Source organism: Clarias gariepinus, chromosome 14, assembly GCF_024256425.1.
Source record: "Clarias gariepinus isolate MV-2021 ecotype Netherlands chromosome 14, CGAR_prim_01v2, whole genome shotgun sequence".
Taxonomy (NCBI): Eukaryota; Metazoa; Chordata; class Actinopteri; order Siluriformes; family Clariidae; genus Clarias; species Clarias gariepinus.
In genome coordinates this window covers 5,953,882-6,098,060 of record NC_071113.1, presented here as the reverse complement: position 1 = coordinate 6,098,060, position 144,179 = coordinate 5,953,882, and the positions used below count along the sequence as shown (strand labels likewise).

The 144,179-nt window shown below is 38.9% G+C and overlaps 6 protein-coding genes and 1 non-coding gene across 11 annotated transcripts in view; 4 read left to right on the top strand and 3 right to left on the bottom strand.

The window, feature by feature from the left end:
• Nucleotides 1-24,887, bottom strand: part of taok2b (TAO kinase 2b) — a 40,756-nt gene extending 15,869 nt beyond the window's left edge. For both annotated transcript variants that reach the window (XM_053511409.1, XM_053511408.1), the window contains exons 1-12: nucleotides 24,421-24,887; nucleotides 16,387-16,527; nucleotides 16,222-16,293; nucleotides 14,802-14,903; nucleotides 13,475-13,520; nucleotides 9,886-9,982; nucleotides 7,944-8,057; nucleotides 7,443-7,534; nucleotides 6,099-6,192; nucleotides 5,872-5,953; nucleotides 2,553-2,720; nucleotides 565-771 (exon numbers count right to left, since the gene is read on the bottom strand). In XM_053511409.1, coding sequence (XP_053367384.1) covers nucleotides 565-771; nucleotides 2,553-2,720; nucleotides 5,872-5,953; nucleotides 6,099-6,192; nucleotides 7,443-7,534; nucleotides 7,944-8,057; nucleotides 9,886-9,982; nucleotides 13,475-13,520; nucleotides 14,802-14,903; nucleotides 16,222-16,293; nucleotides 16,387-16,518 — 1,206 coding nt within the window. In that variant the 5' untranslated portion in view covers nucleotides 16,519-16,527; nucleotides 24,421-24,887. The remainder of the gene's footprint in view (nucleotides 1-564; nucleotides 772-2,552; nucleotides 2,721-5,871; nucleotides 5,954-6,098; nucleotides 6,193-7,442; nucleotides 7,535-7,943; nucleotides 8,058-9,885; nucleotides 9,983-13,474; nucleotides 13,521-14,801; nucleotides 14,904-16,221; nucleotides 16,294-16,386; nucleotides 16,528-24,420) is intronic.
• A 1,897-nt stretch (nucleotides 24,888-26,784) lies between these two features.
• trnap-cgg (transfer RNA proline (anticodon CGG)) lies at nucleotides 26,785-26,856 on the top strand. Its single transcript has one exon. It is a non-coding gene; the product is annotated as a tRNA-Pro (tRNA).
• A 14,877-nt stretch (nucleotides 26,857-41,733) lies between these two features.
• fam20a (FAM20A golgi associated secretory pathway pseudokinase) lies at nucleotides 41,734-57,269 on the top strand. The gene is made up of 11 exons (XM_053511128.1): nucleotides 41,734-43,275; nucleotides 44,831-45,024; nucleotides 46,882-46,932; nucleotides 48,737-48,815; nucleotides 48,904-48,996; nucleotides 49,824-49,939; nucleotides 51,709-51,889; nucleotides 53,309-53,418; nucleotides 53,548-53,629; nucleotides 53,719-53,778; nucleotides 55,986-57,269. The coding sequence occupies exons 1-11, from the start codon at nucleotides 42,938-42,940 to the stop codon at nucleotides 56,251-56,253; spliced, it is 1,572 nt and encodes a 523-aa protein (XP_053367103.1). The 5' UTR covers nucleotides 41,734-42,937; the 3' UTR covers nucleotides 56,254-57,269.
• Nucleotides 57,270-57,865: 596 nt separating this feature from the next.
• prkar1ab (protein kinase, cAMP-dependent, regulatory, type I, alpha (tissue specific extinguisher 1) b) lies at nucleotides 57,866-67,591 on the bottom strand. Its single transcript, XM_053511129.1, has 11 exons — nucleotides 67,484-67,591; nucleotides 63,136-63,331; nucleotides 62,590-62,757; nucleotides 62,417-62,508; nucleotides 62,267-62,328; nucleotides 62,129-62,175; nucleotides 61,752-61,910; nucleotides 61,589-61,649; nucleotides 60,108-60,229; nucleotides 59,935-60,016; nucleotides 57,866-59,529 (listed from the first exon to the last, which is right to left on the bottom strand). Exons 2-11 carry the CDS (start codon nucleotides 63,298-63,300, stop codon nucleotides 59,357-59,359), a joined length of 1,131 nt encoding a protein of 376 aa, XP_053367104.1. The 5' UTR covers nucleotides 63,301-63,331; nucleotides 67,484-67,591; the 3' UTR covers nucleotides 57,866-59,356.
• Nucleotides 67,592-72,568: 4,977 nt separating this feature from the next.
• On the top strand, nucleotides 72,569-86,281 carry zdhhc16b (zinc finger DHHC-type palmitoyltransferase 16b). 2 transcript variants are annotated; one of them, XM_053512261.1, is made up of 12 exons: nucleotides 72,569-72,728; nucleotides 74,239-74,367; nucleotides 76,364-76,520; nucleotides 76,702-76,949; nucleotides 78,740-78,934; nucleotides 79,090-79,178; nucleotides 79,360-79,388; nucleotides 79,479-79,612; nucleotides 81,879-81,964; nucleotides 82,055-82,178; nucleotides 83,479-83,549; nucleotides 85,531-86,281. In XM_053512261.1, exons 4-12 carry the CDS (start codon nucleotides 76,710-76,712, stop codon nucleotides 85,634-85,636), a joined length of 1,074 nt encoding a protein of 357 aa, XP_053368236.1. In that variant the 5' UTR covers nucleotides 72,569-72,728; nucleotides 74,239-74,367; nucleotides 76,364-76,520; nucleotides 76,702-76,709; the 3' UTR covers nucleotides 85,637-86,281. The 2 variants fall into 2 exon arrangements, with proteins under 2 accessions (XP_053368236.1, XP_053368237.1); XM_053512262.1 differs by lacking the exon at nucleotides 76,364-76,520.
• A 1,491-nt stretch (nucleotides 86,282-87,772) lies between these two features.
• On the bottom strand, nucleotides 87,773-114,345 carry mms19 (MMS19 homolog, cytosolic iron-sulfur assembly component). Its single transcript, XM_053510772.1, has 31 exons — nucleotides 114,237-114,345; nucleotides 113,624-113,672; nucleotides 109,445-109,545; nucleotides 108,521-108,606; nucleotides 108,173-108,247; nucleotides 108,012-108,081; nucleotides 106,637-106,765; nucleotides 106,353-106,414; nucleotides 106,079-106,165; nucleotides 104,160-104,234; nucleotides 103,966-104,043; nucleotides 102,272-102,410; nucleotides 100,523-100,677; nucleotides 100,192-100,270; nucleotides 99,274-99,399; nucleotides 98,792-98,873; nucleotides 98,617-98,714; nucleotides 98,397-98,546; nucleotides 97,606-97,761; nucleotides 96,566-96,668; nucleotides 94,412-94,514; nucleotides 93,527-93,601; nucleotides 93,287-93,413; nucleotides 93,030-93,136; nucleotides 91,759-91,815; nucleotides 90,501-90,687; nucleotides 90,317-90,399; nucleotides 89,265-89,429; nucleotides 89,064-89,123; nucleotides 88,824-88,924; nucleotides 87,773-88,731 (listed from the first exon to the last, which is right to left on the bottom strand). The coding sequence occupies exons 1-31, from the start codon at nucleotides 114,313-114,315 to the stop codon at nucleotides 88,701-88,703; spliced, it is 3,075 nt and encodes a 1,024-aa protein (XP_053366747.1). The 5' UTR covers nucleotides 114,316-114,345; the 3' UTR covers nucleotides 87,773-88,700.
• Nucleotides 114,346-114,592: 247 nt separating this feature from the next.
• Nucleotides 114,593-143,794, top strand: ubtd1b (ubiquitin domain containing 1b). Of its 3 annotated transcripts, none has more exons than XM_053512298.1 (4): nucleotides 114,593-115,094; nucleotides 115,199-115,771; nucleotides 142,631-142,858; nucleotides 142,949-143,794. In XM_053512298.1, exons 2-4 carry the CDS (start codon nucleotides 115,696-115,698, stop codon nucleotides 143,323-143,325), a joined length of 681 nt encoding a protein of 226 aa, XP_053368273.1. In that variant the 5' UTR covers nucleotides 114,593-115,094; nucleotides 115,199-115,695; the 3' UTR covers nucleotides 143,326-143,794. The 3 variants fall into 3 exon arrangements, with proteins under 3 accessions (XP_053368273.1, XP_053368275.1, XP_053368274.1); XM_053512300.1 differs by having other exon boundaries at nucleotides 114,593-115,276; nucleotides 115,470-115,771; XM_053512299.1 differs by having other exon boundaries at nucleotides 114,593-115,276; nucleotides 115,368-115,771.
• The last annotated feature ends 385 nt before the right edge of the window (nucleotides 143,795-144,179 follow it).

Here is a 144,179-nt window from a genome sequence, read left to right as displayed (position 1 = left end):
TAATAACAATAATAATAGTAAATCTGAGCATTTTAAAATCATGATTAATCTCCGTCTATAGCTGTGATAAACAGGATGAAACTTTTTAATAGATTGACATCACTGCTAAATATTAAAGTTTTAGACTTTTTTTTTGGTGAGGCAGTGTAAATCCGTGGTTTAGAAAATGTAAATCTGAACGATGGCGCTGTACAGAAGAATGTAACGGGCTTTTCAGGAGAACCTGGAACACATGCACTGAATAAAATCCCTACCAGCTGCGATATTAAAGCCAATGACAGGTACTGGTAAATACCTGGCAACTCAGAATACTGGAAACACCACATGAGACCTGCGCCCTTTTGAAGATGCTCTGACCCAAGTGACAGTCATCCCAATGTGGCTCTTGTCAAAGAAGTTCAAATCTTCACATGCTCCCAGATATATATCCCACCCACTGACAGGTGCCATTTATTATATATTACGACAAAATAAATTTTATTCGCTTCACCCATCAGTGGTTTTAATATTACGGCTGATCGGAAAGCATACATGTTTGTAAAAACACACTTGAGAGATACAGACCAGTGGTTTGTGCAATACGGAGCTGTTGGAGGTGACCGTGTGCTCTCCCTCCTGCATCATGGCCATCTCGCCGCTGTCGTCGGAGCCATCAGCAAGGCTGTTCACTGAAGAGCTCTGTGAGCTGGCGCTGATCGACATGGAGGGCAGTGAGTGCGAGCTCTCCATGCTGTTCACCGTGCCTGTGCGCAGCATGTACTGCTCCACATCCTGAACAAATATAGAAACGGAAAAATCAACCACTAAGACCTAGAACGCTTGGTTAAGAGAATACGCCGTCATGCAGCCAGAACCTAACTCAGACAATGCAGTAAATAAAGTATAATCTGCTTACAGCGGGTTTGTACAGAATTCCTAAAAACCACATGGTGTCACAGACTACGTTTACAAATCTATTATATTTGCTTTTTTCCTTTTTTCATTTACCTACTAGAGATTAGGGATACCTTGGTGTTGATTCGATTAAAATTGCAATCACGATATTTAAAAATATCCAAATTTAATATTACATTTTTCCCAGATTTTGTCACAGTTTTAAAACTTTTAAAGAGTAATGTTGCCGGTTCCTTATAACATTAGTTTTCTCACTTAAAAAACAAGCGGAGCATTTAAAAAATACAAACTAACTTTAAATACAAGAGTTTAACATTTCACTGAGCAGCATGTATCTCTGTCCTCTGACATAATTATTATTTCTAAACAAACTTAGCAAATGATTTACGATGAAAAAAGTGTACCACCTGTAGGATTATAATTAAAACAGTGACATTTTACCTCCTAAAACGCCTTCAAAAAGTCAAAACCCAACTTAACTATGAGCGAACGAGCTGCGAGCATGCAGGTGTGTATGTCTTTTAACGCATAAAATTTGCTTTAAAAGAAAAAGGCAGATCTGCAGCTCTCAACACCCATGATTTCTGATAATGTAACGCCGTAAAAATCGCTTGCTACAAAACTGTTTATATCTGAGGCTGATCGACTGATCATCGGTCATGGCCAATCAAATTTGCGAGTTCGATTTCCGGGTGATGGTGTAACATCTCGCAGCCCGAGGTCTAGAGCTGATTGGCTGAGCTTTCTCAGAGGGGAGGAATAAGAGGTACTTAGTGCTTTCGCATTAATCACGGCTCTACAGCCAATCAGGGGCATCTGTGAGCTCACGCAAGCAGAAAGAGCGGATAGCGCTGTCCTCCGAGTGTGTTACTCGAAAAGATGCCACGTGGAAAAGATTCACAAAGCAGTTCGAAAAGATGCGACGTCAAAAGAGGCTGGCGTCACATAGTTCGGAGGAAACACATGATAGTCTTCGGCCCTCCTGACTGGTCACTGCTCTGTCGTGATCCTTTTCAAAGGTAAAGTGCAGGTTAATTTGTTTTATTTTTACTTTACAGCAGTGATTCCGTTAGTGTGTTCTAAAATTAAATTTGGTTTACGAGTGTTTTTGAATACCAGCCGCTTCCGGAACGAATTATGCTTGTAATCCAAGGTTCCACTGTATATATTTGGCAGATGTAAAGAATACATGTCCATGTTTTTTGTGTTAGTCCATTTTTATAATCGACAGATTAATCGATTATTATAAAATAATCGTTAGTTGCAGCCCTGATCACCACACTGACCTCAGAACAGAATTTTTAAAAACAATTAAATTTTGCATTAGAGGTGGGAAAATTATGCTATTGCCCATGCAGGTGCCACACTCAACTACTCACATGTTGGCAAATTTCAAATCGTGACATTTATAAAACTATGATCCTATACTATAAACAGAAACGCAATACAAGTCAGCAAATTGGTATCATAATAATATTGCATAATGGGCTGGTCCCATGTCTTATACCTACCACAATGATATCACAATTTATGTGTTTAAGCCGCAATGAACACCGTAAAGTGACACTGATAAACTCCAAATGCTCATTCTAGTGAAATCATACATGTCTGTCAAACATCGTTTAATATGAATAAATAGCTTAAGTGGCTTCCCCCACCTCCTCCTCCTCCGTGCCCTCTGCGGCCGGACCGTTGTGCGTTTCCTGGAAGAGTATCTTCTTCATTTTGCGATACTGTAGGTTGTCCAGCTCTCGCACGGCATCTTTAGTGCGCGCGATCAAATCCATCACCACGGTCAGAGGACGCTCACGACACAGGAAATGATGCTGAGAGGGAACAAAAAAAACAGACACAGCAAGCATTTAGTAATGCTTCAGTAAGAAGCTAGGGTCATAAAGGATCTTTTTAACAGAAATACTGGGCATGAAGCAGGAATACAACCTCAAACACCATGCACGCACATTCACACATTGTTCAATCCGGCATGTAAAGACGGGGAATAACTTTATTGTAAGCTGTGCTGAGGATCAAACTAAAGCTGTGAAGCATTAAGACTGTGTGGAAGGTGGCACTACCCACTGCCACCATGCCACCCATCCAGCAAACATGCTGCCCACCTTTAAATGTGGATTACACACACACACAACAGCAGGAACCGCAAACATGGACAACACTTGAGTATTTTGCAGCACTTGTTTGATCCTCTAAGCCTTCCTTGACTTAATGTTTTGTGACAAATTTCTGCTCGGTGGAAGCTTTTATAAAATAAAACAAAAGGGATTAGTTAGAATAATACATGCTGGTGACTCTGAGAAATTGCCAGTAGCCTCATTTGCATTCCTGTTGCATCCGCTGTGCCTTTACACGTTCTCCACTGGTATATTTTCAGCACCCAGACATGCCACTTCTGAATGAAGTGCTGATGATGATTATGCAACATCTAACAGAGAAACGGTGGAACAGGCTCGCTTCAGTGAGATGGAAAATAATGCGGTGGTTACGAAGAAAGAAAAGGCATTTTAAAACAGCGACAGTGATAGTGTTACTAATATTGCTGTAATAAGAACAATAATGTCAATAATAATATCAATAACAACAATAATAACATCCCTGTTAAAAGTAGTTGCTAGTGACTTATTATATACGAGTCTAAAGATGAATACAAGATAATAAAATTTTCCAGCTTGTCATCTTATTGCACATTTTGCGAGTGATCAAAAATATTGGAACATGCGTCCGACAGGTGTTTCTTGTTGCTCAGGTTTTTACTGTTGGAGAAATTATTCGGAAACCGAACATCTCTGAACGTCCATACTTGATTTAAGCCCGGAGCTTTGCCTGTGAAACGTTGTTTGCTGTTAAAATGGAAATGGAAAGGAAGCCGTCTAAGCGGGGAACAAAGCAAACCGGAGGAAAAGAAAGGAAATTCATCAAATCCCTGTAGAACCAGGACGACAAATTTGTAATGTCCTAAAAAAAGAAAACCCACTGGTGTACAAATAACCAGACATCAGACAGGTCAACCAACAGCAGTCGCTCCTCCACCGTCAGAGCTGTAACGAAAAATACATTCACTGACATCAGCAGCAACAGCCACCAGGCATTGGTGAAGAAAATAGAAAAACAATGCCGACCATTCATCAGGAAAAAGCATAAAGACAAGTGAGAATTTATAACGAGATTCACAGACAGATACAAAGGTTAGTTGGAAACCAAGATGAACCTCTAATTGGATTTGTGTGTGTGTGTGTGTGTGTGTGTGTGTGTGTGAGATCCAAAACATCCGACCTCAAGGGCTCCTATCTTAGCCTAAAAAGTCCTTAGAGCAACTCTGCGTAAGGAAAGTTCAAAAACCTTTATCTTAGTGAGAAGGCCTGGTTGACCCCATTGCTAGGGATGACTCAGCAATTCAACGACAGTGATCGGGTGATAAAAAATAACCTCTGACCTCTGTAAAGGTCAAAATGTGAAGTGATAATAGAATAGACAGTGAAATTATACCGTTTGTATAATCATGACCATAGGCTACTTTATGCAAAGTTTCTGTTATAGGCTAAATATAATTTAAAGATACTTAAAACAGCCAAATGTTGAAAATGTGTCTACTTTTGAAGCAAACGATTTGCACACAGCAGTTTCTATATTCAAGTTCTTACATTTATTTACCAAACTGATTTTATTACTTGTAAAAATCTTGTATGGCAACTACACCAATTCTTTCCAGCTGTTCTTTATTTTTCTAACCATCCCGAGGCATCTGGAGATTGTGCCAGCTTCAGTGGACAAAGGCCAACCCTGCGAGGATCCTGAGGCATCCAGAGAAGGACCAGCTCCAGCTGAATTCTTCTTCATGATGGTTGGAGCCACACATGCTTCTCCTGAGCTCCCAGTGATCCAGACCACATCTGCCCTATGCATCTGCTGACTTGTCTGTCTGGACTTTATGTTAATTTAAATAACTACTGTTATACTAAAATTTCAGCTGCATAACACACGTCATATAATTTCTATCACCCAAATGAGGACGGGTTCCCTGTTGAGTCTGGTCCTCTCAAGGTTTCTCCCTATTGCCATCTCAGGGAGTTTTTCTTTGCCACAGTCGCCTTGGCTTGCTCATCAGAGATGTTTCATTCATCATCCATTCATTCATCTCATTATTATCTAGACATTTTTCTCACACATACACACTTCCATAAATTTTCTTTTTTAAATTTTCTTTTCATTTTTGTGAAGCTGCTTTGAGACAATGGCCATTGTTAAAAGCGCTATATAAATAAAATTGAATTGAATAATCCATTTCAGATTGATGGGAGCAAAATGGCAGATTGACAGTCGATTTCAGTTGCACTTTTGCATGGTATGTAGCCAACAATCTTCTGGAAGGAAGTAAAACTACAAGAAAACCCAAACATTCAGTGTTTGGAGAATATTTCTTCTTTCCGCCATTTTGTCCTCTGTTATAGAAACTCTTAAGCCTCTTAAAAGTCCTCCTTTCTACTCTTAACAATTTTTACCTTAGGAGCTGTTTTTAGGGCCAAGATGTTTTGTGAATAATTTTTGTCTTTACTAGGATTTAGTCCTAAATTTAAGGGTAAATTCTAGGAAAATGTCATAATTCTAGGAATTTTCTTAGAATTTCATTACTAAGAAGCTTTATGAATACAGGCCCTGGTCTCTTCAGTGCATCTGATCTCCATAATGCTGCCAGACAAAACCCAACACACACTGCCAACACCGCGAAAGACATCATCAGGGAAAGCAAGTAGGAAGCTTTCAACTAATCGAGTCAATCAACAGACGTGAACTCAAATAAGTCAATTGAAGAAGCAGTTAGAACAACAACTGGTAGAAGGTGAGGTCTTCATAAGAGATTGGGGGGGGGGATTTGACTGTTTATGTGGGTTATATATATATTATTTCTAACCAGAAAGTCCAGAGCAAAGAGAGCAGACATTCTGATTGAATAATTAAGCTCACCTTGAGCAGCACGTCAGAGGTAGGTCTGTCCTGGGCAATCTTCTGTAGACACGAGTCCACAAAATTTCGGAAGTAATCCGACCTTAAAAGAAAACAGTCAAGTGTTAGAAGAGGAGGAAGGCGTGGAAATGATATTGCATAAAAAATAAAATCATCAGAAACTCGGGTGTGAAGGGAGACTCCTGAGAGCGGCAACTGTGTAGTGTTTATAGGAAATGATTTCTCACCAGTGATTAGACTGCAGGACTGGGCTCTCATTCTGAGCGATGTGGTATAAGGCACTCATAGCATTCATGTTAAATAAGGGAGGTTTTCTCTCCGCTGCAACACAGAGACAGAACGAGCAGATTTGTTTCAGCAGCACAACTCTTTCCGTTTTTATTGTATTAAAAACAGTTTTTCCTTTTTTTTCTTTTTTCATGTTATTGCATAAGGTTCGAACAGTCATTTGTCAGCGTGATATTTTCACATTCAGGCCAATTTGGCTCTTTTGAGATGGAATCCTAGTCCAATTTTCTTTTCAACACCTCCGTGTAACGTGTGCCTAATGCATGCAGTATACCTACAGAAATTCCTATTCCTAAAGCAAGACACTTTCTTCTGCATTTTTTAATGTCAGTACTAGTATTTCTAAAATTAAATATCATAATATTAATAAATATGCACAAATATGTATTGTTGCAACAGATAGTGCAGGTGTTATTGGCTTGGCTACTATAGAAACTATACTATCTATGCAACATCAAGTGAGATTATTGCTGATGGCTCTCCTTAAGTAGAGATGCCACACGTGCCCACTTGCATGGCTTCATAGGAGACCCAGGATTTAAAACTGTTTCACCCCAAAACATGTGCTTAAACTATTTCTTACTGTTAACACTTCACCATGTACTCAAGTACTGAAAGGTCATTAGATTACCCCGACATCGATACGCAACAACGAACTAATCCACCAAAAATTTAACCATACTGAAAAGTAAATACTAATACTACTATTGAATACTACTACTAATACTACTACGAATAATAATCTAATCCTAATCTATTTTGCTTCCCTTTACATTTAGACAGCTCTACAAGTCAAATCAGTTATAAAAAAAAAACTCATATCCCAGTGTTTCACTAATGTTTGTATACCATCAGGGTGGAAAGTTTTCTTAGTACCGGTATCTCAGTTTCTTATGATCGGACTTCTTGTCTGATTCGTGTTTGAGACGCTAGCCTCTCAGGAACTCCCTTAATGGTCCAAACATGTGGAATTGGCTGTGGAGCGAAGTCAGGACTGTACGTCATTGTACAACCCCACAGACAACTGTGTCTCTTCCACAAGTTGGCAACAAGTTTGCTGTTTTTTTTGTTTGTTTGTTTTTTTACGTCTTAATTTGTGAGAGATATCATCACAAGTTCCGATTTGACTTGAACGCCCAACTAGCTTATTAAACAGACTGCTTATAACCTACGATAACAGTGACCAATAAACAATACTTTGCTCTTCTTTCAACTTAACCATTTCAAATATCCTCCACAAGTAACACTCTGTCGTGATTCTTTGCAAAAGCTCCGGTACCCACCCAGCTCTATGGATGTGATGCCGAGTGACCACACATCCACTTTCCCGTCATACTGGCCCTCGTCCATGGCCAGGATCACCTCAGGGGCCATCCTACATTAAACATAATAATACTAAAATTAATAAAAAAGATATCTAATATAAACAGAAATGCAGTGTTTAAATCTCATGTCTCATCCAAAGCAAAAAACTCTTTTTGTTTGTTTTTGTTTCTGACAATCTTCTGCGCCAAGCCAGCAGGAGGCACTATTTTACAAACCGCACATAAACTCTAGAGGAAGTCTTTAGTTTTTAAGCATTTAGCATTTAAATGTTTGTTTACATAATTTACAGTCAGTTGAATTAAATCTCCCAAGAAAATAATTAATAAACTAATCAATCGATCGCTCGATCAATCGATCGCACAGCTCTAATCAGCTCTTTTTAAAATGACAAGAATTTTTCCTAACCGCTTCATTATAAAACATGTTTTAAATTAAATGTAAAAATGATCACGTCTCACCAGTAGGGTGTCCCTACAAAGGAATTGGCAGGCGCCACAATGGAAGCAGAGCCAAAATCCCCCAGTTTCACCTGCCCTGGCTCTGTCAGCAAGATATTTCCAGCCTTCACATCTCTGTGAGAGAACACATGCAAAGATTTTGCTAGTAAAAAGACATGAAATTAAGACATCACATGCACAGTGAATATCCAATAACGGCACAGGAATGGAGCGACACCTACTATGAAGGGGTTTGACCTACTATCAGGTTTTACCTGGGGTCTGATCTAAATAAGATTTTAATCTTAAATCTAAAAACAATTACGTTTCTTTAGCAAGAAATCATGTTGACGTTTTACAGAAAAAAAAATATAAACAAATCTGTCTTTTACTTTATTAGACTGACATCAAAGCACCCCAAAGCAATTTGTTTCCAATTTATTTATTAAACGCAAAGGAGGTTCAAAGGGTAACTACTACTTGAATTGTCTGATATAAATACGATCTTAAACTATATTATCTTCGTAATTTTCATTTACAAGCACACTTAACAGAAAAAGCTGGGGTCTTAGCCCATTTTACACACTAGAAACACAATAATAAGACCCCACATACTGTAATATCCCCCAACTCCTGTAATTCACACACAAACCATGAAGAATTCAACATTAAGCCGCCTCAGTGGTTGCTTTCAAGTGTGCTGCTTTCAGCAGCGTCAGCGTCTATAGCATGATTTTTACCACATGCGACAAAAAAAGACATTGTGCATTCTATCAGCTGCTCTGTGAAACACTTTATATTTTTAATGCGATCCAAAACAGAAAAGCCTGGAAGTAGTACCCTTTAGTCTTAATCTCAGCTGGGCTTTGTGTTAATTGTTCTTGATGCACACCAGCTTTAGCACTAATTAGGTGCAGTGGGTACCTCTGATCTACGCTATACGAGATTTCAGCGTGTTAGCTGATAACTGCTGCTGCTGTTGTTGTTTAAAACTCGCACTCGTCACACACCTCAAAACCTCCCTGCTCTGTTCTCCCATTCCACACAGATCTCATCTCGGCGCGGTCACTACATCTGACGAACAAGAAGCTGAACAAGACAGCAAGGATGCTACGAAGGTGACGGGTGTAGCTTTCCTATCTGGTAAAAATATCGGAAAGGGCTAGTTTAAGTTACTTAATTCAGTGGGTCAAAACTTTTTGACCCAATGTAGAACAGTTGGAATAAATAAATAAATAAATAAATAAATGCATGGCACACAGTGTTGCATGCCTATGTTAATTAGGTTTATTAATGTGTTTATTGGGTATACTAGCTAAAGTACCGATTGTTGACGGGAAGAAAAATTGGTAGAAATAATTAAAAACTTAAAGCAAAAAAATAAGCTGATCAACTTTAATGTAATTAGTGACAAAGGTGAACCTCTTATTTATTTATTTTTTACAACAAAATGTTGTTCGGTGTGACATTATATGGTTTTGGTCTCCACTGGACTGGTGGCTAAATATTAGGAAATTGTACAAAATGTACCTACTGTAGTTCACAGCAAGATTTTAAACCTACTGTCATTTCATCTTATTACGATCAATGGGGAAAAAAGAGGATATAAAAAAAATGTGTGTTTACGCCTTGTTTACACTAATTTGTACTTCTCTCGTCGTCAGCCGATTACACTCCCTGTTTGATAATCGGAGAGTGAATCACAGATGAGAAATGGAAAAAGTAGATCGGATAAAGATGGTTTGTCTTTTTCTTCTCCACATTGAGACAAAGAGTTCTGACCAATGTACAGACAAAACATTCCTTCCATATATACAGCTTAGATTAAGTTTTTATTTTTTTTTTTACATGCTTTTGTACTTATCGTGAGCAGGGTACACACAATGGTACATAAAAAGAGAACCAATCAATATTAAAGCTAGGAAGGAAAAAAAAAAGCAAGCTGGAGGAGCTGGCACTCTACCTGTGAATCATGTTGTGGGAGTGGAGGTACACCAGGCCCTGCAGTGCACCATGAATGATCGCCGCAATCTCGACTTCCTGCAACGGCTTCTTGTGCACTGAGAGAAGACAGAAAGAAATACACATCAGCAGTTTCCAGTTTTAACAGTGTACCACCATCGGGCGCTTACCGTCCTTACTTGTAATTAAACCTGTAAGGTATGGTGTAACGCTGACATTAAAAAAGAAACAATAAAATAATTTCATAGAAATGATTAAGCTATTTAGTAATCGTGAATAGTGATAACCAGTAGGTTCCTAAAATCTGAATAGTTCAGCTCTGTTCTGTTAGATTCGGTCCATTCTGACTTGGTGAGCACTCCTAGGGCACTGTACCCATTAATCTTGTGGTCAGGATGCTTTATGGTCCTTGGATAAAAGATGGTAATGATGATAGGAGACAGTTCAAGCTTCCACAACCTTAAAACTAAAGTTTATAATCAGCAAGGACCAGGTGATATCCCTTGTGTTAATTATATTAAGAAACTTGGAGCTGCTTTATAGTACGAGTTTTGGTGATACACTATACTTCCAAACGTGTTCGCTCGCCTTGCTCTTACATGCACATGAACTTGAGTAACATCTAATTCTTAATCCATGGGGTTTAATATGATGTTGGTCCACACATTGCTATAACTGCTATAACAGTTTCAACTCTTCTATAGAGGCTTTCCATAAGGTTTAGGGGTGTGTTTATGGACATTATTGACCATTCTTCCAGAAGCGCATTTGTGTGGTCAGATACTGGTGTTGGACGAGATGGTGAGACTCATATTTTCCGCTTTAATTCATCCTAAAGGTTAAACTAGGACTCAACAGGCCAATCAAGTTCTTCCACACCAAACTTGTTCATTTATGTCTTTTATGGATCTTGCTTTGTGCACTTTTGCGCAGTCATGTTGGTCATTGGGCTTGGCCCAAGAAACTCTTATTGCTTCAGCATACATTTGGGACAATCCCATTCTCAAAACTTTATGGGAACAGTCTGGGGACGGGCCCCTTCCTGTTCCAACATGGCTGCGCAACAGGGCACAAAGCAAGGTCGCAAGGTGAGTAAATACTTTTTGGCAATATAGTGCATGTTGTATAATTGTATGTTCTCTATCCTGCAACCTTGCTGATGCTCAGAGAGCACTCGTACCGACAAGGATCAGCTCTCTCTTTGTCTCTTTTGGGACGAGATCCAGGATAGTTGTAAACTAAAATATGATGCAAGTGCTATATTTAGCAAAGTGGATTTCCATTAAAAGGGAGTACAACAGTGGGTTAAGTTCACATTCCATGCAAGTCCTCTGTGGTCAGAGCGAGGCTGAAGGAGGTGTACAACCATTTCATATCGTTTAGTGTCTCCATCAGGAAGTTTAGTCACACATATTAAAGCTTTGCGGTGAGTTCAGCAGCCATGCCGGATTTGCTGAGCAGTGATTAATACAAAGCGTTCTCACTCTCATGGTATTCTTGTAAAGTAGTCTGGGGGTTTAGAAAAAGCCGGTCTCTGAATCTGGCGTGTCTTAACTGTCCACCCACGTTCTCCGTGATTGGCCAGCAGCGACGTGTGAATGAATGGGAGGTGGAAACTCCGACACCTTCCTCGAGCTCGTTTGTCACACACAGTGTCGGGTCATAATAAATGGATCGTCTGAACTGATGAAATCGGTGGATCTTGTTCACTGTAATATTGTCTTGATGTATTCTACATGCTTTTGGGACTGTAGTTTTGGATGAGATGGTTTCCCTATTGCTGCACAATGCAGCTGTCTCATATTATACTAATAATGATAGTAAACTATTTTTTAAAAGGTTGTGACCTGCTCATTTAAAGCTGGAGATGAGAAGAATGTACAGATTAATTAAATTTAAAGCTAATTATTGCAATTGTGATTTGATTAGATTCTGTAGCAATAATATTGTTTACTGTCTGATTTGTCTCAAGCTGCTAGATTTCTTACCGGTTTTGAAATATTAAAAACTACCAAAAGGTCTCAAGTGCGTTGGTGTTGATTATTTAAATGTCATGTCTCTTATGAAGATCCGATGAATCCAATGAAGACAGAATAAATTGGTGACTGCATAGCTCTGCAAGCTACAGTACACACAGTGTGTATTTCCCATTGTTCACCGTGTTACATCACACTCCGCTACGGGCCTTACCGCAAATAATACGCATTCACAACAGGGATTTAGGGCTGTGTTCCAAACTGCATTTTATGCACTAAAAAAGGATGCACAAAAAACTGATACCTTGTGTGCCCCAACATAAACTACGATTTACTGTAGTTGTGTAAACACAGTTTGTACTTATTTTATCAATACTTATCTTATTACAGTAATACTTTTTTTATCAGTAAGAAAACATTACTTGAGTTTAAAAAGTTTAAAAGGCATAAAATACAACCTACACCAAATGTACAATGTTATCAGACATCTTTATATTTAAACACAGACACTAAAAGCTACATGTTTCCAAAGAGCCAGACTTTCTTGTACTTTTAATGTGGTCTTTAGGCGATACTTGTCCAGGCTTCCTGAAGGACGTTTTGTCTCACATTTTCAGTCTAGTCTCTGTACCAGTCTCTGAGCATTTTCAGACAAATGGTTTGTGTTTGTTACACCACACAGTGACCTATGAATCATTCAAGCATATAAAAAAAGCATCTAACTTAAGGCATGAACCAGTGAGAAACAGATGATGACAGACGATCAGGCCGGTGATTAGTATACTGGTGAGGCTGAATGCTGTGTGGTTGGAACAGGCGAGAGGGGAAACGAGGCTGCTGCTGAGGTTGGTACATAAACAACCAATTTTTAAGCTGTATCTTTAGGGACTGTGCAGCCTGTCGCAGTAAAACATTTGTTCACATTTCTTTAATTTAGTCTACATTATTTACCTTAATATGAAGTAATGACGAGACTTTTACACAGTACTGTATGTGCTAAAAGCACAGAACACTAGAATAAGAACAGGAATAATTAAAAGAGATCAGATAATAAACAGACAGTGTCAACCTCCAAAAGTCAAAACTATAACTGATCAGCTTTCTCCTGAGTCATTTAACCGAGTTTGAGACACAACCACATCCTGTTACTTGGCTATAATGAGCTCTCTAGTTAAAGCAGCTTAACGTCCGAGTCATAGGCCCTGCAGTGAGGAAAATTCCGAACAAATTAAGGTTCTTAATTGAACAGGTAAGTGTATTACACCGTAGTTACTTTACTTTTATCTATATAAGAACGGACTCTTTTATGCTTTTAGTCTCTCACTGGGTTTATTTACTCGCTCAGCCTTCCTGTCCTGTCTGAATGCCGACTCATGCGTCTGTCATCGTCCCTGTGTCCGTGTCCGACCAGGTGTACACAGTGTTTTCATGCCTAAAGTTGACACATGATACAGTTTGTCTAATCTCACCTGCTGTACACTGTACGTGTACCATTTTTTCCTCCTGATCTCAATTAAAGTACAGCTGTTTCATGTTTATCCAAAAAAAAAAAAACATACAGCAACATACTGGTATAGTAGTAAATATGTTATGATAACCGGGGGGGGCGCTTACCTTCTATTAGATCGGAGGCTGAACCCAAACAATACTCCATCACCAGCTAAAGAAAAGAAAGAGAAAGAGAGAGAGAGAAGATGATTAAGATAAATGGCACTGACTGATCAACATTTAGTAATACCGTCTATCTCTTATTCCTACAAATAAGGGGCATTTACATTAGACACGAGTGATTTGTTCTATGCCCAGGAACACCTGCATACACTATTACTAGGGCCCAAGCACTATGACGCCATAGTGTGTTATTAGGGCCCAAGCATTATGAGTCACACTGTGTTATAAGGGCCCAAGCACTATGACGTCATAGTGTGTTATTAGAACTCAAGCACCATGATATCATAGTGTGTTATTAGGGCCCAAGCACTATGAGTCACAGTGTATTATAAGGGCCCAAGCACCATGATATCATAGTGTGTTATTAGGGCCCAAGCACTATGACGTCATAGTGTGTTATTAGGGTCCAAGCACTATGAGTCACAGTGTATTATAAGGGCCCAAGCACTATAACGTCATAGTGTGTTTTTAGGGCTCAAGCACTATAACGTCATAGTGTTTTATTAGGGCCCAGGCACTATGACATCAGCCCTGTGTCATCATGGTGTGTGAAGGGCCCTCTTGTTCTTTTAAGGATTTGTTTTTTCACTTTCGGGGCTTTTTAGGAAGTCTTAACTGAAATGCTGAAAAATTCATGGAAATTGGCAGACAAGTTGGAACCTGCCAAATTTGGTGCATAGGCTCATACACAAGCATATTGTGTACTTGCATGAAACCCAGTACACGTTTAGAGCCGGGTACGGTCCCCGAACCTGGAACGCTTGTGTTCACACTTTGGGGTCAACTGTACTCTGAAACAGGCCAGGGGCCCTAATGAGAAAACAACTTTAGAAGGTTCCTAAATGACACAACGCATTGTAGATGCTGGTATCAGTATTTTAAGCACAGTTACATGTTTTCTATTTAAAGCTTCAGCTGGTGGTGTCTCGTTGTGACTTCACTTTGGTACTTTCGCAGGCATTATACAACAACTGATTGGCAACAGTTATTTAGTTCCTGTTTTGGTGTAAACACTTTTCTTTTCCCTTCGACATGCTGAAACGAGAACTAAAATGCCATTTTGTGTGTGTATGTGTGTAAGAGAGATTTAGCAGTGCCCTTTTCGGTAAATCAGCACAACTTTAAGAACAATGGTGGGAAATACTTTGTCAGTCAGAGCACAAAGCAGAAAAGCTTCAGCAGTCAAAAGGAAATGGCGTTACTGCGCCAGTGTACACTTTACTCAGGAAAGCGCAATCTCCCTCTACCTCCCTCCCTCCCACACACTCACCCATGCTGTGTGCTCTCGCAAGTAGCAGCCTTTGTACTCCACGGTGTTGGGGTGCCGCAGCTTCTGGAGGAACTTCACTTCTTTGATGATGTCCTGCCACTTCTGCAGCAGGAACGAGAGAACAAAGAAATCTGGTCACGTATCTATTTGTAGGCCTGGGACGATATGTTTCTTCCTGATACACAACGATACAATCTCGACACGATGCAATTAAAAGTTGCTCATGCTAGCAGTTAATGCTTCCAGAACCACTCTTTCACAATTTGAGTCCTGAAATATGTCTGTCCCACCAGGTGAAGAAAAGATATATAGATGTGATAATCTGGTCATTCAGTACATTCAGGTGGTCAGCTGACTTCATTTTACTGCCAAATAACGTTGCGTTGAGTCTAGACCTGAGAACTGAACCACCCCCAGAACATAACACTGTCTCCAGAGGCCTGTACAGTAGACACTATGCATGATGGGTGCATCACTTCATGAGCTTCCCTTCTTACCCTAACACGCCCATCGCTCTGCAACAGACACAATCTGGACAAACTGGACAGACCACATGAACTTTTTCCATCATTCCAGAGTCTAATCGTTATACTCCCTAGCAAACTGAAACCATTTTCTAATGAATCTCACTAAGAAGTGGTTTCCTTGTGGACAGACGGCTGTTTATTCACAATCCTGTCAACTTTTCTTTTTTGGAAGGCATGTGTGGAAATGCTAAAATAATAAAAATAATGACAGACATTGCTCGATCTTTTAACATGAATTAATGGCACGATTCTAACGAATAAGGACAAGATCACAGAACATGTTAGTTTTACATTGCGTATAGCCAACTGTGTTAGTATCCTGGTACCTAGACAATGACTTACAAACAAATTGGACTTACGAACGGGATCTCCGTTCATATGTAGGGGACTTCATCTCATAAGTTGCTCAATGCAGGTTTTTAGCAGAGCAGTGTATAAATGTAAAATAGAGTATTTTTCCTCTTTTCCTGTTCATCACTCCTTTAAATAGACATAGTTATAATTTCCTTATATAATTATAATATTATATTATAATTACAATATACAGAGATGGAAGGTAATTAAGTGCATTTACTTTATTACTAATCTTTCATGTATCTGTAGTTCACTTGAGTAGATTTATTAGAGGATACTTTTTACTTTTACTCTTCTACATCCTCCAAGGAATACCTGTACCTCTACCTAACTACATTTCCGCATGGCGACAAGGTGTTTGAAATGAGATGCGGAGTCGTATCAGACTCCAGTTACGTCAAACAGATACAATAAATGTTGTGGGACCAAGTGACATAAAAACGTCACGATGTGTATCGCGATGTAATGAAGTACTGTGATACTGATCCGTTCCATGTTCCTATGCTACTACATTTATAAAAATAAATAAATAAATTCACCTCGTTCGATTGCTTGCCGCTGTACGACATCTTCTTAATGGCCACCACCTCATTGGTGCGGATGTCATGGGCCTGTGAACGAACAAGGGAAATGATTTATCACTTTTCACTAGTGATGAATACTCGCGCTCCTAAACAGAACATCTTAATCGACCACACACTTACAAAGTAGACGGCCCCGAAGCTGCCATGGCCGATCTCGCGAAGGTCTGTGAAGAGCTTCTCTGGATCCTCCCTGAAGAAGAGCTCGGCCACCTCCGGGTCCTTCAGACTCCCGGCCCGCACACTCGATGGCATGGCCAGCGCCTTCACACAGACATCAGATAAAGAGTAACTGTGAAATGACTATTCTTACTATTCACTCAACTGTGTGAGTAAAAATTTTTTTTAAATATGATGTGTGATCTTTTGTATCACAGGGCAATGTCTTTAAAAATCTTCGATACACGAAAAAAAAAAAAACATCACAGTTTTGCAGTGTCATCAGGTTCTTCAATTTTTTGAACAACTCAGGTCTAATATGGCATTTACAATCATCATGAAAATAAAATTACTATTTAAAAAAAAAAATTACATTTCAAGAATTATTCACGTTCTGCATTAGCCGAAAATTGGACAGAACCAACAAAATGCAGGTCTGTCCTCTTTCCTTCTAAAACCTTTTGATAGAAGCAGGTTTTTACACAAATTTAAATTACACAGGCTTCGATACACCTGCCAAATTCAATGACCAAAAGAAGGTTACAGGACTCAAAAATAAAAATCCTGTATCCACAAAATCAGCTACGTGTGAGGCCTTTCACCGGCCAATCGAATGGTGCAGCTTTACTCGATATGTATATTCTCTTTTTAGACCTCTCTTGGATTACTTAATCTCTCAGGGCAGAAGTCTTTAATGATAAGTCAGTCAACTCGGCTCCACTGGACAATTCGAGACGTCTCCATTGTCATCTATATTACAGTTATGATCATTATATTTAGAGATGCACCGAAATTTCGGCCGCCGAAACGTAAGAAAGCGCCGAAAATAAAAGCCGAAATTGTCGCCACGCCTCTCCCATCCTCCCGTCTCGTTCGCGCTGTCATTACGCATCAAACACGGAGTATGTCGACGGTTTGGAAGCACTTAAAAGTTTCAGATGAGGACAGCAAAGTTGCAATATGCAACATTTTTTTTATACAAACAAAAAGAAAATATTTTAAACACGTTTTTTAATGAAGCCATTTTCGGTTTCGGTATCGGTTTTCGGCCAAGCGCATCCAAAAATTTCGGTTTCGTTTTCGGCCCAGAATTTTCATTTCGGTGCATCCCTAATTATATTAGTTAGCATGAACTCGATACTACCGTAACACTTATTACAAACTGTTTGCAGTGTTGTTAACTGCCTTTTATTAATGTAATATAATATTACATACTTATTTTTTTTATTTTGATGCTAGTGTTGAACGACCAACATTTTATGATTAAAATATATCCTTTATTTTTTTTTTTTAACTATTAAACACTATTGTAACTGCAGGAGCTGCAATGGCACAGGCCCTGGATAGATGGATGGATCAGGGCTTGCAATTGCGACTATTTTGGTCGCATATGCTCCCGAAATTTCATCGGGACCTCAAAATATATTTGGGAGCATTGGTGCGAGTGCATGTAATTGTTGCCGTGCGACCTGTTTTAATTTCTCTACAAATTAAACAGATTAATACGTTAACAGTATGTATGTGTTCTGTGCGCTGAATGCTGATACGATGACGTTCTGCTGTCAAGATTTTAGATTGGTTAATAATAGCTGTCAATCACTCAGTCAGGTGACGGCGCTAACTACAGCGGGGAAATTTTAATTTAAAGAGGTGAAGAAGAGGGAAAATAAAAAGAACACTGATTTCTTTTGCAAACCATATAACGTTACAAATAATGGTGCTACAAAAGAAGGCGTACAGTTTTCGGAGGGAATGGCTGAAGACTTCGAGTGGCTCCGCTATGAAAATGGCTCTATGCACTAAATTCACTGTAAAACCTGTGGGACGGAGTTTGCAGGTAACAGCGTTCGCCACTGAATCGACGCACTTTAAGCACGCGGGCTTGGTCAAACACGGTGAGAGTGCCAAACACAAGAAATGTAGGGACAAGTGTGTAGCAAAATGTTCAGTTTCAACAGGTTCGATCGTTGAGGCTTTTAATCGTCAGGATACTGCCAGCCGTTCCGCGCAGTTGGCAGAACTGAACGTAAAATTTAACACGGCATACACTATCGCCAAAGAAGAGCTAGCCTTTACTAAATTCAAACCCATGTTGCAGCTAATGAAAAAGAACGGTATTGCAATTAACATAACATATGCTAATGACAAGTCAAGTGCCAATATCATCGGCATAATAGCAGATACCCTCCTTGAGAACACTGCAGTTAAAGTATCAGCCCAGTACATCTCATTCATGATCGATGGAGACACTGACCTGTCTGTCAAGGAGTGCGGTCGTTTAATAGTCTACTATATTAATTTAACTTTTAAAAATTGTATTGAGTGTCTAACTGAATGTGTTTGTTGGTTTTTATATTATAAATGGATTTGTTAAAGTGTTAATGATGTTAGACCCATTTAAACATGTATTAAACTAGTGGGAAATATTTTAGGAATCTATGCAGCCACTAAGTCAGCATTTGCTGGTCTTGGGGAGTCATGCCACAACTGGATGCAGAAGACAGTGGCTATGGGAGCTGATGTTCTCTATCCAAAAGCGCATAAAGTCAGACATTAGATCTTCATTACACCCCAACACGGTAGAAGATCTAATTCGAATCAGCGTTGAGGGACCTCCTTTGGAAGCCTTTGATGCCTCAGCCTCAGTCAAAAGATGAGGGATGTCAGAGGGACAGCGAGCCAGAAGACTGAATTTCAAATCCTGGCCACAGAATATGTAAAGCTTTAGGGATTTGTTGTAGCTGTTTGTTGTTAGTGTTGATTGGTGTTTTCAAATTAACGAAATCTGTTAATATACAATTTGTAGTTGTGGTGCTCATTAATTTTTGCTGGTGCTCCTAACTTTTTGAAGTTGGGAGCACCAGTGCTACCAAATAAAAAAGTTAATTTCGAGCCCTGTGGATGGATGGATGGATGGATGGATGTACTTTATTAATCCACAAGGAAAATTGTAAACGAAGAGTGAGAAAGATAAAAAGATAAATAAATACTTAATATTATAGAAAACACGCCATGAAAAACTTCAACAGACTGCCAAATGTTAGTGCGGCGCCAAATGAGAAAGAACTTTTCAACTTCAAAATAATATGAATGTTGAGTTTTTTTCCTTGACTTGTTAATATGCACCCACACTATAGCACTTTGTATACTGATATACTGTTGTGACTTGGATTTCAATGGACTCATGGTCACTGCCCCCATTCCACATTGAGCTTTGTTTAAAACCGTCTTAATTTACTTTTACACTCAATAACTTCTTGGAGTTTGAACTGATCGCCCTGTCTGAACTCCTCATGGGGCGCTGCTATAATTGCCTTGAATGTCCTACAAATAGCAGGGGCACTAAGGCATTTCTGAAGGTCTACAAGAGGCACCGAGGTAATCACGCCCAAGAGCAGAACTGTCTTTTCATTTCAGAGAGGGCTTTATTGTCATCACATGACAACTTAAAGTCAAAGTAAAAAAAAAAAATGAAGGTTTCCTCTGACCTTGCAACCTTGCTTGTGATCATCCACATCATGTAAAATAACTCTGCAATTCATCGGAAAGACACCGTGATTGTAAATGAGCAAGCAACATAATATCTCATTAAGAACCAAATTGTATTGCACAGCAGAGCGCAAATCAGCCTTTCCCTGGATCCTGTGCAACAAGACGTTTTGTTTTGGCACAAGTCAATTCTCATTAGCATTACATTTTTAAGCCTACCGGTTTATATAACTGAACAAGTCTTATCTTTTTCGCGCAGTGGGACGAGCTGCAACTTGCAGCTGTTGTGCAAATATTTTAAAAAATAAATCGTATATCTGGTTGTTTCTGTATTTCTCACCTGAAAATGCTAGACCACTTAGGTGCAGAATTTAATCAGCTGTTCTGGAACAGTTCTTGCAAGAACAGTATCGCATCAAGTGCATTTGCAAAACCCCATCAAGCTTCATGATGAAACTGTCTCTCATGAAGACCTTCCCAGGACAGCGAGACTAAAAGTTACCTCTGCAGTAGAGGAGAAGTCCATTTAGAGTTACCAGCCGCAGAAATCACCAATTAACATCAAACAGCACCTCAGATTAGAGCCGTTATGAAAAATTTACAGACAATAAGTAGCAGATACATCTTAATATCAACTGTTCAGATACAGATACAGTAGCAGATACAGATCTCAATATCCACTGTTCCAAAAAGATTATTGCATATTTTGGACGCATTGTTTTACAAAGTGGGAAGAAATAAAAATCGGAAAAAACCCTCATGACGGTATTGTCCAAACTTTTGACTGCTATTGTATATTACTGTACATACACTAGCAAAGTCTTGCCACATGCAAATATAGTACTAGCAGCACATTGTGACAGACTGAGGGCGCGCCACCCAGGATGTGGGAAGTAGTAGTTGCTGATTTTACTCACTGATAACCAAATATATTTTGATAATTTTAATTACTTTTTCTTTTTTTTAGGACACCTTCACCCATGCTTAAAAGTTTTGTAAATCATCTGATCATAGCGGGTCTCAGTTTTAGGCAAATACAACCTCAGACAAACAATGCTGTACCATACTGATTTTTTTTCCCACCACGGTGTTATTAATTTGACAAAAATTAAGCCAAAAAGAAAAAAAACAAAAACATGTGGGCAATAATAAATATTCCCCTACTGCATCCACAGGATTTCAGATGGCAAGTGTTGTTAATCCTCAGCCTTTGACTAACTTATCATCAGCAGGTGTGCAGGCCACTATAAAAGCAGAAGTTTTGGCAGTTTGCTTGGCTGGTGCATTCCGGTGTGTGTTAACACACAATACCAAGTGGCAAAGATATCCTTCCTGCTATCCGTTATCATCCAAATGGGGATTGGTTCCCTGTTCAGTCTGGTTCCTCTCAAGGTTTCTTCCTATTGCAATCTCTTGGAGTTTATTTGAATCTAATTAAAAGACATAGGCAATGGTCTTAGAGAAGCAATTATTGCTGCACGTCAATCTGGAAAGAGTTTTAAAACATTTGGAGTTTAAGCTTCTACAGAAGTGAAAATTATTCTAGAGGTTGCCAATCTTTCCAGAAGTGGCCATCCCAGCACATTTACACCAAGGTCTGTCTGTGCAATAGTGAGAGAAATACAAAAAACACAAGAGCTACTGTCAGACTCTACACAGCTTACTGACCATGTTAAAAGTCCATGACAGCACAATTAGAAGAAGACTGAACAAGTACAGTTTGTTTAGAAGCATTGCCAGAAGAAACTTCTTCTATCTAAAAAAAAGAACATGGAAGCACGAATGAGGTTTGAAAACTGTACAAACCACAAGGCTTCTGGAACAATGTCCTATACACAGATAAGACCAAAGTGGAGATGTCTGGCTTTACTGCCAATGCCATGTTTGGCGGAAAAACAAACAGCATTTCAACAGAAACACCTTACACACCGTCAAGCACAGTGGTGAAAGCGTAATTATTTGGGCTTGTTTTTGCAGCCACATGACCTGGAATAAAAGTTTTGGGAAAAAAAATAATAAATCAAGGTTTTGGAATGGTCTAGTCAAAGTCCAGACCTCAACCCAGTTGAAATGCTGTGGCAGGACCCTAAGAGCGCTGTGCATAAGTGAATGTCTAAAAACTTCAATGAACTGGAACAATGTTGTAAAGAAGAATGGACCAAAACGATGTAAAGTTATTGATGCTTAAGGTGGATCTACAGGGTACTAAATCATGGAGGTACTTAGTACTGCCTACATGATCTTTTTACCTTCATTTTGTTAAATAAATAATGGCACAGTGAAAAAAAAATCGTTCTTTGTCTGAAGTTGTATATGCCTAATACTACGATCAGATGACTTATGTTTCTACACAAAGAAATTGGGAACTAACTTTTGCACATAGGCACCATAAGAAAATAAAATGCCACAGCAACTAAGTGCCTTCGTGGTTTCTGAAATTAATAGGGCATCGCAGCAACTGGTCAAGACATGATGGCAAAATGCCGTCACTACTGCTGCCATGAAGCTTGCACCCGGTCTCGCTCTCTCTCGCACTCATTCTTGTCCAATTTGTCTCAAACGGCTATATCTCTTACGAGTTATTAATTATTTCAAATGACTAAAAGTATTTATTAAGCTTCGAAATGTTGTGTAACAATGTGTCGTAAACGTCATATCTTCTACAAAGCAATTATCTTTTCTTCTTTCTTAATCGTTTTTTTCTTAACTTTAGGGTCACACAGGTTCAATTAATTGAATCGTTTAACACAACCTTGGTTAAATCGCACAGTCCTAATTTTTAAAGCAGGGTTAATGAATCAAAAGTTAAGAATGTCCGGTCAATAAAATTTTCTTTGACCCAAAGTTCAAATTTCATGTTTGTGTAAGGATGCATATCCCTATATACTGTATGTGCAGCCACTGTAAGTCTATAAAAATGAGCAGTTTATACTTTCCATTGCATTCTTATAAAATTTATTGATAATTTTGTGGATAATTTAATCTTAGAATATTTACTTGTATTTGTATAAAATACAAACAATCTTTAGTGAATCTTCATTTGCACGCAGCTGGGCTGTAAATGAATGTGAAAAGACTTTGGTTGCTCCGTCATACCGGGCTCTCAGTTCAGGTGTTTTACACGCCCTCACCTCGGACCACTGCAGATATATTTGCTCAAATGATCTGTGTTTTGTCTCATAGTGGTGCTGCTTTTTATTATCGCCACCATTTCACAATATATGAGATAGACTGGTTTTAAACTTCCTGCTGGTAGAATAAACATACATTGATCTGTCCATTCATCTTTGAAGGTTCAGTTTTCATAGTCTACTTTCCTTTTCTTGGATTAAGCTATGCTGTGCTTTCGTTTCTGCTTCTTCCGCACACTCCGCACGCTAGATTTCTAGTATTCTTATTTACCAGAAAAGCTTCAGGGTCTGGATTGAACTGTCACTCAATCCGGATCCTGACTGCAGTCTGCGTGATATATTTTTTACTACAGCATTTTTTGTTGTCATTTCTGGTCTTGTACATCAGTATGCTCGTTAAGAAGTTGAATCAAATAGGACTGTTAATCAAATGTACTGTATCCTTGCATCTATAGGGTTTGGGGTTCGATTCCCACCTCGGAATGAGTGCATGGAGTTTGCATGCTTGCATTCTCCCTATGATTTGGAGGTTTCCTCTGGGTACTCCGTTTTCCTTTGACAATTAGGTTGATTGGCATTTGCAAATTGGTGTGTGTAAGAATCGGGGTGTGCGTGTGTGGATCGGGTTCAATTCCTGTCTCGTATCTGTGTGCGTTTGTATGGAATTTGCATGCTTGCATTCCACCCTATCCTTATTGGGTTTCCTCTGGGACTGTGTGATGAATGGAGGCGACCCCGTACACAGGATAAAGCTGTATAGAAGATGAATGAATCGCCCAGGACTGACCTATGGAACATGTGAACATGTCTGTCGTGGTGTAAGGAGAATAAAACACAGTACTCTTACTCCTCTTCACACCTTCTTTTCCATGTCGTGGATTATCATCGTTACTACAACAGCACTGATCTTAACTAGTTTATTGCTTATTTATCAAATAAAGCTCTGCATGCATTTTACCATTTATTATCATTTTTCTTCTCTTTGCCCTCCCCTACTCCTCCTGTTCTCTCTCTTACACACAGACACACACTCAGGCACACACCGACACACACATGTCCCGCCTCCTGCACTGCTGTTTCCTTGGTTCTGGTTCACATCCACACCCATCCCTAATCTGCAGGAACGACTTGTCAATCTAAAACAACAACAATCTGCATCAATCAATCATATCATCAATCAATCAATCAATCAGGCCTGTAAATAACCTGGGAATGAACATTGAAATGTCAGGGTGAAAAAGAAAAAAAAAAAAAACAAGACTGAGTAGAAAGAATATGTGCAGAGAAGAAACACAGATATGATGATGCAGTTGAGAAGCAGATGATGATGATGATGATAAAGCAGTGATGAGAGGGTTTTTAAGGAGAAGCCCCTTACCGTGGTGTCTCCGCTGTAGCTAGCTAAAGCTAAAGCTAGCTCAGTGTCCGGCCTGACTTGGAATAAAAAATAAATAAATAAAAACCTTCGCTCCCGTCTTTAAAACCAGGCAATCTTCATCTGAACATCAGGCCACAGTGTTATTATCGCTCAATGCGCGGGTAAAAAACAACTGGCGCGTTGGACCGTTAAAACCGTTAAAGACACGCGAGTCAGGCTGCATCAGCTGATTGTCAGAGTAAAAACGCCTGATCCGCGGATCGCTACAGCCCGGCTCTCCGCCGCTCTCACCGCCTCCATCCTAATTCATCACTCCCCCCGGGGTCACTGGTTCACTCCGAGCGAGCTGTCACACAGCGCCGCTCCCATAACTCTTTATTTCTTTATCCTCGGTATTGTTCAGGACGGGATGATGGCGGAGCGGGGCGGGAGCCGAGCGGAAGCTCATACACACACGCGCGCGCGCGCATACACTAACACACGCTCACATTCACAGTGCCACCGTTTCCTCTACGGCTCTGTTGGATAAAACTCGTTCGCGTCACAGCTGTCGCCCTCTACAGGCCAAACACGATTAAAGCAAAAGCAAAAAAAAAAAAAACCCAATATTTAGCATCTTTAGCAAACTGCAATGTTCTTCAACCTAGCCAAACATACAGTAGTTATCTTGGCCTCATTTTTACCTCACAAAAAGCTGGCATTTAAACAGGGGTGTGTAGACTATTTGGTAGATATCATTTCAATCACCTGTGCCACCGCCACTTTGGAACACTAAAAAGAAAGACTGTGGGCTCAGACATTTTTAAAGGTGGACATACCGAAACCATTATGAGACCATTTTTAATAGAATAGGGGGAATTTTATGTTAGGACCTCCAAAATGATCCTAAATGCTGAAAAAACACTTTTAAGCATAAGTTTAATGCGTCATCATAGCTGAACCATTTGAGAAATCGAAAATCCCTTCACAGTTTTGCATCGTTAATGTCTTGGGATTATAATAATGTCTGGCCCGGTTTGATGGTAATTGCATAAACAGCCTACGAGAAGTATATCAAAATTACATTGTGTTGTTTTGCAAACAAACCAAAATAACTGACTTCCTGTTGAAGACATGATGTGCAGAGCGAAACCTGTTCAGCTCAATGAGATTTAAATGTGTACCAGGTTTCACATGCATACGTGCAAGTGTGTGTGAGCTAAGCAGGAAAATCTCGTGATGACCCCGTGCCTCGCCCAGGGCCCAGCCGCTCAGGCATCCTAATGGCAGAAGATTCCTTACAAGAACAAGAGGGCCCTTCATGCATCATGACATCTTCACACACTTTGATGTAATAGGGCTGATGTCATGGTGCCTGGACCTGGAATGTATTAAGCCTAAATGTATTAAGCTTATTTCTAGTCAAATGTTATGCTAAAATTGCAATCAAAAATGTAATGAATTTTCTTGCAATAGATTTATGTGGATAATTTTTTTTTACACTATGTTTCAAGTAAACTTGTCATATGCACAACATATCAGTGATAATTGAACCCTGGAATGATTGTTGTGAGGCTCAGGTACTCTAAAGCTGTGCTAAAATAAATAAATAAATGAAAACAAAGTTGGGAGAGGAGAGGCGAGTTCAAGTCAAACAAGGACTTGTGATGAAATTTCGTGTAAATGAGGACAACCCAAGGACTTCAAGCAAAGTATGATGATGAGACTCTCATCCAGTTTTTTTTTTTTTAACTGTGTTTAAAAACATAAATATAAAGTACATTAAGGGAAAAATTGAGGATGTTGGAGACTCTTCTAAACAGCTCGGTTTTAAAAGAGTAAAACAGTAAAGGCATGCAAAGTTATTGATGAAGACATGGGTGATTTCAGTGATTTTCATTTTCCAGGAATATCCTTTTCAGGTTTAATCTACCTGTTGATTAGCACCTAGACGTATTAACTTCTGTGATGCTGTGAAATTAAACCAGTGCTCATCAATGTCAAGAGAAAAGCAAAAATAATTATAGCAAGTAGCTATCGCTATGTTTAAAAATCTAGTGTGACACACTCTGAATAACGAGCACATTGATACTACTGTACACTGCTTATCACAAAGACCCCTAGTATCAGGGTATCACAAAGTTTTCAGAGATGAATCATTCCAAGAAGAATCACTTCAACTCTGCACAAATAAAGGAATAAAACTGAAATTTTTGGAAAAACAGTAAAGCCTTACAGTTTTTAAATTGAAAGCACAAATAAAAAAATGAGTGTGCTTGCTATATTTTGTCCAAAATTTTAAAAGGTTTAGCATGATGACCCTGCAGAACTGTGCTACTGTAGGTTAAGACACTTGTTTGCAAGCATTATAAACATGTGCAATCTGGCTCGTTGGTCTAGGGGTATGATTCTCGCTTCGGGTGCGAGAGGTCCCGGGTTCAAATCCCGGATGAGCCCGGATTTTAATGTCAATTCACCTTGTTTGGTATCTGGTTCAAAACCTAATGAAACTTTGGACTGATGATTTCATGGTTGCTGCTTGGTTCTTTAGCAGTCTGAAATGATTTATCCCTTCATTCCAGATGAGTGAAAACAGTAAAGTCAATCAGATTTACTGCAAAAGGCATAAGTCACTTGAATACTTGCAATTATTTGTCTATAGAAAGTTTTAAATCACAGTCCTGTTTTAATGTTAAATAGTCTCCCTCTTGAACAAATGGTTAAATTTTATGGTTCTCACTTGGCTGCTTGGTTCATCAAAATCGTTCTTTTATTATATGTTAAGACACACATTTACAACAATCATATATACAGTAGGCTATATATATATCTATTATATGTAAACTGGCTTGTTGGTCTAGGGGTATGATTCTTGCTTCGGGTGCGCGAGGTCCTGGATTCAAATCCCGTAAGAGCCCAGGTTTTAATGTCAAATTGCCTATCTTAGGTCTGTAACTTTCTGGCCAAAAAATGCAATGAAACTTAAATTTCAATTGAAATTTAATCTTTTGCCCCCCTTAAGAAACCTCCATGCTTGTTGTTATTCTTCAATTGTTGCTGCATGTTGTATTGTTGTGGAAATCTTGAGAAAAGAGATGACATGGATAGAGAAAGACAAAGTTTACTTAAATCTTTAAGTTTTATAAAGTTTTGTCTCTTTTTATGTAGTTACTTTGCTCGAGTTTGCTACCACATTAGTATACAGCTTGCCTGCCACACAGCACAGTGCACCTAAAAAAGACTATCATGGAAAAGTTATTATTATTATTATTATTATTATTATTATTATTATTATTTCATTTAAAAGTGAAACCCAAGGATTTCACTTTGCTGTGCATGAAGATTAAAAAAATCCAGTGTCTCGAAATATCAAAAAAGATTTACAATACAGAAATGTTCAACTTCTGAAAAGGTATGTTTATCTATGCACTCAATACTTGGTCAGGGCTCCTTTAGCATGATTACTGCATCAATGCAGCCTGGCACGGAGGTGATAAGCCTGGTGATCTTGTATGGCATTCACATCAGGAGAGCTGGTTGGCCAATTAAGCACAGTAATATCACGATCAGCAAACCACTTATTGGTACTGTGGGAAGGTGCTAAGTTCTTCTGGAATAGAAAATCAGCATCTCCATAAAGTTTTATCAGCAGGCAGAACCATGAAATAGTTTGCATTGACAAGTAACTTAATAAAACACAGTGGGCCAACACCAGCACATGACATGGCATCCCAAATTATCACAGACTGAAAATTTTTAACTGAAATGAAGATTTTAACAGCTGAGCAACAGTCCAGTTCTTTTTCTTCTTAGTCCAGGCAAGATGCTTCTGACATTGTCTCAGATTCAGGAGTGGCTTTATACTAGGAATGTAAGAGTTGTAGTCCATTTGCTAAAGATGTCTATGTGTGGTGGCTATTGATTCACTGACTCCAGCCTCATTCCATCCCTTTTCAGTGATGACCATAAGGTTCAATAAAGGAATTAATTGAGAACTGTCAAAGCACATCAAAACAGTTCTCTTTGAAGAGAGTAAAGCAGTTAGGGCCCAAAAATGTAATGATAAAGGCATAGGCTTTCTGTTTGTGATTAAATGAAGTTAAAGCAATTATTGCCATATAAATAAACTCATTGGTCTAGGGGGATATTTCTTGCTTTGGGTGTGAGTGGTCCTGGGTTCCAATCTCGGATGAGTCCAGATTTTTAATATCAAACAGCCTATCCCTGGTTGGTGACTTTCTGGGTGGAAAAACATAATGGAACTCTAGCTAGCCTGCTAATTTCATGGTTATTGTTTGCAGCTTGGTTCTTCATCAGTCTGAAAAGATTCAGAATCCAAAACAGTCAGGCTATTCAGATTAACTGCAGAAAACATAAGTGACTTGAAAATTTGCAATGGTTTATCTAAAAAAAAGATTCAAATCACACAAAAGTCTTGTCTTAATGTCACATAGACTTCCTCTTGGGGGAAAAACCTGATGAAACCCTGGACCACTGGAATCTTTTTCAAAGTTTGAAAAAGATTCAAATCACACATAAGCCGCTGTGTGGCCATCTGCTTGTTATTTTGTAACCTCGACTCATTTTCTTTAGACCTCTTTCAGGGGATGCCCTATCCATTTTCTGATGTAGCCTACCTGGTGGCTAGCACCTAGGTGTACCAACTTCAGCGACAACAACCAGCAACACTTTGTCACCACTGCTTTGTAATTAAAGAACTATTCATCAACTCCACCTTGCTTTCTAAAGATAAAAGCAAAAATAATTGGAGCAGCTCTCATGTTGTTGATGTAGGCACCCAACTTACACATTCTTTGTGCCTCTTTTATCATTACATCCAAAAGCAGGTTAAACTGGTCCAGTGAAAGATTGTATCAGTGTCTAACTCCAGATATGACCCCAAACCTCTCAGTCAGTTCTTTGTCTATTTAAATTGTGCTTACATGAATCATGCCATATTCTGCCCAAATCCTGCCCTGTGGAATGCGGTGCTTCCATGCCCTCGAATCACATCCTGTTTTCCCCAAGCTACAGTCAGGTCCTGACCTTCCAAATTTTGGAACAAAGATTAGCTTTTTGGCATTTGACCTCTGTAGACCACCACATTGAATTTAAAATGAAACACTCAAAACTTTCAGCTTTAATTCAAGATGTTTGACAAAAGTGTGGCACTGACTATTCAGAAATTCTAGCCATTTGCATACAAGCAGACAAGTAGTTGCATCACAGGTGTGGCCTACTCCCTCAATACTTTACGACTAGTCAATCAGATAAAAAGGCCTGGAGGCGGTTCTGATTGTTACGTTTGCATTTGGTAGATGTTCACTTGAATTCTCAACATGAGGTCCAAAGAAGAGTCTATGCAAGTGAAGGAGTCAATCAGCGGAGACAGCAAAGAACATTGGCCAATACAACAGTTTGGAACATTCTTAAAAAGAAGGAATTACCTGGCAAGCTAGTAAACAGCAAAGACCTGGAAGACCATGAAAGACAACTAAGCTGGATAGGCTATAGATTAGTGTTTGGGACTCTCGCTAAAGTTGCTGGTTCAAGTCTTGGTTGAAATCCTATTTGTTTAGTCAAACCTTTTGTTCATAGCTTTTGTATGCTTTTATTCTTAGTTTTCAAATGTTCAGTGAGCTTTGGAGACAGTGCCAAGATTCTGTCTTGCCTGTTTTACCTTCTGACTCTTTCCTTTAGTAACACTGTGATAGTGTTACTACACTCTGTGCTTGCAGTTTGCACACAATGTACATCTTTTTAAAGCATGTCAGGGCGAAAGCATACCCATTTCTGCTGAGCAATTTGTTATTCGAGATGCCTAAAAATATGTCTGCCCTCTGGTCCTGCCTGATCCACACTGATGCCCCACTTCTTCTAGGATTCTCAATCAAAAAATAGTCAACCATTGTTGCTGATGGTCCCGCATGGCTGGCCCAATGTTTGCTGTGGGTTTGCTTGCAGATGGTTTCACACTATTCACTAAGGATGTCAAAACATTAAACATGTTTAAGGCATTAAACAGTATGGCAAAACATGGCTAAATACAATATCCCTGTGTGACTCTATGCTGGGGAATGAGTAATAACTCATAAACCGCAATATCTGGTGTCCTTTTGAGTCTGGTTTCTCTTAAAGTTTCTTCCTCATGCCATCTCAAGACAATTTTCCACTATTGTCTCTGGTTCGCTCATAAGGGACAAATTTAATGGTGAGTAAAAAAAGTTTATCGCTCTGGCTCTAGAATTTATTTGAATAAGACAAATACATCATTTTTATACATATCTCCTTGCTTTTCAACACACTTCTGTCCTTCTGTTAACAAGCTTTCATATTCCCTCCCAATGGTTCAGACTGAGGTGCGGGTCATGAATGCATCACTGTCTTCACTTCTTCATCAGAAGTGAATCTTTGTTCTCGTAAGGCTGCTTTCAGGGGACCAAACAGTTAAATGTCTGATGGATCAAGATCAGAACGCTTTAACACATCAAAATAAAGTTTTTGCAGAGTCTCGACAGTGTGGGAGGACATGTGCAGACATGCAAGATCATGACGCCCTTGATTGGTCCTGATAATGCTCCAATACTGGCCCCTGAGAATCTCAAAAATTTTAAACTCTAAGCATTGATGAATTTTCCAGCTGATGGTTTACTTTTGAACTTTTTCTCGGTCGGCGAGTGAGGATGTTTCCGTTCCGTACTCTGCCGTTTACTCTCAGGCCTGTAGTGATGAATCAATGTCTCGTCACCAGTAATGATTCTCTTTAAGGAACTTTCACCTTCCTTACAGTATCGGTCCAAACTTTGTCTGCAGATATCCAAACGCTTTTGTTTATGCTCTTTCGTGAGTTGTTTCCACACCAGGTAAACCCATAAAAAAATTAATCACTGCTCGCTACTCGCCCTCCGGGCAAATCATAAATCATCATAAGTGGGGACATCCATTTTTGTTCGCAATACAGTTAGAAATTAACTAACTGACACCTGCACTGCTGTACAGCAGAGGTTTTAATATAACAGGAATGCAGATAATTTTTGACTGACCCTGATATAAATCTATTTCCAGATTTCTGTAAAGCTGCTTTACAAAACAAGCGTACACTGTAGTATCTCGTGAAATTAAGACTTGCGTTTTGTAGCATTTAGCCACGCCCAATGTTAACATTTATGAGATTAGGTATAATATTCAAAACAATTTTTTTATTTGATAATTTTCAAGAGGATTATTGCCAGTTCAATGAACGTGAGGAATGATGAGTGGTGTCTCAGGTTCTGCTAGCTCTAGGTTGTTGGTTTTGAGTATCTGAGGCTCTGGGTTCAAGCCCTGACATTGGTAGATGCCAAACCCCATACAACCCAGCTACTTCATGCAGTGCCAGTCCTAAACCTGGTTAGTAAAATGGAAGGGTTGTCTCAGGACGGGCATCCAATCCGAAACCTGTGCCAAGTTGTGTCCAGATCCGATGGAGACCCTTAACATGGGACTGATTGCATGGATTTGCACACGTTTCTGCAATGTTTGTGGTGAAGTCATCAATAAGAGGTCAAATATCTGTTCTTGATACAGAAACATATTTTCGGCTGTATTGTTCTGTAAATCTTCATGCAGGTCCAGATGTACGCATGGCCTCCCCACAGGCAATAAGCTCTTAGCAGAATTTCCATAATATCAACAATGAGCTATTAATAAATAAATAGTTTGACAAGTATTTTTGCTCTTCGGTTTGTTCTATACTGTATACAGTAACTTGAAATGTCTGGCTTCTGTTGTTGTTGTTGTTTCCTGGACTTCTTTGCTATTTTTTAAGCTAACCTGTTTGTTATGAGCACATCATCAAGGGGAGCAAGCAAGAAAATTAAAGAAAGAAGTGTTTTGTAATGCTTACAAAATCCCTTAAACAGGCAGCCCTCGTACTGTCTGAGTCAGCACAAATAAATAATTTTTCTGGGCACTTAAACATTATTGCTGCCCAGCCTTTGTCTGAATTTAAAGGGTGTTTGTGTGTGTGTTTGCGCTGATGTTGTAGTAATAAAATAGTTATTTGCAACTTTTATGTGTTACACAGTCATGAGTGGTGATTCAGGCGGCTAAGGCTCTAGGTTGTTGATTTAGGGATTTGAGGACTCGGGGTTGAGCCCCTCTGTCGGCGGTTGCCACAACCCATAATGCCCAGCCACTGGGTGTAGTGCCGGTCCCAAGCCTGGGTGGAAAAATGGAAGTGTGTTGTGTCATGTGTTATGCAATCCTCTTGTTTGAGGCACTTATATAAAAAAAAAAAATAAAAAAAGTGGACTTCAGCATGACTTATTGCAGGCCTGCATGTCAGTCACTCATGATACAAACAACAATACCATGTTGTTGGTCTTTCGGCTGCTCCCGGCAAGGGGTCGCCACAGCGGAATACCCAGTCCGCACTACAACTTGGCACAGGTTTTTTTTTACGCCGGATGCCCTTCCTGAAGCAACCTTCCCATTTTATCTGGGCTTGGGACCGGCACTGCATCCAGTGGCTGGGGTTTCGGGTACTGGCTGGGAATCGAACCCGGGCCTTCCGCATGGCAGGCGAAACACCTACCACAGATGACAGATGATCAGGCCGGTAATTACTGGTGATGCTGAATGCTGAGTGGTTGGAACAGACGAGAGGGGAAATGAGGCTGCTGCTAGACTGTTACACAAACAATACATTTTAAAATTGTGTCTTTAGTCACAATAAAAGTGTTTCTTTTTCTTTACTTTAATTTTACATAGTTTAATTAAATTATATATGAAGAAATGTTTTATCCCGTGTATCCAGTGTGGGAGGAAACCGGAGTACATGGAGGAAAGCCACCAATCTGGGTGAAGAATTGAACTCCATTCACACAGACTCGAGGTGGGAATCGAACTCGCAACCTTGGTTGTACAGTACAATAAATGCTAAATATAATAAAATAAACTTTACATTTTTTCTGCCTTATTAGTTGTATACTCCACAAATCAACGATGAACTAATAAGTATATGATGTATGAGCTCCGTACTGTACATGTGACCCAGAGGAAGACTATATTGAAATATTGACAATTTATATTGTTTGTGCATAGTTTATCTGCGTTTTATAGTTTAGTTCTCATGCAACAAACAAAATAATCACGAGCTGATTAAAAAAAGGATGTCAGGACAATGTTCGCTGCTTTTTTTTTTTTTTTTATCTTGGCATACAGTATATTACTTAGAATTTTCCACTGTTGAATTAATTTTGATCATGTCATGACATTTTGTTGCTGTTTTTTATGACAAACACTCTCACACATACGTGATTCAGCTGGGTGGGGATGTTTTCACTTTGTTACTGTGGTTTCCCAAAGGGTGTGTTTGCTTTCTAATAAAATTCATCAGATAGGTTTTAATTGGAAACACTTTAAAATAAAGGATTTTAAAAAAAAATCCCTCATTTTGTAATAAAATAACAAAAATAAGTTGTTTCCATGGTAGGTGTATTTAAATGTGGAGGCTAGACAGCCTAATTGCATTATTAAATTGAAACTGGATGCAATTACCCTTGTATTGCATAAACACTGACAACTGTGGCCTTATCCATTATGCAATTATGTCTAATGAACCACAGCACTGCATTTAAAGGGTTTTCTTTATTTTCTTACAATACAGTTCATATGCTTGTGTTCCTATTCTTTTTAAGGTCCCAGCTTTTCTCCGGATATGTGCTGACTATGTTAAGGCTGTGTTAGCCCTTGGTCAGCTGCTGTGCTACTGGAACACAATGATGGACTTTATGCTTTGCTACTAAAAAGTCTTAATTTCAGGGTGAAAAAAAGTACACCACATGGCCAAAAGTACTATATTTGGAGTCATAACAGCTCACTCACTGTGTGTAGTCTTATCCTGCAAAGGGTCATGTCATTCTGGAGCCTCACCCATTCCTGTGCACTCGTGGCACCAAGACAGGACGCCAATCCATTACAGGAGACTTTGTTGCTAATACTTGGAAGGTGTTCAGGTCAAGGCTTAGTGCAGATCACTGGAGATAAACCATAACAAACGATGTGTTTATTGACCGCACTGTACATACTGTAGGGCACTGTTATACTGAAGCAGGTTTGCACTCCCTAGCCCCAGTGAAGGAAAATCTTAATGTTGGAGTAGTGGATAATACTGTTGCCTTGTACCTCCAGGGTCCAGGTTTGATTCCCACCTGTATGCATGGATTTTGCATGTTTTCCCCGTGCTTGGTGGGTTTCCTCCTATAGTCCAAAGACATACAGGTTAGGTTTATTAAGGCAGCCAAACCCTGGTGGGGAGTTTTGGTTGCAGGATGGCACATGGATACCCCAAAATACCATACTTTTGGACACATAATGGATTTCACTTCTGATAATAAATCAAGCAAATTAGTAACCTCAGTTCAAAAACTTGTGAGCCCTTGCACCTGTCTGAACTGTGCACATGGCTCATTCAATTTTCTCATTTAACACATTGAACATTGATCATTGTAGCAAAGCATCTTTACAGAATTTAAAGAAATTAAATAGAAAATGAACAGCAAAAAAGTATATACTAGTTTTCCGTTTGTCCCTGAAGAGCAAGCCAAGGGCGACCGTGACGATAAAAAACCTCCCTGAGATGATAACAGGGAGAAACCTTGAGAGGAACCAGACTCAACAGGGAACCAATCCTCATTTGTGTGAGTACGACCAGAAATCCGTCCCTGAAATATCTGCGTTCTATGTGGTTGAAAGTTCAATGTAACAGCAATACAATAACAGAAGTAAGCCCTTTTTCTGGGTTTCAAGTTTACTTTGTGACATTTAATGTTTTGGCCTCCTCCTGCTAGTGTTGAAAACATGAGACATTGGATGAAGAACCCTGCTGCGGCCACAGCAAACAATCTTGAAGAATGAGAGACTCATGCTGTTATCCTGTAGAGTGCAAATCCTTTAACTTAAACACCTTTCAGTTTTGTTTCTATCTTACACTTTCTCATTCGATAAAATGTCCTACAAGATTGGAGTCAGGTGTGTTCGGGAGTACAAGCCTCCATACTGTTTATTTAATACAGACTCTTAATGATTTAGCATTTGTACATTTTCATGCATCTGTACGTTAATAAGGTATATATATTGGTTTGGAACAACATGAAGGTGATTCTTTGCATAAATCTGTATCATAATCAGGTTCTGTTCATGATGATGTAATCGCCCCTTATAATACTGCTGATTCAAACCTACAGGAAGTGCTTTCTCATGTGTGGGTGTTGGTGAACTATATATTCTCTGTACGGCGCTACATTAGGAAAGAAATTGTTTTTAGCCCAAATGGATAACAATTGGCTCCATGTTTTAGCTGAGACTTTTCACAGCTTTTCATATTTGTTTTGCTTGTGTTTGTGCAATGTGTTACTGCTGCACATGTCTCATGTCCTAACTGTAGACCACTGTCCTCAACACCGAGTTGGTTTTCTATAGGTCTAGATGTGTGTTGTGTGTGTTTGTTCTTCAGTTCTGAGCTGAGAATAGACACTATACAGACTGCTGCTCAGCTCTCAGGTCACAACCAAATTAAACACAAGCATACAAATCCTAGACAGTGTAATGAGTGAGAGACAGAGGCATTACATTCTAAACCATAATAACAATGTGGACCAACACAAAAATGAAAAAAAAAATTTTTTATACATCATACTTTTTGTTCTTTTTGGTCAGCAGTGGTTTTCACCTGTGAACTCTCCCATGGGTGCCATTTATGTCCTGTCTTTTTCTTATTGTTAAACCCATGAACACTGATCTTAACTGATGCAGGTGAGGCCTGAAGTTTTTTAGATGTTGTTCTGGGTTCTTTTATGAGCTTCTTGTCGAGTCATTTTGGTAGACAGACAAAACGTCTCAGCACACACAGTGTTATTTTAGGGAAAGTAGGGGGCCTGGAGCCTATGCCAGGAGACATAGAGCATGAGGCACGATTTACCCTGGGCAGGGTGCAAAACCATCACAGGGTATGTTAGCACATCACCATGTCTTTGGGACGAAACCAGAGGAAACCTACCAAGCACAGGGAGAACATGCAAACACCATGCACACAGAGGCTGGAATCCAACCTGGCCAAGAATCGAACCCGGACCATGGAGGTACAAGGCTACAGTGCTAACCACTAATGGCTCCACCAATTAAGGCAAAATTATACTATTCTTCCAGATTTACCATAACCCTCAATATTCACCTGGATACCTTCTTGCATTGCAAGACCTTTAAACAAAATCACATCTTAACATACAATATGATGCATTATTTGCTGCAATCATCTTTCTCTTTTTTTATTCCTGGATCTTACATGTCAGACCATATGTATGCTATATGAAGCTTGCTGCTTAGTGCAGTCCGAACACGACAGTTGTGCTTCAGCGTCCGCTAGACAGCAGCATGCTCCCACTTAGACTAAAGGTGATGGACACTTCAATTTATGGCAGCACCATGATTGACATATCCCCAATATATATATACTATGAAAGATGAAGATACTTATCAAGAGGGTTAGGGGTACTCTGTTTAAATGTGAATGATCTCCTTGGGTCATAGATTCATTCCTTGATGGATCATAAAATGAATTGCTCCAGAGTCATGTGTTTTATCACTCATTCAAGGTATTTTGGATCCGGCTGCAGCCACCTTTTGTGTGCGTCCAGCATCCAGCCATCTCTTCATGAATGAAAACAGCTTGTCTCAGTTCTCCAGGAATAAGACATTTCTCAGAAATGCAATGCTATTTAGGTGTTAAACCCACCTGTTTCAGGCCAGGCTTCTTCACCATGCCATATCTTAGCTTGGAAGCGGGTGCCAGGTTGTGGGCAGCAAACTGCACTTTGTCTATTGGTAACACTTTTCTTCTGAGATATCACTTCCTCTTTGGTCTCTTGGGAGGATGAAGACCACCAGACCACCCAGATATTAGGTGGATTATGCACTCTTGGACTTATGATCCATAAGATCCTGATGATTGTGCAACTTTTGTTCACAATTCTAACAGCCTGTCCTGATGATTGACTATCCAGCATGTGCAGACGCAAGTTCCTCAAATGGTTAAAGCTTGTGTGTAATCTGGTCTTTCCAGAGATCAATGATGATCCTCAGCTTTGCATCCTGTTGGAGATTCTCAGAAACCCCTACTTCTTGCATGTGGATAAGCTGATAGGTTACTACTGCAAATTAGGGCTTCCATGAGACTCCTATATACTGTATCTATGTAGAGAGACCGTTTTTTATTATAGCCGTCAAATATTTCAGCGCTAAACTGCCCTGTCTACGCCTTGTGCTTTGGCAGACACGATTTCAGACATTCCAGTACATTTAATCTGAACGTGAGAAATTTGATTTATCAGTTGTTCCACCTGTCCAAGTTATGTAAAGCTGGAAGGTCACAAGAGGAATATGTCCAGGAATGTGAAAAACCTCATGGAACAGATTTTTTTTTTCATGCAGATGTTTACAAAACCACACAGCAATTTTTTATCTGATTTGTATTTTCCGTACAGGCAGCGAACAGCTGAACCAGCTTCTTTTAAATGTCCTCCAAAAAAAAAACTACATGCTGATGGCACATGGTCTTTGATTCTTATGTAAATATTTAACATTTGTGCCTTTTACTGGACTGCTTTCAAAGTAAATGACATGAGATCTAAAAGATCCTTATCTCATAAATAATGTTTTTTTTTAATGACATGCTGTAATCAAAAAGTTTATTTATTCATCCTTATTTTTTAATCATGGATTAAAATGAAGGCTGGTCAGTACAGGTGTATGGTGTTAGTTGGTAATGGACAATTCTATGAGGGTGAGTCAAAAATTATACTCACACTCAGTGTAGAATATATATTTAATGATCCGACAAAAGACGAATACATTTTTTTTTTTTAACATAATCTCTTTGCTTTTTAATACACTTTGTCAATTCGTCAAAAAACAGTTTTATGTTTTAGGCTGAGCTGCGAGTCACGGATGCACCGCTATCTTCACTTCTTCATCAGAAGGGAATCTTTGTCCTGCTTTCTGGATCTAAACAGATGAAACGCTTTAACACCTCAAGATGAAGTTTTTGCAGAGCCTCGAAGGTGTGGGCAGAAGCGTGTAGATGACATTCAATGTCATGCAAGATCACAACGCACTTGCATATCAGTCCTCTGCTTTTAATCTTTATTGCTTTTAGGCAGCAGCTCCTTAATAAGCGTCTCACTGTGACGTGCACTGTTGATTCTTAAACCTTTTTTTTGATAATGTTCCAGTACTGACTCTTGAGAATCCCAGAAAACTGTAAGCATTGTGGAACTTTTCAGCTGATGGTTGACTTTGGACCTTTTTCTCGTTCAGCGATTGAGGATGTTTATGTTCCATATTGTGTTGTTGTTTACCCTCATGCTTGTAGTGATGAATCCGTGTCTCGTCACCAGTAATGATTCACCTTCCTTACCCAAACAGATATTCGTCTTTCCCAGGGCCAGGCCCTGATGCAGCAAAGCAGGACCAAATCATAATGTTTCCTCCACCATACTTTATGGTTGGGTTGATGTTTTCATGATGATATGCAGTGCTCTTTTTACGCCACACTGTGTGCTCTTTCCAAATAATTCAATCTTCGTTTCATCAGTGCACAAAACATTTTGCCAATACTGCTGTGGAGTGTCAGTGTGCTCTTTCGCAAACTCCAGGCGTGCAGTTGTTCTTCTTAGTAAGCAGCCGCTTCCTTTGTGGTGTCCTACTTGTTTAATGTTGTATGTACTGTAGACTCAAGAAAACAGATGTTAGCCAGTTTGAATCATGCCTTGCTTACCTCATCTCATTGATGAGTCTTTGTTGTGCTTTTAGGGTCATTTTGACTAGGAGTCCACCTTTTGGTAGAGTAGCCACAATCCCAAAGTGTCTCACCTAACTGTAGACTGGTGAATTTCTGAAGTCTTTGAAATCACATTGTAACTATTTCCAGCTTGTATGTAAATCAACATTTCTTGATTATGGATCCTTTGAAAATCGCTTTAAAGTAAAGTAAAGTAAAGTAAAGTAGCTACTGTACTACATGGGCCTTCCTCAAACCATTGCTACAAAAGAAGGGACGTACACAATTGTAGCATTTAAATTTTTTTTACTGGAACCAAAAAGCACAAACATTTTCGAGCTTAAAAATGCCTCTTTGTACAAAATGTGGTCCATGATGACATGGTTTAAGAAGGATGAAGTGGAAGATATCAAGAGGCCTCCACAGAGCCCTAACCTTAACCCCACTGAACACATTCGGGATGAACCCAGTGTTCCGAACTCTAGTGAAATCCTTCCCAGTTGAGTGGAGGGTATTATTGTTATCCAAAGAAAAAGCACAATTGGGTACTTGGTACCTGTTCAGCCTTATAGCACACATGATCAGACTGTCTGTATCACTGAAATGAGAATCTTAAGGTTTCTTCCTCATGTCATCTCAGGGAGTTTTTGTGGCGTAGCACTACCATGGTGACCTCACACCTTCAAGGTCGACGGTTCGACGGTTCCCTTCTCAGAGTTTGCATGTTCTTCCCATGCTTGGTGGTTTTCCTCCAGGTACTCCAGTTTCCTCCCACTGTAGGAAAGATACACAGAAGGCTAATATGTATTCCCCTAATTGCCAGGATGAGCAGTACTGAGTTCAATAACTGGATTGGATTAACATGCCTTTTGATACATAAAGCTAAGTAATGTAAATAGTTTATAATAATTATTATAATAATAAATATGTTCTGCCATTCACAAATCTGTTAGAACAACACCTCATTTTGTGACTTATTTATGGATGTGTTCCATTTTAAGTTTGTTTTTTTAATATTATCCCATGCTACTATTGACTACTGCTTGCTTATAAGAATTCTTCAGATATACATAAGATAAATTTAAGAGAGAAAACATGAAGTGTCTTACAGTATTAAGGACTCGTGCTAGTATCTGCTGATAGAAAAAGAGTTTGTAGAAATAGTTAAAAAGGTTAAAGCTAAAAATAATTTGATTAGCTTTAATGTAATCAGTGATATTATTATTATTATTATTATTATTATTATTATTATTTCAGGTTGATGCCCACGTACACGTCTGTTTACAACATGAATGAAAAACTAAATTTTTTAAAACTATAATTTTACAAAAATGTTGTTTGGTGTGACATCATATGGTTTTGGTTTCCACTGGACTGGTGGCAAAATATTAGGAAATTGTACAAAATGTACAAGATTTTGAAACTACTTTCATTTCATCTTATTACAGTCAATAGGAAAGAGAGGATACGGCTTGTTTACACTAAGTTGTACTTCTTTCGTCATCAGCCAAATCCACTTCCTGTTCGGTAATCTGAGAGTGAATCACAAATAAGAAATTAAAAAACAGTAAATCAGATAAGAATAAAGTTTTGTCTTAAAACGACTCCAGCGTGTTTAAATTCACTTATACAAATCAGCGCTTTTGAAAATTTGAACAAAAAATATTCAGTTTAGTTTTTCTAATTAATATCTATTGGTGCAGGTGTTTGTTTACATTGAACAAGTAGCTTATTGGTAGCTTATTTTAAAGTAGATTATTAAATCCGTAGTTAAATAACTGTTCATGACATCGTTTTTTACTTAACATTTTTGATTTTAGGTTAAACTTCAGGCCGATATCTAAGTACCTCGAAAGTTTCATTAAATTCTGCCCAGCGGTTGATTTAAAACACGACCACAGTTTGTCGCATGCGCAGTGCGCTGTAAAAGCTTGTGCTTTATTATCTGGTACAAAACTGCTCATAACTTTACTTTTACTTAACATGTTGATTTAATTTATGGCTCAGGATTAACTTAAACCAAAGACTGAAGGACTGGCAAAGTTGCATTAAATTCCATCCAGCCGGTTTTGCGTGATGCTGTGACAAAATCTGGCTGGACAGACATACAGACATACAGACAGAATTTGTTCTCTGAGAGCGGACAAACACAAACGTAAAGATATCACTGGAAGAGCGAGTTCTGACCGATGTACAGACAAAAACCTCACTGTTATTTATTCACGTAGATTCGGACCACTGCTGAAACAGCTTAATTTTTTTGCATTATTTTTATTCTCATCAAACGATTCAGCGAGCCCTTGCACCCAGTGAACGGGGATACTGTGGTGCTGGTAAGGACCACTCACATCAGGATAGAAAGATTTCATAAGACAAAGGTTATCAGTCTTTGTTTTCGTTTGTAGTGATTTTACAAACCAGACAGTTGAATCTGACGTTTCCTCCTGGAAACATACAGTAGCAGTCGGTACAGCTCTTACAAAATGCTTTCTTAAAACAAGAAGTGTGCTGCGTGAATCTGTGAGTGTGCTTTAAAACTGTAAAACATATTTCTCAGCAATTGTACATTCGAAACCAACATCATAAACACATCAAGCGGTGAGTAGAAGCCATCTCTCAGACATGTCGTGGGCCACCCCACCCACGGAAAGCTCTCTCCGACTCGTTTTTAAATCCTTGGCAATCTGTCAGGAATGAGTTCACACCATAGTAGTAACGTAGGGTGTTACCCAAACACACCATTCTCCACATCTGGAAACATCAACAACATAAACAGCTACACTGGCCATGATGCATTTTTTTCTTAAAAAACCAAAAAAAAAAAAAAAAAACTTTTTTTTTTTTTTTTCATTTTTTAAACCTACAGTTAAAGCTGAGACGAAGTAAGACACGCTGTATTTTTAGTGGTTAAATAAATAGTACTTGAGTTAGTCTCTCCTGTCTTTATCCCTATGTGCCAGTCAGGAACATAAGAACTTTAAAAAGGCAGAGAGAAGTAAATGAATTTCAGCACACTTCTCTCTTACACTCTCACACACAAACACACAATTTGTTTAGAAATATCATGGAAAGAGCAGGACAGATGCAGCCCGGGGAAATGCCTTCAGTACTTCCCACCCAGTTCTCCGGAATTCTGTTAAAATGCCACATTAAGCGCTTCCTCTCCAGCCAGGGCGTAAATCAGAGTGAAAACAGAACACTATCCTCGTCATTTCACACGCAAAAACATGCGGAACAAACACATCTGCTTTCTTTTTTTTCCTGCAGCATGTTTGGATCCTTCCTCATTCTCCGTGTCTGTCCATGACTGCGTGTCTGCGTGTCTGTGTGTGTGTGTGTGTCTTTGACCAGAGACTCCGTCTACATGGGAAATGTGAAGGTGCAGCTGGAGCTTTGCCAAGGAGAAAGAGTAGCATGCTGCTTCCGTGCTCCAGTCAGAAGAGAGCAGAAGGGCATGGTCTCAGTCAGCCACTAAACAGAGGGACACACACACATATACACACTCACACACAGAGACACACATGACTCTATCTCTGTTGACTTGAGCCCAAAACCACAGGGGAACAATTCCGTACGCCGACAGAGGCAGCATTGAAGGACGAAGCAACAGATGTATCTGAAAGACTGGAGGAATTAACCAGCATGCTGGAGAACCGCAAGAACAAAAACTGTGACCGGTTCAATCAAGTGATCCTCTTCTGACCTGATCTTACCCCACTCATGGCGAGGATGAAGAGGGATCGCTTCCTGCTGGCTGCCACCTTCATCATCATCCTGACAGTTGATGTCTACTTTGTTCTTCTTCCCAGACTGAGAGCCTGGCATGACTTGTCCAGGGGTGGCTGCAGCTGCAATGGGGTTAACGGCAGCGCCGGCTTTACCGAGCAGGTTCCTCACAAAAGGACCAGGTTCGTATCTCAGAAAGGATCCAAGCTGAAGAGACTTTTTGCCCATCCGCTGTACAATATTCATCTGCCGGAGCTCACGCAGGATGAGAGATTGCTGGAAGAAGAAGATCTCATGGAATATTACAGGAGGAAAGTGACCCGCTGGGAGAGGTGAGTGCAAAGTTTCAGAGATTTCATCCAGTGTTTACAAAGCGAGATAAGGATTTTGTTTTGCCGCTGTATACTGTATGCTGCATGTTTTTTTCCGCCATACGATATTATAACAATCCATTAGAGACATAATGCAAAATTTATGCAAAGAATATGCATATGTTACTTGGATTCCTGCCACTGTGGTGTTACACGTTATATGTTATAATAGACAATACATCATTCAGTTATGCCTCATTTGACTCCCAAAGCCATAGAATAAAGAGCACAGAGGAATGAAAATGACATGTTACAGTAAAGGTGAGTGCTAATCTAAATAAACACCACGTACGGCCTGGAACCCGATCCCCTAAATCTCTAAATAGTAACTCTCAAGGCAAAGTGCTGTTGAGAAAAAACGTGTGTATTATTAAAGTGTGTATGACAGCTATTTACGTCTTAGCATAAAGGAATCTCCAGGATTAGAAAACGTATGTGGAATCAGTTACAATATCTGATTAATCACAAAAATATTGACAGTATGCACTCAGCACGTTGACTTTTACACAGTGATTGTGGTAGAAATAGGACAAATAAGCCCACAGGAAAGTGTAAATGCTAGAAAGTGTTACGTTAAATTCTATTTAAATGCAGCTAATTTTTTCAACGTTTTAGCGGTTCGGCTCTGACAACCAGCTGAAACCTAATTTAGATTGTTTCGTGTAAACTACAGCCTGTGATTTGTGGATTGAGGTCAGCCTTACTGATTGCAAAAATGCAATCCCTGAAGCACCCTGTTGGGAACTCATGTCCAATCAGAGTATAATTAGCAAATTAGGTCTATTGTGCGGTGAGGAACATCAATAAATCCAATAATCATCGCATAGCCAGGTCTCATGTGGAGTAAGAGCAGGGTTTTAGCTCATTGTGGATGCACACGTGGATCATGAAGGTGTTAAAGAAATCCTGAGGATTTGAACCTGAACATCACGTCCGTGTCACTTACGTCCCTGATGACATGACAAAATGTCACAACGACAAATTTGTAGGTCGGATAACAAATATTTGTGGACTGATGAATCAATACTTTGAGGCAATGGTACAAGATGTACAAGAAAACAGCTCGTTTATTATTATATATGCTTCATGTCAATTAATATCCAAATTTGTGTGAAATAAAAAGTAAACTGTAGTATAGCATCTAGAATGTCCATTTAATATCTGATTCATTAAAATCTTTAATAAAATTCTTCTTGGAAAAAAATTATTTTCATCAGGTAATTATAATAAATACTATCAAGATTCAAGATTTTAAGAGTTTTATTGGTGTAAAGGGGAAACATGCATTTACAATTTACAATACAAAATATAATAAAAATTATCATGTACTGTATGTAAAGTATAATAAAAATATGAGCAATAGAAAAAAAATAGGGGATCTGTATTCTAATTGGAAAAAGCAACCAACAATAAGATTTTTTTTTAATTTGCCTTGGTAAATTGTAAGATAAAATCAGTTCCGGCAGCAATAATAAACTTTTTTTTTTGTTGTGGAATTTTGAAAACTTTTCCACAGACAGCAGAAGTTCTACATCGAGGCCGCAGCAGCGTCGAACGTCTCACTGCCTGAGCAACCTGTAAACTTCGATCCTGATGCTAGCTGGCTGAAATTCCATTTGGGGATTAATAGGTACGCACTGTACTCCAGAGACGACCAAAACATCGATAAGCTACTGCAAGACATGCGGAGAGCCACGATCATCGGAGCAGGTGGGTGTTTGTCCTTTCTTAGAATGTTGATGATTAATAGCCTGTAATAACATGTCTGGAAAATGCTTGGAAATAATGGAAAGTCATTATTCTATTCACTAATCTTATGCAATCTGGTAGAATGTACTGTATATATATATATATAAATATACAGATATAACACAATACAGAAAAAGATACTTATTGATTTTGTTTAGCATTATCTTTTTTTCTATTTGTTTTGGTTTATGCTCATTTTTGTAAACACTTTTTAACATTCCATATTGCTCTCCACCAAAATAATTTTGGAACATTTATTTTCATATTTACTGTATATAAGCAGTTTTTTTTTAGCTTAAGGTGGCATGGTGGCACATGGTTAGCACTGTCGCCAAGCACCTCCATAGTCCAGGTTCGATTCCTGCCTCTGTATACATGGAGTTCATTGTGGGTTTCCTCAAGGTACTCTGGTTTCCTCCCACAGTCCAAAGACATGCAGATTAGGCTAATTTGCGTTCCCAAATTGCCTGTAGTTTGAGTGTGTGTATGTTTGGCCTGCATGATGAATTGGCACCTCGTCCAGGGTGATCCTGACCTCATTTCCCAAATCTCCTGAGATCGGCTCCAGGCATTGTACACAGGATAAAGCCGTATAGACGATGAGTAAGTGAGTGAATGTTTTTAGCTTTCCTGGACTATGGAGGTGCAAACCCAAGCACTGTACCAAAGTACTGAACTCATATTACAATCATTTTTATATGGAACATATTATTTATGTATTAAGATAAAAGGGTAAAAACTTTTGATTCTAAACTTTAGTTTGTTCATGACCAAATACAAAGCCTGGCCAAAAGAAAAGTTTAGTTTGGCATTTGGATTGAAATAAACGAACGATTAAGAGCTTTTGATTGTTTAACTACTGCAGTGATGAAAACGTTCCAGCTGTCAGCAGTTATTTTAACCATAACTGATGCCGTGAGTAGATTCTCATTCCTTAATCAGCCATAACAGGAGGCATATCCAGTGTCTGTGGAAAAGATTAATAAGGTTTCTCAAGAGTCATTATTGACCTGCATCAAGCAAAGAAAACAACTAAGGAGATCAGATTAAAGTTGCTGAAATCAGGCGAAAGAAGTGTACAATGAAGCGATGCACCCATCATGTATAGTGCTCGCTGTACAAGCCTTTGGAGACAGTGTTCTGATCTTGGGTTACTTCAGTTACTCAGGTCTAGACTCATGTATGTGGCAATTAAATGAAGTCAGCTAATAACCTGAATGACCAGGTATCACATAAATGAGTTTTTTCTTCCCTGATGGCTCGACTGACAATGCCATGATTCACTGGGCTCATATTGTGAAAGAATGATTCTGGGACAAAGATGAATCATTTTCACACATGACCTGGCCCCCACAGAGCCCTTAATCCCAATAAAATGTCTTCGGGATGTACTGTAGAAGAGAGGTTCGATTCTCCCATTATCAACAAGTCACATGCACATACATACAGTAAATGTTCTGATGTTGAAGGTTATTAAAACAATGCCACACTGAATACACACTGTAATCAAAGCTAAACGCGATCCAACTAATATTACAGTGTTGTTTGTTTTTTGTCCAGGCACAAATAACACAATACTGTAGATTTCTGTAAGTTTATTTTAAACAAGCCTCCTGGTCTCCTGGGCTCCAGTGCAGCTAATCTCTGTGTATTTGAAAAATTTGTAGGGCTTAAAATGAAAAAGAAAACTGTTTTTGTTCAGGACGATCTGGAGCTTAAACAAACAATGACTCAAAAAAAAAAAAAAACGAGAATGATGAGATTTATGCATTGGCTGCATGAAACCTAACAGTCTGATTGATGTCTCAAAAATCTTAGATTACACTCAAGATGAAAAAGCTTTAAAGGGAACCTGTGATTGCTCACAAGGTAAGTTTTTAAATCTCATTTTTATTTGATGTGAGTCCATTATTAGCTAACCTAAACTTACTGTTTTCCCTAAGAAACTCACATACTTACAACCCACAAACAGTTCATCTCTCAACTAGAAATTACTTTTTTTTAATTTAGTCTAAAAATAAAAAGATATAACCCAGAGCCAAAAAAAAAAAAAGAAGAAATAGCGTAGAGCAAATAGCCGCTGGGTTTCGAAAGAATGAGACTATGGCACTGTGCCCTTTTATAGCAGCTAGTGGCTGGGGTGCAGTAACCTAAAAACTACAAACAATTGCCATCTGTTAAAACCAATTGCTCTAGAGAAAGTATTTATTCACCCCTGGAATCGTAAAGAGTGTAGCGTCAGAAACAAATTAAAATACAGCAGGATAAAATTGAATTATTTTTTTTTTTTATCCCTCCATGGGGTATCCCCCCAAACGTGAAAGAATCCTTGCCCCAAAAACTGTAACATGATTAGCATGAGGAAAAAGTTTTACACATTGCTATTTTTGCCTGGGGCATTCTTTTGGCTTTTTGGGATTTTACATGTTGTCATTGCATTCACATTTGAACTCCTGATTTGCGTCCGTTCCTCCGGTTCTTGGTTTGAAACATGGCTGTGATTGCAACCTGTTGATATATCATGTGATATGATATAATATGACATGATATGGTGTGAAATGTTAAAAATAGTTCGAAAACACAGTACAGTTTCATCTGGAGCCTAGGAATGCAACAACCTCAGACAAAAGCAAAAGAACAGGGCATACCAACCACCAGTTTAAATAAAACCCAGTCCTATGTAATTAAGCTATCACTCCCAGGCCATAAAGAGAATTTTTTTCCCTTGAAAAAATTGTTCTGTTATGCATTATGCCAATGCAGACAGCTACATGCTGAAAAGAAAAATAAGATCTATGTGACGATGACGGGTTCTTTGCAGAGAAAACAAAAACTTTTACTGGATAACATGCTGTAATATACTGTACACTGATCAGCCATAACATTATGACTACCTGGTTCATATTGAGTAGGTCCCCCATTTTGCCACTAAAATATTAATGAAACATGTGCTCTAACACCTTCCTCTGGAAACCTGCTTTAACCTTTTCAGTAATTAGAGCTACAGTAGCTCTTATATTGGATCACCTTGGCCTTGGCCGGCCGTGACCCTGTCGCTGGTTCACCAGGTTTTCCTTCCTTGGATCACTTTTGGTATGTCCTGAGCACTGCAGCCTGGGAACATCCCATAGGAGCTGCAGTTTTGGTGTAGCCATCCCAATTTGGACTGTCTCACAGTACAGCTACAGATACAATATCTCGTGCCAATGGCTCCTGGAAGTGGGTGGGATATACAGTATTAGGAAGCAAGTACATGTTTTGACCATGAAGTTGATGTGTTGGAAGCAAAAAGAATGAGCAAGTGAAAGGATTTGAGTGACTTTGACGAGCGCCAAATTGTGATGGCTAGACGACTTTATCAGAGCAACTCCAAAACTGGTTCAAGGAAGTCAAATCAGTGAACTGGTGACTGGGTTGTGATTACTCCATGAGTGAGAGTGGAGGCTGGTCCATGTACCGCCATTTCAATATAAGAGCTACTGTAACTGTAATTACTGAAAAGGTTAAAGCTGGTCTACATAAAAAGGTGTCACACAGGTCATTACTGTTTTGGTGGTAAAAGTGGGGACGTGCACAATATTAAGTGGGTGGTCATAATGTTATCCCTGATTGATGATTGTTGGATATAATAAAGGTGTGAACGCCTATATAAAACTATACGTCCTTTTAACAGTGGTTAAGCCGAGCGGCCATCATCTGAAACTTGCACTGAAGTTGCAAGACTTTGGGAAAGCTATGTTCAAGCCTATGAGGTGAGCCCAAAAGTATAGAGTATGTATGTGCAAACTGTTATAATGTGTGATTTTGTAAAAAAAGAAAATAAAAATTTTTGGTTTTCAGACAGGAACGCCATGAAGAGACACCCGAGGACTTCTTTTATTTTGTTGACTTCCAGAGACACAATGCGGAAATCGCTTCCTTCCATCTGGACAGGTTCGGCTTCTTTTCTATGGTTGCTTAAAAAAAAAAAAAAATCTTTTAAATAAATTATCAGTTGGAATGAGATGGACTCGATGCATAAATGCAGCAGTATTTATTCATCCTATTTATGTATTTTATCCCATTATATTTATTTAGTTATTTATTTGTTTGTTAAAAAAAGAGACATACAGTAGTGTCATTACAGCTTTGCACCCACTGGCCTTAAGACTCTAAAATAAGTGTTTATTCAACGTCTGAACTATAATGAACGCTTATCTGTCTCGCCGTGTAATCTATACCTCAGATCCTCCTGAAGGTGTGTCGGTCTTAAATACTAAAGCTACATAACTGCTGTGTCACCCACACACACTTAAAATTACCACAGGCGTAGGAACTGCTCCTTAAAGCTGCAAGGAAATGAATGCATCTTCTCACGTGCCCTAGATTCGTAAAAACACAGAAACTATTAACTCAATACCGTAAGCATGTCAAGACAAAGAATTTACAGATCAAAAAAACAAAAGTGATGTAACAAAGTTGCAAAGTGAAGGGAAAATTTACATAAAAAGAAAGTATACATGTTATACATTAATGTGCTTTTAGTATAAAATCTTGGTATAAATATGCCTGTAATGTGTTAATATGCTGTAATATAGTATATATTAATATGAATTAGATTATTTATATGAATATATATATATATATATATAATTATATTCAGATTAATTTTGCTCTATAACACCTTATAATTCCATTTTTTTAATGCAGGAATAAAAAAAATATATCTTGCCTGTTTTATTCCTCTATTTAAATTGTCTTGTATAATCTGTCTGGCTCAGGGTCCTTGATTTCCGGAGAGTTCCACCTGTGGTTGGGAGGCTCATTAATGTCACAGGCGAGGTGTTGTACACAACATACAACGAGGAGCTGCGGAGTGTTTTCTTCACCTCGCCAGGCAAGCTCTTGCATTCACAGCGTAATGATCAATATGCATTTGCTACACAGTTAAAATGATGACATAGGGCTATAACACTTTATCTTTTCGTGGCCAAAGATACCTAATTTGTGACACAAACCTGAGTGACCTATTATGAAGATATTACAATAGTAAGATATTACAGCCGTGTTGATATTCAGTACAACAGCACTCCTTCTCATGTGATATTACCTTTATACAACAACTCTACAAACACCATTTATTATCAGCAGATTTGTTTGTTTATATATATTTTGCTGACAACACATGTCTTTCCATTTAATTAACTGGGGAGAAAGTAGTTTTCGAATCTTTCCGGTACTATGCAGCCAAAAATCCGTGAACAAAACCACATGGACGTTTCAGAGGCAATTCGGAAAGACTTCAAACCAATTAATAAGGAGACAAAGTGTTGTTTAAGGTGATATAACGTAATCAGATGTGTTTTATTGCTAAAAGTGCTTTTAGATTTGAGTACAGTGGAAACTTGGATTACGAGCATAATTTGTTCCGAAAGCGGACTCGTATTCCGAAACACTCGTAAACCAAATCGAATTTTCCCATAAGAAATAATGGCAACTCAAATTATTCATTCTACAGCCCCCAAAAAAGTAAATACATAAAAATAATTTACACAAAATCTAAAGTAAAAAAACAAAACAAATTAACCTGAACTTTACCTTTTAAAAAAGTAAAAATAAATCACGACAGATAAGTGATTCCTTTTTGTATATGTGTGTGTGTGTGTGTGAAGCTTAAGTAAGAGGAGACTCTTACTTTTGGCCCTTCCTGTCTCCCCTTTCTCACCTTACACAGTAAACCTTTCTCCTTTCCTATTTAAATTTCACACAAACACACACACACACACACACACATACGCACGCATTAACGGAAAGCCTGTTTTGTTGGAAAAATTAGCAAGTAACATCGCTAATGACACTCGTGTGAGCGCAAACTAACGGAATCACTACTGTGAAGTAAAACAAACAAATGAACCTGCACTTCACCCTCGAAAAGAATCACGACAGAGCAGTGTTTCTGTGTAGAGCAGAGTGTGTGTGTGTGTGTGTGTTGTGTGTGTGAAGCAGAGAGGGGGTGTGAGTGGGGTATAAAGGCAAGCTTTTACTTTTGCTTTACACGCGCACACACACGTGCTTACAAACGCAAAATAATTGTGTTCTACACACACACACGTAGTAAACAGTACATGTGTGCACGGATGTTGATTATACCAGTAAGAGACGAGCACCAAGACCCAGCAGGAGAGACAATTACCCACAATTCCGCAGCGCAAGAGAGAGAAAAACCGTTGGCTCAGTTGTGATCACGTGACATTCGGCGTCAAAACAAAAAGGGCATGCGTGATACATGATACTATGGTACTCGTAAACCAAGACTTGTCTGTTTTCCAAGTCCAAATTTATTAGAAATCTTTGCTTGTCTTGCGGAACCTTCGCAAACCACGTTACTCGCAATCCAAGGTTTCACTGTATAGGTTTTCTTGGCAGTCGTTCTCTTTTCCAGTACTTTCATCCCTGCTGCCGACCAACAGTTAATAACTGTTTATTAGAACACCCATGATACATATAGTTAACCTCCCAGTGCTGGTATGCTCTATATCACCACTCGAGAAATGCCTTTCATCCAATCAGATTACTCGTTTTGAACTGTTGTATAATAAAGACTTAAAAACTATATGTTCTATTTGAGCTTAATTTAATATTTTCCTCTTTCTTTTTCCATGTCAGCCAACAATACATGCTTCTTTGCCAAGTGTCTGTACGTGTGTAAGACTGAATATGCGGTGTGTGGAAATCCAGATCTTCTGGAAGGATCCATGTCAGCCTATCTGCCCGGATTGAGTGTAGCGCCTCGCATTTCCATCCCCAGCCCCTGGATCCGCTCTTATACCTTCACTGGAAAAGAGGAGTATGCTCAATCCTGACAAATCAGAAATAAATAATTGAGGGAGTGCTAAAATAAGAATCAGTGGACGTTAAATGTGTCGGTTTTATTGGGTTGAGCCCTAAGTAATTAAGCTTAAGTTTTCCTGTGTTAATATCTATTGGAAAAATAAAAAATTATACGTAGAAATCACTCACTCATGCAGTCGTCTATATCGCTTTACCCCGTACGAGGTGGTATCAAAAAGTTTCCAGACTAGTTTTGTACTGTAACACGCCAACAGATGACAGCACAAGGCTGCACGCACAGTCCCAGGGAGCAACGACCTTCATAAGTCAGTGTGCCAAAAGACATTGACCTGTGTATATTAGGAGCTGTGCAACTGGTGAAAGTCTGACCATGTGTGCCACCATGTCATGCAATATAAGTTAAAACAAAAAGCGAACGTGAAATTCTGCGTCAAACTGGGCAAATCTGCCACAGAGATGTTTGACATGATTCTGCATGATACTGCAACGAGGTGTCCGAGATGTTTTAAGGTGAGTGGCACACTCACTTCAAGAGTGGAAGGACATCACTGGAAGACGACAAGAGATCCGAAAGACTTTCAACAAGCTCAAACGCTGAAAATGTCGAAACCATTTGGCAACCTGTGCCTGATGATCGTCTGAGAACAATCCACAACATTGCTGCTGTTGTGGGTGTGTCACATGGAACAGTCCAGGCGATCCTCACGTGTGATTTAAACATGCGGCGTATTGCCGCCAGGAGCAGAAAGAACATCACCCCGAAGACTGCCAAGAACTCCGTCAGCATGCCGTGGATGACCCGTCCTTCATGTCGAGGATCATTACCGGTGATGAAACTTGGGTGCATTGGGTACGACCGTGAGTTGTTCAAAGTCAGTCCCTAAGCCCATTAAAGTCAATCTTCACAGTGGAAGAGCCCATCATCTCCTCGACCGAAAAAGGTGAGACAGGTCCGAAGATCAAAGAACGTACAGCAAAAGCAGCCGGATCTGTGGCGCACAAACCTCAAAACTTTTTGATAGCCCCTCGTATACAGGGTTGTGGGGGCCCTTGAGCCTATCCCAGGAGCATTTGGGCATGGAGCGGTAAAGTAAACATGTATTAATTTGGCAGACTTACAAGGTACTTTAAAGGACTTTGGTCCGATCCTTACACTGTGCAAACACTCTTGGGAAGTTTTTTTTTTTTTTTAATGGGGATAAACCCAAATATTGAAGAAACAAATTAGAAACAGATTATCATTTAAAGATTGGCAGAACCACAGCTCTATGTACATCCATAGGAAGTTCCTTCCACCAGTTTGGTGCCAGAACAGAAAACAGTCCAGATGCATGTCTTCCTCGATCTTCAACTATTGTGTACAATCATACAGTATGTTGCCACAAACTTTAACAACTCTCTTTTATTGTTTTAGTTGGGAAGTAAATCCATCATACTGTGACAACATCAAAAGACTATATCCTTACAGCTCTGGAAACAGACTACTGAATATCATAGACATGGCCATATTTGATTTCCTGATAGGTACTGTACTGTATATGTGAACTTTTTCACTGCTAATCAATCTGGCTTGTCTGACATTTTAAATTCAATACAATAGAATCGAATGTCTAAATTACAAATAATAATTTTTTAAATTGCTTTTTATTTTAGGAAACATGGACCGGCACCACTATGAAATTTTTACCAGGTTTGGCGATGAAGGTTTTCTGCTTCACCTGGACAATGCGAGAGGGTCTGCTTTTAATCACAGCTACTTTAAGTAGTGTTTTTTTTTTTTTTTTAATCCGAATTCTGTCACTTATATTTGATCATGTGTCACAGGTTTGGCAGGCACTCCTATGATGAAATGTCCATTCTGGCACCTCTGACCCAGTGCTGCATGTATGTATTCACCATAAAATATATAATTCACTATAATAAATAAGTAAGTGAAAAAAAGGAGTGAAGAAAAACCTATTGGAAGAGGTATCTATGCTAAACTGTGTCAAAAAATATTTGTGCATGTTATCTTCAGAATACATTAATATGAGAGTGTTCGAGTCAAACTGGGACTTTTCATTACGCAGAATAACAGATCTCATAAAGTTTTCTCAATATGCTGGAGCCATGATCGGACTGCTCGATTTACATCTGACACGCTGGCCTCCCAGGAACTCCTTTAATGGCATAAACATACAGAAATCACTTGGAGTGAGGTCAGGACTGTACACTGGATGTGTCAGTCACTTGTAACATGCAAGTGGTGTTCATGAACGACTGTGTGTACAGTTCCCACAAGCCGGTGACAATTTATTCACCTATTATAAAGGATATATTCAGGCGCTGAATGTTCATCGGAACGACTGCGGTAAGCTCCAGGCCACCTCAGCCAGGATCGTCATTCACGGATGTACTGCATTTAAATTATTTTTTTTTTAAGCAATCAGTTTTATGAATTCATTTATGCAAAACTTCATCACAAGTCCTGGTTTGACTTGAACGTTCTTGTCTGTAGTGGAGACCACTAGTGAAATGTTTCCATTCTGCATTGATTTTTAATTAAATAATGGATTTTTCATTTGCAAATATATTAACAACATTTAGAGGAAATAATTAAGAAGAGCATTGTTTCATGGTCTATACCACAAATTTGCTTATGTTTACACGGAAACTCAGAAATAGAGTCTTAAATATTAAACATTCTTAAAACTTTCTTTGTTTTAAATAGTTATAAAAACTAGAAACCTTCTGTTTGTTTACAATTTTACATAAAAAAGAAAAAAAATCTCCCTGATAGCTCTCAGACTTCTCAAACTCAAACCTCATTGTATATATTCCGTCCCGTTATGTAAATATATTTAACGTATATTTGCATATTGTGCAGGTTAACAAGGACAGCATTGAAAAAAGGCTGCTTATACAGTAGATGTCTCTTTAGACATTTATTATTATAAAATAATAGATATACAATATATAGATTATACGAGCTGTGTAATATCTTTGATTATATCTGTGAAATTTAATAATAATCATCATGATCATCATGGGGCGGTGGTGTAGTGGTTAGCGCTGTCGCCTTGCACCTCCAGGGTCCGGGTTCGATTCCCGTCTCAGTGTGCATGGAGTTTGCATGTTCTCCCCGTGCTTAGTGGGTTTCCTCCGGGTACTCTGGTTTCCTCCCACAGTCCAAAGACATGTAGGTTAGGTTAATCGATGTTCTCAAATTGCCTCTAGTGTGTGAATGAGTCTGTATGCCCTGCGATGGATTGGTACCCTGTTAGGAGTGTATCCCGCCTCATGCCCTAAGTCTCCTGGGATAGGCTCCAGGCCCTCCACCCCCACCCTGAATAAAGGATTAAGCAGTAATGAAGATGAGTGAAAGTGAGTAATCATCATCATCATCATTGTTATTCTGGATCCTGCACAGTGAAGATGATGTCAATTCACTTATTTTCTTGGTGACTAGGAGCTCAGTTAAACATTATATTTATGTTATTTATGCCACAAAATGAACAGTAACTATAATCACCTTCTTGTTCATGTTTTAAACACTTTTAAGGTGTTTCCCCCCCCGATATCTTTCTTATCAAGGCTGCTTAGTGTTAGCACTGTCGCATTGTGCCTCCATGGTTAAGGTTCGATTCCCACCTCGGGGTCTGTGTGCATGTCCTCTCCCTGTGTATGGTGGGTTTCCTCCAGGTACTCAGGTTTCCTTCCACAATCCATAGAGTAATTGATATTTTTTCATGGTGTGTGTGTGTGTGTGTGTGTGCATTGCAATGCATTGGGACTCCAACCAGGGTGTGTACCCCACCTGGTATAGGCTCCAGACCCCCTGCGGTATAGACAATAAATTACTAAATCCTGCTTATCATATTATACCAACAATTATACCTTTAACTATATTTTTTCATGATTAGTAGACAAACCTCCACAATAAAACAGGATGTTTAGGTTTAATCCACTTGTTTTAAAAATATGTGTCCGTTTTCCATGTCTCATATTTTGACCTGACCAGACAAGTTATTCATCCAGAAATAATTAGTGCCAACTAAGCGAAAGCTTTAGCGTTTGGTCTGATTATTAAGGTTGTACTTCTTCTCCTGCAGGATCAAGCGCTCGACGTTGCTCAGGCTGCAGCTGTTGATGCAAACAGAATATCGTCTCAGTGACGTGATGAGAGAGTCTTTGGCTCGAGACCCACTGAGACCTATTTTGACTGAACCCCACCTGCAGGCTCTTGATCGGAGACTGGAGCGTGTGCTCAGATCTGTGAGTAGGTGTGTGAAGAAGCTTGGGGAAGCCAAGGTGGTGGTCACAGATTTCACGGATGCCGTGAGTGGAGCTACAGAAGGGAAACGCAAAACGAGCAGGTGATCGATGCTGATGAGAGAGAATGAATAAGTGGAAAACATAAAGAAAGTTGTCAAAGACTTTGTTTGGGCCTCTAGTAGGTGTACACAGAGAGGCCAGGATGTAGACATGTGTGATAAGGAACAAAGGGATGAAGCCAAGGAATAATAGAAAAACACTGGATCACCAACTCGTGGATGTACCTCATATGCTCTGGCCTGTCCGAGGAAGAACTTTTAATATTTAATTTCCTAACCGTCGATAACCAATAGGGAGAAATGTGCACGTGCACCAGAGCGATTTGTAGATCTGCACATTTCGTACCAAATTGTTGCACGCTGGATGCTTCACTGTCGGGGAAGTTGTTTTCAAAATCGTAAAACTGACAGATGACGCCATGTTCCTGAGAAACGGCTGTGGGATCTGTGGTGTACTCTTCAGGCAAACACATGTTTGTATGGAACGTTCGAACATTCCACTGATTATCTGCCTCCTCTTTTTTTTCTGCAACATTTTAAACAAACACTCATTAGGGACAAAGAAAAAGACAGGACAGAGAGCAAGGAAGAGGTCGATTTCTTCAGAGAAAAGTATATGCCATTAAAATGTTGGAAACAGAATGGATTTGTGGCTTTCGTTTCAGACGTCAAGCAAGCATATAATCCTTGGCTGTCTCTTTGGTTCACAGTTTGCAGGCTTTCAAGTGGAATCTCAAACCTGCCAGAAAAAAAAGAAAAGAAAAAAAAAATCATCCGAACTATTTACAGACAACCCTTCCTTTGCCAAAACTTTGTTCCAACTTGTGGTATGCAGTTTATTGCAACACAAATGTCAAAGGTAGAAGGCAGAAAGTAGTCTTTGGAACAGACTGCAGCATGTTCCCAGTGACAACTAAAGTGCCTTTAAAATATATACATATGTGAAACAGATTTTCTCAAAGAGCAAAAAAAAAAAAAAAAGTATCTGAGCTTGTTCATGAAGATTAAACAAAAAACTATTTGGACTAAAAAGTTAAATCAATTAAAATCTGTCGAAAAGTGTGTAATCTGGATTTTTTTTTTTTTTTTTTTTAAAGAAAAAGAATTTAAATAAAACACTACTTCTTCATTCATTGTAAGATACAGAAAATGCAGTTAGCTAAGATTGTCCAATTCTCATATCCTTTGAAAAGCTTGTATGGTAACTTTTTTTTTTATTTTTGTTTTTTTTACACATTATCAACGCTCTTCTTCATTCCACGCATTAATCAAAGCACTTCGTATAAAGCAGGTTTCTACACAGACCAGGTTTATCCACGTCTAGACAAACGTCAATGAGAGATCATGTTCCTGATTTAGATACATTCTTTATTGTCATTGCACAATGTACAACGCAACTGGTATCCTTCCTTATGGTGCATAAAAATAGAATAAAAGGATGAACATACAGTAAATAATAAAAGAGTATAAATTTATCCAATCTTTCTTAATCTACAGTACTGTAATTGACACCAAAACCAAAAGCTCGCCCCCTTGTGGTTGTCATACAATATGATTCAATTTTAACCATGCATCTGCAGGATTAACCGCTGGATGATTACGTATTCGATCATTCATAGATCTAATGTTAGAAGTGAATGAAAAGAAATGAATACAAACAAGTTTCAGCAACTTTTATTGCTTAAACTGCCAGTATGACAAGCTCTACCAAAAAAAAAAGAAAAAGAAAGGAAAGAACACATGTTGGTGACACACTGGAAATCAAAGCAAAAAAAAAAACCAAAAAACATCATTAACAAGAACAAAACCCCATATGGTCCACTGTTTATGGTACCTGCCGTTCTAATGACTGCAGGTGTCACAATACCAGCTCAAGGTCTGGGTCAGCACGAGTATAGTCTTCAGTAACAAAAAGCCAAGCAAAGCTAGATTAATATATGTTATCATACATAGAAAGATATCATCATATAGACGGTGAGTGAGAAATTCTGGGTACCTTCGGGCATAAAATACTATTTAATAAATATATAGAATGTGAAGGAATAAAAATGTGATTCTCTATGCCTGAAACATGTACGTGGAAAAACAGGTTTCCTGTAAATACCCCAAAAAGAAAAAGAAAAAAACCCACAGTGAATGAAATGAAAACCGTAGCGCATTATTTTCCTACAACTCAGTTTAGTTCCGTACAAACTGATCAAAAGTTCCTAAATAACTTTAGAAACCAAATTTGCTAAAGGTTTTCATTTGACTCCCCATTACATGTTTTATCCTTTCTGCATTGAAATTGTGCTATTTATCTCTACAATTACAAACACAAACCCATATTCTCCACACAACAATATTGTTGTTTCAAGAAGTTCAAGAAATAAGCAAGCGTACGTTAATTAATATGGCACGAAGCTCCTAGAGTAAACTTTAAACGAAAATGAGATGCGGTGAAATTCAAAATGACAGGATGGAAATGACTTACTGAAAATGGCATCGCTAATACTGGAGGTTTACAGTCTATTAATAATAATAATAATAATAATAATAATAATATCTCGCTGTTTTTGCCAATGTGATGACTGAAAATATTTTTGGTTGGTATAAAGACTGTAATGTATGTACAAAGGGCATCTTATTGATGCGTTTACCTTTAAAAAACTGTTACTTAGGTAGGGGGGGTGGGGGTGGGGGAAGACAATTATCCATTAAGCATGCTTACAGTTTCTGTGCGTGAATGTGAGTACTTTTATATATCTTTGATTAAGTAATATCTTACAAAACTATTCTTAGAAAACTACTTCGACGACGGCAAAGCAAGCTGAACAGAAAATGCGTCTTTCGGATAGACTTTGCTTTAAAAAATATAATCTCACCCCTTCATTTTTTTCGTCTTAAATAGTTACACGTACAAATGATGCCCGGTACAGTCTGTGGATTTATCTTCAGTAGGTTTTGATTGTCTGCTCAGGGCATGTCGATGCCGAGAAAGGACGGACGCAGTTTTGCTGCCGTTTTAGCAAACGTGATGTTCGAGTGCAGGTGAAAAAAGTATACGCTTATATTCGCGAGCAATGAAAGAAGAGTTTAAAAAGGAAATAAAAGCCGGCTGCATGAGAGAAGAAAAAATAAACCCTGCTGTTAAAGAGTTTGGTATGTGTTCAGACAGACAGTGACACAAAGCTGTTGTACTGCTGGATGTTGCGCTTGAGGATGTCCGAGCAGGGACCGAGCACTCGCTCGAAACGTGGTCGGTCCAGCTTCACGCACTTCAGAGGACCGCGGGCCACTACGGTGGCGGCACGGGGGCGATTCATTAACAGTGCAATCTCACCTAGAACACACACACACACACACACACACGGAGAGGTGAGTGAAATTGACTATAATCAATTATTCTATGTAGTGCACAATAAATTTGAATAAAACTAAAACGTGAAAAATGTGACCAACTCTACATAGTACATCCCTGCAGAAAAAAAAAAAAAAGTTTAAACTATTGTCATCATTAGGAGATAATTACAGCTGACAAATGTCTGACTCCATCTTTATAACCTTCATTACCAGTCTAGTCCTTTTACAAGACTGTAATTTAATAAATAATAACGAACGGTTGTTTCTGAGCAACAGTAACACCTTTAAACAGCTATCGAGAACCGAGCTACAATTACAGAAAAACACAATACCATTAAATGTCTGTTAGAGGATAAAAAAAAAGGGAAAAACAAAAAGTGCTTACCGAAGTAGTCTGAAGGTCCTAAGCGACCCACTTCTACAAACTCCTCGTTCTCGGATCGTCTCTGCAGGACAGCTGCACTTCCCTAATGAAACATGACGCAAAGCGTTACAGATGCGAACGGAGGCGGTGGGAATCACTGCAAACTTCTTATTAAAAAATGAACACCGGGGTACCTCCAGTATGATGAAGAATTCATCCCCTGGTTCTCCCTGCACTACGATCTTCTGGCTGTCCTCAAACTGCACCGGCTCCAACGCGTCAGCCACCGTCAGGCGCTCCCACTTATCCAGGGACTCTGGGAACCGACAGCCATCAAACACGTTACAGCTACAATGCATTGGTTTTCACATGACGACAATTATATAACCATATACGATTTAAACGTTCTGCCTTTGTTTCTGTTTTTTAAATAGTATACACTAGTACTGCACAATTAGTCACACAATATATAGTACTGATAGTCGGGAATTTATGTAGGGTTTGCCAATAATTTAAGCATTTGTTTATTTTTTATATATTTTTTATATTTTGAGGTGATAAATAAATATCGTCAAACATAATCTTAATGAGATCATATCCCAGGAGACTTAGGGCAACAAGGTGGGAGATACACCCTGGACAGGGTGCCAATCCATCACTGGGCACTAACACATGCACACACTCATTTGGGAAAATTTGGAAACGCCAATTAGCCTAATCTGGAGATCTTTGGACTGTGGGAGGAACATGCAACCGAACGAGGAAATCGAACGCGGAGGTGTAGTTCCCCTGGAAACTACACTTCCACCCTGGAAGTTTGATTCCCGGGTGATGCTGGGTGAGCTGATTGGGCCGAGCTCTCTCGGAGGGGAGGGATGGGAGGTACTTTGTGCTCCCACAGTAATCATGGCTGTACAGCCAATCAGGGGCGTCTATGAGCTCATGCGAGCGGAAGGAACGGATAGCACTGTCCTCCAAGTGTGTTACTCCGCTCACTTAAAAAAAATGTTTTGTAATCATGCAGATATCTAAAAAACAAACAAAGATGTTTCAATGATCTGAAATATTTATTTAAACAAATACTGGCAAATGCATAACATTTACACATGCAGCATGTGTGTTTGTTTTATTTACTTATTTAACTTTTTTTGATTTTTTTAATTATATTAATTTGATGGTTATTTCAATGTATTATTTAATTCATTAGATCTTATATTTTACTTTTAGTATTTAATCATTATTATTATTATGTTAAACTGCTCAAACCTCACGACTGCTCTTTATATTTTAAAACCTTGCATTGACTTACAGTAGAGTACTGTAAGCGAAATGCTAAAGTCAGTATGATAAACAGGATTATGCTTTTGCCATGAATACATATATATATATATATATATATAAACCTCAGTGTGTTGCTACCACAACCATGTTTTATTGAACAGGTAATATTTCTCCTTCAAAGTGAACAAGCCCTAATTAAGGATACAAGCTGGACATTCTGATCAGTAAACAGGAAGTACATTTACACTCACTGTAAAAGTTTTTATCAGAACTCTTAACCACTTCATCATGTGTAACTACTGCAGGAGCATGATTGTGATATTAAAGCAAACAACGCCCTTGGCTGTTAGTACTCGTAATGTCGGCTCTCTCTGAAAAGTTTAGCAACACTTACCGAGAATGGATACTTTACTAAGGAACTCTTCGTACATCTTCCTCTTTCTCAGAGTACTTCCCTAAAAACACACACGGGTTCATTGGCAGGTTACAAAGATTATTTGCATTCAATTGAAAAGCACTTGATAAAATCAATCCGATTAAAGTTCGTATTTCATTACCATCAGTATTCTCCTGTAGCTGTCTCTGTCGATGCCCCATAGTTTGACGTTGGTCTTAGCTCGGACCGTGGCCGCGCGGGGAGTACCGTAGATCAGTGCCAACTCCCCGAAGCTACCGCCTTCGCCGATGCTGGTGGCCCACTCGTTGTTCACATAAACCTAAATCACATCCACAAATAACTTTTACTACACACCAGGCCTCGGCCCAAACAAAATGCTCATAGCACATGTAAGATCCAACCGTACATCAAATGCACATACTGAATGTTATCATCAGCTGGCAAATTGCAGGCCTTTGTTTATGTATTTTTTTTTTTTTCTGTAACAGCATCTGCATTAAATACTAATAAGGTCACATGACCCGAAGAGATGCTTACGTCCATTTCGCCTTGGTCGATCACGTAGAAGTTGTCACCTTCATCACCTGTGGAAAGAAAAATTTTTTTTTTGACTTCACTTGTTTTTGTGTTTGATCCTAAATTTTTTAATTTGATTAAGTAATGTAAATGTCAAACCCTGCTGAATGACCGTCTCTCCTGCGATATATGTGACTGGGAACATGGCATCGAATATATCACTGTGTGAAGGGCAAAAGACAAACAGTTAATGGGTTACAACCTAAAATTCTATTCAACGTTTGTTTTGTGAAATAAATCCATTCCTACCTTCTTTCATTGTCATCCAAGTGTGAGAAGAGCACGTTCTTTTCGATGGCTTTGGCGAGAGCCGCCATGGTTTTGTAGTCTTTAGGAATAACCTTTAAAAATATCAGATACGTTCTCATTGCTTGTCTTTTAGAGATTATTAGTGTTCTGGTGCGAGCTATAGTGCTACTGACCTTTCTCACGTAAGAGGCGGCGTCCTCCTCGGTGTAGACCTCAGCGCTGATGGCTCCCCTTCTACAGCGGCCCTTCACCACCGGGTTCATGGGGGGAGAAACCTCATCCTCACGTGAGTCTGAGCGTGAGCTTGCCTTCTGCTGGTTGATCAGCTGCTTCGCCTCCTCCTGAGTGAGAACCGCCAAATGATCAGTGAGGACTAGACATCTGTGTAAAGGTGTGCTAATAGTTGAGATGTTTAACAGTGAAGATAGGAGTATTTTTTACATGAATGGTGTGAGCTCTCATGGTGCAGTGAAATCTTATCAGGTTATCTTAAAAAACTGACAGCCAGAATGTCTGCCAGACTAACTATTTTAGTATTTACTGCAACAAAATACTGGTCAGTTTACTTAGAAAACAATTACTTCACTCCATTTTAAGAATCTTTATTTTAGAGTATGGATGTCTTAACTTGTAAGAATATTTTGTCTGCATATATTTTTCTGTGCATCTGCTAAATGTTGTAAAATGTATAAGGGAAAGGGGCTGGGAAATAAAAAGACCTTTTCAAGTCTCTCGAAGTACTCTCTGAGGAAAGCCATGGGCCTCTCGGGCCGCGCCGTGCACAGCTGCACGATGCAGTCCTTCAGCAGCTGCTGGATGTTGTGCTTCTGCACATAAAGCTCGCACTCACGCAGACTCCTCTCCTCTTCACTGCTGGATGCCATGCTGCTGACCAGGCTCTTCAGACCTTCTGATCTGGGGAGAAAAATGACAACAAGAGTTAGTTTGGAAGAAAACACAGCAAGAAATGACTATTGTAACAATAACAAAAAAAAAAAAAAAGTAAAATCTTAATGCCATAAACATAAAGAATTACAAAATATCAGTTTACGTTAGGATGGAGCTGACATACGGTACGTAACAAAAAAAGGAAACTCGTTGATAATCACAGACATGCTGCACACGTATCCTTTTAAAAATAACCTATGTCAGAAGTGTTTACCGTTGCAATAAATATTTTATAGATAAGATTCTTTCACCACTTGATTGAAACATCTGTAACTTTTATGGATGTAATATGGGAACGCCTCGCTGCCAGACGCTGCTCTACTTTCTAACACAGTGTGCTGCCAGGGAAATATTTCCTTTATAAAATCAGGACGGTTGTATTTAACGATCAAACTGAGCTGGAACAAAATCAAGAGGGTTGACAAGGCTGTAGGAGAACACTGGAAGTTTTGGGATTTCTTTGAAAATGAAAACAAAAAATCATTATTTTTAAATAATATTACTCACTTTAGAGGTGTCATTACCGCCAATAATAAATGTCAATATCATGTGCAATCTAAAAAAAGGTCTACTCATGCTCCAGCTGCTTAAAACACAAGACTTAATGTGGCTTTTTGTTCATTTTAGGATTATTTGGCATAAGACAGCTTGAATTGATTATAATCTTTTTATAAAACATGTTTCTATAAACAATGCTACAATTCCAACTATTTCAAATTCTTCATTTGGATTGAAAGACATATGAAGCACCTGGTTTTTATTTATTTATTTATTTATTTTTATGAAATGTTTTTCACAAAATAAATTACAATACTTTTCATATTAGATATATTTACAACAGCTGGAGCCCTAGTGGTGTGTTTGCTGTTTTGAAACAGACATCTTTTTAAAGAACAATATCAAAGTCTATCTAAACAAGTACAGAGACTGTACTAACATTCACTAATTTATTTTTGGCCACAGAGCATATCAGTGCAAAGCTGAACATCCAATAGACAACATAAACTACTATGGAATTAAACTATAACAGAATTAGCATCAAAACTTATGTAATATGCTAAATATACTTTTTTTTTTTTTTAATGCACACAGCATTTTATTAAAAATAAAAGTAGATTTTTCTTAAAAGAAAACCAATTAATCTTTGTTTCTCTTATATATTTTACATTGCTGTTTAATTAATCAAAATTACATTTTATCCGATTACTCGATTAAATTTTTGTTAGAATACTCGATTATTAAAAATTCGATAGCTACAGCCCTAGACTGGAACACAGTCTATAAACACTGGACTGAGACAGTTTGAGATGGAGCTGTATAAACACTGGACTGAGACACAGCTATATAAATACTGAACAGAGACACAGCTTGATAAACACTGCATTGAGAAACAGCTTTATAAACAATGCACTAAAACGCAGCTTTATAAACAATGCATTGAGACGCAGCTTTATAAACACTGCACTGAGACAGCTTTATAAACACTGCACTAAAACACAGTTTGAGACATAGCTTTATAAACACTGCACTGAGACACAGTTTGAGACACAGCTTTATAAACACTGCACTAAGTCACAGATTTATACAGACTCCACTGAGACACAGCTTCATAAACACTGCACTGTGACACAGTTTAAGACACAGCTTTATAAACACTGCACTGAGACACAGTTTGAGACAAAGCCTTATAAACACTGCACTGAGACACAGCTTTGTAAACACTGCACTGAGACACAGTTTGAGACACAGCTTTATGAACACTGCACTGAGACAGCTTTATAAACACTGCACTGAGACACAGCTCTATAAACACTGCACTGAGACACAGCTTTATAAACACTGCACTGAGACACAGCTTTATAAACACGGCACTGAGACACAGCTTTATAAAGACTGCACTGAGACACAGCTTTATAAAGACTGCACTGAGACACAGCTTTACGAACACAGCACTGAGACACAGCTTTATAAACAATGCACTGAGACAGTTTAAGACACAGCTTTATAAACCCTGCACTAAGACACAGCTTTATAAACACTGCACTGAGACACAGCTTTATAAACACTGCACTGAGACACAGCTTTATGAACACTGCACTGAGACAGTTTGAGACACAGCTTTATGAACACTGCACTGAGACAGTTTGAGACACAGCTTTATGAACACTGCACTGAGACAGTTTGAGACACAGCTTTATGAACACTGCACTGAGACACAGCTTTATGAACACTGCACTGAGACACAGCTTTATGAACACTGCACTGAGACACAGCTTTATGAACACTGCACTGAGACACAGCTTTATAAACACTGCACTGAGACACAGCTTTATAAACACTGCACTAAGACAGTTTGAGACACAGCTTTATGAACACTGCACTGAGACACAGCTTTATGAACACTGCACTGAGACAGCTTTATGAACACTGCACTGAGACACAGCTTTATGAACACTGCACTGAGACAGGTTGAGACACAGCTTTATAAACACTGCACTGTGACACAGTTTAAGACACAGCTTTATAAACACTGCACTAAGACACAGTTTGAGACACAGCTTTATACAGACTCCACTGAGACACAGCTTTGTAAACACTGCACTGAGACACAGTTTGAGACACAGCTTTATGAACACTGCACTGAGACACCTTTATAAACACTGCACTGAGACACAGCTTTATAAACGCTGCACTGAGACAGTTTGAGACACAGCTTTATAAACGCTGCACTAAGACACAGCTTTATAAACCCTGCACTGAGACACAGCTTTATAAACACTGCACTGAGACAGTTTGAGACACAGCTTTATAAACACTGCACTGAGACACAGCTTTATAAACACTGCACTGAGACACAGCTTTATAAACACTGCACTGAGACACAGCTTTATAAACACTGCACTGAGACACAGCTTTATAAACACTGCACTGAGACACAGATTGAGACACAGCTTTATGAACACTGCACTGAGACACAGCTTTATACAGACTCCACTGAGACACAGCTTTGTAAACACTGCACTGAGACACAGCTTTATAAACAATGCACTGAGACAGTTTGAGACACAGCTTTATAAACACTGCACTGAGACACAGCTTTATAAACACTGCACTGAGACACAGCTTTATAAACACTGCACTGAGGCACAGCTTTATAAACAATGCACTGAGACAGTTTGAGACACAGCTTTATAAACCCTGCCCTGAGACACAGCTTTATAAACACTGCACTGAGACACAGCTTTATAAACACTGCACTGAGACAGTTTGAGACACAGCTTTATAAACCCTGCCCTGAGACACAGCTTTATAAACACTGCACTGAGACACAGCTTTATAAACACTGCACTGAGACAGTTTGAGACACAGCTTTATGAACACTGCACTGAGACACAGCTTTATAAACACTCCACGAGACACAGATTGAGACACAGCTTTATAAACACTGCACTGAGACACAGCTTTATAAACACTGCACTGAGACACAGCTTTATAAACACTGCACTGAGACACAGATTGAGACACAGCTTTATGAACACTGCACTGAGACACAGCTTTATAAACAATGCACTGAGACAGTTTGAGACACAGCTTTATAAACACTGCACTGAGACACAGCTTTATAAACACTGCACTGAGACACAGCTTTATAAACACTGCACTGAGACAGTTTGAGACACAGCTTTATGAACACTGCACTGAGACACAGCTTTATAAACACTCCACGAGACACAGATTGAGACACAGCTTTATGGACACTGCACTGAGACATAGCTTCAGGCCCTCAGAAGCGACGCCATCTTTTCATTTGACACATAAACACCTGGCTGAAACCCAAACGCCTCCGGATTGGACAGCAGTGCACTCAGCAGGTTGCACAAGGCGTTATTACTCCTTCACACCCCGCGTTAGTGCATTTCCATGCGAAGTGTGCAGCGGATTCGGGAATCACAGAGCACAGGCTAGCTGATTAGCGCTTAGCAATTCAGCTACATTAGCACAGCTTCGTTACAGCCCTGTTCACCGTCAAGTTCTGCTCTGACAAGAATTATAAAACAACGAAAAAAAAAATCATCCAACATCATCGATAGACTCGAATTAATCTAAACTTGTTTTTACCTAGGATTTTAGGCTGTTTAATATCTTCTCTTCAACTGCCGAACCGTTTCAATGCTCCACCGGAAACGGACGAAACCAATCCAAAACTGCCATTGACGTCAATTCGCCTCTTTGACACGGAAGCTGTAACCAATGGCAACCTTAAAGTGACAGGCGAGCATTATGCAAGGCAAAAAAAAAACCAAAGACCTCTTCCTGTTACAGGAGGAAATATCACCTTGAAGTAGCAAATACAAACTGTATTTGTAATCTTTCTTATCTGAATGTTTTTTTTAAGAAGTGCCTTAGTACAGTCACCTCAGTGCTTATTAAGATTTGGAAATATTTAGTACCCTGCAGAACATTAATGGCGGCACGTTGGCTTAGTCGTTAGCACTAGGGTCTGTGTTCGATTCCTGCCTCAGGTCTGTGTGCATGGAGTTTGCATGTTCTCCCCCTGCTTGGTGGGTTTCCCCCAGGTGCTCCGGTTTCCTCTTGCAGGTATAAGTGTCCATCCTGGCACATCGGCCATACTCCCCACCCTGGAGACACACTATATGGACAAAAGTTTTTATCCAAACCTGCATTGACATTGTATCCAAATACATATACTTCAATATGGAGTCGGTCCCCCTTTTGCAGATATAACAACTTCCACTCTTCTTGGAAGGCCGTCCACAAGTTTTGGAGTGTTTCTGTGGGAATTAGTGTCCATTCTTTCTGTAGAGCATTTATGAGATCAGGCACTGATGTTGAAGGCCTGGCTCCCAATCTCCATTCCAGTTCATCCTAAAGGTGCTTGATGGGGTTGAGTTTCAGGCTCTGTGTTTGGGCTAGTCAAGTTCTTCTACACAGAACTCATCAAACCATGTCCTTGCGCTTTGTCTGTGTTGCTTTGTTCACTGGAGCACAGTCATGTTGGAATAGAAAATGGCCTTCCCTTTGTTATCTGTTGCCACATAGTAGGAAGAATAACATTGTCCAAGATGTCTCGGTCTGCTGAAGCATTGAGGTTGCATCTCACTGGGGATAAGTACGTGGAGCCGTGGGTAACCTCTATTGAATATAATATAATAAAATCTCATTTAAATGACTTCTTCAGTAGAACCTTTTCTACATTTCGGGACCAAAAAGATTTCAAAAAGGCCAAGAAAAACAGAAACAGTCGATACACAGATGATATAAACCTGCAGGCAAATCCAAATGGTAATTTGAAAATGTATACACCAATCAGCCTTAACACTTATTCACCACTGGTGAATTGAATAACATTTATTATCAACTATCATGGGTGCTCAAGGTTTAATTATACATGTGGGGCCCAAAGGCTAGCCTGTCATGTCTGAAACCGCAGAAAAACCATTGAAAAATGGCAATGCCGACCATGACAGAAAGGCACCAGAACACTCAGTGCACCACAACTCATCATGCACAAGGCCCCCAACCCAGCCTCTAAACTCCCACTCTGATTGAGAACCCATAGAGGCCCCGCCCTATAACCCACAGCACACAATGGATTCATTGCCAATGTCCTGGTGACAGACACCAGTCCATAGATGTTGCTAGACGATGTAACATGTTAATTTGTATTCTGTTTGCGTCAAAGTATTTGCATAGCAAGTAGCAGTAGAATGAGAATGTGGTGTGTACGGAGGTATAATAGCAGAAACCAACACCAGATTTCTTTTTTCTTCTTTTCTTTCCCTTTCTCCATTCTTCCTTTCTTTTACATTTTGGAGAAGGTAATTAGCTTTAAGTGACTGAATTTACGACTTATTTTAGGAGAGGGTGATCCTTTTCCAAATCAGTGATTCTGTTTTTTTTTCTCTTTTTCTGACATGTTGATGTTATGTCTTACACTTTGATGTTAAAAAAGCAACAAAATGTGTTTATTTTAAAGTGGCGTGATGCTTTTCTATACCCACTGTGCATAGTGGCAAACCCCAAAATTTTTTCTTAAATGCTTTTGATTCCTTATTGTTTCTCTGCGCCACCTCACCTGTCTTTTCTCTTTAACATAAGTTTATTTATAGATTGTCTCTCACTGATGCTGACATTTATGATAAAATGCCAGCTTTGTGTGTAAAAAAAAACTTCCTGCATATTCAGTCAAGAATAAATGGAGCATGAAGAACATTCAAATCAGCCTACTTGACTGCAGTTGTTGAGAGCTCCTGTAACCTCCAGTAACTTACTCACCAGTTGAACGCCAGATCAGATTAGAGGACTAAGATGTCAAGATATTAGTTCAGCTTTCACCATATACAGTCTTCCTAAAACATTGGAGTCGATTTCCATTCTCATATTCTTGGCCGCACTAGTCACCACTCCCAGGCCCATGGAAGAAATTCTCCCCAGAACATGAGGTAGCGCGGCCAAGTGGCTGGAGTTAAGCACAGGTCTCTGTGGATGAATGATTTTAAATTTCACTCCTGCCAGTCAGGCTTTTGCTCGGAGTGTTCCTTGGTTATGGTTTGGCTTTGGTTGTTGGCTCTTTGCAAAGCGTTTAAATGGTAAGTTTCTCTGTTATTATGCACTTTGACAGGCTGTGGAAGCAGAGTTCATTTTTTACCCTTCCCATTTTTACTAACAGTCCAGTCCTGCCTGACTTTATTCAAAATAACAAGTATAAATGCACTGTTTCAATGGTTTTTATATCAGGGCTTTATGGACTTTACCTGGAATTATCATTACATAAAAAAACAACAACAACAACAATTTTATGACATATTATATAATTAACAACAACTTGAGTGAAATGTAAAATCTTTCACATTTTTAAATAGATGTCAGTGTTTGGTTTGATCTTTTCTTACGAGGGGTGTTCAAGTCAAACCAGGACTTGTGATGATAATTTCTGGCAAAGCAAAGTGTAAACCTGAGTGACATAAGACTTCACTCACGGTACGGCGATGATACTCTTAAAGATGATTCTACCCAAGGTGGCTTGGAGCCCACTGCAGTCGTTCTGATGACCATTTCACCAAAACCACTTTTACATTACAGGAACACGGCCGGGAGTTATTGCCACATCCCCTGTACAGTCCTGATCTTTCTCCAAAGCCTTTTCCACATGCAAAGGAGTTCCTGAGAGGCCAGCGTTTTAACCATGAAGCAGGCAGTCTAATCATGGCTTTGGCATACTAAAAAAACTTTCTACCTTGATGGTGCCCAAGTACTAGTGAGACACTGGGATGAGTGCATTAGTGCAGCAGGGGATTATATAGAGAAATAAAGGGAGTTTTTACTCTCATAACTGTGTTCTGTTATTCTGCACATTTAAAAGTCCTGGGTTGACTTGAACACGTTTTGTAATTTAGGGAAATTGCACACTTGAAAGTGCACCCTTTAATCTATGAGATTAGAGATGAGGACAATCTGATATTTTACATATTATAGATTTTGGTAAGGGTGGATCTCAATAATTTATCATAACGCTCTGCTCTGAAAATCTACATCTAAATCCATGAATTCTTTTGCTATTCTGTAGAATCATCAGTCAAACAATATATTATACTGTACATCTAAAAAGTGCATTTTAAGTAAAGAATAAACACTATTAAGAATCAATAAATCGGCTTTTTCATTTTTAATGTTTTAAGTTGATTATATATAGGATCTAATACCGCATGTATGCCATTAGTATCTTCTTTCTACAGAAGTTAAATCAGAAGTTAAAGGTACACTTCAGCTTTTTTCCCCTGAGAGTGTAAAGAGTAAAGTCAAGAGTAACTCTTGGCGGCCCCCTAGTGGCCATGAACCCTTATTGAATTTGTATTTAGTACCAAATTCTGTATTTTCATACAGCTGGATTTTAACTCTAATCACCATTTTTTATTTCTCTAACAAGCTTGCTTATTTAGAGCATTATTAGTAAGGTCAGACACTAAGGTCAGGTGAGGAGCCCTGGGGTGCTGCTGGCTTTCCAGTTCATCCCAAAGGTGTTTCATACTGTTACAGGTTTCATCTCTTTATACCAGTAATGGGAAAGTGTAATGTACTAATGCATTCTATACAATTTGTTGTTTCCAACTTTGTGGCAACAGCTTGTGGAAAATCGCATATGTTGTTGGTCTTTTGGTTGCTCCTGTCAAGGGGTCGCTTCAGCAGACCATCGGATCGGCACAACAACTTGTTTTGCATCCAGTTGCTGGGGTTGGGGGTTTAAGTAGAATATATGGGTGTGATTTCATTATTATTATTATTATTATTATTATTATTATTATTATTATAATACTACTCCTACTACTACATTTTTTTACCTTTTTATTTCTCAATGTACAATTACACTTTGTAAATTCTTATACATGTATATGCTTACATTATTTATTTTATTCCAAATTTTTACATTACATTTTTTTTATTTTATTTGAAACTTTTATTTTAAGTATAATTATATTCTCCTAGTGCAATTTTCCTTTTATTGTCATAAATTCTTTCTATTTTATTCTATCTTTCACTTTAAGTCACAAACAGTTGTATAAGCATTTTACTGCACCTCCAGGATCCGGGTTCGATTCCTGCTTTGTGCCTGAGTGCATGGAGTTTGCATGTTCTCCCTGTCCTTTTTGGGTTATCCTTCCACACATGTCTAGACCCTCAGATAAGGCTAACTGGTGTTCCCAAATTGCCTGTAGTGTGTACATGAGTGTGTATTGTGTGCATGTGTTGCCTTTGATGTATTGACACCCTGTCCAGGATGTACCCCACCACATGCTCTTAATCTCCTGGGATCTCCTGGGATCTCCAGGCCCCCCGCAGCCCTGTACACTTTCTCACAGAGAAAGATGGCCTGCTTAAGGGGAATTGAGTAATAAGTATTAAGTAATTCTTTTATACATTAAGCCTTTACTTTTCAGGCGGTACAGTGACTTATTAGTCAGCACTATCGCCTTGTACCTTCAGGGTCCGGGTTCGATTGCCACCCCGGGTATGTTTGCATGTTGAATTGAAAGCATTGGGAAAGGATAATGTATTAAGTAATGATTCTCTGAATTAAACTTTTGATTTTAATCTGTTTATCCTTCCCTGTCTGCTCAAACTAGCCCAAGAGGTGGCGATAATGAGTCCACATGCTGATTCACCAACCTCCGGGAAACACCAAGGAACAAGAACGAGATTTTTTTTTTTAAACATTTTTTTTTATTTTAGCTATCAGAATTCTTCAGTGTTAATTGATTTGATAGTTTAATTTTATTAACATGACATGTATATGAGCAGTGTGAAGCAGAATGCCTGTCCTGGAACTTCACGGTACCAGCAGTTGGTGAGTAATAAAGGGCTTTAACACAATAACCAGCTGTTCCTCAGTGTTTCTGCGGCAGTGTGTACATGTACAATACCATACAGACTGCTGAGGAACAGTTAGCGCTGACGTCACTGGCTCCAAAATATTTGAATGAAAAAAACGGTTAATGTCTGTTACAACCTTTGTAAACGTTTGTTGAATTTTTTAGAATCTTTTAAAACACCCACATAAAAGGAACTCGCAGTGTTTAAACACAAACCCTTTGATCATCAGTCAGTCCTGCTGAGTCTTTCCACAGGAAATAACTAATGTCTTGTTTTAAACAGCTCACCAAATGATGTCATATACTGATTTGTTTATTGGATTGCATATAATCTGCATGGAATTTGCACATTCAGCCTTTCTCCCCCGGCAATTTGCTTATCAAGAACAGGTTAGCACTGTAGCCCCATACCTCCAGGGTTCTGTTTCGATTCCCGCCTCTGGGTCTCGATGTTTCCTCAGGGTACTCCAGGTTAATCCCACAGTCCAAAGACATACAGATTGGCATTCTAATTGGCGTTCCCATGAGTACGTGAATGTGGCACCCTATCCAGGGTGTACCTGATAGGATCCAGGCCCCCTGCGATACTTTGGGTACAGGATAAAAGTGGGATAGATGATAATGAGTGAGTGAGTGAGAGCAGTCACATGAAAAAGGAGGATGGTAAGGGACAGAAAATAACAAACTAAAATTTTCTTTCTTGTAGAAATTAGAGATCATGTTTGGGTCAAAATGCCACAATCAAACTATTCCTGCAAAAACACAATGAACATGGTGATCAAACCAGGCCGTTTGAATGTTTACGGGATTGACTGCAGTGGGCAACGAACCACCTCGCCCGGACTCATTCACCCACATATGACAGCCTTCTCTAAAGTGTTTGCTTTTTTTTTTTTTTTTGTCATACTGTGCTTGAAGTCCCTGTTTGATTCGAACGCCCCATGTATTTTTCCTATGACTGTGATTTTTGGGGAGAAAAAACTAACCCTTACACATTACACATTAACGCACATACGCACATATGCACATTTTGCACACCACGGAACTTTGAAATTTGACTTTGCACATTATTCTGCACATTGTCTGGCTCATGACTGGACATGGTTTCTATATCCCAATTATATTTCAATTCTATTTTATTAGATTATTTGTACATAATGTAAATTTTTTTTACAGCTAAAAGTTTTTCTATATTTTTTTATATTTCTATATTTGTAAAAAATAAAATCTTATTTTATACTTTATATTCTTTTTTGAAACCTTTTATTTTTCCTTATTTTTTTTTTCATAAAATTTGAATTTAACCTTAACTTATGGAGTTATCTAATCAGCCAATCATGTGGCAGCAGCCCAACACAAATACAGGTCAAAAGCTTTGGTTAGTGTTCAGGGCAAACTTTAAAATATAGAAGGAAATCCTTGTGACTTAATGGCATGATGGATATGAGTGTTTAAAGAATTTCTGATCTGCTGGAATTTTCACAGACACCAGTTTGCATAAAAAGGTGCGAAAACGCCCTGTGGATCAGAGAGGTCTGAGGAAAAGGTCTAGACTGGGTCAAGCTGTGACGAAGGATCTGGAAACTCATAAGCACACTTTACAACAACGATGAGGTAAAAAGCATCTCAGATTACACATCACATCACATCACATCCTGGATGTTTTTTTTACATGATGATTTTGTACCACCTTTATTTCACAATAAAGCTAAAAAGTTTCTGATGTTTAACTTGCAATCAGACATCATGAACACCTGTTTTATTTAACAGGGATGTGTAGACTTTGTATATACAGAGCTGTGAAAAAGTATTTGTCTTTTTCCTGAATTGTTATGTTTTTGCATTAAATGATTGAGATCACCAAATTTTTTTTAAACAAAGATAGCCAAAAATGCAGTTTTTAAATAAGTATTTAATTTAATAAGGGAAAATAATCTGTCCAAATCAGCCTGGCCCTACGTGAAAAAAGTAAACACCTGAATTTAAGCCTTTGTGATAACTGGCGGTTAATCTTTCACATCGCTGTGGAGGAATTTTGGCCCGCTCTTCTTTGCAGAATTGTTTTAATTCAGCCACATTGGAGAGTTTAACCTGTGTGAGGTCATGCAAGGCCACAGCATCTCAATCAGATTTAAGTTCGAACTTTGAGTAGGCCACTCCAAAAGAAAAAAAAAAAAAAAAAAGTCTTCCTTGAACTTTATATGTAGTCTTGAGGGACAGTTCTCCAGGTTAAAAAAGTGTCTAACATAAGGCATGAACCAGTGAGAAAAGAGTGTAGACAATGACAGTCGATCAGAACGGTGGTTAGTATACTGGTGATGCTGAATTCTGAGTGGTTGGAACAGATGAGAGGAAAAATAAGGTCGCTGCTGAAGTTGGTACATAAACAACCAATATTTAGTTTTTTTCCATTTTTTTTTTCTTTTGTTAATTTTATATCATTAAATTAAATTTAATATTAAGAAAGAATGAGTGATTTGAGACTTTTGCACAGTCCTATATAAATAGAGCATCTTTTTAAAAGGTTTTTGTTGCTAAGAGAAACACGAGGCCATATTTAGTCATCACCTGGTGTTCCTGCGCTGTTTGTCAGGTTTAAAAAAAAAAAAAAAAAAAAATGTGTTAAGTGTAAGTAGGTAAAAGTTCCAGACATGTGATGGGAATTAATATCCTGTCAAAGAAATAATTCATTAAGTTCCATCTGCTCGTCTTTGTGTGACCTGTAACTAAACACAATGGAAAAAGAGTTTACTGTTTACATTAGATCTAGTGAAAGTGGAGAAAGAGGTCTTGGTGCTGCGTTTCAATCAGTCAATCATAATCGTGGCTCCCGAACCGAGGGCAGGTTTGGGTTTCAGTGCCCTTCAAGAGGAGACAGGTGGCATGTGAGGACCTGGAACTGTTCAGGAAATGTATTTTAATACAGTCTTGAACCTCTGCAAGGCTGCATTTAATACATTTGATCTTGTTTTCCTTCTTATTCTGGCCTTAAAATGACTGTCAAATATTTGTTATAATAAAAAGGATATTCCCAGGGAGTTTCAGATCTAACCAATAGTAAATTCTTACATGCTAAGTGAAGTGAAGTGATGCTTTTATTCCTGATCCATTCCTGCAAAGCGTAAAGTACACATGCAGACGTTGCGTACAGATGGGAAACGGCTCTACACTTAATCAAATGACTTTCTCAAGTTTGTTTAAGGCGACTGTGACTTCTCCTTCTCCGATCACCTTCTCCTGTTCCCGAATTAGCAAGTGTGTTGTGCTGACTTTTGAAATCGCCTTAACAATTCATGAGGTGCACCTTGCAAGACCCAAGTAGGGTCCATTGTTCGGGCCTGAAACTGTATCAGATGACTTGAGGACATTTTCCCTTGAGGAAATTAATTCAGTGCCGAGTTACACTCGTCTTGTGTCTTGTGACGGAAAGTGTATAGGCAAGAAATTGCTAAAATATTTAGTGTGTGTGTGTGTTTTTTTTTTTCCGTTTTTTTTTGGGTGAATCTATTCGATCCCATTGCCCTAGTTTCTCGCAGGGTTTGCTTTGCTGAGATTAGATCGGAATGAACTCGGCGTAAATGAGACGAATGCTTTTGCTTTTTTTGAACAGGTTCAGGACGTCCTCGCCGGCACTGAAATGCTGCAGGGACTGAGTGCTGGAGATGGAAGATGACTTCTTGTTTGCGTTGAGATGATCTAAAGACTTCTTTTTCAATGATTCAGATTCCTTAAGATTTTTTTTAATGGAAGAAAAGAAATAAAGGCAGGTAAGACTAGTTAAATCTAGTCTTGAATCTAGTTCATGTCCTTGTATTTTTGAATGGTATTCAGATGGTCTTAGACAGCTCAGGTTTTAAAAAATACACTTTTACTTATTTTTTTGCTTTTGTGTAAGACGCTATTGATGGAAAGTTCGAGTTGTACATCTTGTGTATTTGTGTGTTTCAGGAAAGGGGATGCGTAGCTGGAGGTGTTATTTCTCGAGACTCATGCGCCTCTCGGTGCGCTGGGTTCGCCTGTGTCCCCATCGGGGACAAAACAATCGGCCCAGCCTGCTCCAGCAGTCCTGGAGCTATGGAAGAGTCGTCTTCAACTCCCTTTACTTTAACATCCTGACTAACTGGGACACGGTGCTGGACTCGATCTTTGAGCCTATTTACTGGCTGGTGGACAACCTGACCCGCTGGTTTGGGGTGGTGAGTTTTAGCTTTGATTATTTGATAATGAATAATCAGTTATTCAATTCAATTTAATTTAACAGTTTAACAGTTTGAGGAGGAGCTTTACAGAAATAAAAATTACAAATATACATAAAATAAGGTATCAATTTAGAAATGTATCGGTTTGCCTCTAATGGACAAGCTGAAGGTAAAGGTGACAAGAAGAAAACTCCCTGAGGAAGAAACCTTGACCCAAAAGGGAACACCTCCTCATTTGGGTGATACCAGATAGTGTGACCCATAAATCCATCCCATTAATAATAAGGTCAAAACTGCATGTGAGGTTCTATTTATTGTTCACTGATGGAGACTTAATGGGGACAAAACTGTTCGTGGCAATTTCCTTCCTAAAACCGGTGAAGCGATCGCAGTCGCAAATCTTTACAGAAAAACTGTTTGTATATCGATGCAATCCAAGCCATCCTTATGAATATTAAGCGGATCCGTCCTCAGTCGTCCTCCGGCCGTTTTCAGCAGCAGTGAGTGATTTCTGAACTACAACTACACAGAAGTGGGGCATCAGGATGACTCAGGCAGATCCAGAGGGCAGAAGAGGTCAGGATCAGAGATAGAGAGGTAGACGGATGTGTAATAGATAAGATTTTAATTGGCAGGACTCTCTAGGCCAGTTATACCTTACATATAAATCACTTCTCCTATGAAATGCTATTAATGAAAACTTCAAAATACCACTATTATCATTTGTGCTCCATCCAGGGGCTTTAATTATTATTTTCTGTGCATGTAGTAATTTACAATCAGTATCTGTTTCTCTTTGTTCTTTAGTTGTTGTTAATGGATTTTTTCTTTTTACAAGCATTTATATAGATTCATAATCATGCCACCTGCAGTGATGTACGTCTTATAGAATATTATTAATTTTCAATCTAACAGCAGTTTTAATGACACTAGAAAAGTTACTGTACAAAAAATTTCTTAAATAGTAAATTAACTCATAGCGTGGTTTAAGTTTCTTTTAGAGAAAAGATGGAAAAGATGTAATATCCAATCGGGATATTTATAAAATCGCAATGTTAATCATATTGGCACCGAGGTATCGTGATAATATCATATCGGTGGCACCCTAGATGGGGTGCCAAGGCATCGCTGGACACGCACATACACACACTCATTCACACACCATGGGCGATTTGGGAAAACCAGTTACCCTAATTTGCATATCTTTGGACTGTGGGAGGAAACCGGAGTACCCGGAGGAAACCTACCAAGCACAGGAAGAACTTGTGAACTCCATGCACACAGACCCTAAGGTGGGAATCGAACCCGGACCCTGGAGGTGCCAGGCCACAGTGCTAATCACTGCACCACTGTACCGCCTATACATAACGTCATTAACCTTATAATTATAGAATAACGTCATCTTGAATCTAACGGCAATTTTAAATTGTTACAAAATGTATAGTAAACTAACTTAACTTAATATTGTGGTGTAGATTTCTATAGAAAATTATTTATGGTAGGAATTAAAAAAAAAAAAAGTCATACAATTCAATCTCATATTACTGTCACTGTAAGCCAAAGGACGCACTGTGTTTAATTTACTTCTTACACTGGTGGGGGGAAAAAGCTTTTTATTGCATCTACAATTGACTTGAGATCCACTTCTTGGACCAGTGCACCAAACAAAATCCACAGTTCAAATACATGGTAGTACAAATGAAATAAACAGTGAAAAAAAAAAAAAAATAAATACACAAAAATGTCAATTAAATCCGGCTTCTGGTGTGTAATGATTTCTTGTGAAGGTGTTTGTGTGCCTGGTGATCGCCCTGACCAGTTCTGTGGTGGTGATCGTCTACCTCTGCGTCCTGCCGCTGATCGTACGCACGTACCCGGCACACTGGATCCTCTGGCACCTCGGCTACGGCCACTGGAATCTCGTGAATATCGTGTTTCACTACTACAAGGCCGTTACAACATCGCCCGGACGTTCCCCGCAGGTACCTCATTCAGTGCGCCTTAACTTAACAGAGACTAAGTCGAGCGTGGAGTAACCCGGTCATGATGGCTTGAAGCCACAAAGTGAAATATCTATAGAATAATTTGCAGCACAGTTTTTGATATAAACATTTGTTTTGTGCTCAATCCTTTTCAGGAAAAGTGTGAAATTCCAACAGTGACCATTTGTAAGAAGTGTATCGTTCCTAAACCGGCCAGGACGCACCACTGCAGCATCTGCAACACGTAGGTGGTTTTGGCTTATTTATAAAACTTAATTAAAGCTTATTAATAGAGCATTGTTTACGGCTGCCATGTGTTGCGTAATTGCTCTAGTAAAAATGACCATACTTTCTATGATTAATATGATAATGAGGCTGAATGTGTCAGCGGATAAATACTGAGAATTTCTATTGTTTTCTCGCAGGTGTGTTTTAAAAATGGACCATCACTGTCGTATCCTTTTTTTCTCTCCAACAAACTGCGTGTCAGATAAATCCCTGTATGTAAGATGGTTTATCCTTAACGTGTGTGTGTGTGTTACAGCCTGGTTAAATAACTGTGTAGGACACTTCAACCACCGCTACTTCTTTTCCTTTTGTGTCTATATGACCATGGGGTGCATCTACTGCAGCATCAGCGCTAAAGACATGTTCTTCGACGCTTACAATGCCATAGAGGTGGGTCACCTGAACTGCTGGAGATGTCTTTGAATGAGGTTTAAAAGATTTAAGGTTAAGGTATTTTTGTCTTTTTTTTTGCTCTAATACAATTTAGATGTACCATTATTGGAAAAATCTGAAATTGTTTTGTTCCACAGCACACAAGGTTGGAACAGGCAATATAGTTACCACTAAAGACAGTGATTTGAGTTAAATGAATCCATGAAAACTGCTAGACTTCTCCTAAAAAGTGCCTCACCTTCAGTAGGTGAATGTGTAGCATATTTACAAAAACGAAGCATAGATCAGGAGACAAGAAGCATTAAATATTATGGAAAATGGTTTTATATGATCTAAAAATTCACTTTTTTTTTCTTTTTGTAAATACAGTTTCCTGCCCTTTCATGTCTGTAATGTCGGTTACTTTTTAAAATTCAAATCTTTTAATGATCTTAACTGTCATTCAGATGAAACCCAGGCCAATCTGGGTTTCACATGAAAAGACATGAACTTGAAAAAGTGTCTTATTCTACTAAAATTGTTAAGATATTGCAACATGATTTTGACATGGTTACAGACACTACAGATTTTTTTCTAAAAACTATCTCATGCAAATGGAATTTTAATGGAATATCTGTTATTGGTCAGATTACAAAAAGCAATTTTAATTAAATAAACTCACTCACTCTTCTTCTATACCGCTTTATCCCGTATTCAGGGTTGCGCGGACCTGGAGCCTATCCCAGGAGAGTTAGGGCACAAGGCAGGGTACACCCTGGACAGAGTGCCAATCCATCACAAGGCACACACACTTACATACACACACTCACACGCTCATTCACACACTACGGGCAATTTGGGAATGACCATTAATCTAACCTGCATATCTCTGGACTGTGGAAGGAAACCGGAGTACCCGGAGGAAACCCACCGAGCACGGGGAGAACATGCAAACTCCATGCACACAGAGACGGGAATTGAGCCTTTATTTCGCTATTAAATAAACTATAGTTTTCTATGTTTTATGGCCACATAACAGAAGGTGTGTGTCTAATTTGCAGCATTTAAACCAAACCACGGATAGTAATTTGTGGAAAAATCCTTAATTTTGCATAGAACGCTGTCATTTAAGCAGCAATCTTTACAGGTCATATGTTTCCAGAAGCTTACACCAATTTTAGTATCAATACTCATTAGGAAATATGAATAATTTGCATTTCAAATGATTATTATTTGAAATGAGACAGTATAATGCTAAAAAATGTCCATCTTTGGGACACATCTAAAACCGTCTCTCCAAAACGGCTGAACTTTTTACGGAAGCGAGATTGATCACTTCCATGTTGCATAAACTTCAGAAGTAGCTTCTATGACACACATTTTCTGTATATATATATATATATATATAAATGTGTGCTTTGGCCGTATATAACCCTTAGGAAGGAAAATGCAAGTTCCTCAAGTGCTCCTGTTTACTCTGCTGATTTATGAGTCATTAATTTTTAAATGACGTCTTTCAACCTGAGTTGAAAAGGAAGTTGGCTCGTTCTGTTCCCGCAGGAACAGGGCTCTGTTATAGTCACATCAGCCTTTAATGTGCAGTGAGAGAGGTGGTACAGTACATGACCTCACACAGCTGAGTGAATAGTCACACGCTCGTGTTCAGTTATTGTATATCTCAGTGATATTAATGGTGATGTCACCAAGCAGACGGGCCGAGAGAATTGGAGACAAAAAAAAGAGTCCTTTTCTGAAATGTGCTTAATGTTAAAAGAATAAAAAGTACTGTGAGTATTTTAAGCATATTATCCACAGATTTCAACACATTACATGTGTTTTTTTTTTTTTTTTTTCTTTTACACTTTTTTAAATTGTACAGAATAAAAAACTCCCTTTATTACTCCATATAACCCCCTGCTTCACTAATGCACTTATCCCAGCGTCTCACCTAGTGCTCGAATACCATGAAGGTAGAAAGTTTTCTCAGTACACTAGAGCCATGATCGGTCTGCCTGTCTGATTTGAAATGCCGGCCTACCAGGAACTCCTTTAAAATCCAAAACATGAGAAATCGGCTTGAAGCGTATTAAAAGCTTTCTGAAATTGTTGTTGGGTTTTTACGCCTTCATTCACCAGAAATGTCATCACAAGTCCCAGTTTGACTTGAACGCCCCTAAATGGATGATTGGAAGGTTGTTTCTTGATATTAACTGTAGTGGGTTATTCTACTGATTATTTGTAACATTATGATCTAATGTTCTTTTTATTAATGTTTCTTTATAAGAGCTATTATCAGACGCCTCCACCGCAGTTCACTTCTGATGAGAAGCTTTTTCATAAGAGCCTCCTTTACCTGTGGGTGCTAACCAGGTAAGACGTGACAAATGTGCATATCTTCATTCATATTTAATTCTGATATATTTAGTGTTTAAAACCACATTTTTCCTTTGATGGGTTTAGCTCGGTGGCAGTAGCGCTGGGAGGCCTGACCATCTGGCACGCTGTACTCATCACCAGAGGGGAGACCAGTGTGGAGAGACACATTAACCGCAAAGAGAGGAAGCGCCTGAGGCTGATAGGCAAGGTGGGCTTTGTGCATTTTAGGCATTGACTGGTAATGTGCAGGGTTTTGTTGTGAGTCAGCTGTTTCTCTTCTAGTCCAGAATTCGAAATGCTCTCATTTATGTCACTGCACAGCACATTGCAGAAGCTTGAAATGAACTTCAGACACAGATTGTCAGAGTTTACGACTTCAGGTTGAGTGGAATTGCTGTCAACTGTGGAGATTTTTACAGTTATTACTCTGCGTAACTGGTCACGGTGTTGAGATCATGATCTAGAGCTGTGCACCGGCTGTACTAGTTAACAACATGGCCACATGTGGTATTTTGATCAGTTGATTCCGTCGAACCAGGACTAGTTTTAAAGATCACGGGCAATTATTTATCATCAGCCAAAACAAAGCATGGTGTCGGTGCTAAAAAGTGTAAAGAACTGTATTCTTAGACAGGATCATATAACATCATTTTTCATAATACTTAATGCTTCTTCGTTTTTCTGTAAATACTCATACACATGTATATTTTTATCAGATAAAAAGAAACACATTTGCTAAATACAGTTTCCTGCCCTTTTATGTCTGTAGTGTCGGTTACTTTTTTGAATTTAAATCTTTCAACGATCTTAACTGTCATTCAGATGAAACTTGGCCAATCTGGATTTCACATGAAAAGACACAAACCTAAAAAAGTGTATTATTCTATTAAAATGCTAAATTGTTGGGATATTGCAACATAAATTTGGAAATTGTATTTAGCAAATGTGTATCTTTTTATTTGATTAAAATATAAATGTGTAGCATATTTACAAAAAACAAAGCATGGATCGGGAGATAGGAAGCGTTAAGTGTGTCATATAATCCTGTCTGAAAATTCACTTTTTTTAGCACCAATACCATGGTTTGCCCGAATACCAGGTGGTATCAAAATGTTTTGAGACTAGTTTTATAACGCGCCAACAGATGGCAGCACACGGTTGCAGAAAGACCTTGAAGCTCAACCCTGGAAAATTTTGAAACGATTTGGCAATTTGTGCACAATGATCGTCGGAGAATAATCCACAACATTGCCGCCATTGTCAGTGTGTCATGCGGAACAGTCCAGGCAATCCCTCACACACAGCGCCGTGTTGCTGCCAAGTTCGTCCCATTTGTGTCGAAGTCTGTCCAGACTTTCTCTTCACAGTGGAGGAACCCATCATCTCAGGTCCACATCTGGTTAGCACTCGCCTTGAGAAGTGATCTCTTGTATTTTCTTTCTTTATGTCTCAACTATAATCAAATAACCTGTGTGTATATGTGTGTGTGTGTGTGTGTGTGTGTGTAGGTATTCAGGAATCCGTATACTCAAGGAAGCATAAATAACTGGAAAATCCTGTTTGGTGTTGAGAAAACAAGGTACTGTAGGTACAAGTGCATCTTCTTGGATTGTGTAATGATAAACACACACTTTCATGTACAGTATTTTAACATGTAATATATATACGTATGTACAGTTGTGTTGAAAGAAGTAAGTAAAGCTCCTTATCCATATAATAACTTTTTCATTTAAATCACACAAATGCATTGGACACCCTGCGCGTTCTATTCTGAATCACAACATAAAAAATGTGCTAAATGTATTTTTAGTTTAACCATGGTTTCTGAGAACTGCTTCACATCTGTGACAATTGTACAACACGCCACATTTCCTCTGCATTTCTTGGTTTTGCCTCAGAAACAGCATTTTTAATGTCGGACCATGACATTAAGTTTTGGATTAAGGTCTGGGGATTGGGCTGGCCACTCCATAACGTCAATCTTGTTGGCCTATAACCAAGATGCTGTTTGCTTACTGGTGTGTCTGGGGTCGTTGTCTTGTTGAAACACCCATTTCAAGGGCATTTCCTCTTCGGCATAAGGCAACGTGACCTCTTTAAGTATTCTGATGGACTCAAATTGATCCATGATCCCTGAAATGTGATAAATAGGCCCAACACCATAGTACGAGAAGCCTCCCCATATCATGATGCTTGTGCCTCCATGCTTCACTGTGTTCACAGTCTTGTACTGTGGCTTGAATTCAGTGTTTGGGCGTCGCCTGACAAATTGTCTGCGGCCTCTAGACCCAAAAAAAGACAATCTTGCTTTAGTCCACAAAATATTGCGCCATTTCTCTTTAGGCCAGTCAATGTGTTCTTCAGCGAACTGTAACCTTTTCAGCACATGTCTTTTTCTCAACAATGGGACTTCTTGCTGATAGCTTGGCTTCACATAGCCTTCTTCTAATAGTAACAGTACTCACATGTAACTTTAGATTTTCTTTGAGTAAATTTTGTTATTCTTCGATCCATTCGAATGGCAGTTTTCCGTTTTCTTTCACGTCTTTTTGGTTTTAGTCTCCATTTTATAGTTTAAAAATGATTTGGTATCATTTTAGCAGAGCAGCTTATTATTTTCCGTATTTCTTTGTATGTTTTTTTTCCATCTCTAATCAGTTTTGGAATCAGAGTACGCTGTTCTTCTGAACATTGTCTGGACAACCTATTTTACTCAGATTTTCAGAAAGAAATGCACAGGACAACCTTTGTTTGACACCTGTTTTAATTTACCTCTCTGAGGCTACGTTTACACTGCAGGTCTCGATGCCTAATTCTGATTTGTTTGACCGTCTGTTTACACGTTCTTTCAACTATGACTCATATCCGATAGATGTGTTTACACTTACCATACCATCTGAAACATCGCGCATACTTAAAGGGAGGTTCTTGCGCTACACACTTTCAAAAATAGATAAAGGTGAAGTATGCTTAGCGCTCTGTGATATATGCAAAGTTCACCATGGTTTTAAAACGGAGAAGGATGAAAAAAAAAGGCATAATTGCAGCCTGTGCATATGCTTAATTTACCAAATACTAATTTCTTAATTTTATTTAGCCCAAATAATCATAAAAGGGGGGGGGGTGTATTGGGTGCTTTTCCTTTTCCAGGTCACCTGCAAATTCCACACGCACTTCCACAGGAGAATAACATTACGTCATTAAACCGCGAAGAAGTCGCAGTTTCAATGACGTACAGAACACGATGCCTCAAAGTTATTACAGTGAAACCTCGGTGAAACCTAACACAGTTTATGAGTGTTCCGCAAGACGAGCAAAGATTTTAAATAAATTTCTACTTAAAAAACGAATAATTCGAGTTTCCGTTATTTCTTATGGGAGAATTAAATTTGGTTTACGAGTGTTTTGGAATACAAGCCCACTTCCGGGACGAGTTATGCTCGTAATCCGAGGTTCCTTCGTATATGGACATAAAGCTTTACTCACTTTTTTCAACACACTGCTATTATTTTGAACACAACTGTATGTTTAAACGAATGTATATGAATTCTTTTCAACAGTCACTGGATAAGTCGAGTACTTCTCCCCTCCACTCATCCCCCGCGTGGTGACGGACTAACCTGGGACTGTCCTCCACTTAGACAGGACGCCGTCAACACCATATGAATGTCTATATATAAAAAAAACCTCACATTTCAAACCAGCTGATTGTTGCACGGATTTGCACTCGCGTGTCAGCACACCGTGACTGCAGTGTGAAATGTGAAGTGCACACCCTACTCAGTCTTATGACCAGATGATGATATTTTTATGCCCTTTGCAGAAATGCGGTGTGTTAAATGTTAAAGGGAATTGACGGTACTTGCCAAAGATTTCCTGCTGAATCATCTCGACTGGACATGCGGTTATGGTGGCGGATTGTATTTTGTGTTAGAGATGACATGCTTTTTAAGGTATTTTCACGGGTGAAAGATTTCCAAGTTAGGTTCTGTATCACTGTTACTGTCACGGTTAAAACATAATGAGGTTTGGGCAAAGTCTGGAGTCGGGCCAGTGATCCGTGATTCAACTGTTTTATGATAGTATTTTTTTTTATAGTGTGCCTTTAAGTGTATTAGGAATGTATTATGTATTAGGTACACGATTCAGTCATTACCTTAATCTGATTTCTTTTCTTCTTCTTGTCCCTTTTAATGGTTCATTAAATTGTTTCTGCTAACGAGCCGAGTGTTTTCGCAGAACAGCAGGATGATATCGGAGCTGCGCTCCTGTTTTGTACATTTAAATTTTATAATAAATCACATTTCGGTCTTTGTCTTTTCTGATGTCTGAGACAAATCTAGGAGTTTCACCCTTTTCTATGAAACACTGTTTTAATAAAGAGACAAGTTTATGACACTGTAATAACTGAGTTTAATTCCATTTTACACATTTACAATCAGACTTTTAAAGAGATGTTTAAATATAGTCCACTATTTCCTTGGCGTAAGATCTCTTGTGAAGCTTCGACGTCAGTTTTTCCAGTGAGATAAAACGAACAACTAAATCAACCCTGTGGTTTTTAACAACATCTTGAAACAGAAAAAACTGATAATTTTTTTTACTAAATATTTTTAAGGTTAGTTTAACTTTGTTACGTGATGTTTATACCATGACTATTCAGTCATGAGAATTGGCAACAGACATTGCTAAAGGGAACAAAGTGCCAGTCTTTTAGAACATCTAAGGAAAAATTCTTGACATTTATGAAGTCCTTCATCTTAAGCACTCTATCAGGTCGATTCTGAGTATCACAGAAACATGAGGAGGGAACAAAACCTGTAATTAGAGGCTGGTTCAGATATGGTGCATCGTGTAAAGGTAAATTCATACTAAGGGACGATTTAGGAAAGTGACCCCCCTACTAGTACAGCTATAAATCCTATATCAATTTGATTTTTGGGGATTGCAATTTTTGATTTCAAACAACGTTTTTTTTTTAAACAAATTTTAAAAGTATTTAACCTACCAACAATATCATGGACTGAAATGCTGTGTAACTTGTACAGGTAGTCCCCGACTTATGAACGGAAGGGAAGTCGTTTGTAAGTCAGACAAAGTGAGTCTCGTACACCTTTGACACAGATATACAATGTAAAGCATAACAATCCACTCGACAGAATCGGTCCCTTTTCCCCACACTGGCATCATGTGGCCAAAAAACATAACCGTGCCTAAGGAAATGTCACAGTGTTGTCTCTGCACCATTGTAGACATGCAGACAATGTACTACTACAATTTTGTCTCTGAACCCTGGACGCCATTGTGTCTTAGAGCTGTTTTCCACTGTATTGGACTGGGAACGCTGTCTTGCTGAGGATTTTCTGTAATTATGATTATTTACCATCAGCTTTACAGGATAGACATTTTCTATCATTGTGCTCCCGGACTGATTCAATGAAACCTGTGAGACACACGCACACATAGAATAAACCGGACTTTAGACATTTTAAACATTCACTTACACACTGAAATATTGTATACAATTGTAAATATTGGCATCTGGTGCACTGCAGTGTCTATTTTTTGTACATTGATCGAACTGAAAGTAGAACCGTGGGCCGTTTGTATCTGCAGAAATTTGTAACACAAATGTTCGTATGTCGGGGACTACCTGTGCTATTGATTTAAAAAAGAAATCTTCATCTCTTATACATTAAAGTTTTTTTTCTTCCCCTTCTCCTCATCTGCTGGTGCCACACCCTAGTCCAGTAGGTGGCAGTATTGTGTACACGTTAAAAGTTTTTTTTTTTTTTTTTATGAACACTTAGATAAAATGGGTCAAAAAGTGTGACTTAATTCTTAATCGAAAATTTACACATCTATTTAATAAACAAAATATAGGTTAAATCGCACAGTTCTGGTTTCATGGTTTTTGCTCCAAAACCTGAGAACCGAAATGAAATCTGCTTTTTTTTATTGATCTGTTAAAATGAATTGAAATTAAATGATCCGAATATTAAGCAGTATAAGTACAATAACTTTATAACATTTGTCTGTATTGTCTATATAATTTGTCTGTTTTTGGGAAGTGCTCCAGTAAAACCATGTAATTCTGCTTTAACGGTAGCTGCATACAGACGTCCTTCACAAGCAGCTCCTTTCTCTTATTTGTTGCCTCCAAAGATGCAGCGAAAGCAAACAACCGAATCATCATCATCATCAGCGTTAACAAAAATCTTCATGAACCAAATTGATCCTAGAAAGCAAGACTGGTAGGTGTGGTCTGTACGTGTATATAGAAATGTCAGTTTTTGTTTGACGAAGTAAAAAACAAACAAAAAAAAAAACATGCCTAGCACTTTTAGCAAGCTAAAACATTTGCTTTCCATTTCTATTGTTAAAAAAAAAAACTGTTTGCACCTCTCTGATTCATGGCAAGACTGGGATGGGGCAGGTCTTGTGCAAGAAAGCGGTCTATGTGATTCACACAAGTGGTGAAGAAGAGTAAAAACATTCTGTAAACAAGGTTTATCTTTAAGCACCAAAAGTTTTCCCAGAATTCCTGCATTGCCTGCTCAGGCTCAGAAAGAAGAAGTGACAGATGTGAGCTCAGTGCATTACTTTAGTACATTCGTCTTCATCTAGTCCTAAAGGATTAGAGCGATGCTATACGAAAAAAAAAAAAAGATGAGGAAGAGACGGGTGACTTCTGATGGACGGCAGCTCTCTCTCTCTCTCTCTCTGTAATTCACCTTCCTCCTGGACCTCCCAATAAAAACCTGCAAGAGACGAGCATTCTTATTCCACATCCTGCAAAAACAGGTCTAGATGTATCTGATAATCCAATTAAGTGACAATCAGTAGTATGCACCATTCGTTCCGGCCTGCCACCGCCTCCTTCCTCACCAGTCTCTTTTTGTCATCTAGTGGCTTAGCGAGAGCACGCAGCACCCTGGCGCGGAAAGGCAACACCTGCGGCGGCGAAATTCAAAAGGTCAAAACAGATCTCAATTTGATTACATACACAAAGTTCGACACTCAGTAACGCTTTAAGGATCGCTTGCATTGTATGAACATGATTTATTGATGACGATCGCGTCGAAAATCTTACCATGTGACTAGGCAGGCGGGAGAGGGCGTGGACACAGCGCAGGGCGGTAATCCTCACTTTCTGTTAGAATAAGGAGAAAGGGTTTTACCAGACAATTCGATCTTTTGATAAAAAAATAAAAATAATAATAATTAAATATAAAATAATAATAATAATAATAATAATAATAATAATAAAGTGGCAATATGGTGAGCGGTGTACCATGTCAGGGCTGGCGGTCAGAGCGAGCAGGCGGGTGAAAAGGGCCTCCAGCTGTGTGGTGAGAGCGGGTGGAGGTTCCATGAGCAGCGGCTGAAGGCAGGACAGAGTGGACAGCTGCACCGCCTCATCAGGACACGAGAGCGCCTCTAAAAGCAGCGGCAGCAACTGGGGAGTAACAAGACGCAAGTCAAAGCGAACAAAAACATTATCTGGGGTTCTATTCAATCAGCTTTGGCTTCTACAGATAGGACTTTTAGTTGCTTTTGTGTGTGTGTGTTTTTTTTTTTCATCCTGTTCAGTTGGGATTTAAATAACTAAATACCTAAAGATTAATTCAGACTGTTAAATTACAAAATAAATAACAAGAACATTTAAAAAATGATACCGCTATTCTCTTGGCCTTGTACATCTATCTCTAAAAAAATAATTGTTGAAAATTGTTTTGTGCAGGACAACACTTTTAGTACGCTAATTAGGCCCAACCTCCTTTTCCATGGCACTGAGATCATGTGAACCTCATTATAATTTTCTTTAAAACAAAACAATGCAAGCTTTTTCCAGAATCTTCCAAGAGAAAAAAAATAAGACAGGTTTATCAGACTAGTTTAGACAAAAAGAGTTTGGAAGACGGCAACAGTTTAAGGAGGCTCGGTCTCTGAAAACGAATGAGCGAGTTGCTACACTTTTGTCACGTGACCGCTGCATTTGCATCCTCATTAGTATTCATTAGCGCACAGTGTCTGTGTTTAATTATTATTGTTTATACAACATGTTGTATTAGCTATAGCGACTATATTTTATTTCCCCCCCCCTCTTCATTTTAACACCACTTTTACTAATTACATGTGTAATATACATTTTGATAACCATGTACAATATGTACCGATTTGATTTCATAATTCCTGGAAGGATTAATTCGATTCAGTTGGCAATAAAATTCTTCAACCCTAACTAACGCAGTGAGTGCCTTCTCATGTAAATAACCATGTTAATTGATGTCAAGATGCGTCCTGTGATGCAAAAATTTTTTTGACTGATACTGATATACTCACAGCAGGAAGTTCGGTGAGTTGCACTTGTCTGGGCAGATTATTCACAATGTGTGACAAGGCCTTCAGAAACACAGATCTCTTCTCTAAAAAAAATAAAAAGAAGCAACAATATTATGAGAACAGATATCAGGATAGAGCAGCGCTCGCGGTTTTTAGTGTAATAAGTGACACCATCTGTACGCACCTCGCTCGGCGCAGTTGAAGCCCTGTACGAGTTTAGCAGAGTTCTCTGTAAAGAAGCGCTGGCGGTACATAATGCGCACATTTGCATGGCAGCTGCGGTTCAGCACATCTGGAGAGTCGCTCATAAGTAGCGAGAAACTGTCTGCTGCCTGTGAACCTAACTGATCATCGCTGAGAAGGCAGAAGAGCTACAAAGAAGACAGAGAGAGGGGGGATTCATTATGAAAATTATAAAATGATATTTTTGCTGAATATACAATATTATTACAATATATTTTGCTTCAACACCTAATGTTGGCAAACACTTAACACATAAAAAGCTAAGAAAGGGGTTTCCATCAGCTACAGTGCCTGGACCCATGGACATGATAAAGAGACGATTCATCAAGCTGTAAAAAAAAAAAAAAAAAATAGAAATAAAATGTGACACTGCTTATGAAAATGTGCAATTCCAGTTTGGGGAAATTTAAAAAGCAGTCTATAAATTATATATGTGATGCAGTTGCACAGTTTGAACACCAGAGGTCTCCATCTGTACACGCCACAGAGCAGGCTTTTGTCTGAGACAAACTGGACACTGACTTGCAACTGCAGACGGCTGGAGAACAAGATTAAACGCGTGAAGTGAACTGTGCCTCCAGACTGCTTGGAAAATCGTTGTAGGGCAGACTGAAGTCGCCTTTGCTAAACTTAAATTATACACACATGATCATGTTCTTTCAAGCTGGAACTACACTTGTGATGCCTGATGACCTGATTGCCCTGGGAGGGGGCACTAATTTATACATAACCGTATAAGATAAACTTCAGAGACGGCTGCAGAGATCAGACCAACTTTTTGGATTTTACCCAACTTTGGAGCCCGGTTTCTGATACAGAGTTTCATTACGTTTCAAAACTTTTATTTATTAAATTATTGTTTGAAAGAATTTACAGATTTATTTATTTATATTTTAGATAATTTTAAGAATGCGCTATTTTCATCCTAAAATGCGCTTGTTTTTGCATTGTTTATGATCCTGTTACTGAAAAGCAGTCTTCATTTACATTTTGTTCAAAATATTCTGGTAAATGTTCACCCTGATCAATAACCGAAATCCACCAGATACACACTTTAATGCAGAATTACAAAAGAAGGACACGATGCTGGCGAAATAATTACACTCACTGAGGGATAAAGGGAAAAAAAAAAAAAAAAAAAAAGACAAAAGGTGTTAATCCTGTTCATGAATTCCAGAAGAAGAAGAAAAGTCATCTACCTTGTCAGTTAGGTTCATAGACAGAGGATGGTAGCGCAGGAGCAGAGCCTTGACCACCTACAAAAAAGAAAGAATAAAATCGTGATCATGTCAACTAAAAAAAAATTCTATTCTCATTTATACAAAACATGACAGCTCTGATGGTGAAGGTCTTTTAAAAAATAAAACAACCCTAAGGAGAGCTCAACTAAAAAAAATCTGAGCAACAACCTGTTTCATGTACGTTTAGTATGATTACATTAAATCATCAAATCACAAATGATTACTCAGAAATTTCCCAATAAATAGCTGTTAATAATAAGTTTGTATTTACGCCATTTGGCAAAAGCCCTCATCCAGACTGACCGACATTGTATCTGAGCAGTTGAGGGTTAAGGGCCTCACTCAGGGGCCCCAACAGTGTCAACTTGGTGGTGTTGGGGTTTGAACCTTAACGTCCAACACCTTAACCACTGAGCGAGCCCTGTCCATACTGAAATGATTATGCACAAGGACACGTGTAATGGTAAAGATGAGTCATTTGTAGAGCAGTGAATCATAAATGGACTGTTTATTCAATTCAGCTTGATTTTTGGACATTGCGATATTCAATCATATTTACTTCCAAAAGCAGTAATGTTTGTCATATTTCCCTTAAGCAACTTACATTTCTTACAAGATTTTACTAAAAAAAAATATTAAAACTACTAAATTGATATAATTAACATTAAAACATTGTGTAACTTGCATTTAAGTTGTGTTAAATGTTTTAATGTCACTTCTTATACAAAGCAGTAATTTTTTTTCACCTTTTGGTCATAAAGAAGCAGAAATTATAGTCTTGAAAAATGTGAGGATTTGCAGAAGATGGACTTCTTCCCGGGTCAGGGGTAGAGCAGTGGTTAAGACATTGGACATTGGAGTTCAGAAGGTCCCAAGTTCAAACCCCACAACCCACTGTTGTGACCTTAACTCTCAACTGCTCAGATGTATAATGAGATAAATATGTAAGTCGCGTCTGTGGTAAATATTATGGGAATTAGTTAATTTTAAAACCATTACTGTTTGTACGTTTATAAAATGTGGATTAAAACTGAATCCAAAACTGTCCCAATGATTCAAGTAATTGCGTCAACCAACAAAACAAATTGTTCTTGATTTAAAGACCCATCAATTCTTTCTGACCAGTCAGAGTGGAGATTAACAGAAATTGTAAGAAATAAGATTATAATGTACATGCTCTCTTATAATAATAATTATTGTCATTATTGTTATTATTATTATTATTTTACCCAGATGAGTAAAGTGAAGGCTTGCACTCGCTGTGCTGAGGATTTGCAGTCCAACGTCGCACTTATTCTTTTTAAGGTCTTCTCCAGAACCGCGTCGAGGGCTTGGCCTAAACACACAAAACCCAAATCACTACACAGACACAATAAATAAACGCTCCAGGTTAAATTTTTCACATGCTTTAGATACAAATAACAACATCCTAACAGGAGGCTTGACAACACACGAGGGTGAGAGTGACTGTGGGCTCATCACACACCTGCTGCTCTCTTGTTGATCAGGCCGGCGAAACACTTGGCTGCAGATGTGTAGGAAAAGGTGTGGGTGCATGAGAAGATCAGCTCCTCCAACTCGGCTAGAAGTCGGTCGATATGAGGAATGTCCACCTGACACACAAGTGTGGCAACTAAATACATTCAGCTTATACACAGTGAGTGTCTGGAGTTGATTATGATGGTGTTTATTACTTGATAAATAAAGGGTTTTTGTATTAACTTACTTGTTGTGAAAGGGAACACACAGAGGCCATGAGCAAACACACCAGCTGTGACTGCGAGCAACACTCTGACCCGCTCTGCCCGACAAAAACACACAACATCAAGCTTACATTCTCTACTTTACATCACAAATATCTACTGAAAAAAGTCTCGGTATAAAATCTGTTTTTAAAGACATTAACAGTAGAATCATTTACAGTAGAAATAGGGATCCCCAGATTTTGTCCCTAATTTAGTCGTGTCTAATTCCTCCCCGTCACTAGGGGGCTCCCACATTAAGGCTACTACTACCACTCAGTCGGGAGGGCCGAAGACTATCACATGTTTCCTCCGAACCACGTGACACCGGCCAACCGCATCATTTCAAACTGCTTGCTCATGCACCATTGGGGGCGGCGTAACACACTCAGGGGACAGCGCTATCCACTCCTTTCGCTCGCGTAAGCTCACAGACACCCCTGATTGGCTGTAGAGCTGTAATTAAACTGGGGGCACAAAGTACCTCCCATCCCTCCCCTCCGAGAGAGCTTGGCCAATCAGCTCTCTATAGACCTCCAGCTGCGAGAGGTTACAGCATCACCCAGGGATCAATTTAATTCAATTTTATTTGTATAGCGCTTTTAACAAATGGCATTGTCCCAAAGCAGCTTTACACAATCAAAAGAATTATTTAAGTTTGCATGGAATTTGAATGTTTATGAATCAAAATGGTCAGATAGTCCCCTGGTGAGCAAGCCAAGGGTCAAACTCGCGATCTCCGGATGACAGGGCGAGCACTTTACCACTGCGCCACAACACTAGTTTTAAGTCTTTAAGGCTCTGGAAAATGTAAGAGAAAGAGAGAGAGAGAGAATGACAGGAGTAGAAGGCGAAGCTGGATGTCTAACCTTAAGCAGCTCAATCTGGGAAGGGTAGGCGTTTTCTGGCAGGAAGGACACGTCTCCATCCAAGAATAGGGACACAGCCTGGGCGGCCATTTGACCAGCAGGTCTAAGAAGACCAGAGGGGTGACTCAGAATGGCACGTCTTAACTGAAGTGGACTATTACACTATTGTTGAGTTACCAAATATTAGAGATGTAACAGTACTGTGCATAATTACTGTACACAATGAGATCATAACCTTCTATAAACATGAACAATTTTTCTCCTTAGCATGAATACACTTAGTAAATGACAACTATTATTACATAATATGTTAATGGTTCATGTACTGTATATCTAATAAGTACTATTAGAAAATCAAAACTACTCAATGATTAAATAATAATCAAAAAACATCAATCGAAACAGGCTCAAGTTTCTCTGCAATAGCTTCCTTCCTGTTTAAAAAAACCACACGTTCTTCTCTGGAACAAAAACAGAGAGCCCTGCAAAATTTATTTCTCAAGTTTCGCTCTGGTTTTATCTTTTATTACACTGTAGATGTGCATTTTGATAATTTAAACAGTTAAAACATTAACTAAAAAAAAGTTTGTTTTCAACCGTATTTATCTAGACTAACAACAAATAATCAGACAAACTAGAAGGAAGTTTGACAAAAACAAAAGGTTAAATTATTGAAACACTATGAAGATGACCTATAATAAACTGCAACTATGTGTAGTTAAATAACTGCAGGTCCATAGCATTATTTAGATTTTTATGCAATTATTTCATTAATTTAATTTATTCTACACACCACTGACATTTTTCCTAAAAAAAAAAAAAAAAAATCATCCAAGTTGGGGAATATGGTCAGAGTAAAAGGAAGCAAATGTTCTTAAAGGATAACCTTGTTTGCTAGTTCTCTGTAAGGCCATACAGATTTATTTCTGATTGTTAAAATGTGTGAGAATTTTATTAAAATTGTGCTCCTGTGTTATATTGAAAAATTTATTTTTTAATAAAAGCCTGTTTTTGTTGTAAAAAAAAAAAAAAAAAAAAGGTAATGTGTATATAACCTTAGGTAGTCACGACGAGTTCTGTTCCAGGAGCACGTTCGTAAGTCCGATTGGTTCTTAAGTCTGACAAAGTAAATCTTGTACGCCTTTGACACAAATATACAATGTAAAGCATACTGATCCACTCGACTAAATCTGTCCCCAAACTGCCATCACGTGGCCAAAAACTTTAGCCGCACCTAAGCAAATTAATCTTACATGTGAAATAGAAGTGTTGTCTCTGCGTCTTTAAATCACAAGGGGAATCTCAGATGACTGTATTGCTCAACTGGATTGGACTGTGAACGCGGTTTTGTCAAGGATTTTTCACCATCAGGACAGCTTTACAGGACAGACATTTCTATCCTCATGTTCACGGATTGATTTATTGAAAGCAGTGAGGCCGACACATTTCTCATTTCTGTGACTGAACCAGAAGTAGAACCACGGTCTGTCCGTAACTGGAATGTTCGTAAGTCGGGGAACTACCTGTATTTGGAACAGTGACCTTTGTGTTTATGATTATGAACAAATGCGTGTTGTTCTCAACACAACTCATTCCCCACCCATGGACCAATGCTCAAACAAGTCCTGAGGGCCCAACAATGATATTTGGGACAGCCATGCTATTCCAGGGGACTTGGGGGAGTCAATCCATTGCAGGGCACACTTGCTCACACACTATGGGAAATTTGAAAACACCCATCGCCTGTCTTTGGACTGCGGGGGGAAACCCGGAGAAAACCCATCAAGCACGGAGGGAGAACATGCAACCGCAACAAACATAAACCCAGAAAACCTCTTGACCCTCGAGGCGCCAGACCGCTCTGCTAACCACTACGCCACCATGGTGATAATCAGTATGTGAATGGGTGTCGCACTCAGAGCTGCTAAGGTCATGAAGACAGCTGTGACTTTCTTCTGTACATTTATAACAATGAGAACTTTCACACTTCGACTGTATAAGCGTCTCTGTGTAATAACGTTAAACACACTGCAGTTAACCGACACATGCAAGCCTGCCTGATTTGCCTATAGCAGCAGGAGGAGTCCGAGTACGTGTATATGTGTGTGTGTGTGTGTGTGTGTGTGTGGTTTTCCTGTTATCTCAGTCACTTACACTGGCTGTAGTGCTGCACAAGCAGTGCTTATGACAGGAACTATAGCAGACAGCACCGCCTCATCTGTGAGAGGACTAGTGCTCGATCCAGAACTCGTCTGACCTGCAACAAGTGAAAAAGCGTTTCACCGACACATTCTCTGTGCACTTATATCTTTTGCCTTTCCTTTAGTGTTATCATGCATCTGTCGATATTATAAATACTGCAGCATGCACAATCCCGGCGGATGTCATTGCGGCTGCATCGTGGCCAATTCTTTTTCCACATCTGACTAATGACATACTACGACCCCGTTAATTTAAGTTCACTTTACTAAAACAAGTCGGTGAAAATCACAAACCGATGAAGATGTTGGTTACATGCCACAACTGAGGCTTAGAGATGATCGATGCTGTAGAGACGGAAGCAAATATTAAGTAAAGGAAGTAAATCAGTGATATTATAATTATTATTTCAGATTAAAGCCCAATTACATGTCTGCCTGCAACAAAGATGAACCCCTTAACTATTTTAAAACTAATTTAACAAAATCTTGTTTGGCGTAACATTACATGGTATCGGCTTTCACTGAAATGGATCAAAGATTTGTACAAAACGTACCTAGTTCTTGGCAAGATTTTGAACCTAGTGTTTTTTCATCTTATTACTACTGAGCTCCTAAAGGGACGTGGGTAGGGAAAAAAAATAAACGTTGCAAGAAAGAAAAAAAAAATTCCACCTTGGGAAAAACAAACAAACAAACAAACAAACAAAAAAGTAAAACTGAATGTAAAGACATTCAGTTTGTACCTGGAGCTTGCCCTTTTCCGTATTTTTGCGCCATATTTATCACATGGTCCCAATTTTTTTCCTTCTATGTCACATTTTATTTCCTTTCTTTGTCTTTTTCTGCCCCAGATTTGTCCCCCTCCCCCCTCCCAATTTTTTTTATTTTCCCCTTTAACGATTTTTTTTCCCTCATTCATGTCCCAACTTAAACTCTCAGTGATAAGCAAGTCTTTAAACAACACTTTGGTGTAAAAGCAGTTTATATACTTACTATGGAGCGCTGCATGCAGAGACAGGCCGAGTAGTCGTGGAATGACAATGTCGTGAAAAAAGTCACCGATTTCCGCCGCGTCTTGGGCGTGCCCGGCAATCATCCGCATGCTCTGGCACACCGAAATCACGTCGTCTAATGAGAAACTGCTGCTGCCTGCACACAGCGAGTCAGGATAAGAGTTCAGCATCGAGACATTATAAAGAAACTCATCAGCACTGGAATGAAAGACAGATTCAGCAGTATTTTATCTCGTCCTAATCCTAACTCGGTCTTCGACCCGACCTCGCGCTTGTCAGTCACTCACCACAATTTAAAAATAAACAGGTTTAATAAACAGCGCGCTCAAGGACGCTTTTACAAATCAATTCAAAAGAAAACCCAGGCAGATGGGGGGAAAAAAAAAAAAACAGCCAGCACACAACAAACAATCTGCCCAGGTGCATCGCTGTCATGATGTACTGTACTGTATCAGCTCCATGAACCCAGGGCTGTGAAACTGCCCAGCATGCCTCGCACCTCTGGGGTCACTCGTATAGTCAGCATCTGTGTACTGTTTGTTATAACATTGTGACCAAGTGTGTGTTTTTTTTGTTTCTTTGATATACGAGTGCTTTGATATACAAGCACACTTTCAGATCAAATTACGCAACGTATGCTCACAATCCAAGGTTCAACTATTCTAAAAAAAAGATAATAATAAGCAACATCATCACTATATGCTATAAAAAAACACAAATAAATAAACACACTCCTGGCTTGTCCGTCCCGTGTATGAGAGAGGTGTGTACCTTTGTGTGCGGTGGCTAAGACCTGAAGCAGTACGGGCGCGCTCTCCTGCACCAGACTGAGCTGAGAGGAGATGAAGGCAAGGGCTGTCACGCTGCGCTCTCGGGCTGCTGCTTTGCTCCGACTCGAGGCGTCGCCCTCGGACACGCGTTCTGTTAAAAGATGCCCATGTTAAATCAAGTGCAAAGCTCTTAAAATCAGGTCAGAGAGCTTCGTGCCTACCTGTAAATATTACATCCTTCAGTCTCGGGACCATTCGGGAAGCGAAGACGGCCGGGTAGAGACGAGCCAGAGATCCCGCGCAGTCTGTTACCGCCGAGCTGAAACGGTGAGGAACATTTTATTCAGTCAAGCTCGGATAAACGTGAATCATGCTGCACTCTGGTTGGTATCTTACCTGAGCTGTGCGTCGTCTTCTTCCACGACGAGCCTCGTCAGGTGATCCACTGCTAGTTCAACATCCGTCTCCGTTAACAGGCCTTAAAGGGGAAAAAGAAAACAAAGAGGTTTTATTTTTGATATACAGTCTGTGTTTACAGCTCATGAAGTTTTTCATGCCAATTCTAAATTTGAATCTTTATTAATTAATTAAATCATTTGGAAAAATGAACCCATATCACTTATTCATCTATTTCATCTTGTCAAGTCACAGGGAAGCTGATCCCAGGAGACTGGGCGGGATACACCATCAGTTTGGGAATTTGGGAACGACAATTAATGTTTTTGAACTGTGGGAGAAGATGGGAGTACCCCAGAGGAAACGCACCAATCACAGGAAGAACATGCAAACTCCCCGCACACAGACCCCGACAGAGGAATCGAACCCTGTTTGAGTGGTAGTGTGTGTGTGTGCGCATGTGTGTGTTTGTATTCACCCACCTGACTGCTGTCCCAGAGTGGCAAGAACTTTCGTAGCTGTGACTTGGAGAGACGCGTTCGATTCAGACAGAGCAGAAAATACCACGCTGCTTAGAGACTTTTGGAAAGGGAGCAGCACGCTGTCCTCTGAGCACGGTTCAAACATAAAGCAGGAAAAAGAACAAATCATTTATACCTTACGGTTGTGGAATTCTAATTTAAAAATCTAATTTTCTATTCGGTCAGAAGGTGATGATTTATTTATTATCATTATTATTATTATTTTTTTTTTTTTTACAAGAGCAGTTCTATAATAGTGCTGTTTACAAATGACATGTCTTGTGTTTCTGTTTCTGGAATGAGTCTTCAGTGTCAGCTCTTTATAACTTTTAGATGTAACCCTGTTTAATTGGCTTTAATTAAACCCTGTGGGAGGGACGGGGTGTCTGGCGGAATAAGGACTAAGGAAGGTTTTAGTATTTATAGTTTATAAATAGTATGTAAACGATGAAAGAAATGAAACAAAACATTAATGACTTAATTCTTTAACAAATAAACAAAATTCCAGCTGACCATTTTCTAAGGTATATTAGATTATATATATATATTTATATATAAAATGCAATATATTATATAGTAACATATTAATATAATATAATTACAATATGGTCACAATATCTTACATTTTTGTGCAATAACAATTTTAAACAGTGCAATATTATCCTAGTGCAATTTTCGCAACTATTGTATTTATACACTGAACTGTCCACATTTTTTTTACGCTGCTATGACCATGTCCCCACTATGGGATGAATAAAGGTTTATCTTATCTTATTAAACGTACGTTATTAAATTAAGAGTTTTATCTCAACTTAAACCTTATTAAAATGCAATAAAAATGAACAGCCTACAAATATACAGTATGAACAACACACACACCTAGTTCCGCAGGCTGGCTCCTCACCGTGGGCTGAATGAAACCTTGCAACACCTCCAACAGAGTGCGCCGATGAGCACACTACACACACACACACACACACACACATATATAAAATAATAGATTATAGTACTGTGGCAATTATTCTGACTTATTTGCTTATAAGCTTAAAAGTGAAAACATACTTTAATTCTTTTCTAAAAAGTAAAAATGAAAAACTATTTGTTTGAACATACAAATAGTATGTATGATAGTATGATCACATCACAGACAATTAGTGAAAGAAAAAGGTAAATTAATTCATGTTTCACGTGCGAGAGATATGAAACGGACCTGAGTTCTGGAGTTGTACTGCTCGAGCAGTGCAGGGAGCACCACCGACGTTACGATGAGGCTCGCCCTGTAGGAGGCGCCACTCGCAGCCTGCAGCAGCTTAGCACTGGGCCACACCAGCTTTAGATCCGGCTCACACAGATGGTGCTGACAGTCTGAAAGAGAGAGAGAGAGAGTGGGTAAATTGGGTCATTCTGCTGAGTGATGAGCCGTGATGATGCTTCTTACTAAACAGATGGCTCTCTAGATTAAAGCAAGGTTCAGCTTCATAATAAGAGTTAAAGTGTGCGATTATTACAAGCTTGGTTATCTGACAAAGAAAAAACAACTCGTTAGATGTTTATCAATAAGGGTTAAAATATAAACTTGGCTTTAAAAATGTCACCACCTGTATTTCAACAATTCAAGGTCATAAGTAGTCATTTTTAGACCTGCAGATGGTCTGTGGTCGATAATTTGTGTGTTTAAAACAAAATGTGGAGGAAAAATCTCGCTTTTGTATTTTTGTGCATTAATTTACTGGCTTAGGCTTAAACAAGCCAATACAATAATGATTCTCCCCACTGTGACCTGATGTAAGCAGCAGCTCATTTACTTAGAGACTGAAATTGTGCATTCGGGGGAGGAGTGAAAAAAGGGGAGGTTGAGGTATGAAACAAAAGGCATTATCTGAGGGGGAATCATCTGTGGAGCATTCACACACTCACGCACGCATACACTAGTGATGGGAAGTTTTCATTTCAGTGAATCGGTTCTTTAAAACTCTATTAAAATAAACAAATATTTTTTTAATCATTTAGTTCTTTTGATCAGAAATAAAATAAATGTTACATTTTCAATAGACAGATCCCCAACAGGTCCACATACACACATTTTGGCTTTGGCTCGAGTAATGAAAATATTACAATGCAGCTAAGGACATATTATAAGAAACAGAATTATTATAGCAGTAAGATATATAGAGTAGCCCATCTCTCGTATCTTCTGGTCGGAGTCGTTCGTTCTTTTGTCACGTGACTCTCATAGACGCTATGCAGTTCGTCACACAGGAAAAAAATTTAACGGTTCTTCTTACGAGTCTTCTAGTCGTTTGTTCTTTTGAGTCTATTGCACTGCATAGGGTCTATGGGAGTAACAAGACAAAAAAAAAACAATTGATTCGGACTAGAAGACTCAAAGGTAACCGCTCATTTCTGTTTCCTGTAAAGAACATACAGAGGTTTTGCGATGCGTTGAGCATGCGCGCCCAGGAGAAAATGAACGAGATCACTTGTTCTTCTGAGTCATGGTAAAGACTAGTGTAAAAAAAAAAAAAAAAATTTATGAATTGTTCATGAACAACCCATCACTAACACACACACACACTTTAGGGGAGCTTTAAAACCTCTGTTAACCCGTTAAAGCAATAACACTAATTGCACATCATGGCTGCACTGCCATTAACTTTTTATTTACCTATTTATTTATTTATTTATATGCTTCATATACATCTTGTAGTTTTTTTTTGTCCTTAGCATTGCACTCGTAACGTCTGGTCAGTTCTCACATCCTACTGACTATATGTAAGAGATACAGTATACAGTGTGTAATCACATCTACAACCTGCCTCTGTGTCAATGTTTCTGTTGCTGCTGGATATCTGAAATTTCCTTCAACATGGGACCTTTAAATATTGACCACTGAAAGTACACTTTTTGTCTCATTGGGACAGAGATGAGAGAGGTATTATCTCTTGCCATACTCCGGTACCTTTGATGACGAGCTCCAGGAACGACTGCAGAGCGTCTCCAGAATCAGACTTGAGGACAGTGCGGGACAGGCAGGACGTGATGGCGCTAAGAGCGGACAGACCCGCCGACTCGACTCTCTCGCTCGCCGTCTGGAACACCTGAAACATGAAGACAAGTCCGCAAGCTTTTAGTCTCAGAAACGGGCAACATAGGGGGCGATGTACTGTATAGAGGACGCACCTGGACGTTTTTATAGTGAGGGAGTGAAATTTTTTTGGGCTGGTAGAGAATCAGTGTGAATCATGATTTCATTCATTTCAACACACTAATAAATGATTTAATTCTCAGAAATCAGCGTCTTCAGAAATATTTTTATGTAACGATTAACACGCCAGGGCACACTGTTTTATCACCATTGCAAAGCCGTAAAGTGAAGATTTTTTCTAACATCAGCATGTACTTAAGTGTTTCAAAACTCTTGCAACATAGCAATGTGCCAATACCAGCACTTTTTTTTCAATGATGTTATACTTTTAAAATATATTCATACATGTTTAAAGTTGAGAAACATCTGCGAAATAACTTCATTCCTATTATAACATGTTATTACTGCTGTGAACAGTTGTTCCCTCAATCCTCACAAATAAATATAGAAGTAATTAAGAAAGTAGAAATTAACATTAACGTATCTCCATGGAGCAGCTTTACCTCTTTAGAACCACATGGGGGGACCTAGTGAATGATCTGCAGAGAGCTGGGACCAAAGTAACAAAGGCTACCATCAGTAACACACTGCACCGCCAGGGACTCAAATCCTGCAGTGCCAGTCGTGTCCCCCTGCTTAAGCCAGTACATGTCCAGGCCCCTCTAAAGTTAGCTAAAAAGCATTTGGATGATCCAGAAGAGAACTGGGAGAATGTCATATGGTTAGATGAAACCAAAATAGAACTTTGTGTTTGGAGGAGAAATAATGCTGAGTTTTATCCAAAGAACACCATACATACTGTGAAACATGGGGGTGGAAACATCATGCTTTGGGGCTGTTTTTCTGCATAGGGACCAGGACGACTGATCCGTGTAAAGGAAAGAATGAATGGGGCCATGTATCGTGAGATTTAGAATGAAAACCTGCTTTCATCAGCAAGGGCATTAAAGAAAAGATAAAGAAAGTCTTTCAGCATGACAATGATCCCAAACACACCGCAAGGGCAACGAAGGAGTGGCTTCGTAAGCAGCATTTCAAGGTCCTGGAGTGGCCTAGCCAGTCTCCAGATCTCAACCCTATAGAAAATCTTTGGAGGGAGTTGAAAGTCTGTGTTGCCCAGTGACAGCCCCAAAACATCACTGCTCTAGAGGAGATCTGCATAAAGGAATGGGCTAAAATACCAGCAACAGTGTGTAAAAACCTTGTGAAGACTTACAGAAAATGCTTGACCTCCGTCACTGCCAACAAAGGGTATATAACAAAGTATTGGTATGAAATTTTGTTATTGACCAAATACTTATTTTCCACCATAATTTGCAAATAAATTCTTAAAATATTCTATAATGTGATGAAAATTTACACCCTATAATGAAAATTACAGGCCTCTCCCATCTTTTTAAGTGGGAGCACTTGCACAATTGGTGGCTGACTAAATACTTTTTTGCCCCACTGTATATATATTTTAATATTTGGCAGGAATGTAAACAAGCTGTGAGAAGAAGCGTCACCTCTCTGCGTATAGAGGACCAGAGGCCTGGGAGGAACTCGGCCAGCTCCGTGTGTCCGTATACAGGAGCACAATCAGCCTGTAGTAGAAAGGAACCAGTTATTACTTTTTACTTCATAGTGTTTGTGTAAAAAACAACAACAAAAAAAAAAATTGAGTACTCAAAAGAAGAGTCGTGTCTGGATGACGTTTTACCAGCGTGAGCAGCGAGTCCACCTTGGCGTTTTGGACGTCCGAATCAATCTTCTCGATAAGTAATGGCACCAGGAACTGTTGGTGTGAAGAATGCAAATTTAATAAAACACACAATAACTGTGTTCTTGTAACAATTTGAATAGGGAACTTGATGTTGCTGGTGTCACATCCAAACAATGTAAAACAGAAGGACTTGGAAAAGAGCTACTTCCTCTTTACAGTAGTACTTGCTTAGTAGATCTCTCTCTCCCTCACACACACACACTAGATATATATTTATGTGCTCAAAAGTTTGGGAGAATTTGCATGATTTGTACCATTTAAAAAAAAACATGAGGTGAGAAGGCAAAACTAATTTATTTTATTTCCTTTATGACTCAAGCTTATGTGTAAGGCATAACAGAAAGGCACAACCAACAAACAAAACACGTCAATAAAGAAAATGAAAAAATAATCCCGGTTCTTAGTTCTTAGATGTGTATTGCTCCCATTTAGCGTCGATAATGTCATACAGTCTTATATGTTAATTAAGTGAAATACGATAAACCCCACTTAATTTATGAATTCTCTTGTACGAACCTCATACGGCGAAAATGCTTTGGATGCGGATGCAAATTTCTAGCAAAATTTAAATTCTTAAGGCGAGAATTCATAAGGGAGGGGATTCGTGTGTAAGGTTCCGCAGTATATTATGAATTTCTGTTCCGTATCGAGAACCAAGTGGTGTTATATGTGTTAAAACAAACTCGAGTATGAGCATCCTTAGAGTTTAACCTTTAAGTTTAGTGATTGAGAATTGACTCTAAACTGTAACTATTAGTGATTGAAGTCTTTCAGCCAGGGATCTCCGATTCCGACCAGCGTCTAACACAGGCTGGTGATTCTTCTGTTCAAACACAGATGATTTTACATCTGCTTAATTACCAGGTTCAGTGGATGTGTTAAGGTGTGTGTACGGCGCGAGTGTAAAGCAAAAGCAAGTCTCATTAGAGAGGTTAAAGATCCATTTTCTCTCTCTGTATCAGCCTGCCGTTATGCATGTGCATGTCGTTGGACACCGTTCCCCTTCTCACTCACACACCCCCCCACCCTTCTCCTCTCGTGAGTGTGTAAGTCTTCACTCACACACACACACACACACACACACACACACACACACACACACACACACACACACACTCTTTCTCTCTCTAATGGAAACACTGCTCTGTTGTGATTCTTTTCAAAGGTAAAGTGCAGGTTCATTTGTTTTATTTTTACTTTACAGCAGTGATTGTTAGTATGCGTTCACGTGAGTGTTATTAGCCATGTTCCTTCTTAATTTTTCCGTTAATGTGTGTGAAACTCAAATAAGAGAGGAGGTTACTGTGTAAGATGAGAAGAGGGAGGAGGGAGGGGCTGATTCCTTCTCTCCTTTTTTAGCTTTACACGCACACAACGCCTGGACGCATAAACTGAAACATTTATCCGTCAAGATTTATTTTTAGTGCAGGTTGATTTGTTTTATTTTTATTTATATTTTATGTTTATAATTTTTATGCATGCATTTTTGGGTTGTGGAACGAATCATTAGAGTTTACATTATTTCTTATAGGAAAATATGCTTTGGTTTACAAGTGTTTTGGAACATGAGCCCACTTCTGGAACGAATTATGCTCATAATCCAAGGCTCCACTGTACATTAAGAGCGGTTTTGACTTGACTGCATATTTTTGCGGTGTAGATTTGAAGTCATTATACCTTTTAGCTGTATAGTTTTGACGGTATATTTATAGTGGTGTAAATTTGGGCAATGGAGATTTGACGCCATTACACATTTTAGCGGTGTAGATTTGACGGTGTAGATTTAAATAGTGTATATTTGACTTCTGGGAAACTAAAACACAGAAAAGAGCAGATTGTTGAAGCTTTTACTTTACCTCTGCGAATCGTGGCGTGCCCGTTAGAACGGCCCGTAGAGCCAGGATGAGGTCCTCCTGCGTGATGCCGTGAGGGTCGTTAGGCGGCTGAACAGAACACGGAGAGGAAAATATCAGCTGTGGAATTGGAAATGGAGCTGGGCAGCATTTTGCAATGAACATTACTTAAATAAACTAAAAATAAAATAGACATTAGTAAGTACAGATTACCAGACAGTCCAAAGGTGATAAAAAAAATTACTATGCTTTAAGGAGAAACTGGAGATCTACATACAGGCGTGAAGTCTATAGGGAAGTAGCAGGACGTGACTTCAAAGAGCTCCTCTGTAAACTGGTCTAAAAAAAAAAAAAAGAAAAGAAAGAAAAAAGAAATAGTCAGGGACATCTGCTTAGATACCGATGAAAGAACTAATGAAAGACAAAGGCTTGGTGGAGCATTCCTTCATCTTATCTGACCAAGAGTCCAGACTAAACATTTGCAATACAATCAGAGACTATTAGCCTACGCATGACTGAGTGTATGTGTGTGTGTGTGTCTCTCTCCAAATCTGTACTTACTGAAGTCATAACCTCTGTGGATGATGTTTCTGGCTATCTGAAAGGCCAGCAGGAGGTTGCGAGGATCTCGTTCTCCGTCTACAGCCTGCACAAATCCAAACACAAAGTCCGGACCCAGACCCTTCAGCTCTGCAGATTAAGGACAAGAAAATTGGAAAGACGTCAGGCAGACCGTCTGAGAGTGCATGTCGGAGGAGTGTGGAACAATATTAGAGCGTCATTCGTGAATAACTATCCGATTAAACTTTCATGAAGCCCAAATATTAGCCGTCACCCTCTCAAGGGCCACTTGAACTACCGCATCCTTAACCCTTTCATTTCACTGTATTAAACATCCCATAATACAGAGTGCACATATTCAAACAGATAGAATTTAGTTTAATATACTGTACATCCATCCATCTATATCATTTAGGCAGAGTGGTTAGCACTGTCGCCTCACACCTCCAGGGTCGGGGTTCGATTCCCACCTCCGGTGTGTTTGCATGGAGTTTGGTGTGTGTGTTGGGAGTGGGGGGTCTTTCCTGATTTTTATTTCTTTGCTGTAAATCTATGGAGGCATCTAAAATATGTATTAATCTCCTCTGAACAGTTAATATTGAGATGCATCTGCTACTCACGCTCTGTAAATACTTTATAAAAAACAGCTCTAATCTGAGGCGCCTTTTTTTCGGCTTGTAACCCTAAATGAACTTCTCTGCAGCAGAGGTAAGTTTTGGTCTTGCTATCCCTGGGAAGGTCTTCATGAGAGACAGTTTCATCATGGTGCTTGATTTTGCAAATGCACTTGACACAATACTGCTTTTGCAAGAACGGCTGAAATTTGTGTTTTAAAATAACAGCTGGCTGTTTTTGTTGTTGTTACGTGATTACATAATTCATAGTTTGGAAATCTCTAGTATCGTTTCAGAAAGTAACACAATAAATCCGAACTTGCGTCCAAACTTTTGACAGGTACACCATATTACGTTTGGAGATGTAATTTGTGAAAATAAAAAAAATAAAAAAAGAAAGATATTTATTATTTAGGCATTTGGCAGAAACTCTTATCTAGAGCGACTTATAGTACTTTTTTTTTCCTCATTATACATCTGAGCAGTTGCCTTGCTCAAGGGCCCAACAGGAGAAACTTGGTGGTGGTGGGATTTGAACCTGGGACCTTTCGAACCGTAGCCCAATGTCTTAACCACTGATCCACCCCTTATAGTTACAGTACAATAGTTTACTTTCTGTATAAAAGATAAGTATTTATTGTTTTAGACCTCTTATTTGTGTGTCTTCATTATGAAAGATTTGAAAAGAACAGCAATGTGTTGAATTATCCTACTGCCACTGGTACAACCACTGTGTATAACACACCCGCCATCTTCCTTACCGTCTTCTCTCGAGTCCATCAGGCTGATGAGTATCTTGTAGGCGTAGGACCGCTCCGTCAACATCAGGGACTAACACGAAAAAAAACTTTATGTTAGGGTATTACATGAGGTTATATAACTGAAGCACTTTAAAACACAGATTTCTATCCACAGCACTCACCTGGACATGCACATCCTGGAAGAGGGCTTTAAGTATCGACACTGCTGAACCAGGAGGCAGCACTGTGCACTTCGCCTGCAAGAGTGACATCATTCACAGCTTATAGTTTCACAAACAAGGCCAACTACAAGCCGATCACATTGCAGATCGGCTAATTGATACAAAAACAAAACAAAAAACAACAGATTTTGATCCAACACCTAGATGTAGCTCTTTGATGACCCTGACATTAAAACTTATAAAAACTGCCATCACTAGTTCACAATTAACCTGGATTTCTTTGCTAAATGAATCAATTATTTAACATAAACAGATCGACTCTGGTACCGGTTCGATGCTTGGGCTTACCAGAGCTGAGAGTCCATGGAGAACATGTGGCGTGATTGCATAGTGATCTTTTAGCCTGTTCTCGTAGAACGTTACCAGAACCTTGACTGCAGGGAAAGATTAAAAGTTAATCAAATCACAAACGTCTTAATCACAAATGTCGTTACAGGACAAAGAAAACCATTAATAATTTATTGCATTTGCCAAAGTATACATAATTTCTAATTCATATTGTGCTGAGCTCCTAATTTTATATACTAAATCAGTCAAAAGTCACACTACATTTTCAGTTTTTTTGCTGTTTGGTTTTCTCCAAACATGGTACTGGGTATCATCTGCTTTATGGTTTGTTCAGATGCAATTTCACAAACCTCAGTTGTGCTTTAATGTTCTTTTAAGACAGAGAGGTTTCTCCTGGCAACCCTTCCAAACAACCGTACTTCTTCAGTCTTCTTCAATCCAATTGTGCTGTTAACACTTAACATGCTCAGTGAGGCCTGTAGGGTCTGAGATGTAGCTTTTTGCATTGCACCATCTGATCTTGGGGTGAATGTGCTGGGACGTCCACTCTTGGGAATATTGGCAATGGTCTTATATGCTTTCACTTAGAATGGAAAGTGAAGGCAGTAAGGGGGTACTTAGTATTTAGTTTCTGCAAAGCTGGAAATATTTCAACTACCCAGAGTGATTGTAATGTACCCATTAGCACCTAAATTTTGTGACTCAAAAAACTCAAACTACCCCTTTAATTTAAAGGATGTTATAATTCTTTTTATCCATTTAATGTCACATTTAAAAGACGTTAGAATGTACTGCTAATGGGTACCAGCTTACAAAACCATGTCTTCAGGCTCACCAGGCTCATTGGTGCTGGAGAAGCTGGAGCAGGATGTGGTGTGTGTGTGTGTGTGGGAGAGAGAGAGAAAGTGAGTGACTGAGGCTTACGTTCGCTCTCTGAAAGGCCACCGTAGCATTCCTGCAGGACCTGAGAGAGGAGCTGCACCCCTCGGCCACGGGTCTGAGTCTGAGAGCTTGTTAAACTTAACCTAAGCAGCAATAAAACAGTCTGTCAGGCTGCATGCAGAACAATAACAACACTTCTCTTAGACAGTTGTAGTGTGCTGCATTCATACACTTGCAGTGTGGTTAACTGTCGGATTTCTTTTTTACCGTTTGCTTGTTTTACTGAAACTAAAGCGCTGCACTCTGACCTTATTTTATTTAACTTGCATTTCCTGCAGCCATGTTCAAAGACATGAGACCTTTCTTACAGCAACAATAAGAATAAATAAATATTTATAAAATAAATAAATTACTTGTGACATAACGTGTTTATGATCTGATCAGACTGAAATAGGATTTTTCAGGTATATTTCACCAAAAACACCACAATGCCCAGAGTGAAGCACGGTGGTGGCAGCATTGTGCTAAGGATCGGCTTCAGGGCCCTCAGCTGGGACGGGGGGTCTAGTCAAATTGGAGAAAATTACGGGTATTAATGTATTTCAGGACAAAACCTCCAGAACTCTGTTAGACAGACGAAGATGAAAAGATATTTTAATAAAAAAAATAAAAAAAAGCGCAAACTTAATCAACAAAAGAACAGTTTGAGAATAAGAGTTTTGCAAGAGCCCAGTCAGAAATCTAAGGAACGACAGGAAGAGGGTTGTGCATAACAGATTGCTTAATGATATGATCAGGCTGGAGTCATTTTTTTTTTCAAAAGGAGTGAAGTAAAACTGCCAAAAATGATGTAGTTAGTCTTTAAAAAAAAAAAAAAAAAAAGACAGAGCGCATTAGTTAATTGGTGCGCAAACTTTTTAAATAACTTTTAGTAAAACTGCCAAAATGTGCAAAAAGACATTAATTAAGATGTGTGTCAACTGAAGGTTTCCAATAGTTTTTTACTTGGATTTTTAATTAGAATTTATTGTCATGTGCATGGGAAAACACAAAACATTTTAAAAAGTTTAAACCCCGACCACACCTAGGAACATACAAACATATAAAAAGAAAAAAACAACAACATAGGAGTTTTAAACATTAAAGCCCTTTTTGTAAGTCGCTCTGGATAAGAGCGTCTGCCAAATGCCTAAATGTAAATGTAGGGAGATTCATGTATAATCAGGATTTTAGGTTATACCAGATTCAGAAGTCTCATGGCTCGTGAATTCTTTTTTTTTTTTTTTTTAACACCATGCCAACTTCTAAGGCTATATCCATGGTGAGAGTCATTTTTGTTATTCAATATTAAAACTAGATAAGATAAAATAAAACCTTTTTTTAAGTGTCAAAAGAATAAAACAAGTTCCTTAGAGGAGTAAAAGAGTTGCAGTCAAATAAAATATGTTTGATGGACAGAAGATTTCTGCGTGATGAACAACACTTTGGTGGATTTTCTCTAGACAGTAAAAATGTGTGTGTAGCTTTTGAGTGTTGGCTATCTGCAAGTCTTTTTGTCCGCGACTTCACACTCCTGTATCGCCTTTCAGACGGCAGAAGTGTGAATAGACTTATAATAGAGTATAGTCTATAGACTATAGACTCTAATAGAATAGAGTTTTGCAGATGTGTGCTGCCCTTTATAATGTGATGAGTCCACTTGAGAACCCTGGTTCATGTTGTAATAAAGGTCCTGAGCTACTCCACAGATGGACTGCACGGTTTTAATCACCCGCTGGAGAGCTTTCCTTTCCTGAGCTGTGCGATTCCCAGACCAGACTGTAATTGTGCTGGTGATTACACTTTCGACTGAACATCACTACTGTAGAAGTCTCTGAGGATTCTGGTTGATGCCTTGCCAGATTTCTTCAACCTTCTTAAGAAGTACAGAAGAGGCGTTGCTGGGATTTCCTCGAGAGACGTTGAGCAAACTCCCAGCCAAGCAAGGCAGAAGTTTTTACCCTCTCCACCTCAGTCCCGTTGATGTAAATCGGGTCCTTTCTCCTTCTCCTGGGATCAATAATCATCTCCATTGTGTTATCAACATTTAAGGAGAGATTTCTCTCGAGACTTTTCCTCTCCTCCGGTGATCAGACCAATGACTTTGGTGTCATCTGCAAACTACAGGATCCTGGTGTTAATCTGGGACTTACCTTATTTCCTTGTTTTTGCCAATTTATCACATATGTGTAGATTTTAATATCCAACTTGATGTTTTATCTTACTACATTCAGGATTCCTGAAGCTGGAGTTCAGAAAAGTTTTACGATTTTCTTGTTCCTGATTCTTTGAAGGGAGATCACCAAACTGTGCTGTACACACACACTAAGAGCAATTTGGGAACATACACTAAGAGGAATTTGAGAACGCCCTTCTGCATGTCTTTAGACTGTGGGAGGAAACTGGAGTGCCTTGAGAAAACCCACCAACCAACTCCATGCACACAGACCCCGAGGCGGGAATCGGGCCCTTGACCCTGGAGGTGCGAAGCCTCAATGCTAACCACTACGTGCTGCCTACTTGTATATGTATGTTACTTTAATTTTAAAAAGTGACTTTAGCAGGTTTTACAGTGTTTAATTCCAGCACCTTCAAACTTTTGGACTCAGATAACACACGCAAGATCCTCTGGCAATAGAACAAGAAAAGTAGGCTAAAAATTAGAAAAATTACTAAATTCTGATTACATCATCAATCTAAGCAATCAGGGAAACAAGATCGGGGTATTTTGACTATCGCCGTCGGTTTTTAATCTGACGTTTTGGTTATACGTGTGATTACTGTCACCATGTTGGAGTCCTGTTGATGGTTTTTAGTCCAGCGTTGTAACAGTGTTGACACAAGATTTTAAGTAAATCTGCTCCAACGTTTTCATCAGTAAGCATGTCAAAATTATTAATTGTAAGAATCAAAGAATTCTGTTTAAAAAAAAAAAAAAAAGGTATGCAGTGGCAAAACGTTGCAGATATCCTCACAGTGTGCAGCACCAGTCAAAAGTTTTGCTCACAAAAGTTTGGGTTTAGTTTCTACATTATAGAACAACACTGGAGATTTACCAAAACAATTATGTAACATTAATGGCATTAGGTAATTAAATAACAGTCGACACGAATTTCAGCTGTTCTGGAACAGTTCTTGCAAGATCAGTATTGTCAAGTTCACTTAGAGAACCCATCAAGCTCCATGATGAAACTGTCTCTCCTGAAGACCTTCCCAGGAAAGCAAGACCAAAACGTACCCCTGCTGCAGAGGAGACGTTCATTTAGAGTCACCAGTTACCTCAGAAATCACCAATTAACCTCAAAAGCACCTCAGATTAGGGCCGTTATGAAGGATTTACAGACCATAGGTAGTAGATACATCTCAATATCAACTATTCAAAGGAGATTATTGCAGATTTTGAATGCCTTTGATATTATTTTACAACAAAAAAAATAAAAATCAGGGAAGGCCATGGAGTTAGACTTTTGACTGGTACTGTGTATACTTTGGAGCTGTGGAGCCAGTGCCATTCTGACCATGTATGTTACCACGTCAACAATTCCATCATGGACAGGCAGATTCGGTGTGAAACTGGGCAAATCTGCCACAGAGACGTTTGCCATGATTTGTTGAGTTTGCAGCAATGATGCAATGAGTCGTTCGAGATGTCTTCATCCCCTTCAACAAACTCCATCTCTGAAATGTCGAAACTATTTGGCCACGTGTGCACAGTGTTTATCGGCAAACAATCCCCAACATTGCCGCCTTTGTGGGTGTGTTATAGGGAACAGTCCAGGTGATCCTCGCACTGTGATTTGTACACAAGTTGTGGACAAGTTCGTCTCCGGTCCGCTGGCCCAGAAACAAAAAGAACATCACATTGAAGTCTGCCAAGAACTCCATCAGCGTACTATGTATGAGCCGTCCTTCATGTCGAGGAGCATTACCGGTAACAAATCTTGGGTGTATGGGTACAACAACTCTGAGACAAAGCAACAGTCTTCACAGTGGAAGGTCCACGGGTCGACCGAGCTCATGCTCACTGTCTTTTTTTTGACGTAACATCATTTTTCATAGAGAATTCGTCCTCAGCTGCCAGACTGTCAAGTTTTAGGACAGAGGACGTACAAATCTCGAAAACCTTTTTGATACAACCTCGTATAACGGTGCCAGTGTGTGTGTGTGTGTGTAAAACATTACCCAAGCGCCTCAACCAGCTGAAGTATGGAGAACTGTTCAGCCTTGACACCTTCAAGAAAGATGAATATTAGTTTAGATGAATGAACAGAGTGCAGGAGAGACATCAGTGTGAACTCTGGACCTTTTTTACTGCATAACTTTTTATTCTGTATGCTCCACGTGCACTCACAGCCTTTAAAACCTCCACTTTACATCAGAAATCATGCAGTAAATACGACATCAATAATTTAGCTTAGTTTGGACCAGTTTTTACGCAAGCACTTTCTGCTTCTGCCACGCGCACACACACACACACACACAGGATGTGGTCACACAGCTAGCAGCGTTCTTATCACGCTACACACGGTGACTGTTTTTCCCCTACCCGTATTCCTTTAATCCCGCCTTCTCTACTGTGATTAGACAACTGGTAAACTAAAGAAACTCCTGACCAATTAAACCTCAGCGGTATAAATTCTTAACCAATCAGAGTTTAAGGGGGTGGGATTTAGCCGGAATATGTGTGGAACTAACAGTGCAAGCTTAAGAAGCAAGTTATGGAGTGCACACACATCCTGTTCGTTCATACCCACAGCATATGTATGGCATACAAATCGGAGACTGATTAACATACCTGTCGCGATATTTGCAGCCGAACTGTCGTCTTGTCCAGACACGAATTCCTCCACCAGAGCTAACAGATGAGCAGCCATGGCGAACAACTTCAAACATCTCCCTGTGCGCATGCGCAGATCGTGTTTCGCGGAAATAAATTACAGGATAATTATAGACTATTATTTAAAAAAAATAATAATAATAATCATAAATACACTGACAATTCCATAGTAATTTATACAGTCGAGTTTATGAAATTACAAAAATGTAAAAACAAACAAAATAAAAAAAACTGAGACAGGGAGTTTAACCAATCGCTGAAGGTTTTCCCGTGTGACGTAGGCTGCCTACGATCGAAAACGCGCATGCGCACAAGGCTGGTACAGAGCAGCTGAACCTGGTCGAGTTCGGACGAGTTAATAACGGGACGAGCTAGCGTTCGTTGATATATCGGGTGTTATTTTAATTTTTTTGCTAATTAACAAGTTAATTTGGCGTCTGTACGATGTAGCGTATTAAGTAAACTGCGACTGGGTGCTTAAAGACGGACAGGTTTAGCTATAAAACGAGCTTGTTTTCCAGCCAGAAATAAGTCGCTTCAGGTCTCGCGCACACAAGTAGAGTTGGTGAACTAACTAACTAACTAATTAAATGACTAACTAATTAACTGTTATGTTTATCGATTGATTTACCGTGGTCGTGTTTCGTCAGGAAGTGTTAAGTTACAAAAAAAAAAAATAATCCCACTGCTTTGTTTATCTAGTTAGCTGGTTAATTAGTTAGTTACCCGCTAACCGGTTACTTACTTACTCACTCACTCACTAACTAACTGTTATGTTTATTGAACGATAGTCGTGTTTCCTCAGGAAGTGTTAAGGTATAAAAAATATTTAAACCTCATTGTTTTGTTTAGTTGGTTAGTTAGTTAGTTAGTTAATTGGTTGGTTTTGCTAACTTATCTAAACCCACTCTGATACTCAGCTTAAAACGAGGGCTGTCGTGCGAGACAACTTGAGAAACTGAAACCAACATCGACTAAAATAGTCTCCCACCAGGAAGGTAGGCCAGTTTTAGTAACTTGATTATTTAGTAAGGTTATCGATCACCCTAAGGCGTTGATGCTAGGTGAGTCGTGTCCTGCTGTTCCCAGGGAAACCCAGCGTGAGACCAAACGCTTCGACACGACCCGCTTCACTTATTTTTTTAAAAAACGAGACAGATCCACACGTCTAACTTCCACTTCCCTATACAGCTGAGAGAGAAGGAATCGCCTCCCACACGGCTCTTTAAAGCTGATCTCTTTAACCAGTCAACACCCCGACCCGCTCCGATGCTCTCTGCCAGGTGAAGAAGTCATCCTGCTGCTCCCTGTCCGGTTGCGCTACATGCGACAGAAATCAAGCACATTCTGCGCAGAGATCTCTAAAGGTTTTAAGTTGTGACCAGATGGCGATGTGGCTGCTGTTCTTCTGAGCACCATGGGAGGATGTGTGGGGAGAGAGCGTGAGTCCAGAGGGTCATCCGGCCGGGGACGAGGCCAGAGAAAGCGTGGAGGTAAGGGTTTTGGTTAAGGTCGTTTTAAAGGTGCAATGGGTCAGTGATGATTTTTTTTTTTAGATCAAAGCTCAAGGTCTGAGGGATGCACATACTTTTAAACAATGTTTTGTTTGGGTTGTTTTCTTTTCTTAAAACAGTGGGTCGCACAATAAATGGATGAGCTGAAGTTGTAGAAGATTAATCAACACCTCCTGATTGGACTTTAGTCTGTATTAATTACCAGTGAATGTTTGCATATTGATATTTCATACGAAGTATTTTTGGCTTACAAATAAATCGAAGCAAACTGATCGCCGGCTAAGTTGCGCCTACATCCGGGTGCTGTTAAAATCTTGTATTACATCAGTGGAAAGCCAAGTGAAGTGAATTTTGCGTATTTTCCGCCCCCCCCAAAGACATGTTTTTTGCATTTGGTGCAAGATTTAGTGAAGACATAGCAACATGGGTACTAATAAAGTTGGAAAGGAGAGTTTTAGTCGATGAAATCGATTAAAACGTTTCCAAAGAATTATTTTCACCACTTTGAGGTGAAAAAAGAGGTGATTGTTTGCTGATTTGTGTCAGGTTTCAATTTATTTCTTTTTTTTCTCGGTCGCATGAGTAACTGAGGAAGTAAGCGAAAACAAGTCCTTTGTCCGGAACGATTTCATTGGCTGATTGACCGATCAAAAATCCTATTGCATTTCATTGGCCCAAAATTATACTGTTGTGGTTTCAAGTCAACACATAGACCTCTAAAGATCAAAGATTGTGGTTACTTTGTTTAACTCCCAGCTGTATTTTAGTTCTTGTGGGACGCACGTAAATGGAAACAACTGTTCTTTGTTTTTTTTTCACAAATTTATGCGTGAAATACACAGGACGCTTAAAAAAATTATCACTGCATTGGTGTTTTGCCAATTCATATCACCACTGTACGGTGATATGAATTGCCTTGAAGATTAGAAGTCAGTTAGAAAACTTAAAAAACGTACTGTAGTTCTGGTGCTAAATGCCTGTTTGTTTGTTTTGATGCACGTTCTGTCAGTCATTAATTTTATATACGCTGTGCAGTATGAGCCACTGAAGAGCCCAGGGTCATGAAAAAGGCTTATTCAGGAGTCATTTTAATGATTGTTGTTGTTTTGTTTTGTCTAACAGATAAACAAAATAAACAAATAACAAGACTGAAACAAAATAATAGTTCAGACAAACTGGAAAATGTAGGTGTGGTTTGCAAATGAAATTCTTCCCGCTGATCTTAAGTGACAGATTTCTCGTCTAATCAGCAGTAATTCCAATTAAATTCAATTCAATTTTAATTGTATAGCGCCTTCAGCAATTGTTATTGTCGCAAAGCAGTTTTACACAATCAAAATAATTATTTAAGTTTGTGTGGAATGTGAATGTGTATAAATCAAAATGGTCAGATAGTCCCTGATGAGCAAGCCAAGGGCGACAGTGGCAAGTAAGAATTTAATTCGCAAACTTCACCTACCTTTTCTGGTTTGACTAAATAGTTGTTTGACGTTTTGATTTTGTAATTTGTAAATTGAATTTATTTTGTTTTTTGGTTATGTTTTTTTTTTTTTTTCAAAATGTTAAGTTTTATTTTCTTTTAGAATTTATTTTGTTTTAGGTGTTTTGTCTTGGTTTTATTTAGTGTTTTTTGTGTTATTTTCTTTATGAATTTATTTTGTTTTCGGTTATATTTTGTTTTTGAAATAAAATTTTTGTGTTTTAGGTCTTTTTTTTATTTTATTTTGTCTTCCGTTTTCATTTATCTTTTAAAATTTAGTTAAGTTTTTTTCCCTCTAGAATTTTCAATTTTGTTTTCTGTTATTTTTGTCTTGCACTTCTCGCCCACCGTTCCTTCCGCGTATGGCAGGTGTGAAACCCACCACTGAGCCGCTGATGCCCCCCTAATTCACTAAACCGTTTTAATCTTTACCAACCTAATTTTACCTAGGCTGCACCTCTAACCATTATTTCCGACCAGGAGTGTCTGTCACGTTCCAGTCGTGTCTCGGACGCTAAAGCCGCACGCTGTCACTCTGTTGGCACCACGTGATCTGAAGCATGTTTTCCTAAGGATGCACTCTTGGCCTTTTTGTTAGTTTGTTTGATTTAAAAAACTTCTAGCGTGCTTCTGAAAGCAGGGCGATGAGAGTGCGCTTTCCTCTTGAACATTCAAGTCAGACGTTAATGATCTTTACCAGGGGATTAATTGATCTCTAACAAATTATACACCGAGCCACAGATCCGCGCCGTACGCAGCCACTTAGCAGATGGAATAAAAAGCGCATCGCTGGCGCGCCTGTAGATCTATGCTCGGTGGAAATCCACCTCAGGACAACGCTTGTCTGAAGTGTATAACTGGAAGTCCACCTCATTTCATGGCTTGTTTTTGGTGTTTTTACAGAACTGTATTTACATTCTGGAACTGAGCAGACAAAGGACAAGCTCCACCCTTACGCAAACATTCGATGTGTTTATAGTGGATTATCTGTGATTTGTTTAGTGATGGTGGTGGTGCTGCGTTCCGATGGTTTTTGGTGTGTTTGCGTTAGTCTTGTCAGAAGATGGCCGTTGTGTGCCAGTCTGAGGTCACGTCGTTGATGTTGACTAGAGCTGTTTAAAAGGATGAGGAAAATCAGCGATCACAAACAAAAGCGATAACAGTAATAATGTTTCGCAAAGGCAAAGTGTTTTTTTTTTTTCTATTTTATTTTTTTGTTTTTATTTTAATCGTCATAATAGTGAGAAATATAACGTGGAAATAGTGGGCTTAGTCTCTTGGCTCGTTAATATGACTCAACTGTGTCGGATTACAGGATGAGAATTACAGTGGCATTATTTAGCGACAAAGTCAGAGCATGAACAGGTGTTTTTTCACGTATTTGCGAACACTTGACCCCCAAAGTCTAGTTTTATCAGTGTGAACACAACCTGTCCACTTAAACAAGGTGGCTTTGGGAGGAAACAATACAGCGAACTCGGGCACGGCTCGAATCAGACATGGAAGCCAACCCTATCTAAGAGCTTATTTAGATCACTGTTTTAAACGGGACATCATCAGTGATGTCGGTCTTCCCCGAAAAAGCGTCACTCAACATTTTTTTCCAGAGATATAACTATTAGAAGCGAGCAAAGGTCTTCTCTTTTTCTCGTGTTTAATGGCGGCTTACAAACTGAGTATGTGTTGGAATTGTTAACTGAATAACTGAAGTTTAAGCTAAAAACTTTCACTTTAGAATTTTGTTACAGAGTAAAGTTTGTCCGGTTTTTTATAATGAGTTTTTTTCCTTTTTTAAGATGTAGGATTAATAGCTTAATGAAGTCACAGAGTTTTATAGTTCAGAAGCTGTCTGACATACCAGGGATTTGACCTCGCGACCTTCTCTCCCAGAGAGAGAGAAACGCTTAGCTTAAAGACCCTCGTAGTGGAGATTCTCAAAACTAACGCACTGTTCAGACTCCTTGCGCGTGTGTAGCGTGTTGGTGTTTGTATCGACACTGGAATGTTTCTGAGTATCACGTGAAAGTCTGTGAAATCCTGCAGTGTCACTGTTGATGCAGATTTAATGGGGAAGGTCAGGTTTGTCATTGTGCAAGTGTGTAGGACGGGAATGTGTAGTAAAGCACGTTCGCTGACAAATCAACGTTCACTACAAGATAAGTCGGATCGAATATGTAATATCCAAAGGTCATTACGCAACGGTGTGAGAAACAGAGTCGGGTGATCAAACCGCAGATGAAGAAAAAGTGAGGAAAATCCCACCAGTGCGACTTGTATGTACAGTGAAACTGCCCCCCAAAAAAATTAATAATAATAATTTGCCTAAAATTTGTTCTCGTTCACAATCTCCAATTCGGGACCCGACCCACAGAAAGACCGAAATGACATCCAGGACTTTTTGCTAAACCTTATGAACAATAACAGACGTCTTACTTCAGGATAATTTTGCAGCTGTTTTAATAAAATAAAAAAATATATATCTATATAGGTGCAAGTAGCGATGAGCGGGCTCAAGCACCCTGCGCCATCGCCACCTGGATTGCACCAGAAGGGGCGACGCATCTAAAGCCAATATGTCGCCGTATATTATGATGTCATTTCAGAAATGGCGGGGAGGGGGTTTTATGTTTATACCTTCAGAAAGTCCCAGATGCTCGGGGCACTCTGTGATGTCACTGAAGGAACCAATAACGTTGGTGAACCTGTATCTTTTGAATACTGTTCTCGTCTCCTGTCCCGGTGGACCACCTGCCTTAATCCGCACATTTTTAGTGTTTTTCTCACCTGATTTAACAAATCGCCTAATTAATAGACCTTCTTAAAATGAAACGCAGGAAAAACATTTAAACAAAACAAAGTGCAGGAACTGATCCTACAACCTGATGTTCGCCTTTTCCCCCCCGAGATAAGGTACCACTGCTTGGACAGAACCGTGTCAGGTTTTTGAAAGAAATTTTGACTCCTTACTTTGCGATCTCTCCTTTCTGCAGCGTTGCGTCATGTAGAGACTTGCCCTTGTTCATTTTTGAGATATGCTCAGGGCACGTAAGAATCCTGAGCTGTATCTGATATCCAAGATCACTCAGCAGCTGAGAGGGGGAAAAAATAATAAAGACCAGACACTTCTTGTATTACGGTAGGAATTTGTGTTGCATTTGTTGTTGTGTGCCCTCCCGCCCCTCCTTTTTTTTATTTATTTTTTTAACCTTGTTTCCTCTGATAGGGCTGCGCTGTTCATCCATTTGCGTCCGCATCGGCAGGATTATTTTTGGGTGTCAAATGACACACATTTCACCTCCAGGTTACTGCGGCTGTGTCTGTAAGATCATCCGGCGGATTCCTTTCTACGTTCTGTGTGGTCGCGTTTAAGTTAAACCGGGACTTTTCAGATTGTGTGGAATAACAGAACTTATGTGTGTGTGTGTACATGTATGTATGTGTATAAAAAAACAACAAACAAAAAACTAGCTATATTTCTCGCATTTATCCCACGAGTGCTTGGACACCGTCTGGGTAGAAAGTTTTCTCGGTATGCCCGAAGCAGCTGCTTCACACACAAAACTCTAGCCTCCCAGGAACTTTTTTAATTTGGAAATGGCTTGGATGGTGACTCCGTGCCGAGTCCCTGTAACGTTCAGGTGGTGTTGGTCACACAGATAAACACGTCTCTTTATCGTTGTCGATCGGTTCTACGTCTTCGCCTCACGAACTTCATATCTTACTTCATGTGACATATTTATTTTTAAAGGAGCGCTACAACAGTGGATCCCAAACCATCGGGCTGCGGATGATTAGGTATTCAGAAAGAATTAAAAATATATATTTGATTTAATTTCTATTTTATTGACTGAGAGTCTGCAGCGAGTTTTTATGATGTGCTCCCAGCCCGCTTTGTGTAATAAATGCAGCCTTAAAAGTGTTTGAGAGACGACTCCAATTCCGACGTTGACTTTCTGAATGTGGCACAGTGGTAAAGCGCTCGCCCTATCATCCGGAGATCGCTGGTTCGATCCCCGGGTGATGGTGTTACCTCTCACAGCCGGAGGTGATTGGCCGAGCTCTCTCAGGGGAGGTATGAGAAGTACTTTCTCAGAGGGGAGGAATGAGAGGTTCTTTGTGCTCCCACATTAATTACGGCTCTACAGCTAATCAGGGGCGTCTGTGAGCTCGCGCACGCGGAAGGAGCGGCTAGCGCTTTTCTCAGAGTGTTACTCCGCCCCTAACGGTGCGTGAGCAAGCAGTTTGAAAACATGCGGTCGGCTGGCGTCACGCGGTTCGGAGGAAACGTGTGATAGTCTTCGGCCCTCCCAGCTGAGTGGTAGTAGTAGCCTTAATGTGGGATCCTACAATAAATTTAATCGTAATAAAATAAATTATCGATATTTGCGGTTTTCGCAGAATTTTCCAGAACAATTATCAGTTGGTTTCTGGGGAAATCTTTTTTAGACCAAGAAAAGTCACGCAAAAAAAAAAGTAACAAAAAAAAGTGAGTTGGTGTTCAGCCCAAGAAATAATAATGATATTTCGGTATAGTGTGTCCAGTTAGAGGTCTGGTTGTGTCCTGAGTGATTTGTGTCTCTGTGAACTCTGTTAGTGAGTAAAACACGTCATGGACGTTAAAAGTAAAACACTACACGTCGTCTCCTCAGACTGCCAAGAGCAGGTTAATGTAAAGCCACACGCAGGTTGTTTCAGCGTAGAGACTTTCTCTCTCACACACACACACGCTCTTTCTTGTAACACTGAGGCACTTACATTAATAAACATGATCTCATATGAACTGTGCGTACTTCTTAAAAATTTCTTGGTCTTCCCTGATGTTTAGTTCTCTCTACGTTGCTATAAAACCATACTGAAGGTGTCCAAACCCTGCACTAATCTCAATTAAGCAGTTATTATTTAGAAGTATTGGTGTTCTCCGTATTATGCTCTATAATGCCTTCATAATGCCTCTAATCTGATGGGCTTTTGGAGGTTAATTAGTGTTTTGTTTGTTTTTTTTTTCCCCTCCGTAAAGGCTGGTAACTCTAACCGAACTTTACGAGCTAAGTTTTGGTCTTGTTTTTCTCAGAAGGTCTTCATGAGAGCCAGTTTCTTCATGGAGGCTTGATGGGTTTTGGTAAAAAACACACTTGAGACAAAACTGTCTTGCAAAGATCTAATTCCAGACCGGAAATAAAGACCTTCGTGTCTTTTAGGAAAATAATCAAAACGTGAAAATAATTTTAAGCAGAGTTTTCAATAAGAATATACAGTTTGAAATAAGAGAACTTTTTACAAATTAGAGATATAGAAAAAAAATTGAGAAAAATAACTTTTAGCTGAAATTTTTTTTATTTTACATTATGTACAAATAATAACATAAAAACATAAAAATAATTGATGTGGGATGTAGAAAGCCATGTCCAGTCACAAACAAGACAATGTGCAAAATAAAACTGTCATTGTTGTTGTTGTTACTTGATGTCATGTGTGTTATTTTGTAGTTTTAAATAAATATCCAGTCTTGTGTCTGGATAATGGAGGATAATTTAGGTTCGGCTTTTTATTTCATAAATACGAGGAGGACTGGAATAGACATTAAGTGTTTCATTGCAGACTTCAGAAATAAAATTTCGTTAATTGATTTTACAAATGCAACATATAATTGTTTTAAAAAAAAAAGTACACATAGCAAAATGGTGAAAAAAAACAGTATATATATATATATATATATATAGATATATGGAACCTCGCATTGCGAGTAACTTGGTCTGCAAATGTTTTGCAGGACAAGCGAAATTTTAAAATCAATTTTAACTTGTTAAAAGTGCGAGGTCTTGCTATACGAGTACTGTAATGTTACGCATTTGCTTTGTCTGCCAAGCGTCACATGATCACAACTGAGCCAATGGTTCTTCTCTATCTCTTTAAAAAAAAAAAATTATTAGATATTATGTTTTTATATTTTTATTTATATACACACATTGTGGTGCATTTATTGGAGAAAAGCACTTTTAAGTTCATTTGTAGTCTTGTGATTTCCTTTGCGTGCTCATTTGCAAGTGTTAAGTATTTATGAATGTTTATTATGATCAAGTGACGTGTAAGCAGAGCATTTGGAGCTAACGCTTGCCTCTGTTTAGCTAGGTGTCTCGCAGGGAGCTGATTTACTCCGAGCAGTCTGTATCACGTTCAGGTTGACACTCGTACAGTCAGATTCCTGTGTAAACACTTAACGATAGCGAGTGGAGCGGAGACCGAGCGTACGCGTTAATGTTTAACCCCGAGTGATGGGTTTATGGCTGTTTTCAAGGCATTTGGAAGTGATTGTTTTTACCGTGGTGTCACTTTATTATGCAAGAGCTAGAGTCATAAAATAATCTCAAGATCTGAATGCAAACTGCAGAGTGTGTGAATGGTGTGTGAGAGATGAGTATTTTGTGTGTGTGTGTGAGAGTCTGAGAGTCTGCACTACTGAAGCTGTACTGGTTCATGTTTAATAATCCAGACTTGCTAATGGATAAACCGGTTTATTCATACACCAGTGTAATAACGTCATTGACGGGAAAACAGTTTGTTGAAATAGTTAAAAGGTTAAAGCTAAAAATAATCTGATCAGCTTTAATATAATCAGTGTTATTGTTATTATTTTTTATTTAAAAAAATGATTTTTTTAGGTTGAAGCCCACAGACGTGTCTGTCTTTCTGTACGGCAGACCTCTCTGTCAAATTTATTAATACAAAGAAATACAATGTTGTTAAGGTTGAGTTTTCTACGCCTTGTTTAAACCTTGTTTATACTTAGTTTACGTCTTGTTTACACCTTGTTTACACCAAATACACTAAAATCCTTGCAGATAAGAAATCATAAAAAGTAGGTTGGATAAAGATGAAGTTTTGTCTTAAAACGACTCCAGCTTGTTAAAATTCACTTATACCACTTTGGCTCCGTTGAAAATATGAACTTATCCCAGTAAAAATATTTCAGCTTTTCTAACTAATATCTATTGGTGCATGTTTTTGTTTACATTTGAGCAAGTAAATCCGGTACATAACTGTTCACAACATCGCTTTTACTTAAATTTAAATTTCACTTATGGTGCAGATTAAACTTTAGGCAGATGTCCAAGTACTGCATGAAATCCTGTCCGGCGGTCGATTTAAGACGCGCCCACAGTTTGAAACATGCGCAGGTAAAACTTCGATTTATAATCCGGCACAAAACTGCTCACAACTTCACCGTAAATTAAATAAAAATGTCAAGTAAAAGTGGAGGTTTTTTAACTTCAGGGAAAAACACAAGTAGTGCAAAAGTTTCATTAAATTCTGTCCAGACAGGTTTGTGTGATGCCATGACAAATTCTGACTAGACAGAGAAAGAGACAGTCTTTCTGTTGGGGGATTTTTTTTTTCTCTATCATTTAAGGCCGAGTTCTGACCAATGTACAGACAAAATTTCACACCTTGACCTCAACCTCAGTCCACCAGTTGATGACTCCTAGGCTGTGTGAATGAACAAGTGAACAAGGAAACAACTTTTATCATTATTTTTTTTCTTTATTCTTTTTTATCTCTTCTGTGCTAAAACATTTTGAGATTAATCAAAAAAATAAATGAGTTTAATTGCTGTCTGTTTTCCAAAACTTGGATTTTTGATGGTTGATTTGCTGCAGATGTTCATATTTACCTCTGAGGACCGGGCCAGAATCTGACATGATGGTACATATAAAGGATTTCAAGGCGTGACTACAGGGTCGAGGAGCAGTGGTGGTGGGTGCGGAAAAATAATAGTAATACCGCAGGTGATTGTTTGTAATTTTGGGTTGTTATCGAAAGTTCTGCCAAAACAACACGTAAACACACAAACACATCTTTATAAACACTTTTCTCTGTTACTCAATAGAGCGTGTATCCTGCTAGCTAGTGAAGACGTATTTCTGTGTATTAACGAGTCCCTTTTTTATAACCCATCTGTACTGGACCGAGGAAGGACGCGCGCTCACGGACGCTGTAATACACAAACCTCGAGAACCAACACCCAGTGGGTTATCTTTATACTTACAGAATGGGTGCGTGTGTGTGCGCGCGCATGCACAATGTTTTGTTGGACACAAGATAAGACAAGTGATTGTGAAAGACATGTCATGTGACTAGTTCAGAGGGAAAACAGGACCTTGTTTTGAAGTCTGGAGACGTGGTATTGCATGTGGTTGCTACGTTGCGAACGTGTGTGTGTGTTTGGGCGGCGGGGTTGGCAGCATGGTAGTAAAATGAGATAAACTGGAATTATGTTTAACAGGAATCAGCTGGGACGTTGTTTGCAGGAATTTAAGACACCTAACAACAGGCTGACTTGTTTACTAGCTTCTTCGTTCGTGAGGAATTTAATCAAATTTTTTTTAAATGCGCGTTCTGTTGAATATTGGAGTGAACTAAAATATTGGCGTGTTCCTGTGGAGTATACGCAGTAAAGGTGTGAGATTGCGTTCATCAAATAGAATTTCAGTTTAATACACATAAGCGTGTATTAAAAGATGTACAGCGCCATCTGTTGGATTTTGAGATGAACTTATGCATTTTTTTAGTTTTTTTTATGATAAGAGCGTTTTCCATTAAGATTTCAAAGTAACATATTTTCTCTTCCAGTGGGCCAATTGTGATAAAAGTCAAGTCTATATGTCACCTCAGGCTCGGCCAAATAAAACCGTGAAAATGCATTTAAAATTCGTTTCGTAGTTTTAACGTGATGCGTACACAAACAAATGGACAAACACAGATAGACAGAAAAAAGTTCCAAAATCATCTCAATGTGTTCTGTTACTCATCTTGCGTCCCAACAATATTTTTTTTCCTCAAATATCTTCAATGTACAGACACGCCAACTTTACAGTTTTATTATACGTATAGATTATTATTATTTTTTTTTATTTCCTGGCCTTAATAAATCAGACGCGATCATGTCAAAGGTTTTTAAATGACAGAAATATATAATGGAATTCTGTACCAGACTGTGTGATATAAGGCACCCGCCCAAGTCTCTTGTTAGACCGATATCTCAAGTAAGAGTAGCTGAAGTATCTGGATGTAGTAATAAATTATGATTGTACTGATATTTTGGAATTAATCCAGACAGGATAAAAGATCCTAAACAACGTCAGATTTCTAAAATGAGTCGTTTGTCATTAATTCTCTTCCTGTTATTGTTTTCTGCTTGATTGTGTCTTGTTACTTGGACTTTTTTATTTTAAATCGTGAGAAAGGAATGCAACATTTGCATCTAGAGTAACAACACAGGTAGTTTTGGAAAGAGTCTTCGGTGTAAGCACTTTGTGTGGTCACATGGTCACAGCGTTATAGTAAACAGTACACGCGTGCACGGATGCTAATTATACCATTGAGAGACGCACACTAAGACCCAGCGGGGGAGACGATTACCCACAATTCCGCAAGGCAAGAGATAGAAAAACAATAAGCTCAGTTGTGATCACGTGATGCTCGGCGTCAAAACAAGAAGCGCATGCGTAATACATGATACTCTGTACTTATAAACCAAGACTTGCTCGCTTTCCAAGTCAAAATTTATTAAAAATCTTTGCTCGTCTTGAGGAACACTCGCAAAACGCGTTACTCACAATCCGAGGTTTCACTGTACCTAAAAAAAGTAAATTAGTGAATAAAATATTGTAATCATTAGTAGATCAGTGTGGTGTAAACTGAATATCACACTCCTGTGTTGCGGTATGATAATAATAATTTTCCATTGCTCATTGTATAACACTCCTTATGATCCTTATAAAATATTTAACCCTTTCTTTGATTTGTTGCTGTAAGAGTACAACCCTAATAATAAGGATTTCTATCCCTTTACACACACATACATATATATACATATATATACATATATATAAACATGCACACAGGCTGGTTTGTTCCGTGGTTTAGAAATCATTATTCAATATGTTTGTGGTAGATTGAAGTAAAAAAAACACATGCGAGTACAAAAACTTTTAAAAAGCAGAGGACTGCCCATAAGTAAAAACTTTTGTCCCAAATAAAGAACCATACTGGTGCTCGACATGTACATTGTTTAAGAATAGTAACAGCATCATGTATACAGATGGTCTTTTTTAATAACGCACTGATGTGTACTTCACGACCCAATCTAGCCCAAGATTCTTTGTTAACCTGGGAGGAGACCACAGCAGACATGCGAGCGACTCAAGGATATTAAAAATAAGTAGATTAGCGTATAAAATTTTGATACGTATTGCGTAAACAAGAAATAAAAGTAAAAGGGCGATTTGCGTAAAGTCTTCTCTTTAAGAGATAGGTGTTTGAACTGCCCATACGTTCTGGTTTTATGGTCTGCACAGTCAGCCAACGCCACCAGCCTATGGAGACCACAGAGACCGTGTCCTTTAAAGGATGCAGCCCTCGAATCTAGAGACGGACAAAATGTCACTGCAACAAAAGTCAATTAGGGTTTTTATTTTTCCATTTATAGAGTGAAGTCACATCACTGCTCACAACCTCCGAACTAAACAAATGATGTCTCAGTAAATTATTATTTTTTTTTTTCATTAAAAGTTTTTCTTTTCCTGAAGTGTGTGTAAATTTTTTTGGGCTGTCTGTGTGTGTACAGTATGTATATGAGAGAGAGATATATTAGATTAATCAATATGAAAACATATTCATGTGTTAAATCTAATTAGATCCAGTTCATTGTTTGAGAAAGAAAATATACCTTCATAATGTTTTAAGTTCTAAGCAGGAAACAAGTGGCATTTAAATATGAATACTTTTCCAAAACCCTGTAAATGGCTGCAGCACCAAAAGCTTAAATCAAGGTGTTAAGTCCAGCAAATAACAAGATCATGGATTATTTTTTAACTCACTCTGATAAATTATAAAATTAAAGAGGTAATATCCAAGCAGCTCTTGAACAGCTGCGTGTATATACATCTGTATACTGTGTGTATATACATTAACTTTTACGTTTAGACTTTCGGCAGATGCTCCAGAGCGACACACATTATAGAGTATAGATTCTTCCACACGGAGTTACTAACCAAGTACCATCAGTGTTTTTTTTTTTTTGTTTTTTTTTTTTCCCCTCAGTGGTGACTCAGCAGAACGGACATCTACAGGAAGTAAATTCCACTTCCTAAGTGCCAGAAGAAAAAAAAACACACTAACACACATGTAACATTTTGTGTGTGTTGTTGATGAAAAAATAATTAAAATTTTATTTGTCACATACACAGTAATGCATAGTACGATATGCAGTGCAATGCTTATAAGACTGCTTGTGACCTTTAACCTTTAAATTATTAATAAAAATAAATTAGAGAATGGAAATGAATAAAATATATAGAAGATGATGATGATAAGAAAAACAGGATATAAGATAAAATATGAAATATAGTAAAAAAAAAAAAAAACATGTTTTACCGTCTGTCTTTATTTTCGTCAACATTTAGTTTTTCTCCTAATCTGCTACGATAAGGTGTTCATTCTTTATGGGTAGTAGTGTTTCCTGGGTCACATATCAGGAGTAGTTTGCGCACCCAGTGACGGGTTGTTACAAGCTCAGTTATCTTTACCTCTTCGTTAAAGATTTCTCACAATCGTTGGGGAAAAAACCACACACACCTAAAGAGGGTGGCATGCTGCAAACACAGTCTGCTTAAAATAATACTACACAAACATGTTTTTATTAAACATAACATGTGAACATTCACAGTGCAGGGTGGAAAAAGCATGTAAACCCCTAGCCTAATGACTTTTCCAAGATATAATTGGGGCAGGAGGGAGCCAACCTTGAGTCCAATCAGTGTGATGATATTGAATGTTGAAAGCTGTCCTGCCCTTTAAAAACACACACCAGTTTTGGGTTTACTGGTTTCAAGGAGCACTGCATGATGTGAACAATGCTTTGCAGAAAAGAGCTCTCAGAAGACCTACGATCAAGAATTGTTGACTTGCATGAAGCTGGAAGGGTTACAAAAGGATCTCTAAAAGCCTTGATGTTCATTTGTCCACGGTAAGACAGACTGTCTACAAATGGAGAAAGTTCAGCACTGTTGCTACTCTCCCTAGGTGTGGTCGTCCTGTAAAGATGACTGTAAGCGCAGAGCGCAGAATGCTTAATGAGGGAAAGAAGAAACCTAGAGTGTCGGCTAAAGACTTACAGAATTCTCTGGCACATGCTAACATTTTTGTTGACACATCTACCATAAGGAAAACATTAAACAAGAATGGAGTACATGGGAGGACACCAAGTAGCAAGCCATTGCTGTCCAAAAAAAAATATTGCAGCAGGTTTGAAGTTTGCAAAAGAGCTCCTGGATGTTCCACAGCATGACTGGCAAAATATTTTTTAAACAAATGAAACCGAAATTGAGTAAGTTGTTTGGAAAGAACCCACTACACACTATGTGTGGAGAAAAAAAGGCACAGCACACCGACATTAAAACCTTATCCACACTTTAAAACATGGCCGAGGGAGCATCATGGTTTGGGGCTGCTTTGCTGCCTCAGGGCCTGGATGGATTGTTGTCAATGATAAAAAAAAAATGGATTGTTGTCATTGATGGAAAAATGAATTTCAGAGTTTATCAAGACATTTTGCAGGAAAACGTAAGACCATCTGTCCGCCAACTTAAGCTTCACAGATGATGGGTGATGCAACAGAACAATGTCCCAAAGCATTCAAGTAATTCAACAAAAGAATGGCTTCAACAGAACCAAATATGCCTTCTGGAGTGGCCCAGTCAGAGTCCTGACCTCAACCCAATTGAAATGCTGTGGCATGACCTTAAGAGAGCAATTCGCACCAGACATCCCAAGGATATTTTGCTACACTGAAACAGTTTTGTGAAGAGGAGTGGTCCAAAATGACTCCAGATCGTTGTGCAGGTCTGATCTGCAACTACAGGAAACGTTTGGTTGAGGTTATTGCTGCCAAAAGAGGGTCAACCAGTTATTAAGTCCAAAGGATCACATACTTTTCCCCTCCCTGTACTGTGAATGTTTGTTTTTATTTAACATAACATGTAATGTTTGTGTAGTATTATTTTAAACAGACTTTGTTTTTCTGTTGTTGTGACTTAGATGAAGATCAGAGCACATTTTATGACCAATTCATGCAAAACTCCATCTCAAACATACTTTTTCTTGCAACTGTAGATTAACTGTAGGGTTAATTAATAATAATCTTATTGCTAAAATGTTTTGTTTTTGTTGACTAACACTAGACTAAAAATGTCCAGACCTTTAGGCGACTAAAAATTGACTAAACAAAAAGTGGATAAGATTGACTAAATATGATAAAAACTAACAAGGGCATTTAGTTTGGGACTAAGACTAAAGTTGAAAGTAGCTGACAAAATTAACACTAGTACCGTGTGTGTATGTTGCTGCGACCTGCATTGTGCTTTGTTTCATTCTTGGCGGTTTTTGCACTTCCACGCTAGCTGCGTCTCTCACCTCCTGTTGTGCTGCAGTGTGAATCGAGGCAGCGGGGCAAATCCTGATTACGTGGCTGCACCTAAGCCGCCCACGCGCTATAAATAATTTGTTTGGTTGAAAGGTGACCTTTTAAAACCTTAAAACTGTTCTTTACGGCCGGTCATCCCTTCCGTGGCTTCTTTTAGCATCTTTGCAGCAGCTCTTCTTCTACACACACACACACACATTTGGATGTGTGTTCTGTTGTGTTTTATTCCTCGACACAGATGCAGTTTGTTCTGCTTTGACGAGCTGCTGCTTATCAGCTGCCGTGCATATGGGTGAGAGGTTTTTGTGTTAAGAAGGAAGAGATGAAGGCTTAAGGTGGGCGTTCAACTGATAGATGTTTTGGGTTTTTTTTTGTTTGTTTTTGTTCAAATACTTTTTCCATCACGCTTACACATATCATGTATTTGCCATAGCAGCATGGTGTGTGTGTGTGTGTGTGTGTGTGTGTGTGTGTGTGTGAGACTGACTCCTGAACAGAAAGCAGATCTAGTCTCGGCCTGTATAACATGCCCGTCGGAAACTGTGGTTTCAGTGCGTCTGCTCGCGCAACGTTATTTCACAGACACAAAAAAAAGACATCAAGTGTAAATCAGGCGTGGTGTTAGTGTTATTTTAGTGATAACTGGCTGAGTGTTCGCTCGATGACAGCTGGGGGTTTGGGAAGTGGGTAGGACTTGGTAATACGGGTCTTTATTTTCTGTCTGCTTGTTACACACGTTGCTTCAACCTGACATTCAAGTCAAGTTTGTTCCCTTTATTTTTGTAAGACACTTCCACAACATTTAGGTCTTCGGATGGGAATCACCAGTCACCTCCTGATACGATTTGATCACGATACTCGATTTAACGATTCAATAAAAATTTTGATTCTCTGATGTATTGCGATTTTATAAAATATCCCGATTCGATATTACATTTTTCACACAATTTTATTACAGCTTGAAACTTTTTTTTAAAGAAAGTTTAATGAGTAATTAAATGTCGCCTGTTCTCGACACCGCCCCCCCCCCCCCTTTTTTCTTAAAAAAATACAATCTAACTTAAAATAAAAGAATTTAAGATTATACAGAGCAGCATGTAGCTCTGTCATCCGTTATAATTATTTCGAAACAAATAATTCACTCCTACCACATGGGAATAGAGTCATGTGTAAGTAGTTTACCTGAGGATTATAAAGAAATGGCAAAGTTTTAACACCTCAGATGTCTCTGAAGTCCCAAAACTTAAAAGTGAATGCACTGCGAACGATTTTCAACTAATTAGCGCTTAGTGTTTTAAGACCGATGGACGCATGTGTCATGAGTTTGGAGGAAAAAGGCAATGGAAGATTTTAACGGCACGGTTTTTGATAATGTAATGCCATTAAAATTCGTTTCTGTTCTGGTTTTTTTTTATGTTTCTGGAGTCGGTGTGGCGATAGGTAAATCTAATCTCAATTTAAGTAATTTTTATTTCCATAATTCTCTCCAATATTGCTGGTACTGTTTAAAATATTGGGAATCATATTCTTAGTAGATTTTCTTTTTTTTTGTAATCTGACTCTTATTTGCAACCTTGAATTTCCCAAAGTCCAAGTTTGCGCTTTTAAATGTTTTTTTTTTTTTTTGTTTTTTTCTTCTTCCTTGGTCATTAATCGAAAATTATGATCTACATGACCGTGAGTGCCTGAACAATCAGTTCGAGTTTCATATTGCGCTTCTTTTGTGTGGCAATTCACGTATCACCACGTATTGACTCCAGAATCGATTTCTTTAAAATGTATAGATATATTTTAATGTACACCACGAATTCCGGTAAAGTTGGGACGTTTTTAAAATTTTAATAAAATGCAAACTAAAAGAAAGTCAAATCACATTAGCCATTATTTTATTCACATAAATGTTTAAACTGGAAAAATTTTACAATTTTATCTGCTGAAGGAGCTCATTTTTAATTTGGTGCCTGCTACAGGTCTCAAAAAAGTTGTAATATACATGTTTGTATTTGAGGTGGTAAAAATCCTCTGTAATCCTATAGATGGTTCGCTCTAAACTATTCACGCATTGGCACGCCGTACAGCATCCTTTTCTTGTGAAATATTTATAAAATCTCGATACTGACAGAATTGCAGTACAAATCGAATCGGCGCTTGTATATCGTGATGTCGTATCGGGTGATTCTCGTCCCTCGTATGAAGGTTTGTTGCTCTTCCCAGTACATGTGTTCCACTTTATCTTTAACACATTTTCCTTCACAATTTCAGCTGTACTTTTTTTTTTTTTTTTTTTTTTTTTTTTTTTGCTTTGACGTTCTTTCCCCGTGTCCGTTCTGCGGGTGAGCAGATCACATGTCTCATAAGCACAGCTGTTTTTGTCTGGCCGACAGATTTTCAGTGATTGTGTATGATCTTTCTCAGCGCTGTGCGTGTGTTACGGTGCCATTGTTAACTCGAAATAGGAGTTCATCTGTGGTCAGCTGTGAATGTCAGCCATAATGCGTGTAAACACTATTGTGAACATAATGGCTTTTGGGAGGCAGTGTTTACTTGAAATGTGCAGTTAACGTAGGAGTGTACATAACTTCCTCAAATAAATTATGCGGACTTGTGACATTTATTAATGCGCTATGTGTCATGGAACGATCAGATGGTGATTTAGTGCTTCTTAACCATTTCTTTATTGTATTTAATGAGATGTTTGATCCCTTTTTTTTTTTTTTTTTTGCCTGAACTAAACATTTCATAGTTGAGTAGGTCTTAAAGACTTAAGTGATTCAGAGTGGAGTCTATGGATTACTTTTCCCTACAGCTTTAATTCAGTGTGGCATCAGGGCCTGATGGAGGTGCGGCGGGTACAGTCGACCCCTAAAAAAGTTACATTTTTAGAGGACCTGCAAATTGTGAAAAAAAACGCTACTTTAGGATGTGGTAAAAAAAAAAAAAAAAAAATTTAAATTTTAAAATTTTTTAAATTTTGGCGGTTTTATAGTTTAAACCTTCAATCTGGTCCTAAAACACTTTAGTTTCATTTCAAACTCAGCTTAGTACATTACCTCTTAGAATTAAAGAACGAATAAAAAGGTAAACCTGTAAAATACAGATGTTATAGGTGCGTCTTCTTTGGTATTAGTTCTGTAGGGAATTGATGTTAATATCCGTTACAAAATTTGTAAATTATATATTATATAGTTTAACATTAAAACGCATAAAAAATTATATATTGCCACGAAAAAGTCATAAGAAAAAAGAAATTGCAGGTGTTTATTTGAGGTTTCCTCGAAATTGCAAGGGTTTCCATAAACAGTTATTCGTTATGTTCCCAGGAAAAATCGGTGAACTCTGAACCGCGACTGTATGTCTGATCGGTTTTATATGTTGTCTGTGAAGAAGTATTAGCAAATATCTAGGGATGTTGTTTATAATAACATGGAAATTAGTTTGCAGGGCCAGGAAGTACACTGATTTGCATATAATCATGATACAAGGGGTGTTCAAGTCAAACCGTGACTTTTAACATAATGAGAGAACACCGTTAACTCCCTTTATTTCTCTATATAGTCCCCTGCTACACTAATGCACTTATCACAGCATTTCACTAGAGCTTGGATGACATCAAGGTAGAAAGTTTTCTCAGTATGCCTCAGACGTGATCGGACTGACCGCTTTACGCCTGGAAGTGTTTCACTGTGTTTTAAAGTGTTTCCTCATTATATTGTGCTTAAAGTCTTCTGTTAATGGATATCAGTTTCAAGTAGGCCTGGGCGATTAATCGAAAAGTGATTAAAATTGACAATTAGAACCTATAATCAAGTAAATTTTCCCAGGGCGATTATTTCGATTACTTTCCCTTTAAAAACATTACCGCGTGTGGAGTCACGTGACCCCGCTCCGTTACGTTATTTCGCCAACATGTCGAGCATGAAGAGCTTAAACACTGAGACAACTGAGCAACAAGAGCAGCTTGTACCAAAGAAAAATGCCTTCTCCGGTATTTGGACACATTTTGGCTTCAGTAAGGATGACACTGAACAAAATGAAGTCAGATGTAGATACTGTAGAAAAACAGTTTAAACTAAAAAAAATATAAAAACTAATAAAACGTCTGTCTTTATTTTCGTCAATCCGCTGCGATACGGCGTTCATTCATCACAGCTCTTCATCACAGCAGTATTACTCGAGCCAAAGAGAAGAGGCGATATCTGGGCCCTATTCCTTCATATTGAACTGGAGAGAAAAAAAAAGCAGATGTGTAGTAATTTCAGAGGGGACACAGTGGGGGCACACAATCGCTGGGAAAAATGACACAAACCTGAAGTGACACTTCAAGGCATACCTTGATGTGTAATAATCAACCAGTTTTACAGTCTCTCTGTGGTAATTGTGTTACCATATGTTAATATAATTATGTTGGGGGGAAAAAATATGGACATGCAGCAGTTGTTGTGGTGATTTAAAATAAATATAATTAGCTGAAAACATTAATGTTAAGATAATTATTTGTAAAAAAGAAAAAAACATAAAATAAATGGTTTTGTCTAGACTAGATTGACTGTAAAGTTTATTAATAAAATGTTCTGTTTTTGTTGACTAAATCTAGACTAAAATGTCCAGAGTTTAGTCGACTAAAACTTGACTAAGCAAAAATAGGTTAAGATTGACTAAATATGATAAAAACTAACAGGGACATTTATCCTGGGACTGGACAAAATTAACATCTTAAGGTCGGCTCCGCTAGGGATAAGTAACCCGGTTGTACCACACCTCTGGCACAGCTGGTGTGTATTGAAAAGCTTGTTATAAAGAAAGTGTAACAAATACTTCGTAGTAAAGCCTACTGCTTCAGATCCCACCTGTCCTCTGACCCATTAATCTAAATATGTATACGAGATAGAATTCATAGATAAATTACTCATTTATATACAAATCTGTGTGTTTTTCTTTTGTTCTGTGAAATTTTGCTGCCTTTATTTTTTGGCATTGTGTGGTGTTCCTTGTGTGTATTTGCGAATTAGTTCGTTTCCAAAGGCCACTGTTGGAGACAATTATGTTAGTGAGTGTTAATTTAATTTAAAAGCATCATCCAATTCTTCAATAAGAACATTTGTACACCTGCTTATTTGTGTCGTCAGCCAGTCACAAAAGCGTACAATCATACAGAGACCGGTCGAGATCTTTATCTAATCTAAATTAAACATCAGAACGCAGGGCTCCAGACAAACAAATCTTTTTTTTTTTTTAGGTCGAACCCAAAACATTTAGGAGCCGATTTAAAATTTTAGGTTGAATCTTTTTCATGACCTAACCAAGTGAACTTGTCTGCTGATTTAATAAGTAACCCAGTTAGTTGTGCTTTAGTTGGCATTATGTGACGAATCTGGGTGAGATTAATACGTTACTGGGCGACTTGATTTTCTCCATTGATGGCATCTGATTGTATGTAGAAGAGTTTGGACGCGCAGGAAGTGAGAATAAGTCAGAAGTCATTTTTTTTTATTTGGCCATTTGGTGTTTCCTGTTCATTGTCGTCACACCGTTAGTTAGCACGGCACTGGACATGGTTCAAACCAAGAATAAATAAAAAAATCATACGGAAATTCATTGAAACTCATTTAACAGCTATTAGAATATATTATCAAATTAAGTATCTCTTCAGTTATTCTGCAATTAATGTAAACAGCGTGTTGACCCAGGATTTCATTAACTGTTGATTTTCTTTGAATCTCACTGGATGAGCTACAACAACAGCACCACCACGTCAGGATCCGTTCCTGTCAGCCAAGAACAAGGAATATCATGGGCCGAGTACGGCACAGGACCCATATTTGTGATGGCAGCCTGTAAAAGAAACAGTGGCACACTCCTTCCCTCTGTAGTGCTAGGGTCTTCTCCTTGGGCAAGGGAGACTAACCCTTACGAGGGTCACACTTAAACCTTTCTACTATTCTATCCTTATATTCTTGGTAGAAGACTCACAATTGAACTCACTCCGTAGGGACCTGGAGAATAATTGATCCCCACTATCCCCATCCTATTATAAGGGACAACTTGTTTGCCGTGAGTTGCGATACGTGTCGGTGGAGAAAGGAAAATAAAACAAAAATGTGGTTTGCTGCAGCTCCCATTATTGCAACACGTCATTTTGGCTCCTACTTCATCTAGACGGGAGGTTGGAATGGCTTGATCCAATCAATCGGCTGGTCAAAGCGTACTCCTGGGATATTCTGAGATAAATGAACCTGAATAACTTTCAGACTCATTGGAGACTTTAGCTAAGGGTCATCAAGTGATTTTGAGCAACCTGTTGCTTATTTTGCTTGAGTATATCATCACTGTATCCTTGATGCATAATCTGCTGGAGTTCCGAGGCGACAAGGGGGATGTGCAGGGCTGTGGCAACTACAGAGGAATAAAGTTGATAAGCCATACAATGAAGCTTTGGGAAAGAGTAGTGGAAGCTAGGTTAAGGGCTGAGGTGAGCATTTGTAAGCAGCAATATGGTTTCATGCCTAAAAAGAGTACAACGGATGCAGTATTTGCTTTGAGAATGCTGATTGAGAAGTACAGAGAAGGTAACAGGGAGTTGCATTGTGTCTTTGTAGATTTAGAGAACGCGTATGACAGGGTGCCGAGAGAGGAGCTGTGGTATTGTATAAGGAAGTCTGGAGTGGCAGATAAGTATGTTAGAGTGGTGCAGGACATGTATGAGGGCTGTAAGACAGTGGTAAGATGTGCTGTATATTTGACAGAAGAGTTTAAGGTGGAGGTGGGTCTGCATCAAGGATCGGCTCTGAGCCCCTTCTTGTTTGCTCTGGTGGTGGACAGAATGACAGATGAGGTTAGACAGGAGTCTCCATGGACAATGATGTTTGCAGATGACATTGTGCTTTGTAGGGAGAGCAGGGAACAGGTGGAGGAAAATTTAGAGAGGTGGAGGTACGCTCTGGAGGGCAGAGGAATGAAGGTTAGCCGTAGCAAGACAGAATACGCGTGTGAATGAGAGGAATCCAAGTGGAACGGTGAGGCTACAGAGAGCAGGGGTAAAGAGGGTGCAGGACTTTAAGTTCTTTGGGTCAACGGTCCAGAGGAATGGTGAGTGTGGAATTGGGTAAAGAGGTGGATACAAGCTGGTTGGAATGGGTGAAGAAAAGTGTCAGGTGTGTTATGTGAAAAAGAGCATCAGCGAGAATGAAAGGAAAGGTGTTCAAGACAGTGGCGAGACCAGCGATGCTCTACAACTTAAAGACAGGAGGCAGAGTTGGAGGTAGCAGAGATGAAGATGTTGAGGTTCTCTTTGGGAGTGACAAGAATAGATAGAATCAAGAATGAGTTCATTAGGGGGACAACCCATGTTAGATGTTTTGGAGATAAAGTCAGAGAGGCCAGATTAAGGTGGTTTGGACATGTTCAGAGGAAAGATTGTGAGCATATTGGTAGAAGGATGCTGAGGTTGAAACTGCCAGGCAGGAGGTCTAATGGAAGACCAAAGAGGAGATTTATGGATGCAGTGAGGGAGGACATGAAGTTGTTGGGGTGAGAGGAGAGGAAGCAGAGGATAGGGTTAGGTGGGGGCATATGATTCGCTGTGGCGACCCCTGAAAGGAAACAGCCGAAAGACAAAAGTTATCATAAAGCAAGAAAAATGGTGGCTGCTGCTCTAGTTTTTGCTTTAAACAAAACTTTTGCTTGTGTGGTCAAAAAAACTTTCAAGACAATTGATGGCCAGACAGATATCACTTGGATGCATAAAGATAAACACCAAACTATTAACATAATAATTCCTTCCCAAAATCAAAGAATACAGGAGTCCAGAACTGACTCCTCAAATATTACTCAATCAAAGGGTAATACTTCAAAAACAAAACAAATTACAGATGCAGAAATGAAAGACTGTGAACATTCTAGCAGAAGCCCTACCCCTAAAGCAGTGGTTCTCAAAGATTTTCTGTTATTTCCCACTTAAGAGGGTAAGGGAATTTTCAAGCCCCACTTGTCAACAAAATGATAACGAAATCGGCCAAGTTTACTATTTATTGTAATATCAATTCCTAAACCAATAAGATCAAATAACACGAAGTTCAAAGCAGATAAAATACACGTGCAATTGTTATAACAGGCTTACTTTGTCACTTATCTAGAGCTTTCTTTCAAAGAAGTCGAGTGGCTTATTAACGTGACTGGGGTGTGTTGTCTGTAAGTGTCTTCTAACTTTGTTCGGTCTCGTGCTGTCTGCTTATGGCGTTATATTCCTGCCACAATTCTGAGCGCGCAGTATCTCCCCTGCTCGCTCAACATGTTCTCCGGGCAACATTTATTTTCTGTGCCAATCACAGACTTTCACACACTACTTCTGATTCTGTTCTGATTGGCTGTTCCTTCTCTATCAGCTGGCAATATCGACCGCATAACGGAAGCGTTGTAAATAAAGATTTATAAGTAAAGTGACTGAGTTGCCCGATTTGACTTTTAGTCGATGTAGTCTAACAATAAGCTATATGGATAATTAGATAAGTAAATAAAAACACACAATGGACAAACGTATACTATACTAATACTTGTATTAATAAGTATATACTAATACTTCATTGAATAAAAAAATGAATATTTGGTTATAATATTTATAAATATATACAACTTTATTTACAATGTTTCCTTTTTATAATTATTTTCTTTTGATTTTGTAAAGTTGAGCGAGTGTACAGGCAGAGTCGAGTGCGCACAGAAAATAAATGTTGCACGTGTGTGCAGGCAATGTCGAGCGCTTACAGAATCGAGAAGTCACGCTTGCACAGAGAACATGTTGAGCGAGCAGGGGAGACCCTGCAGACCACCTGGCGTGTCTTGAAGGCTTACTGCCAGTTGGCACTAAGGGACCTAAAGTGTGCCAAGAAAACATCCCCCACACCATTACACCACCACCACCAGCCTGCACAGTGGTAACAAGGCATGATGGATCCATGTTCTCATTCTGTTTATGCCAAATTCTGACTCTACCATTTGAATGTCAGAACAGAAATGTCGAGACTCATCAGACCAGGCAACATTTTTCCAGTCTTCAACTGTCCAATTTTGGTGAGCTCGTGCAAATTGTAGCCTCTTTTTCCTATTTGTAGTGGAGATGAGTGGTACCTGGTGGAGTCTTCTGCTGTTATAGCCCACCTGCCTCAAGGTTGTGCATGTTGTGGCTTCTCAAATGCTTTGCTGCATACCTCGGTTGTAACGAGTGGTTATTTCAGTCAAAGTTGCTTTTTTATCAGCTTGAATCAGTCGGCCCATTCTCCTCTGACCTCTAGCATCAACAAGGCATTTTCGCCCACAGGACTGCCGCATACTGGATGTTTTTTTTTCCTTTTCAAACCATTCTTTGTAAACCCTAGAAATGGTTGTGCGTGAAAATCCCAGTAACTGAGCAGATTGTGAAATACTCAGACCGGCCCGTCTGACACCAACAACCATGCCACGCTCAAAATTGCTTAAATCACCTTTCTTTCCCATTCTGACATTCAGTTTGAATTTCAGGAGATTGTCTTGACCAGGACCACACCCCTAAATGCATTAAAGCAACTGCCATGTGATGGGTTGATTAGATAATTGCATTAATGAGAAATTGAATAGGTGTTCCAAATAATCCTTTAGGTGAGTGTATATGCCTTCTGGACACTGTACATCACCAATCCAAAGTCTATATGTCAAAGCTAATGTACACTCCTGAATATACAATCAAACTTAGAACAAATAGGCAAAATCCAGCATATCCAGCAGTCTTCACGAAACAATATTTAACAGTCTATCAATAGAAACCAAACTCTATCCGCCCACTTAGTTTACGTATTAAAACACATTTAGAGAACCTGAACAAATCCAAACAAATATCACCAGCAATTTCTGGAAATAAGAGGAAAATTACCACAGCATACCCCAATACAGATGAATCAAAATCAGGGCATAAAGTGGCAGCAGCCTTTGCAACAAATCTTGTACAGCAGGGTTTACACGTCTCAGACCAAAGTTAAATTTTTACTGCAGAAGCAAATGCTCTGCTTATGGCTTTGAAATTCATTAAATCCAGATTACGAAAGGATTACCTAATAACAATGGACTCAAAATTGTCTCCAAGCATTAGAAAATTTAAAAACAGATCATCCAACAATCGTGGAAATCATAACAGTTATCATTCTTAAAAGCCAATACTTTTAACATAATTTTCTGCTGGATACCTGGGCATTCAGGAATCCCTGGTAATTCCTGGAAAGCAGACAAAACTGCCAAAGATGCAAAATCTAAAAAAAACAATCAAATGCTTTATACCCTTCACAGATTTCACACCAATTTTAAATGAATAAATCAAAAATAAATGGCAACCACAATGGGACCAGAGCTCAAATAATACACTACATGAAATAAATCCAGATGTTGGATCAAGACATGCATTTCCTTTTAAAAATCGCTGGGATCAAGTGACTTATACAAGATGCAGAATAGGACACTCAAAAGCAACACTTTTTTTGTCAAGAGAAAACCCACCACAATGTTTATCATGCAGAACCCTTCTGTCCATCAAACATATGTTTTATTTGACTAATTCTTTTACTCCTTTATGGAACTTGTTTTATTCTGTTGACACAAAGTTTTTCAACAAGTAAATCCCAATGTAGTTTAAAAGTTCTTAGAAAAAAAATTATTTTAAACATCATAAGTTTTAATATTAAATAACAAAAATGCTTCTCGTTATGAATATAGCCATAGAAGCTGGCATGCGTTTAAAAAAAAAAAAAAAAAAAAAAGAAAGAAGGAATATTATGGGAGAAAGAGCTAGGGCTGGATTTTTGTGCATGGAAAGTCCCAGGTTAGTCACCAGCTCCAGAAATATTCACACCATCCTGTCCGATACCGCTATCCACACAATGATCAAAGTCACAGAGAGCACTTTTATCTTCATTCTAATTCAACCAGACATACCACGGTCATGATGGAGAGAGAAAATGGTACATGCGGTGCATCTAGTGCCTTAAACTGTAATGCATATGAAATAATATAATCATTTGTTTGTATTCACATCAAATTCAGAGTTTTGACGCACACACACCCAAAAAAAACGCAATATAGTGTCACTAATCTGCCCATAAAACTTGCGAGTTATGTCTTTTACTCACAATCTGTTAAAAACCACTGCGAAATATATATAGCACAGTCTTCTTTATTAGTCGAAGATGATGATCCTCTCGTTTGAGGCGAAAAAATCCCAATCTGGCAACATGACTCGCCACTATTAAGGTTGACCCAGTCCATATATGGTTCTCAAAATGTACATCACGTGTAAAAATGTACATTATGTTGCTGAAAGTATTCGCTCGCCAGACTTCACATGCATATGAACTTGAGTAACATCCAAGTCTTAATCCATAGGGTTTAATATGATGTTTGTCCACCTTTTATAGCTATAAGAGCTTCAACTCTTAAGGGAAGGCTTTCCACTAGGTTTAGGAGTGTGTTTATGGGGATTTTTGACCATTCTTTCAGAAGCACATTTGTGAACAGAGTTTTTATTTCCTTAGGTGCCATTACATTTTTGTGGGGAAAGGGGACACAGGTTTAGTTACGTGGATTGGTATGCCGTGTCAACGGCGTATAAGACTCACTTTGTCGCACTTAAGAACAAATTCGACTTAGGAACGGGCACCTGAAACGGAGCCCACTCGTAAGTCGGGGACTACCTGAACTGGTTTTAATGCTATGGCTGATGAATAAATGTGTAAACTGTGGAATTTGTATTCGATGCGTCTATTATGGGATTTGCATTGTGATATAACGTGCTTCCATGTTGTGATGATGTCATCTATTAAAACGTGCTAACAGTTCTACGTCTGTTGTTGTTCCACCACAGCCCGTAATGAACCTCTGAAGAAGGACAAGCCCAGGTGGAAGAGCGACTATCCCATGACAGAAGGCCAGCTGCGCAGTAAGAGGGACGAGTTCTGGGACACCGCGCCGGCTTTCGAGGGCCGCAAGGAAATCTGGGACGCGTTAAAAGCAGCCGCAGTGGCCCTGGAATGCAACGACCACGAGTTAGCTCAGGCCATCCTGGACGGAGCCAGCGTCACACTACCACACGGTGAGAGAATCCAAAAACATCTGAAAAAATGTCAGCATGTTTTCTGAGACATATACAGTTAAGATTTCAGCTTGCGTCTTTCTTCTGCAGGATCCCTGACCGAGTGCTACGACGAGCTTGGCAATCGCTACCAGCTACCCGTTTACTGCTTGGCCCCGCCTGTCAATCTGATCACCGAGAGGAGCGAAGAGGAATCCGTGCCGGAAAACGCTGACGCCCAGACGGCCCCGAAGAAGGAGTTCCAGCTCAAGGTGCGCCTCTCGACGGGCAAGGACGTCCGCCTGAGTGCCAGCATGTCTGATCCCGTGGGCCTGCTGAAGAAGCAGCTGCAGGCCCAGGAGGGCATCGAGGTGGCGCGTCAGCGCTGGTTCTTCTCTGGGAAACTTCTCACGGACAAGACACGCCTCCAGGACACAAAGATCCAGAAAGACTTTGTTGTCCAGGTCATCGTAAATCAGGCAGATTAATTAAAGCCAGACAGGACTGAATGGCGAAGAGAACACAGGAAGCTTTTATTTTATGGGAAGAAAAAAAAAAAGGGATTTCTCCGCCTAGTCTGTCTTTTTTTTTTTTTTTTTTTTTTATCTCACAGAAATGATAGTCAAGAAGAAAGAAGGACGTCGTGCTGCTTTAATCTTCTACTACAAAATGTAACTCGAGTCTGACCATCACTGTACCTTTTTTTGCTGAATCCTTACGCTGGTTTTGTTTGGACGGACGCTCTGACCCGTGAACCATGAAAGTCAAAGTGAATTAAAAAAAATTTTTTTGTGTGTGAGAGAGACCTGCACATGAGAGCCTCTTTAAAACTCACCATTTGGAAAAAAAAGCGATCGTTGAAAGAAAGTGGTTAAAATGTCCATGCTTGCTCGAGCGAAGTGCCAACGTGAATGAGTTTTTAAAAAAAAATAAAAGCACATATAATCGACTTCTCGACTGTGAGTCTGGAAAATGCTTCAAATTTTGAGGATTGTGTCGACCCATGCAGTACCTCAGCGCTTCTGCTCCTGATATCTCAAGGTCTTTTTTTTTTTTTCTTCTCTTGATATATATCCTTTTTTTTTTTTTTTTTTTGTAGACTACAGGAACTCGAGCTTCATTTGCACACTTTGCTTATAAAATGTATAAGCGTCTATGTGTATCGTGCGCCTTTTAACAGGAGAAAAGCTATTCTTATATGCTGATTGTTCTTGAGGTGTGCCTATCTGTACCAGGCTCTTCGATATATAAAATTATTTTGTTTGTTTTTTTTTCTTTAATTTTTATAAAAATAGTGGCTGGCCCCACAAATATCATTTCAAACTTGTATCCCGTTTGAAAA

Excerpts from the sequence above, each read along its gene's own strand:
- fam20a (XM_053511128.1), top strand. The coding sequence starts at position 42,938 with ATGGCGAGGATGAAGAGGGATCGCTTCCTGCTGGCTGCCACCTTCATC. Across the intron at positions 43,276-44,830 it reads AAAGTGACCCGCTGGGAGAG|ACAGCAGAAGTTCTACATCG; the intron begins GTGAGTGCAAAG and ends ACTTTTCCACAG. Across the intron at positions 53,419-53,547 it reads CATATTTGATTTCCTGATAG|GAAACATGGACCGGCACCAC; the intron begins GTACTGTACTGT and ends TTTTTATTTTAG.
- prkar1ab (XM_053511129.1), bottom strand. The coding sequence starts at position 63,300 with ATGGCATCCAGCAGTGAAGAGGAGAGGAGTCTGCGTGAGTGCGAGCTT. Across the intron at positions 62,509-62,589 it reads CCGCCTCTTACGTGAGAAAG|GTTATTCCTAAAGACTACAA; the intron begins GTCAGTAGCACT and ends ATATTTTTAAAG. Across the intron at positions 62,329-62,416 it reads TTGGATGACAATGAAAGAAG|TGATATATTCGATGCCATGT; the intron begins GTAGGAATGGAT and ends CCCTTCACACAG.
- zdhhc16b (XM_053512262.1), top strand. The coding sequence starts at position 76,710 with ATGCGTAGCTGGAGGTGTTATTTCTCGAGACTCATGCGCCTCTCGGTG. Across the intron at positions 79,179-79,359 it reads CACTGCAGCATCTGCAACAC|GTGTGTTTTAAAAATGGACC; the intron begins GTAGGTGGTTTT and ends GTTTTCTCGCAG. Across the intron at positions 82,179-83,478 it reads GCCTGAGGCTGATAGGCAAG|GTATTCAGGAATCCGTATAC; the intron begins GTGGGCTTTGTG and ends GTGTGTGTGTAG.
- mms19 (XM_053510772.1), bottom strand. The coding sequence starts at position 114,315 with ATGGCTGCTCATCTGTTAGCTCTGGTGGAGGAATTCGTGTCTGGACAA. Across the intron at positions 106,766-108,011 it reads GATGGACTCGAGAGAAGACG|AGCTGAAGGGTCTGGGTCCG; the intron begins GTAAGGAAGATG and ends CTTAATCTGCAG. Across the intron at positions 93,137-93,286 it reads GATCAACAAGAGAGCAGCAG|GCCAAGCCCTCGACGCGGTT; the intron begins GTGTGTGATGAG and ends TTGTGTGTTTAG.
- ubtd1b (XM_053512298.1), top strand. The coding sequence starts at position 115,696 with ATGGGAGGATGTGTGGGGAGAGAGCGTGAGTCCAGAGGGTCATCCGGC. Across the intron at positions 115,772-142,630 it reads AGGCCAGAGAAAGCGTGGAG|CCCGTAATGAACCTCTGAAG; the intron begins GTAAGGGTTTTG and ends GTTCCACCACAG. Across the intron at positions 142,859-142,948 it reads CAGCGTCACACTACCACACG|GATCCCTGACCGAGTGCTAC; the intron begins GTGAGAGAATCC and ends TTTCTTCTGCAG.